Here is a 144,179-nt window from a genome sequence, read left to right as displayed (position 1 = left end):
GCGTGGCGACCCCTCTATGCCATGACCAGTCTGTGAAATGGACACACAATTCTTGCCTTTGACCTTGGGTCATAGATTTGACTTGGCTAGAGTTTTCTCTGAAATTCGGCTACTTCCCTAGATGCTTCATTAGTCTCTGGAAGTATCTGTCTTATGAGTTCATGCTACTGTTGGCATTGGACATGGCCAATGTATGCCTCTGGGGACTGTTGACATTGGACATGGCCAATGCATGCCTCTGGGGACTGTTGACATTGGACATGGCCAATGCATGCCTCTGGGGACTGTTGACATTGGACATGGCCAATGCATGCCTCTGGGGACTGTTGACATTGGACATGGCCAATGCATGCCTCTGGGGACTGTTGGCATTGGACATGGCCAATGCATGCCTCTGGGGACTGTTGACATTGGACATGGCCAATGTATGCCTCTGGGGACTGTTGACATTGGACATGGCCAATGCATGCCTCTGGGGACTGTTGACATTGGACATGGCCAATGCATGCCTCTGGGGACTGTTGACATTGGACATGGCCAATGCATGCCTCTGGGGACTGTTGGCATTGGACATGGCCAATGCATGCCTCTGGGGACTGTTGGCATTGGACATGGCCAATGCATGCCTCTGGGGACTGTTGGCATTGGACATGGCCAATGCATGCCTCTGGGGAAGGAACACAGAACTGACCTGTGGGCACAGGAGTAGCTTGTTGTAGAAAAAACCGCTCCTCTGATAGCTTTGGTGTTGTGGGGAGACTAGGAAAAGCATCTAAGGAAGTGCTGACTTTCTTGTGGTCTTTAGGGAACAACAGGATGTTTCCACAGGGTACCCACAGAGCAGAAGTTAGACAAAACAGATGGTAGGACCGCAGACCTGGTTAGTTAGTCTGCATCCTATCTAAGGGCAGGACAGGGGCGGCGTGGGGTGGGGTGGTGGAGCTCTCCCTGGTTCCCTCCAGTTGAGCCTGGGCTTAGTGTTGTCAGACCTGAGTTTTCAAGAAAAACATTCCCCCACCCCTGGATTTTCTTGTGAAAACTTATTTTAAAATATCGACAGTTGTTTCAAGCGTGTCAAGAACTGTGTGAATCAAATGAGACAGTGGGCTGCAGTGAGGCTCAAGGGGCCAAGCTTCGGCCTCTAGGGGATGGGTACCACAAGGACTCGGTGAAGTGTTTGGGAGATAGCAGGGCAATCCTATAAGATATCCCTTTGTCCCCTTCACCAGATTGGCCTGCCTACTGCTCCAGGCCTAGCAGTTGACTTGATTGTGAAGTCCCAATTTGTCTACGCACTTTTGTAATTGTGCTAGGGCACCACAGACTAGTGGGCAAGCTTCCCTGGTCTCACGATCATTGTTTAAATCAACCCTCATGCCTGATCACAAATGAGGAACCTGCATTTTGTTTGGGCTGTTGGATGGCCAGCCAGTTTGCATCTGTGTCTTCAATACAGCTCACTTTGCTCCTTGGTCCTAGCACTGGGGACCTATCAGCTTAGAGAGCCATTCTGGAGGGGCAGAGAGCCGCCCCACCCAAAGTTCAGGGTATGGAACATGGCTTGGATCTTGCTCGCTCTGGGGAAGCTAGATTTCCCAGGTGTATGTGAGTAAGACCCATTGAGCAGCCCGACGGTGTGCAGAGCATGTCTTCTGGAATCTTCTCTGAAGCTGTGGTCCAGAGGGGCTGATATTCAAGGGCAGATGGGAATGGGAATTTCACTGGCAGAGACATTGGCAGTGACACAGCCAGGGGATGTTTGCTTCCCTTTTGCTCACGTGACAGGGCAGGGCAGACACCGGAGATGTAGACCCTGGGTGAGGGGTAAGTGGGCTTGGAAAGGTGTGGTAGCAGCCCTGGAGACAGGTCTCTGAGTTCTTGCTGGTGCCTGGCAGGTGCACTGATTTTCTGGTGTGACTGAATCACTCCTGAGGACACAGTTCCCAACTCAGTCCCTTGGACAACCCAGCCACCAGAACCCAGCAGAAGCTAGACAGTAAATGCTTTGTCTGGAAAGAGTGAGGACATCAGGTCAGTTTTGTCTGAACATCTCTGCTTAGGAGACACTAAAGCCTTGACTTTTGGGTCTAGAATAGAAGATGAATCAGCCTGACCATGAGTTTTGGGAAAAATAAAAACCAAGCAAACACAAAGAGCAGAACCTCACCTCCTCTCCTATTCCTGTTCCAAGTGCATTCTGGGATCACGAAGACACTCGTCAAGCATTCTATGGGGTCTGGTCTCTTTTATGAGGGTCTTGTATAGTACAGGCTGGCCTTGAACTTAGAATCATCCTGTCCCAGTCTATTGAATGCTGGGATTACAAGGCTGTACCATTACCTCAAAGGCTCTGGATGCAGGGGTAGAGGATTCATGTATATGGTCTTGCATAGGGAGCTGTTTTGGGTCACATCTCTTCTGGTCATCTTTTGATTCTTCCTTGAGTAGTGTTTCACAAGGACACCCTGAATGCAGCTGTCACATGAAATACTAGGTGGCTCCTTAAATGTGAATTTCAGGTAATGAATAGAATTTTTAGTCTAAGTGTCTCAAATGTGCAAGGGGCACACTAATGCTAAAACATTCTTAGTATATTATCTTGTTGCTTCATATAGCAAATTACCTTTTTAGTATCAATATGTCCAATGCACATTTGTGACATTTTTATACTAAGAGCTATTCGTGGTTGCATTAGCTACTTTTCTTGTCACAGTCCCCAAACACCTGATGAAAGCAGCTTAGGGGAGAAGTATATTTTGGCAAACTGCTTTAGGGATAAAGTTCTTCATGGGAGAAGGCAGGCTGTTGAAGTGGGTTAGTGCACAGTGGTAGGAGCTTGGCGTATGACTTCTCACCTCTTGATGGACCAGGAGACAGAGAGCTGAGACCAGGAGCGGAGACAGGTATTTCCTTTAAGGCTTGTCCCCGGTGGCTCACTTCTGCTGACTGAGCCCCAGGCTCAGAGTTCATAACTTCCAAACAGTCCCATCAGGAAGGGGCCTGTTAAGTCCATGAGGGACATGTCATATGTAAAGCATAACACGTGTCTATCTGATATTTGGATTTAATGAGCATCCTGGACTTCTAGTGGCGAAATCTTATGACCTGTGATCATCACCCCAAGACTTTTGGGAACATTATAAGGCTCCGTGAGCGAGAGACATGTCTTTACATGCTCTGCGGCTGGCAGTTTAGCATCAAGATGGAAGTCAGGCTGACGTTTAACTGAACCTCCCCCAAACACTTACTGTACTGGTCTATGCGAAGAATCTGATTTTTATGAGCTGTACCCTATGGATATATGGATTGCTACTTCATAATCCTTACTATTTAAAAATATTTTTATTTTTGTTTATGTGTCTGTGTATGTTTGTGTGTGATTCTCCAGATGTGAATGCAGGGTGGCGTCAGATAAGCTCGGAGCTGGAATAGTTAGTGCCTGAGAGCTACGTTGTGATGCACAGGCAGTGGGCAGAAAGACTGGGCCTGGCTTGGGCTTTTGAAACCTCAGAGCCCACCCCAGTGGTACACTTTGTAACCATTCTTGAGTGGGGCCACACTCTGACTACTGCTGCCTATTGTATTTTTCTGCCCACACTGTGTTTGTTGTGACTGTGCATTCTTCTTAGTTATTCATTTTTTTAAAAAAAAACTTTGTTACATTTTGATTTGTTTTGAGTGCGTGCGTGCAGGTGTGCGTGTATATGTGCATGTGTGTGTGTGCGTGTGTGTGTGTGTGTGTGTGTGTGGAGGTAGGAGGACAACATGCAGGAGGCTGTCCTTTCCTTCTACCATAGCTTCTGGGGCTCGAACTCGGTTAGTCAGAGTTCCTGCTCATCCATTTTGCCTCCCACCCCTGTTTTATTGTTGGAGGATTAACCATAGGATAAAGTGATTAAAAAAAAATGGACTGAGATTTAGAAACATACGTTTAATAAAGACACCAAAAGGCAGGGTTTTTTTTCTTTTTACTTATTTTTCCACCTTTCACCTCCTCCCTTGCTTCCTTTCTTTCTTCCTTCCTTCTTTCCTCCCCTCCTTCTGACAGGCTGTCACTGTATAGTGCAGGTTAGCCTGGAACCCCCATCCTCTTGCCTCCCCGTCCTGGATGTTCGGATTACACGTGGACCATCACACCCACCTCTGGGAATGTAGTCTTTTCTTTCCCTTCAGAATTAGCCCACAAGGGGAGAGACTGTCTTATGGAATTTTCGTACATATTTTCCCCTATCCCTTCCTGTCTATCTCTCTGCCCCCTTTCCTATTGAACATCACTGCCCCAGTGTTTCCCTTCCTTTTTAATATCTACTGTTCTACTGTCTTCCGTACCCGCTTTTTCTAAAGTCTCTTTTAAGGACTATATTCTCGTGTGTGTGTGTGTGTGTGTGTGTGTGTGTGTGTGTGTGTTGGACAAAGCTAATGCCTAGTGTCTTCCTTGATGGCTTTCTACTTTATTTATTGAGGGTCTCTCAGCACACCCAAAGTCTGCCAGTTCCAGCTGGTTCAGCTAGCTCAGCCCACTGACCCTGTCTTTGCTTTCCCAGTAGGGACTACAAGCAGTTAGCATGCCTTCCAGACTTCTGTGTGGGTTCTGGGGTTTCAGCTCCAGTTCTTACGCTTGCAAGGCAAGAGCTTTCTCCACTGAGTGGTCTGCACAGCCTCAGGAGGGCGCTGTACTAGTCTAGGGGGCATCTCCACTGTTTCACTCCTTCCTGTTTGGGCATCACACCTAACACAAGGTGCAGACTTGATGACCTAGATTCATGTCCACTTTGGATACATTTTCTTTTCATGAGGATTTGAACTCAGTCCAGGTTCAAGCTCACAGCTGTTTACCCATCCCTGCCGCGCGACATCTGGAGTGGGTTAGGGGCCTCTACCACATCCTTGCAGTGCGTTTTCCTTCTGCTTCTCTTTTGAGTGGGTGACTGATCACCACCTAGGGCCGGTACCACTGAGAAGTCTGGCCTGGAGTGAGGCAGATGACCCCTTTCCCGTGGCGTTGATGTTGAAAATATCCTATGCCCAGTCTAGACAACAAACCAGAACTCAGTGGAATCTGAGATTCGAAGCTTACCGCCCCTTCCATGTCCCTTTGACTACTCTGGTTTCCTCCCAGGCCAGGAGGCAGAAGACACATCATAGTTTTGACATAAGGCTCCAATCACAAGCAGGCAGCAATGGCTACTGCAAATGTATCGATTTGTTTTTTTCTCCATAGACCAGCTTGCTGTTTGTAGGTAGAGGGGGAGAAAGCCTGGGAAGGGCGGAATCTACTTCCTAGAAGCCTGGGTTATCAAACTCATTAATCTACATGTCAAGGGGCTAGGAATGAATAATTGTGTGTAGAATTTATCTGCCAACATGATAGCTACTTTTCAGCTTTCTCTTCAGAGCTCCTTCATTGCGCATCCCTTATTATATGCTCTGTCTTCCCCACATGAGCCTGCCAGGGTGCAGAGGAATCTGCACCTCAGTCCCTCAGAGGACACTTGCTTTGAAACATGACACTCTGAAATCTGGCAGCCCCAGGCCCACTCTGAGAGGCTGGCGGCCTTATTAGTGCCCAGTACCTTGGCTAGTGTATCAAAGCCACAGCTAATTAGAAGTACACGGAGAGCCTCCTGCTCCATCACTCAGGATACAAGGTCACCCTTCTCTGATTTCCTGGAAAGATATTTTCTGTGTACTTGGATGCAGCTGAATGGTGGGATGCTGTTAAGAACGGGTTCTCCCAACTCCTTTATATCGCTGGGAATGAAACTCAGGATCCTGCATAAGCTAGGCAGGGGCTCTGCCACTGAGCCACACTCCCAGCCTCTCATTGGGGGATTCTAGGCAGGGGCTCTACCACTGAGCCACATTTCCAGCCCCTCACTGGGTGATTCTAGGCAGGGGCTCTACCTTTGAGCCACACCCTAGCCTCACTGGGGGATTCTAGGCAAGTGCCTTACTACTGAACTACATCTCAGACCTTAGCCATTTTTCCTTATTTTCCTTTCCTCTTTCTTTTCTTTTTGCATGTTTGAGACAGGTATTGCCATGCAACCCAGGCTAGTCTCTAACATGTGATGCAATCAGGCTGCTCCTGAACTCAAAATCCTCCTGCCTCTGCTTCCTGGATGCTGTGATCATAAGTGTGTACCACTGTGCTTGATCCTGGCTGTCCTCTTATCCCACTACAACTCAGGAATTTGGGCCAGGTGGGGAGGGTGCTGGGCTTCCTGGAGCTTGGGGTGGAAGCTCCTTCCCTTCGTTTGCATAAGAGTAGAACTCACAGGTGGGACTCTCCCAAGTGTGGTGCAGGGAAGGTACTCTGATCTGTATGGGCTGGAACACAGCCATATTTGAGAGTGGGGGTGGGGTGGGGAGGCATGTCTCAGCATCTGAGGAGTGCAGAGAAGGCCTCAGGACGGATCCTCCAATCACGACGGCTACCAGTGGTAGCAGGGAGTTGCAGAGGGAAAACTGGAGAAGTGGTCTTTCCTGTCCCCTTTGGGGAGGGGGTACATCAACTGAGTACTCTTGACGGCGACCCCCTTGCCAGGCGCATCTCCCCCACAGCCTCTGCCCTGTCAGCTACATTTATGATGCGCTCGTAATTAAATGTCCGCGAAGCTCGCGGCATGCTGACCACAGAGGGGCTATAAGCAGTAAGATAAATGAGACCGGGAGATGTGATATTGCTTCACTTGTGGGCTTCAGCTGATGTTAAAGATTGTCAGTGATAATTATTAATATGTGACCTGGCTGAGTCTTTATGTGAACAATCACAATTTTAATAAGTGGTAAGCTCCATGGCCGCTGTGTTTGCACATCCTGTACTTGACACACCCAGTTTGCACCTCCGACTCACGGAAGCCCTCCTCACTTCTCTCTGTTTTGCTAGTATTGTAACGACCCACGACCGGAAACCGTGGCAGAAACACAACCGCTGTCAAACTAGAGGGAACAGAAAGACCTTGCGCACGGTGTCCTCATGAATGCGTTCCTGGCGGTAGCTGACCACTGGGAGATGTTGGGCCGCGTCTCCAGCCTGATGTTTGCACACGAGGGCTTGCCCTGCTGTCCTGGTTAGTTTTCTCTCCACTTGACACACGTTAGAGCAGTGGTTCTCAACCTTCCCAACTGTGTTCCTTGTGTTGTGGTGACCCCCAGTCATAACATTATGTTCACTGCTACTTCATAACTATAATTTTGCTTCTAGTATGAATCATAATGTAAGGATCTGTGTTTTCTGATGGTCTTGGGTGACCCGATAGGAAAATCTGTGTTTATTTGGAAAGTGTCTGAGGACTAGCTGGGGGAAGAAGCGTAGCATGGACTTAGCAGGAAGAGAAAAAAAATGTAGCTACAGGAAAATAATTAGTTGCCTCGTGTCCTAAAAATCTTAAGTTTAGAGATAGGGATTGAAAAGTAAATTGGACACACTTAGAATCTTGTACTATTTTAATTATCGACAGGATCTCTGTGTGTTGAAGAGAGTCCCTCTGAGAATCAGGTGAGGGTGGAAAGGAAACCCAGCACAACAAAGCACGATGTAAGCCCCAGGGAATCTGATGCCACCTTCTGGCCTCCACAGACACTGCATGCATGTGGTACACATATGCACAAAAGAAAAAGGTCAGTAAATTTTAAGGGGGGAAAGGTGTTAAAATAGATAATTTCAGAAGAAATCCATGGAAATCTTTAAGGAGCAGAAAATTATTCTGGGCTTGGTGGTGCTGGTTCGTCATTCCAGCTTGAGAGACTGAAGCAGGGCAATTGTAAGTTTGAGGTCAGCCTGGGTTACAGAGTACATTGAAGGCCAGCCTGGAGTACTTAGTGAGACTCTGTCTCAAAACAAATAGACAGACAGATAGACAGACAAGAAATAGAAAGAGAACTGGGACATAGTCCACTGGTGGACTATATAATTAGCACTTCCGAGGCTCTCTGCCTTCATTCCTCAGTGCTGAGAGAAAGACAAATCTAACTCGAGATAGATAATAACCAAAGTCTCTTGTGTTGAGAGATTCGTCAGGAGATGAAAATAAGAAGAGTGTGTTGTGCATCCATATTCAGGTTGCACAGCTGGTCAAAGCTATTCTCAGAATAAATCACAGACCGGTAAATATCAGTATTATTGAATGTTGAATTAGAAACACACAAATTAAACTTTTAATTCACAAGAAATGAGAAATATGGTGTCTTAGGCTTTTATTGTGTGAAGAGACACCGTGACCACAGCAACTCTTACAAAGGAAAACATTTAATTGGGGTCTGGCTTATAGTTCAGAGGTTTAGTTCATTGTCATCAGGGTGGGAAACATACAGGCAGACATGGTGCTGGAGAAGTAGCTGAGAATTCTGTATCCAGATCTGAAGACAGCAGGAAGAGAGAACAACATTGGGTTTGATCATCTGAAACCTCAAAGCCCACCCTCAGTGACAGACTTCATCCAACAAGGCCACACCTACTCCAACAAGGCCATACTTCCTAGCAGGGCCACACCCTATGGACCTATGGAGGCTATTTTCTTTCAAACCACCACATATGGCAACTAAACAAACCCTGGGTGGTACTGATGAGGAGGAGACATAATTTAGAAGCAGATAGTATACTACTAAAATAAAGAATTAAAAGTCACTAAAGACATCTGACCTATGATGGAAATATATGTAACAATACTATAAATGAAAAGGAGGATTAGCCATAAATTTTGAAAAGTTAATGGAGACAGACACAGGTACACATTAGCATAGGAAGTGCTATTGAAATGAATGATCTAGGAAAGTTTAAATTGTTGGCAGAAAATGTTTGTTCATTTCCCGGCCATGCAGACTGGAAATAATCACACAGAAACTGTATTATTACACCACTACTGCTTGGCCTATTAGCTCATGCTTCTTACTGGCTAGCTCTTATATCTTAACCCATTTCTATTAATCTGTGTATTGCCATGCGGTTGTGGCCTACTAGTAAGGTTCCGTCTGGTGTCAGTGTCTGTCTCCTGTGGCAGCTACATGGCTTCTTTCTGAATCCCCTACTCTCTCCTCCTCTATCTGTTTGGAATTCTCACCTTGCCCTATTCTGCACTACAATAGGACCAAAGCAGCTTGTTTATTAACCAATAGTATTCACAGCCTACAGAGGGAAACCCCACATCATTAAATGATTAACTTTAAGTGTGCAATAGCGAAAGGTAAAAGAAAGGAAGGAAAGAACACAGGGCTGGAGAGATGGCTCAGTGGTTAAGAGTACTTACTGGGTGCTCTTCCAGAAGACCTGGGATTGATTTCCAGCACCCACCTTGTAACACATGTCTGTCTACCTGTAACTCCAGTTTCAGGGGATATAGTGCCCTCTGTTGGTTTCCATAAGCACCTCATGCACATGATACACATGCACACATGCAGGAAACACTCATATACATAAAATAAAATAAATCTAAAGAAAAAAACATGTTTAAAAAAGAATTTTGCAGAAGCAATTCATGTAAATCCTTTAAGGAACAGAAATTATCCTGATAGCAATGTAGATGACAACAGTACTATATTGGTTACTTTTCTTATTGTCGCAATACAATATCAGACAAAAACAACTTAAGAAAGGAAAGATTTATCTTGGTTCCCTGTTCAAGGCTATAGTCCATTGTGGTTGGGGAGCCATGGAGGCAGGGACTGGAGGCACCGGTTATATGGCCTCTACAGTCAGAAAGCAGAGAGAGGTGAAAATTGGTATTCAGATAATTCCTCCATTTTATTTGCAATTATGGTGGGTGTTCCCATCTCATTTAATATAATCTAGAAAGTCTCTCATAGACAATACCAGGGATTTCTCTCTTCACTATATCATGTGAAGTTAGTGATATCAACAGTTAGGCTTAGCAATCGAGGACAATCTTTACATCACAAGCTAGCAAAAAGTAAGGAAAACTACTGGCCAACTTTTCATTTCAATGTAAATATGAATATAATTTAGAAAAGCATCACTGTGTATTAAATATGTGTACCATGGGCAATAAACTTTATTCCACTATGGCAAGGAAGGTACTAGATTAGGAGACTGAAACTGTATCATATCAGGAGGTCACTGGAGAAAAATCTGAAATTATATAGTTATTTGTTTTATTTCTCTTGCTTTGTTAAAATGCTCCAGCAGAAGAAAGTTGTTGTTGTTGTTGTGTGTTTATCTTAGCTCATGGTTTCATAGGGAGAGTCCATCATGGCAGGGAAAGCTTGGCATGGCATGGCCTGAAGATAGGAACAGGAAGCTGGCTGGTGACATTTTCATCCACATTTGAGGGGTGCTAGGTGCAAGAAGTAGAGCAAAGCTATAAACCTTCAAAGCCTGCTCCAGTGACATACTTCCTCTAGTAAGGCTCTACCCCCTAAAGTTTCTATAACCTTTTCAAACAGTGCTACCCATTGGGGATCAAATGTTCAAACACATGAGTCTATGGGGGACATTCCTCAATCAAATCACAATATATGCCAAAGGGCATTGGATGAAACCCACCATCCTGTCCTTCCAAAAGCTACAGTGAAAATTGGAAGGGAAAGGTAATTTGGACATCAATGACTCTTGGCCAGGGACATTAGCCTCTGTAGAGACATTTAACCATGGGCAGAAGCATTCTGATGACCATCGCTTAATGGGTGAAGCTACTTGTACTTACTGGTATCTGCTGGATGAAGGTCAAGGATGCTGTTGGTTAGATATCCTATAATATATGCCCAGGGGAAGAATTCTTCCCCTTGTAGTCCAGTTTATATGATATTCTATTGCAAAATGTGCCATCATCTTTAAACCTGGAAACCTGGAGGAATTCTTTATAGTGATAGAGCTATAGAAGAGAATTATAGAACAAACAAAAGTGGGAAGAGGTGAGGGGTAAATATTTGGATGGTCGGTCAAAATGATCACAATAGCAATGTGAAGAGAATCCAAGGATTTGTAGGAAGCTCTCATTTGACTCATCCTAGTCATGATTGCTGTGAAGAGACACCATGACCAAGGCAGCCCTCATAAAAGAAAATACTTAGTTTGGGACTTGTTTACAGTTTCAGAGGATGAGTCCATGACCATCATGGTGGGAACTGGGCAGACATCATGCTGGAGCAGTTGCTAAGAGTTTTATACCCTGATCTGCAGACAGCAGACTAAGAGGGTGAGACTGGGAGTGGCATGTCCACTCCTGATGCCTTGGTCTACCAACAAGGTCACACCTCCTCCAGCATCCTTCCCAAACAGTTCCACTAACTGGCACCTAAGAATTCAAACATATGAGTCTCTGGGAGCTATCTTAGTTAGCGTTTCTATTGTCTTGATGAAACACCATGACCAAAAACCAAGTTGGGGAAGAAAGGGTTTATTTGGCTTACACTTCCACATCATAGTCCATCATCAAAGGAAGTCAAGACAGGAAGTCTGGCAGGGCCGGAACCCGGAGGCAGGAGCTGATGCAAATACAACGGAGGAGTGTTGCTTACTAGGTTGCTCCCATGGCTTGCTCAGTTTGCTTTTTTTTTTTTATAGCACCCAGAAAGAACCACCATCCCAGGGATGGCACTACCCATAATGGGCTGAGCCTAGTTCTATTAAATTACCAATTAAGAAAATGTCTTACAGGCCTGCCTACAGCCTGATCTTATGGAGGAATTTTCTTAATTGAGGCTCCATCCTCTCAGATGACTCTAGCTGGTACTATGTTGACATCCACCACAGTGGCCATTCTGGTTCAAGCCACCACATGTCCCATCAAGAGCTTAGTAGCATCAACTCTAAAGTTAAGGCAGAAGAATGGATATTATATAGAGGTAAATAATTTATAGTAAAACCTGTTTACAAAGCAACAATGAACGGATGTGCGGAAGGAAACAGGCTTGAGAAATAAGTGTAACTGTATTAAAGTGTGTAATATAGCTTAGACACCATCTCAAGCAGAAGGGGGTCACGTTGTAATGAGTGCATAAAAGAATAGTTTATATTGTTTGAAAGAACAATCATCAGGGAAGATGCCGTAATTGTATTCCTTCATGCCCTTAATAACGGAGAATATAAAATAAAACTACTAGATGTTATTATGGTTGGTTTTAATGTCAACTTGCTATACAAATTAGGATCACCTGATTAGGGAGCCTCGACTGGAGAATTGTCCTGATTGCTGAGCTGATGTGGGAAGACTCAGAGCAGTGTGAGCGGCACCTTCTGGTAGCCATCCAGATTTAAAAGGACAGGAGGATGATTACTGTCATTTGCTGGCTTGTCTTTCCCTCTTGTCTCAGAGTTCATTGGCTCAACTGCCTGCTGATTTCTTCACTGATATCAGAACAGCATTTCTCAAACCCCGGCTAAGGACCAGTGGCTCTCCAGGAACCTTCCAGGTTTTTGGTGCCGGGTTGGGACTGTTGAAGCACCCAGTCCTGTAGACTGAGCAATTACTGGATCCTCAGCCTCTCCAGAGAGACCTAGCTACAAGGGGACTCCATATAGTCTCAGGAACCAAGCAACTGGCAGGTTCTCAGTCTCTCCCGGTGTGAATTCAGTTGTTATTACTATTTCAAAGTAGCTGACTTAATAAATTCTTAGTGTATTTAGTACATATTAATTTATATATATACAATTAAATATGGGATATATATATATATGTATGTATATCAGAGCCAATGGGATACCCAGAGAACTCTAATACATATGTACAAAGATAAAAATAGCAGGTCAAATTTCATACTTCTTTAGAAAGTATATTAAGCAAAAATAATAGCAAATGAAATTCAAATTGTTACTTATTTTTATTTTACATATGTGGTTTTTTTTTTGTTTGCGTGTGCGTCCATGCACCACGTGTGTGCCTTGTGTCCATGGAAGCAAAAAGAGGGTGTCAGATTCCCTGGAACTGGAGATATAGGTGATTGGGAGCCATCATGTGGGTGCTGGGAACCAAGCTCAGATGTAGTGGTTTTTTTTTCTATTGCTATGGTAAAACACTGTGACATAGACAGTGCATAGAACGAAGGATTAATTTGGGGCTCAGGGTTCTGTGGGGTCAGAGTCCATTATGGTGTACTGGAATTTTCAGGCACCAGGTTGCCTGAGCAGCAAGTGAGAACGCGTGTCTGAACGGCGACCAGGAATCTAAGAAAGGTCACTGGAAATGGCAAAAGACTTTCGAAACCTCTGAGCCTGACTCGCCTAGTGATATTCTTCCTCCAGCAAGGCCACATTTGCTAATCCTCCCCAAAGAGCCACCAGTTAGGGACCAGGTGTTCAAATGTCAGAGACCTATCGGGGACATCTCATTCAGAACAGCATAGAAGGTCCTCTGGAAGAGCAACCAGCGCCCTTCACCACTGCGTCATCTCTCCAGCATGGCACTTAGAATTTCAGGGACACGATAAACAACTTGGTATAACAAAGTTATAATACATATTCATCTCAAGTGTGCAAGTCACTCCTGGAAACTCGTAATGTACCAGACAGCAAAGGAACCTCAACAACAACAAAAAAATAGAATCATATAAGTTTCATCCCCTGAACAAATGAGAAAATAAGTAAAAGAGAGATTAAATCAATATCTACAATCACAAATACAGAAACACTTATAAAAGGTCTTGTGCTAATAAGGAAATAAAAATGAAAATTATACACTATTTAGAAATAAGCAATAGAGCATTAAATATTAAAACCTGTGAGATGTGGCCAAAGCAGTTATCAGAGGAAAATTTATGGACTTAGATGCATTCATTAGAAAATGAGGGAAATTGAAACCAAATGGACCAAACATAATACTCAAGATACTTGAAAGAACCAAAAATCAAACCTATAGAAAGTTGGAGGAAAGCTTTTATCAAGATTAAAAGCTGATGTTAACAGGGCAAGCAAGGTCAACATAGCCAGTGAATTGATCAATAAAACCTTAATCTGACCAGGGAACAGGAGAGGGTATAGGCAAGCAGCATCAGGTGAGAGAGGACATACTTACACACACAGAAGAATTAAGTTTCATAAGATAGCAGCTTCATATTAATTAAAAAACAGATGAAATACAAGCTTTCATTAAGCACATAAATTAATAAAATTAGCCTTAGAAGTAGTAGCAAGCTGAAATGCGCTGTTTTTATCGACAAAGCTGAAAAGCTATTCAGGGACACACTTTTATGGAAAAATTGTAAAACTCAGATGGTTTCACTGCACATGCAAAAGACAGACAATTCATGGGCTGGCAAGACGGCTCAGGGGTTGAAAGGTGCTTGCTGCTCAAGCTTGAAGACCCGAGTTTGATCCCCAGAGCGGATATAAAGGTGGAAAGAGAAAACTCACTCCACAAAACTGTCCTCTGACCTCTACATGCCTTCTGTGTAATGAACACACACACACACACACACACACACACACACACACACACACACACTTTCTCCCCCCCCCATAATGTGTTGTCAACTGGGAAGCAATTGTGAGAATTGCCTAAATCTTACAATTTTGATGTTAGAATCAAATTGACAGTCAAAGCATCTTTTGCTTGGAGTTATTCCTTTATGATAAGCAGATGATTTCCCCTCAAGTATTCTTGCACAAGAGTAATAGAAAAAAAATCATACTAAGCGAAAGATTAAGCTAGAGCCCCATAAAGCACCATGCTGGGTGGCATTATGTCAGCTTGACACCAGTGAGAGTCATTGTGGAAGAGGGAACCTCAGTTGGGTCAAATGTCCACAGCAGGTTGGCCTGTGGGTAAGCCTGTGGTTCATTTTCTTGACTGATGATTGATGGGGGAGGGCCCAGCTCCCTGTAGGTGATGCCAGCCCAGGGCTGATGGTTCTGGGTTGTATAAGGAAGTGGCTGAGCAGCCATGGGGAGCAAGCTGGTAAGTCGCACCCCTCCATGGCCTCTCGCCTCCGGTTCCTATCCTGACTTTCCTCAGGTGTAAGGAAAGCCTTTTCCTTCCCAAGATTATGTTTTGTCATAGTGTTTTATCACTGCAATAGAAACCTGAACTAAGGCTAGTACTAAAACCGTGAGAAATATTTCCCTTCAAAGCAAGACCAACTGGGACTGGAGAGATTACTCAGTGGTGAAGAGTACGTTCTGGACTTGCAGAGAACTTGAGCTTGGTTCTCAGACTCTACAAACCCCTGGAACGCTGGCTCCAGCGAATCTGATGCCCTCTTCTGGCTTCACATGCACACGCATGCACAAAGACACACACATTCATATATACTTACATAACTAAAATAAAATAAAATCTTAAAAACAAGCCTGGCCAAAGTTTACCCTCGCTGCCTCATCTGGTAGTCTATTGGAGGTACTAGCCTACACAACAAAAAACATTAAAAAGTCATTTCAGTAATTGAAAGGAAGAGATGAAAGGGCCATTTTGATTTTTTTTTTTTTGGAAACTCTATCTCCAGAGATTGTGGAAGATCCTCAGCTGGCACAACACTGAAGTTAGCAAGACAATTCTATAAAATGGCCCTAGAGAAAAGAAGCATTCCGCCTCTTGTAGGAATGCACATCCATAGGGCATGTCACAGAGCCGGAGGTAGGAGGGTCATGAATTCAAGACCAGGGTGAGTGTCAAAATAAGCATATAAAAATGGATAGCTCTGGAGACATCTCATTAGGAAAAAAGCCAAATTCACAATAGCACAATTATACCTGGAGAAAAGTCATCTTAATAGCCCATCTTAGAAGCCCAGAAGATGTAACCCATATGAAGGGTATGAGACTTATTTTTGGACAGTAGTGCTTTATATCACAGAGGTGCCACATTTCTAGAACATTCTGCAGTTATTCTCAAGAACAGATAAGGACCGGGTTTAGTCCAGCCTTCTGCTGAGAAGAGTTGTCTCATGTAGTCCTGCTGGTGGAGGCTTCTTAAGTGGTTGCTTGTTCTTGGCTGTGTTATTTTCTTCATAATTGAAATTCTTGTTTAATTGTTTATATAGTTATCCTCCTGGATATTGGAAGTAGACAAAATTGCCAGGCAAACTTGGGTGCACGGGGGATAGGGGGGTGGAAGTAAGGGAAGAGGGTTAGAGAGAAGGGAGAGGGGGAGGATTGGGGATGGCTTGGGGGAATGGGATGAGGGGAGGGAGGAAGGATGGATATGGGAACAGGGAGGTATATATCTCAACTAAGGGAGCCATTTTAGGGTTTGCAAGAGACTTGATTCTAGAGGGATTCCCAGGCCCAAGGAGAGGTCCCCAGATGTTCCCTGGGCAGCAGAGGAGAGGGTGACTGAACTGGCCTTGGCCCATAACCATACTGATGAATATCTTGCATATCACCATAGAACCTTCATCTGGCGATGGATGGAGATAGAGACGGAGACCCACATTGGAGCACTGGACTGAGCCCCCAAGGTCCAAATGAGGAGCAGAAGGAGGGAGAACATGAAAAAGGAAGTCAGGACCGCGAGGGGTGCATTCACCCACTGATACAAGGGGATTGATCTAATGAGAGCTCACCAAGGCCAGCTGGACTGGGACTGAACGAGCATGTGATCAAACCAGATTCTTTGAATGTGGCTGACATGGGGGCTGACTGAAAAGCCATTGACAATGGCACTGGGTCTTGTTTCGTCTGCATGTACTGGCTTTTTGGGATCTTGGTCTGTTTGGATGCTCAGTTTCCTAGTCCTGGGGGGGGGGGACCTTGAACCTCCCACAGGGCAGGAAACCCTGACTGCTCTTAGGACTGGAGAGGGAGGAAGAGAGGGAGTGGGGGGAATGGGAGGGTATTGGGAGGAGAGGAGGAAGGAAAAATTTTTATAAATAAATAAATAAGTAAATAAAAAAATACAAAGATCTTTAAAGACAGGGCTACACAGAATTATCCCGTGAGGCTTTAATGCAGGTTGCTACTCTAGCTCTCAGCTGATGGACACCTAGGTTTTTCACAGCAGAGATTGTTGTTAGATTGGACCACAACTGTTCTCTTGGCAAACACTCTGGGGACAGAATTTATAGCTAGGTCATATGGCAAGAATATGTTTAAATTTATAGGGGATTAAAAATGTTTTACACTTGGCTCTGCCTCTAAAAGACTTCTGGTGTGGCAAGTATACACACACAGTTGTAAGAAATAACAGAGGGAGTTTCCCGAGCCCTTTCCCCATTTGTCAGAACTGGACCATCTTGTAAGACTGTAATGTAACGAGCAACAGACTGACGTTCAACTAGACATGAAATTTTCCCATTAGAATTTTCTAGGTTGTTGTCTCCATCCCTGTGGTCCTAGCTTCCACAGTCTCTGACCTATACACCAGTTCTATGCTAAAGATGTTACAAAAGAAGGCCACACAGGGAATCATACATACCTTGCTATGTGCATGGAATAGCCCTTGGAATATACCTTCTCACGTGGCCCAGTTGCAGGGATATTGGCCACGGCTGTTGCATGTAATCCACAGCTTACTCCTTTTTATTGCTGAGTAGTATTCCGTGGTACGCATGCGCACTGATTGCTCCACCCAGTCTCTTTCTGACATTGGGCTGTTCCCTATTTTTATCACAAATTAAGCCATTATAAACACCTGTGTCAGGTTTTATGGGAACAGAAGTTTTCTTTCTCTGGGATAAACACTTAAGGATGCCTTTGTTGGCTCCTGTGGGAGTTGGTGTAATTTTTTTTTTTTTTTTTTTTAAGAAAACTGCCAGGCTGTTTTTTAGAGTGGCTTACTGATCTGAATTCTCAGGAGCGATGCCTGAGTGGAGCTGCCCTCTGAGGCTTCCCAGCATGGATGCTTTCTCTCTCTCCGGTGTGGGCATCCTCATCATGGCGTGGAGAGTTTCATTATGTGCCGGGGTCCTAATTTACATCTCCCTCTGGCAACGGATGCCGGCTGTATTGACATTTGTACGTTCTCTGCGGTGAAGTAAATACCTCTGCCTTTTTTACCCATTTTCCAATTTGATCATTTATATTTTGCTGATGTGTTTTGAGAGCTCTCTCTTTGTGCTGGATATTAGCCCTTTGCTGGATGTGTGCGGTTTTGTTTTCTTTTGAGATAAGGTCTTATTATGTGGCTCAGTCTGGCCTCAGACTCTGAACTCATAATCCTCTTACCTCAGTCTCCTTGGTGCTGTGTTACAGGTGTGTACCATGACCCCTGACCATGAACGTGGGACCTGACAACATTCCAACATCTTACCAGCCACACACACATTTTTTTTTGAGGAGTAATATTAAAATTTCGGATGTAGTATGTTTTATCCATTTCCCTTTGTGTGATCTTGTCACGGGTGTCAGATTACAGAATATCTTGTCTAGCCCCAGGTCTTAAAGATTTTCTTTCTAAGAAATATATAGTTTTACCTTTTCCACTGAAGTCTCAGATTGAGGTTTATTTTGAGGAGTGTGTGTGTGTGTGTGTGTGTGTGTGTGTGTGTGTGTGCGCGTGCTTGAGCACCGAGGCCAGAGTCTGTCCATCACGTATCCTCCTCTATCACTCCTGACATGACATTATTTTTAAACTTTTTTTTTTTGAGACAGGGTGTTACTGTAGCCATGGCTGGGGAATCTCTCTGTAGACTAGACTGGCCTTGAACTCACAGAGATCCTCCTGCCTCAGCCTCTGAGTTCAGGGATTAGAGGTGTTGGCCATATGCTCCACCTCCACCATTTTCTTTTGAGTCAGGGTCTCTCACTCAACTTTGAGCTCACAGAATGATCAACAAGATCCAGGACTCTGCCTACCTCCACACTGCAGGGCTGGAGTTCCAGACATGTGCCACTGTGCATGGATCTTTTTTATTTTTTAATTTTTAGTGCTTGGATTTTTTTATGCAGATGCTAAGATCTGAATTAAAATCCTCAGGTTTGCACAGCAAACCACTGAGCCATTTCCCCAGATCTTATTCTTCTTCTTATTTTTAAAGCATGAGGGCTAGTCTGGGCTCATTTTTCCCCTTTGGACTTCTGCTTGTCCCCACACAGACGAATTGTTTCTACACTGGGGGTATGCACAGTGTTTTTGCATGGGAGTCTTGGGCCTAGTTCCTGCCTCAGCTTTTAGTGTTTTCCTGCAACTTGCTGCCATGTACTGAAGAAGGTGGGGATAAAAATCTTGTTGCATGGGTCTATCTTGTCTCTCCGGGGTGGTCCTCGTCAGAATTTCCTCTCCAGAAGGCCAATACCTATCCACACTGTCGCTTGACACCCTGGCCGTGGGAAGTAGACCAGTAAAGGCATGCACCGGCTTCTCCAATCCTAGCTCTTCCGCCTGCAGTCCCCAGCTGCCCCTCCAAGCTTGGCACGCCGTGGGTGCCCTTGGGGTCATCTCCTGTGGTTCTTTCCCGAGTGTCTGTTTTCTTCTTTTGCACCTATTAATTAATTATTGTGCAGACATGTGGAGGTCAGAGGACGACGTGCAGGAAGCAATTTCAACCTGTAGGCTTTGGAGACTGAACTCAGGCCACTAGGCTTGGCAGCAGCACTTTTCCCTGCCCAACTGGCACACTGTCCCTCTTCTTCATCGATGGCATTTCCTCTGCCTTTTGTCGTCCAGGGAGAGCTCTTCTTGTATGCCAGTGCAATTGAGAGGGATGAGCAGAGATAGTTACGTGTTGTTTAGTGGTGGCGATGCATCCTGAACTATGTGTCCTTACATGGTTTTTTCACAGGACTGACCAGTCCTGCCTGGGTATCCACTGCTGCCACCTAGGCCCCTGTAGTCTGGACTATGTCACATCTGTCCTCTATCTTGGACCCTGAGATCCTTATGTCTTGGGTTTTGAAAGAAGTCAAATTTACCATCTTAACTTTCTTTCTGTAGTATTTGTTCTCTTAAATGTTTTAAAAAATGAACAGTGCATTACTTTTAACACCAATGATGTTCATGATGACACTCTTGGTTTTCATGGCTGTGTGTGGAGCACTCTGTCCCGGGCCTCCTCTTGTGTAGAACACCTTTAAAAAAAGGAAAGTGTGATTCTGAGAGAAAGTCTCTGAGGTAGTGGCTGTGACACTCACCCTGCAGGTCATGAACTGCCTCCCCCCAAGTTGTAGAGCTGGGTCCATCTTCTGAGAGGGTGCAGTGTTCTTCCAAGGTCTCTGCGGAGGGGTGAATCCTCCCCTTCTTCAAATTGCCAGTGTGTGCAAAATGCTAACGCTACACATTTAAGTGACGTATAGATCAGAACAGAATCCTAGCTTGATGACATAAATTAAAGTAATTATATTCATTAGCATGATAAAAAATATGCAAACAAATGTTTATTAAATGCAACCATATATCAACTCCAAAGGCTTTGGCGTTGTTTATGTCTTTGCTGCTCCGGCATTTCGTCAAAGGTGGCCTGTCAGGCTCAACCTAATTGACACTAATAGCTGTAGCGGGAGGAGGAGCCAGCCCAGAATATCACTTGGCTGTGTAAGATGTGAGGGCTATAGAGTTGCCACCAAGCCCCATTGAGTCTTTCGGAAGCTGATCCTCCTAAAAACGTAGAGAAGGAAGTCCAGGCCCTCTGATGTTTAATGGAGGCAGAGCTGCCCATCTCCCCGGAATGTTTGAGAATGCTTGAAGAAGGTTCCAGAACTAGCGATTCCTATCAGTGCTTGGTCCAAATTTTGCCTGCAAAATGGAGTTCTTTTCTGTAAGGTTAGACTTGTCTTTCCAGCAGTTGGTGCCTCTGTTAGGTGGGAGAAGCAGCTTCTGAAGATGGGTTGATCTAGAGGGAAGTGGATGGTTACTCTTTTGTGTTGAACTCTTGTTAGGGAACCTAGCAGGCTTCTCTGATGGGACATGTCATTTCTCTGAAGCGTGTGATTCTCCCCTTTAAACACAGCCACAGGGAAGGCTAGCCTTGTTCTTCAAGTATTTTGAGACTGGGGCTCTTACCCCAGGGCTCATGTGCCACAAGTACTGACAAGCCACGCCCCTGTCCTCTGAGCACACATGGCGGCTCATGTCCAAAGTGACCATCTAGAAGAAGAAGGATGGAAGCAACCGAATGGTCGCCGTCCAGCTCTCCTGCATGTTGGGTATAATGCAAGGTGGAAACAGAGGACTTGTAGACCTTGGCGGGAAAGGGATGTGGGAGGTGGCTGGACGATCAGGGCTGAGATCAAAGCTGGCCATTCCTCTACAGTATATTACCAGTTCTGTGGAAAACATGGCCTTAGGTGGGAGGACTTGGCTTTAGTTGTTGATAGCTTGGACCACCAGGCATTATGGTGTGTGTGTGTGTGTGTGTGTGTGTGTGTGTGTGTGTGTGTGTGTACACGTGTGAGATTCTCGTTTTCGTCTTGCAATTGTTAATGTCTAGTGTCAGTTTGATTGGATTTAGAAATACTTAGAAGATGGAGACACACTTGTGGCAGTGTCTGTGGGGGAGTTTCCCAGAGGGGATTACCTGGGGGTAGGAGTGGCTTAGGGGAAAGCCAAGCCCTGAGTATACTCAGCAAAGGCAAAGAGGAAAGGCAGCCTTTCCTTCTGGTTTTCGATCCCTGTGATCGGAGCCTCTCAGCCCCAGCCTCCCACCATGACTGACAGAACCCTGTGAAACTGTGAGTCAAAGTAAGTCCCTCATCCCTCAGGTTGGCTCTGTCAGATCTATAGTCACAGCAAAGATAAAAATGGCTGATACACACCCTGATGAAAGGGGCAGCTGACATAATTCCTATCTTGGTCCTGCCATCCTTGGTTCACGTCCCTGGTGCCACCAGGCTTCAGTGACCAGGGTTCTGTGTCTAGGTTCGCTTTGTGGGTTATCACCCATGCTTTTTCTGTCTGATTTTCCTAGGAGAACAAGATGCTGCATGATCAAGACTCCCATCACCAGCCACACCCTTCCTCCCATCTGCAGGCAGAAGGTTGAGGTGCTAGGATTTGGCAAGGAGGAATCTCTGGCTGCCACACAGGGTCAGGAACAGATAGCTCTGAGAGTTTGGCTGGACAGTCCAGGGCACTGTGGGGCTAACCTCTATAAACCTTCCTTCCTCCCCTAACAAAGAGAACCTGGGCCATTTATTTCTGTCGGATGATTTCTGGGAGGAGGAAGAGGACAGATGTCATGGAACAAAGGAAGCCAGGCCATTCTTGTGTCTGCACCAGTGGCGATCAGTTCTGCATACTTTACTGCCTCACCCATGTTTGGGGGGATGGATATTTTAGGCCATTTCAATCAAAGGTGGTGCCACTCTAGGTTCCAAACAAAGGCCTAGATTTATTTTTTTCCTGGCAGCACAATCCTTAAAGATTACAGCTGCTGCAACATTTTTAGCCACGTCAACATTCCTTAGGAAATACAAATATGGGCATTATTTCATGGAGATGGCACCGGGTAATATAATAAAATGGATTTATTTCATCTTAATTTATTTAAAATGTGCATAGACAGAACTGGGATAAAATCCATGAGATGAAATATCTCGTTTGCATGAATATATTGAAAAATCCTGCCACCTCCGAAGCCCCCCAAAAGAGGCACCTTTTTTTTTCCACCCTCAGAATAAGAAGAAGAATAGGTGCTCTTTTTAAAACAAGGAAATATAACCTTGACGGAGAGAAATGATTCATGCCCCATGGCTCCCATGGAGGTGTGAGGGATGAGTGTAGACGCACACACGAGTGTGCTGGGCGGAGGGATGGGCCGGGAGAGGAAAGACTCGTGTTGCACAGGATGCTGGACTGGACTGTAGGAGAGAAAGGCAGTGTGGGAATATCTTTCTTGAGGAGCTAGTCAGGTGAGTTGCATCCCAGATACCCCCACTTCTGGTGTCTGCCGGGTCTCAGAAGCACCCAGCTACAGGGCATCAGTGGTTCCCACAGGCTTATGTGTGTGCATTTGGCCCCTGATGGTTGTGCTATTTTGGAAGGTAGGGACTAGCTGTAGAATGTGGGATGCTGAAGGGTGGATCTTGGTGCTTGTATCCTCAACCTGTATCTGGCCTAAGCTCTCTGCTTCCTAGTCCACCGAGACATGCTCTCAATGCTGTGAGCTCTACTGCACCCTTGGTACTATTATGGTCTGTACAGCCTGAAAGTGAACCCTGAGAAACCCTTCCTTGTTTATGTTGCTTCCTGTAAGGCATTTGGTCTCAGTGGTGAGGACATTATTACACGGGGATTGTGCTCCACAGGTATATGTCTCCTTTCAGATAGCTGGTCAGTCCATCAGAGTCTCACCAGGCAACACCTGCCAGGGACTTTGTTAAACTCTAAATATGAAAATATTTCTTGGAAGCCCATGTGCTGGTCTTTGTGGTCAGTCAATGAGGCTTTTGAAACGTGATTTTCAAATTTTTCTTTGAAATGTGTGATTACATCCACAAGGTGCTCTGGTCCCATCTAAGGCTGGGCACCCTGATGAATTAAGATCTGAGGGCACTAGGAAGAGGTGGGGCTTGGTTGGAAATGGGTCACTGGGGCAGTGTATGTGTGTGTGTGTGTGTGTGTGTGTGTGTGTGTGTGTGTGTAGATGGTGAAGCCAGAGGTGAAAGTAGGGACCTTCCTCAAATACTTTTAATTATGTGTATATGTGTACCTGGGTGAGTATGTACATAGAAGCGAAGGTGCCCATGGGAGCTGGAAGAAGGCATTGACCCTGGAGCTGCAGTTATAGGTGATTGTGAGCTGCCTTATGTGGGTGCTGGGAACTGAACTTGGGTCCTCTGGAAGGGGACTATGAATTCTTAACTGCTAGACCATCTCGTCAGCACTCTTTACCCTTTAAAGACAAGGTCTCTCACTAAATGTGGAGCTCACTGATTTGCCTAGAGCATCTGCACATTGAGATCGGAGTGCTTTTCTTTCTGCAGACCCAATGCCGGAATTATAGGCATGAGTCACTGGGCCTGGACTTTTCTTTATGGATGCTTGGGAGAGAACTCAGATCCTCATCTGTGCGTGGGAAGTATTTCATTGACTGAGATACATCCCCAAGCAAAGGGCATATTCTATCCTCAGATCCTTCCTCACAATCATTTGGGCTCCTCTCCACCATGAGGTGAGCCTCTCTACCATCCCTCATCCTCCTCAGTGCGATGCTCTCTCTGGGCATCCAAGAGCCCGTAAGGTACGGAGCCAGGTGGCCATGCATGGAAACCTCTGGCTGTGAGCCAAGATAATCAGTCCTTCCCCTTTTCAGTTATTTCTCAAGTATTTTGACACACGCTGACAAGTGACCATTACAGAGATGTGCTCATCCACGAGACAGAAGACCCTAGGGTCCGACATTCCATCCTGACCTGTGTGCCTGGGACACCACTGTTATTTTCTGGCGGTTATGGAGGCAGAGGTGGAATCTGGTGGGTGGGATTCATGTCTGCCTTATCCCACGCAGTGTGATCCCAAGGGGCCCTTCTGGCCTCTCTGCCCATGGGCAGAGTGAAATGGATGGCGAATCCCACTTCCTCCCGTGCTCAGGGTCAGTGCTGTCGTCTGAAAGTCCCCATTCATGCGGGCTGCTGGAGTGCTGGGGTACAGATGCACCCTCACAAAGGGCCGTCTGTAGACAATGGGCCTGTCAGACTTCTGCTGTCTTTCTCCTAGCCTGGCCTGCCCATGCTCTTCAGTACCATCTTGAGTCTGATCCGCCCTCCTCCAACTGCCTTGGCTACCCTGGGCCGCAGAAGCAGCTCGCCTTCTGCCTGTGACCTAGGAGAGAACCCACAGGTCACCAGCACCCCCATCTTTCTCCCTCCCATCTCCCCTCCCTCGCTGGTTTCCCTGCCCAACCCCTCTAAGCTTTTTAAGACTGTCCAGCCTTCCTCTCTAGGTGTCTCTTAGCCCCTGGCCTTTCCCACTTCTCCTTGACTGCATGCTTCAGAGTTCCAAGTGACCTCCGCAAAGGCCCATCTTTAGAAGCATCATCTCTGACCTCCTTTAAAACTTTCCTTATTCTTTATCCTTGCTGAAGACTTGCCTGCATGTGCCCTGTACATCCTTGTTCCTGCCCAACTCCAGCTCCCAGACTCGGCTTCTGCTCCTGTCTCTGGAAATTCCTCAGCCCTCTCAACGCTGCAGCTCCTTTCATTTCCTTCCTCCTTCCCCCTTCTTTCCTCTACTTCCCCTTTCTCCGGACTCCATTTCTTTAATATTCTTCTCTTTCTCCCTCTCTTTCTTTGTGTTCACACAACCAATTTCTCTTGTCTCCCCTCTGCTATCACACTCCCACTTCTTCTCCCTCTGATTTTCCTTTCTCCATCTACTATTTCCAGCCTCGTTGGCGCCCTGCTTCTGTTCAGTCTCCAGATATTGGCCTTTCTCTGGGTCTTCCTGTTGGGTCTTTTCCTGCATCATTGTCCTGTAGGTTCACATCCCTAACCTTGATTTTAAAATGTTCTTATACATACATCCTTGTAAATCCTTTATTTTCAGGTAGGACCTCCTACCTGAGCTCTGGATACCTAGATGTAGCCTCCCTTCTGGAACCTTCTTTAGACTTAAGGGCATCCCCACTACAGCACAGCCAAAACTTAAATTACTCCTCTTCCCTTCAAACTTAGTTCCCCTGATGCCCCTGACCCCCAGAAAGGAACACCCACATATAGAACTCTACTACTCAATTCCCAAACTTGTTCAGGATTCTTTTTAAAGAGTAGATTTATGGGGCTGGAGAGATGACTGAGTGGTTAAGAGCACTGACTACTCTCCTGGAGGACTTGGGTTTGATTTCTAGCACTCATGTAGTGGCACAGAATAATCTGTAACCCCAGGGGACCTGATGCTCTCTTCCAGCCTCTGCGGGCACTAGGCACACACATGGTGTCACAGACATACATGTAGGCAAAAACACCCATATGCATAAACTAAAAAGGGAGATTTATAATATAAAATTATTGTTTTTTGTTGTTGTTGTGGGCGGTGGTTTTTCGAGACAGGGTTTCTCTGAGTAGCCTTGGCTGTCCTGGAACTAGTTCTGTAGACCAGGCCTGCCTCAAGCTCATAGAGCCCCTGGTCCTACTTCCTGAGTCTTGGGATTAAAGGTGTGCACCACCACCTGGTGATTTAAAACCTTGCACAACTACCTTCTCTAACTATCTTCAAGATACTTCTGTATTCCAAAACAAAAGCCCCAAGTCGATGAAGCAGCCACCCTCCTCCCCATTTCCCTTCCTCTACTCCTGGACACTGCCTACCTAGCCTCTGTCTCTTTAGATATTTTTAAGTCTGTCTTGATGGTCACATGGTTGAGACCAGGAGTCAACTCTTTAGGTCATGTTTTCTTGTGAGAGCTGCTATCTGAGGAGACAGTGGATTCTCACCTGCCAGACCCAGCTTCCATCTCTTCTTTAGCCAGTAGGCTAAATATACAAGGAGGGGAAACAGAGGCAGCACCTCAGGTCAGGCGGTCAGTCTTGTCTCTGGGACTTCTGGAGCTGGTGCTTTTCTCCTTACGATCCCTCCTCTGGAGCAGCGGGAGGCTCCCTCCTCTGGAGCAGCTGGAGGCTTCCCACACACCACGGCTGGAGAGTCTTGCATCTGTCCTGAGCCAGTCATTTGGATGATCCCTAGACTGAAGGTTAATGCAGAGCAGACAGCTATCATGTGTGGGTGAGTGTGTATCTCTCTGTCTGTCTGTCTGTGAGTGTGTGAGCGTGAGTGTGTTCCTGTGTGTCTATATGATTGTGTGAGCATGAGTGTGCGAGTGTATATTAATGTGTTTATGTATTTGTGAGTGTGTGAGTGTGTATATATGTGTGTGTGAATGTGTATGAGTGTGTATGTATGTACATGAAAGTGTGTATATATGTGTGAGTGTGTATGTGTAGCTTCCTTCCTACACAGTATGTTTAGTTGAGGTTTCTATTGTGATTAAACATCATGAGCAAAAGTAAATTGAGGAGGAAGGGGTTTGTTTCAGCTTACACTTTGTAGTTCATCATCCAGGAACTCAAGGCAGGAACTGGAGGCAGGAACTGGAGGCAGGAACTGGAGGCAGGAGCTGATGCAGAGGCCATGAGTGGTGCTGCTTACTGGCTTGCTGCTTATGGGTTGCTCAGCCTGCTTTCTTATAGAACGCAAGATAATGCCTCTATAATTAGACAGATGTGTGTACGGTTCTGGATACGTGTATTCACTTATTTCAGATGTATACCCAGAGGTGAAATTGCTGGGCCACAAGTAGTTTTATATTCAACTCTTTGTGGTGTCAGAGCCCGATCTCACTTTCCCAGTGGTAACGTCCCCGACGTCCATCTTGTCCACACCTTCACCAGTGCTCATTGTTTATGAGGATGCTTCAAATCACGGCCACCCCAGCAGGTGTGAAGTGATGCTCTTTGTCCGTCTCTGATGACCAGTGCCTACATTCATCTGCAGGTGCCATTGGTCTTTTTAGGAGGGACACCTATTGAAAATCCTTTGTTAGTTTAAAATCCTGTTCTTTGTGTTTGCCGAGTTGCGAGAGTTCTTTATGTATCCTGGCTATCAGAACTTTATCAGTTATGTAACTTGTAAACCTCCTGATGTGGGTGCCGGAACTTGGATCCTCTGCAAGAGTAGTGTGTGCTCTCTGCAGAACTGGCTTTCTAGCCCCAAGTAATATATCTTATAATCAAGTCACTAAAATAACCCCAAGCTGCTACATGGATCAACTTCACAGGACTGTGACAAAATATCCAAGGTGATTAACTCATTAAAAGAAAGATTTATTTGGTGATGGCTTCAGAGGTTCAAGGTTAAGACTGAGTGGCTCTATTGTCTAGGCTTACAAATGCTGATGCTAAAGAGCTCGCCAGAGCAAAGGACTTTCTTCCAGAGCCAAGAGGCACACAGACACAGAGCCTGGGGTCCGCAGACCCTTTAAGGGTGTGCCCTTAGTCACCTAAACACTTCTGATAAGTCCCACCTCTTGAAGGTCCCCAAACCCTTCCAAATTCTTACCCTGGGTACAAAGCCTTCCCCACGTGGTTTTCCAAGGGACACATTTAAACCATGGCACAATTGTCAATCTGAATTTTGCTCTCACAGCCGTCAGGAGCTGCCTCAGGATGTACCCGGCTCCGGTCACCTTCAGCCTCACCCTTACCACTCTGTCCCCAAACCCTGTGGTCTCCAATCCGAAAAATACTTTGTTCCTAAGTTGTCTCTCGGCTACTACTCTGTCCTGTTACGATCTGTTCTCGCTCCAATAACCAGAGCAACCTCTAGAAACATGCTTCAGAATTTGTCTTTTATCTGCGTTATTCTTTTCAGAGCCCTTAATGTCACATTGAGGCTCACGCTAAAACCCAGCAGCACAGCCAGGCTTCCTCTCCTGCTGCATTATTTAGTCTACCCCTCACCTCCGCTACAGTTCAAAACCTCTCAAAGGCTCCTGGGTTAAAGGCGGAGTCCTTAGCATGGCTCTGGAAATTGTGGGACCATTAAGAGATGGAGTGTACTGGGAGCTTGTTAGGCCAGTAGAAGAGGATAGTGGAACCCAGGTCCTTTCTTCTTCTCCTCTTTGGCTTTTTGGCCATGAGGTGAATAGTTTTGCTGTATGCCGTACTCCATTTGTTATGCCTTGCATTGGGGACTCTATACTGTGGATCCCCAAACAACACTTGATGGTTTAGTGTATGCATATGTGTATGCATGTTCCCATGGGTGTGGGGACACATATACCTGTGTGTGTGTGTGTGTGTGTGTGTGTGCGCGCACGCGCGCATGCGTGCATGCGTGTGTGCATGTGGAGGCCCATAGGAATCTGGCATCAGGTGTCTTCCTCAGGTGAACCTGAACCTCAGCTGGTCTCGTTCCCTGGGTCCTCTGTCCTTGGTTCCCACACAGCATAGCTTTCTATGTGCATTCTGGGGATTTGAACTCCAGCCCTCACTCTTGCGTCACGGGTACTTTATTTGTTGAGGCATCTTCTGGTCTGACCTTTTCTCTTTGTAAGTTGGTCATCTTGGTTATTTGTTGTAGAAAACTGACTCATACCAGCTCTGACCCTGCCCTTTAGTTCCTCCTGCAGTACAAGATGCCCCTGCCTGGGAGTCTTGGGCAGTGCTTGCTCCCCTGTCTGGTGAGCCCCTCCCCTCACCCCGCCTTATCCTCCTGAGTGGTGCTGTCTCTGAGAGAGGCTCCTTAAGATGCCAGATGTTCACAGAGAGGTGAAACAAGGGGAAGGGGACACTCCCTCCTGCATGGGGAACTCAGGAAGAAAACAAAGGCTTCAGGAAGTCCCTAAAACTGGCCACATTCTCCAAGCCCCTCCCTGCCAGAGCATATATAAGTAGTAAAGATTTCCAGGAGATGGTCTCAGACCAACCAAATAAGCCTCTTTATTTTGTATGTTTTCTGGACTTGGGCATTTTATTGCAGCCATGCAGAAAGTGTCAGACAATGACCTTGATATGGCATGTGAAGAAAATGCACTGGGTGAATAGTGTGAGCTCCTGGGAGGGGAAAGGGGGTTTGCAGGGGTGTTTGGGGTGGCCCGATGAGGAAGACCTGAGAAGAAAAACTGGAGCAAGATCTTTGGGGTGAAAGAAGGAAAAATGGAGGGAAGAAGGGAACAGGAAGTAGAAAGATCCCAGGTTGAATTCCAAAGGCAGATGAACTCCCAAGTTCTGTTGCCTCTGAAGAGAGTATGGTTGAGGGTGGAGAGGTGGGCAGGGTGGCGTGTGTCCTTGCATGCCATGTCCGGCTTCTGCTAGAGAACACTAGCTCCTATGAGCAATGCTCAGAATGGTTGTTGAATAAATACTCACATGCTGGGTGACTCCTGCTGCTGTTAATGAGATCAACTAGACCTCTGTCTCCTTTCCTGACTTCCAGACTGGCCCTGAGCCTTGCTTCCGGGCCATGCGAAGAGAGCTCCAGGCTCAACACTGACTGAAGGACCACTGATTTTGATGTAGGCCTGTGTTTCATCTGCGACTTGTTGGTGTATCTCCCCATCTCTCAGGGGATTACTGACTCCATAACAAAACCGCCCCTCCCCTTTAGTTTTCACTAGCAGCCCTCAGAATCTTCTAGAAGCTCACTAGTAATTCCTACAAAATGCCTGAAAGCTTTTCCCTGTGTTTGCCCTCCCTCCCCACCTCTGCCAGCTGCCCGCAGCCTGGTGGGGAGCCCTGTGCAGGCCCTACTTCTCAGGACTGACAAGAAGGGTGTGTGGGTTTTTTTTTTTAATTTTATTTTTTATACGCAATAAGATGTCTAGACAAGTCCATCTTTTCTGCATTTGACGTGGAATCTTTGTTAGACACAGGGGACTCTGGAGAAGCTAGAATCTAAAACAGCTTCAGCGGATGAGACCCCACCAGAGAGGTCTGTGTCACAGTGAGATCTTTATTCTGACGGGATCTTTAATAACCCTGGGCCAATCCAAGCTTTTTTTTCCTTCCCACATGAAATTAATTTATTGGCTGTATGGTTCAGACGTCATTTGGCTCCCACTTCGGCTTGTACACCCTAGCCTCTTTTGGAAAAGACATATTATTCTTAAGAATGAATGTCTTGTAATTCTTTTGTGTCGTCTGACTCTGTGGTTCCATCAGCTTCCTTGAGGGCTGAGCAACTACCTCTGAGTCTTGTAGCCTTGTTATGTGCATGCATGCCTGCTCAACAGAGCTGGGGGAACTGTGAAATGGAGCTTGAGGAAGGCTGGAAAGTTGGTGTGTGTGTGTGTGTGTTGATGTGTATGCATGTGTGTATGTGTGTGTTTGTGTATGTATGTGTGTATTTATGTGTATGTGTGTGCATGTATATTTCTATGTTTATGTGTATGTGCATGTGTGTATATGTGTGTCTATGTATGTATGTGTTTATGTGTGGGTGTTTATGTGTATGTATGTGTGTATGTGTATATTCATGTATGTTTGTATGCATGTATGTGTGTGTTTGTGTGTATGGCATGTGTGTTTGTACATGTATGTGTATATTTATGTGTATGTGTGTGCATGTATATTTCTATGTCTATGTGTATGTGCATGTGTGTATATATGTGTGTGCATGTATGTATGTGTTTATGTATATGTGTGTTTATGTGTATGTGCACATGTGTTTGTGTGTATGTGTGCATGCATGAGCATGTGTTAACACAGTCCCACAAATACATAAAAAGATGGCTGAGAAAATAACCCTAACGCTCTCTCCATGGTTGTGATTGCCCAGATTGAACATCATCTCAGCATTCAGCCAAGAAGAGTGCCCAGAGACAGGTGGCCAGATTTGAACCCTGGTTCTTCCCTGTACTGATGTGACTTTGAATGTGTCAGTTTGTCACCCTATGGCCTTGATTTTCTTACTTGCAAATGGGACTCATAAAAATGCCATGGGCAGATGAAATAGGTCCATCTGTACGTGGCCCTGGCAACAGCGCCTGGCGAGTGGCAGACACTCCATAAATGTCAGCTGATGGGGTCATGGTGACCTCCTTCGGCTGCTTTCCTTGTGATGGGCTAATTGCCTTGTTTGGGGAGGAGGCCTTCCCCACGCCCTGTTCCATTTGATTTAAGGGAAGCTACACGTTGATATTTATTTATGTCCCATCTGGCTCCCATACAAGTCCCCACAGGAGCCGTAGGACTGTGCCAACCAGACCCTCAGTGAGTTTCCCACCGTCCTGTGTGGTCTGCCCTCCTTGCACATGCCCACCATCCTGCTCTGGAGTCAGCCCTGTCTGTGTGTACGCACGTACTCTTGCCCTCCTGACTCTTGCCTACCCACAGGGTATGCTTGTTGAATCTACACTCCCCCAAGCCCACCTTAAACCAGGCCTGTTTCGTGAGAGGCCCAGACTCTAATTGGAGCTGGTTTGTTCTGGAGCCATCCCTGGAAGACAGAAGTGGTAGGCTATTGTTTTCTAGAACCTTCTGGATCAGGAGGACCAGGCAGGGGCTTCTCTACATCTGTTAAATGAAATAGATAAGATCTCCTTGTGTAGTGGTTTGAATCAGAAATTAGGGCTTCGGGTCTTTGCTAGATGACTGGGCCATGAGGACTCTGCCCTCATTGGTGGATTAATCCATGGTGAATTCATGGCCTATTTTTTGTTTAGTTTTGTTTTGTTTTGAGATAGGGTTTCTCTGTATGGCCTTGACTGTCCTGGAATTAGCTCTGTAGACCAGGCTGGCCTCAAACTCACAGAGATTCATCTGCCTCTGCCTCCTGAGTGCTGGAATAAAATTTAACTATGCATGCATATGTTAAAATTATTTCTTACTTCAAGATAGAAGATTTTCATCCTTTGAGGATGTCAACCATGCAGACAGTATATTTGAGATCCACTTCTACGTCTCCCCAACTCCTCCAAAATTCACTCCATCCCTTCCCCTTCCAACTTAGTATTTTCTTTTAAAACTTTTATTTTCTTATTTTTATAATCCACAGAGTTCAATTCGTGCTGACTAAATACTCAGGGTCTTGGGGCCACCCACTGGAGCATGGTCAGCCAACAAGGGGCGTATCCTTAAAGAAAACTAAACTCTCCCTTCCTCGGAAGCCATCAACTGTTAAGTTACCTGTGGCAACTCCCGAGACCCTCTCCTCCCTACGGTAGGAAGTGAACCTGTTTGACACTGTGCATGCAACCACAGCTGCTGTGTGTGCGGTGGTCTTGTCATGTGTGTGTGTGCTGTGGTCTTGTCATGTGTGTGTGCTGTGTTCTTGTCATGTGTGTGTGCTGTGTTCTTGTCATGTGTGTATGCTGTGGTCTTGTCATGTGTGTATGCTGTGGTCTTGTCATGTGTGTGCTGTGGTCTTGTCATATGTGTGTGCTGCAGTCTTGTCACATCCCTGGTCCCTGTTTTACTCAGGTCCTTCCCAACCTCTGATTTGTACATTTCTGTCCCCTCTTTCATGTCAGTCCCCAAGTCTTTGGGAAGGACTGATGTTCTCTCCACTTTGATCAGATATGCCTCTGAAGGAAATTTTAGACCCTGTCCATGATTCTGGTTCTGTCTGCCAATAAGTGGGGGACAGCTCTGTTCTATCCTCTGCACAGTGATGTTTAGCCTCACGACAAGATCCATAAAGAACTGGGCTGAGTGAGCATGGTTTGAAACCTCGGAAACCGTGAGCCAAAACAAGCCTGCCTTCTTAGTGATGATCTTATCAGGCACTTCTTCACACCGTTAGAGAACAAACTGACATATTTTATCATGTTGAATTGAGTGTAACTCATTTTGAGACAGTTGTTTAAAATGCCTGTTGGTTTGGGATTAGCCTGGGATGCATAGCAAGACCTTCTTGACTCCCCAATCTCCACTCCAACGATTAAGACCAGACAGCCAATCAATAAGAAACCTCTTCAAACCAATTAAGTTTTGAATTCAGATGTGTTAAAAAGTCTCTCATTTCAGTATACTGTCCTACATATTTAGACAAACATGGCCCCTTGACTCATTACCATCATCATTAAGGCACTGTATGGCTCCACCAACCTCAAAGGCTCTTAAAGTCCTTTGCCATTGAGCTCTTCCCACACCCTTTCCTCTTGGTAACTGCTGTGCTTTCTGGCTGGTTTTGCCAGCCTGTGTTTAGCGTTTGGTTTAGCATCCGATGGTTCTCATTCAGCAGAACACATTTCAAATTCATCCACATGGTGTCTACCATTACTTTGTTCGTTTTCGTTGCTGGGTAGTATTCCCCGATGCGGATGCTTTACAGTTTGTTTGCATGTTAGGGTAGTTATGCATAAATTTATTGTAAAATATCTGGACCTAATTTCCATTTTCTAGCAATGCAGGGATCCGACAGAAAGATACTTCAGGGGTCCGTGGACGGCAGCACCACCCAGCCATTGCAGTAAGTTTCCCCAAACAGCTTTCCTATCTTGAAGCGGCAATGTATGCAAAGTCCAGCTGTCCTTCACCCCCACTAGCATTTGGGGCTCTGCGTTTTATTTTTGTACTTTAGCTAATGCACCAGGGACACAGTGGCATCTCATTGTGACTTTAATTTGCTTTAATGTCTAACAATATTACACACCCCTTATATATGTTTATTTGATATTTGTGCATGCTGGCTAAGTATCTGTTAAAAGTTTTGTTGACTTTTTATTAGGTTGTTTATTTTCTCATTGCTGGGTTTTGAGAATTCTTTATAACAATCTGGATTCAAGTCCTTCCTCAAATATGTGACTTGCAAATATTTCCTTACAAGCTGTGGCTTGTCTTTTAATTTGCTGAACGTTGTCCCTTGTAGAGCAGACGTTTTTAATTCCGATGGAGTCCAAGCCTTCATTCTTTAGTGGATTGTTCTGGTGGTACCGTTCCAGCAGTTTTTAATTTCATTTTAATTTTCCTCAGACTGAGGACAGTGTTAGGGTGTGGCGTTCAGGCAGTGACTTTGTGGGGAGCTGGCTTCTGCTCCACAGCCCTCCGTTGGTACAACCCTCCCACACTCTGTGCCTTCCTGTCTGTACGGTCACTTCCTTATGGAGTCTTCTTATTCTGGGAGCCTCACTGCCTTTTATGACCCCCAAGCATGGCTCTGTGCTAGTCCCTTCTTCACTGCTATTAAAAAACACCCGGCAGACATGACTTAAGGGACACTTACTTGTTACTCTTGGTTCATGGAAATTGCAGTCCAATCTGTCATGGTGGAGCGAGCACAGCCAATCAGTGTCATCCACATGACTGTCGCCAGTGGGGGCTGAGCATCAAAACGGAAACCTCGGGGGACGTTTTGTATTGAAACCAGCACGTGTTGGGACTGCTGCCTTCCATCCCATGGGCTTCTCTAAGTTCGAGTATCATAAAACAAAGCAGAAATTATCTCTGTGTCATAAAGAAGGGTTTGCGTCTGCTCTAACATCTGGATAGTGGTAGATTCAACAGACCTGTGAAGTATCTTTCTCTTTGATCTCTGAATTCTGTCTGCTCAGCCCTCCTTGTATCACTTGGGTGGAAGAGTGGGCTCCATATGCCTCGTGGTGCAGCCTCTGCAAGGTCCAGGTCAGGACTCTGGCTGCCGAAAGATACAAGGCTCTGGGGGTAGAGCTGGAATCTTCTACCCTCCCCACAAGAGATCTGAAAGTCAAATCCAAAGTCCTGACCTGGCATCCTTGCATGGGAGCATGGAAGTTGAAGTTGATGTTAACCCCCAAGGGCTAGGGCTTGGAGGCCAGGCTGCAGGAGGGGTGTCTCCACCACCCAGATGAACTGGCTATTGCTTGATACCAACCCATCCCCGCTGTGACAGCAACGTTAAAAGCATCAGCTGGCTCCTCTGACCCTGACCATGTCTCATGTCTTTGTGGCTAAAGCGGATGCCTTGCTCGGTACTAGGAGGCAGAATCTGCACTTCCGCCATGACTGGGAAGCACAAAGAAGCTCTTCCTATGTATAGCCCTGCTCACACACTAGATACTTGCTTTATTGTGGCTCTGCTCGCACCCACACACCTACACATCAGTGTGGCCATACTCACCCCTCCCACACCTACATATTAGTGTGACCTGCTTGCCCCCCCACACCTGCACACTAATATGTCCCTGCTTGCACCGCACACACCTACACACTCGTGTGGCCGTACTCACACCCTAGACACCTACACATTAGTGTGGCTCTCCTCACACCCCACACTCACACATGTTAATGTGGGTCTCCTCACACACCTACACAGCAGTGCAGCCCTGCTTGCACCCCACACACCTACACACTAGTCTCGGAGAGAGAGGTTTGCTGCAGGCTTCAGAGCGCGCTTACTTCACTGGGAGCCATCCTCCTCCCTCCACCCCCATCCTAGTCTCCGTACACGACAAGTAGTGACTGCTGACCTTCCGCTGTAGTCATCCCCTCCCCTGGGCCCTGGAATCGATTTTCTTCCTTGTGGCATATAAAGATTCAAAGTTTGCCCCTTGCTCCCTATCCCGAGAGACCGCCTACATTAGCAGCTTTGTTGGGGACAGGGTGACAAGCGCTGGCCACCCCTGTGGGGAGGGGTAAGAGGGGGGCCCCTGGAGCATCTCTCAGTTTCCGAGTGGTGTCTGTGTCCCAGGGTAGCTGTTAGGTTCTCGGGGCTCAGTGGGGGCTGGCCTCGCTTTCGGTAGCTCCTTCGCCAACCTTCTTTTAAATCAAGAATCAGCGGCTCTTCTCGCTCAGCATCTGAGTTAGTCCTCAGTGATCTCTTGTGGCCTTCCCTACTGTGAAGGCAGAGAGGCACAGATGTGAGCTGAGCTAACTTCTGTGTGTCTCTGGCAGGGCCCCTGTCAACTTAACATCTTGGGTTGGAGCCTCCTGACCCTAGGCCACCAGGGTCCTTCCTGCTACCTCCTGCTCACAGTCTTTTAGGCCTGGCTCTGCTGATTGCCACTGTTAAGGAGGCCTAGGTGTCTTGTCCCTACCCTGCATCCCCCTCCCTATTCTCCCCTTCCCTGTTCCCCCCTTCCCCGCTTGCCCTGCTGGTCCTAGCTCTTCCCTGTCTTAAAGGAACAGTGGCAATTCTAGTTGTCGGGGTTTTTAGCTGGTTGCGGGGTAAAGGGGGCAGTGGGGGGGGGTGTTGTGGGAGAAGGGGCTTCGTTTTGTCTCTGCCTTGGTGCTTTCCTGAACGTCAAAGACACAGCCCATCCCAACTGAGACGTGTCTCTCTGTGGCAGCCATGGTGACGTTTCCAGAGAATACATCAAGTCCCATGTCACTGCCTGACCACCTCAAACAAACTCAAATGGTTTAAAATTCCTTAACCATCTATCTGCCTGGGGCTTGGTTGACAGCCTCAGAATCTCTGCTGCTTTTTTTTTATTTTTATGTCACAACAATGTTCCCTAGACCCTATCCCCTTGAAATTCCCTGAATGCCCCTGCCCCGCCCTTCCTGCTGACTTTAGTGCTCTTGTTCATCCTTCAAGTTTCAGTCTTAGGACCCAGCATGTGTTATTGGACCAGCCCCCCTCTCTTGCCTGTAATGACAGGAGCTTCTGAATTCATAGCTCGGGCACCTCATGCATGTGTTTGCCAGGTGCTGGGCCCAAGGAGAGCAGGAAAGTCAGGAGATACTTTCCTTCTTCCTAGGGCCTCCATGCCGGTACCAAGACACGAACAATAAGCAAGGAAGCCAAGCAATAGGATAGGGCGTGACTGCAAGACCTCCATGGAGAAGCAGGCACACCAAAGATATGGCCGTCTGAGAATAATGGATGGACTAGAAAGAGTCCAGCCCCTCAGAGATGGGAAAGAAGGGTGCTCCTGGTGTGAGCAATTGATTTTCAGGGTCAGGCCAAAGCTGATGGGTTTCAAGATCTTCAGGTCTTCTGGTGGGTGATGCTGTGGGAGTTCCTTCAGCTCCTTCAACCAATAGCCTTTAAGATACCAGTCTACTTGGGCATGGTCTCTTATACTATAAATGCATCTGTAAAGCGTGTGCTCGCTCTGCCCTCTTGCTTCGGGTCCTCAAGTCCAGCTGCTGGACTCTGTTCCTATTCCGTGTTCGTGCAGAGGACTGTGATCTAGGACAGTGATCTGTGAGTCTCCCCTAAATAAATAACCCTTTCTTATATGTACTTCTGAGCTAGTGTGGGATTATTTTGTATCTTCCACCATGAAGGTGAGACCACACATTGCTTATGCAGGGGGGATTGTCCTCCATGTTCTCCTTGCTCCATACACTTGCATTACTTTCAGTTACAATCCAGAAATATAATAGATGAGACTGTGGAGACCCTGGGCAGTAAAGGTCTTGCCATACAAGCCTGGGGTCCTGAGTTTGAGCTCCTGAGCTGGGGATGGTGGCATTCGCTTGTAATCCCAGCACAGATGAAGGGTAGATGGGCAGAATCCGTAATTCCCAGGTCAATGAAGAGCCTATGCCTCAAAAAACAAACAAATCCAAAAGACAAAGTAGATGGCACCTGAGCAACGAGTGTCATTCCAAGTTGACCCCTTGGCCTCCATATATGCATGCACACATAACTAATCAGGACAGTACTAAGAAACTAAACACAATGTTTCCTTTGCTGACTTTTATGTATGTAATCATGTTAGGAGGGAAGAAATGACTATACTGAAAATGCCCGATATAATGAGTGATAGCATGAACGTCATTCATGCAGACAAGCTCACTCCCACGTACTGGGGAAGATGTTATGAGTTGCAGCTGCCTATCATGAGCCCTGGCCCGGGAAGATCTGCTAGGCTTTGCCGCTCGTCACACCCAGGTGTGTCAAGCTGCTTTCACCCAGAGCTGATTGAAGGATGCTTCTAGATTGTTCTTAATTCCCAAGTGATTCATTCACGCTAAACCACAGGTAAATAAATAGTTATGAAAAGCTTTCAGTGTGAGAACCATTTTGGCATACACATTTTAGGATCCCATTTAAAGGATTCCCTTAGTTGAAACATCGCTAAAATATCAAATTATCATAAATCAAGATAATTCAGCAAAAACTTTAATTTCTTTTCATCTTTTAAAATAAACCTATCAGGATGTGGTGATGCACACCTGTTATCCTGGAACTCAGGAGGCAGGGTCAGGAATAGCAGGAGTTGAGTGAATACCAGCCAGCCTGGGCTCCACAGTGAAACCTTGTCGCAAGCAAGCAAGCAAGCAAGCAAGCAAGCAAGCAAGCAAGCAAGCAAGCACACTTCCTAAGTGTTGTTGTGTGTGTTACAGCTCAGGGTAGGATAACTGCCTAGAATCCCCCAGTGAGGGGCTAGGGGTGTGGATCAGTGGTAGAGCCCCTGCCTAGAATCCCCCAGTGAGGGGCTGGGGGTGTGGATCAGTGGTAGAGTCCTTGAGGCATACCTCCAGCTCAAAGAGCAATGTCAAATCTTGCCGTGTCAGTATGATTTGTTTGAGACAGAATGTAGTTTTTGCAAATCTATTTGTGGTTGTCTAACCTTATCTGGGTAGAAGTAGAAAAGGGTGCTAGCGCTGTACGAGTCTCTCTATTCTTTCCTAGTTTGTGAATGATTAGCAATTGAAAATAATGAATTTCAATCTTAAAGACACTATTAAAATTCCATAAATCATGTATGAACTGAAATTCATACCAATCAAACAAAAAGGTAACACCACAGAGTTTGCTCTGTTTTAAATTTTAAACACAAATGAACTTTCAAGTGCCTACTTCAGGTGGCGGAGTCGAAGTGACAGAAGTTCAGGTAATTTGTCTTGGCTGTCACCGGGCCTTCCTTGTTTGCTCTAGATCTACTGTTTAAATGAAGAGCTGAGCCGCTCCGAGCACTTGGAGACAGTGACTGTGCCTGTGTCGATACTGAGCAACTTCAAATTTCCCCAAACTCGCCGTTAAAACACGCGGATGCCCTTAAGTCTGTGTCTGAAGAACCCATCTCTCCTTTTCAGCAGTTTCCATGTAGGAATCATTGTGTATTAAAATGTAAGGGAAGAAGTACTAGTCAAGACTCTAAGTAGTGGTGGCAAATGGGTTCAGATCTAGACCAATAGAAAATGCTCAGATTTCAGGAAGGACTAGATATCATCATTATTTTTATAGGTGTGAATATTTTCCTGCATTTATGTTGCTGTACCACGTGTGTGCGGTGCCTGTGGAGGCCAAAAGTGGGTGATGGATCCCCTGGAACTAGAGTGAGAGGTGCTCATGAATCACCATGTGGGAATCGAACCCTGGTCCTCTTCAAAGGCACCCAACACTCTTTCCTCACTGCTGAGCCATCTCTCCAGCCCCAGAGAGAAGTATTGTATAATTGCTGACATAATTTGGAGTGGCAGACACATGGAAATATAAACCCGCTCTAGGCACTGTGGGTCTACTGTCTGCAGCTGGGGGGGGTTGTTTCCTTCCCCTCGCTGAATGGCCATTGCCGTCTACACTGTGATGGATCATAGTGGGAAGGAGTTGACACAGAACCACAAAGGGGTCCTGTAGATCATGATAACTGGGTGTGAGTTTGGCCTAAGCTCAACGCACTCTTGTGCAGCAGGAAGAGAGGCCTTCCTACCATGGAACATTGCTAAGGATCCACAAAATTCCAAAATATAGGGGTGTTCTTCCCACCACAGCATGATCTACTAGGGTAGGCAGGCAATGGGTTTCATGCGCCTTTGCTGTTATGGTTTGGTTTGTGAAGTGTCCTGCCAAACGCACTGAAGGCTTAGTCTCCAGCCATTGGAACTAGTGAGAACCAGTTTGATCCTGAGGACTCTGAACTGACCATAGCTTGCCTCTATTTAGAGGTGGTGGGATGTGGGAAGCTGGGCCTCACTGACAGTGTTGATGATGGGGTGTGTCCTTGCAGAGTTCACCTTGTGTCTAGTTCCTCCTTGTCTTTCTTGCTTGCTGTGAGCTGAACAGTTCAGAACTACCACACTCACTCCCTCCACCAGTATGCTCCAAGTCACTACGGGTCCGTGGGAATGGAGCCGGCTCAACCGTGTATCCATGTATTCATGCTGTAAAACAGTGAGCAAAGCCAAATCTTCCTTTTCTAAGCTGCCTCCCTCAGGTATTTTTCACAATAACTCACATTTTTTAAACCCAATGCTTTAGTTTCTTTTACTGTTATTAATGAAACACTCTGGCAAAAGCAACTTGCGGGAGGAAGCATTGACTTTGGCTTCCGATCTGGACCCTACAGTCCACCATGGCAGGGAAGGCACCACAGCAGGTGACCGATGGCCGGCTGCTGACAGCGCATCCACACTCAGGAAGCAGAGGGCAGAGAGCAATGAATGCTGATGTTTGGTTTTCTTCCTCCATTTTCTACAATCCAATCCATGATCCCATGCCCAGGGACTGGTAGTACCCACAATTAAGATGGGCTTTCCCACATTAATTGACCTAATCCACATCATCTGCTATAAGCATATCCCAAGGCTCATCTCCCAGGTGAGTCTAGATTCTGTCAGATTGACAAGTAGCACTAACCATTGTCTCCAGCATGTTCCCCTGTGCTTATGGGAGACTGACTATATGAGTAGATGACACGCATACCATACGAATGCACAAAGATTAACCTATAACCCACAATTAGCAGGGACTGGCCCGGGAAGTGAACCGGTTGTCTCCAGGCATGAGTACAAGTTCAGGGACCAGGCTAGAAAACCATAGCTGAGTAACAGTGGACTGGGCTTAATTAATAACTGGAAGTATCCATAATTATGCTTGTAACTTAGGCCCTTTGGAGGATGCCAATGCCCACTTTTAAGCAACCGCACAGGGCACCTAATGCGGGTGAGCAAGCCCACAGCCTCCCCGCACCAACAGGGCACACTTGAGGCTTTTGCGGCTTTTTCATCCTCAAAAGCTTCCCATCCCTTTGTTTCCCTTTGAGTGGCTGCCAAACAGGAGGTAGAGACTGACTCCCTTAACACGACCCAGCTGGTTCTGGGTGAAGAGCTGCTGCCTGTGTTCTGGCTGGGGTGGGCTTCTTTTTATGACCACTATCGACTCGCATAACAAACGGGTGAATGAACAGATTACAACTTTGCCACTGGAAACTGTCTGGAGTCATGGAAGTGCTAAAACAGATGAGGGGGAAACCAACAGCAGCAGCGGCTGAGGCAGCAGCAACAGCAGCAGTAGCAACAGCAGTAGCGGTGGCGGTGGCGGCGGCGGCAGCAGCAGCAGCAGCAGCAGCAGCAGAGATGGACACGGAGACACTGCAGGTGCAGACCAGCAGGAGGGGTACATCCCTCCGAGTCTTTCTCTGTCTGCCAACCTCCGCATGTTCAGTTCCTCACAGACATGAGAGCCTGCTATACAAAGGTGTGTTCGGGGTACATGTTTGAGTGATAGCATAGACTTTAAAAATGCAACTTTATTTAAAAATTAATCTTACGTGTGTGTTTGTGCATGTGAGCACAGAGCCTGAAGAGAACTGACATTCCAGGGAACCAGAGCCGAGTCAGGTGTAAGTCGCCTGGTGTGGGAGCTGGGAACTGAACTCCGGTCCTCCGAAAAAACAAGGAGCCATCTCAGCTGAGCCATCTCTCCAGGCGCCAGTAAAGCCTCTGAAGTTGCCCTTTGAAGTGTTTCTCTAGCTTTCCAGAAGGGCCATCGAAATTTGCTGGGGTATTTGAAATGGGGAGCACCACCCAGCTCCCCCTCTTCACAGACTGCTTCATTCCAGCCCCTTCTGCTCCTTGAGTTACACTTCTCTGGCATCTAATGGTGCACAGACTTGTGGTATGCTCATTGGGTTTTTGAATTCTTCTTACAAACATTGCATATTTTTACGTTTATATCTCTATTCCCGCCCCTCACCCCGTGCCACTTCCACAGCCTTAATGCTATGATTCTGTAATATGCTTTAATAGATGGTATGCTATGTCTTGCTTCTAGTTCTCATTTTTCAGAACTTTTTGTGTACTTTCCTCTAAAGGGGTTTTGACAGAACTCAAGTCCTAAAATAGCTGACAAGTACAGTATTACCAGACAATAACACACCTCCCATAAGTCTGTCTTCTTTAACTAATTAATTTTCTTAATTTATAAATTTTAAATTAATTGTTTTTGATGCTGGGGATCTAATCAAGGATATGTCATAAAAGTGCTCTACCACTGAGCCACCCCCCAGCCCCTCACTAGGGGATTCTAGGCAGGGGCTCTACCACTGAGCCACACCCCAGCCCCTCACTAGGGGATTCTAGGTGTCTTAGTTATTTTTCTCTTGCTGTGATACGACACCATGACCAAGAAGACTTAGAGAAGAGTTTATGTGGGGCACAGTTTTAGAGGGTGAGAGTTCATGACACTCACAGTGGGGAGCATGACAGCAGACGGGCAGGCATGTTACTGGTGCAGTAACTGAGAATTCACACATTGAGAAACAACTACTGTGTACCCCTGCCTGACCCAGAAGTCACTTGTAGACCAGACTGGTCCCTAACTCACGGATCCTCCGGCCTCTGCATCTCTACCAGTGGGATTAAAGGAGTGTACCACCATAGCCAGATCTTTCTATTCTTCTCCTTTTTCTTTTTTACCTTGATAGGATTTGAGAGCTTTAATTTTTTTTTATTTGAAAAACTCATTCTTAAATTTACTTAGAAATTCAACATTTTTTCCCAGTGACCTCTCAACTTTTATTGGTCCCTTAGTCCCCAGGGGTAGCCTCCTTCTCAGCCTCGGTGCCTCAAAACTCTGGTGTCATTGGTCTCGTACACCACTTTGCCATCCACGACCTTGTGGTGGTTGTCCTCTGGGCAGTTTACATGGAGTTATTGGAGTCTGGGGCATCGCTGAGACTGAAGTCTTCCCCATCTTCCAGCAAGCGGTGGTAGGTGACAATCTCAGACTCAAGCTTGACCTTGATGTTCAGCAGGACTTCATATTCCTGGGTCTGGTGCTGCCCCTCTGCCCAGGCTTGTGCCAGCTCTGACCCCAGGTGCAGAAGGACCCCATTGAGCTGCTCCATCTGCGTGTCATGTTAGGCCTCCACACCCCTAAGGCTGTGCTCCAAGCTGATGTTCTGACTTTTCATGGCTTCTAGGTCAATCTCCAAGGCCTGGAGGGTGCGCCTCAGGTCCACGAATGTGGCCTCAGCATCTCTGACTTCCGCAGACTGGGTAGTGACTACCGTGGTGCTCTCCTCAATCTGCCGGGATTAGTACTTGTTTAGTTCCTCACGGTTCTTCTGAGCCAGCTCCTCATACTGGGCCCGGATATCAGCCACGATCTTACTGAGGTCTTGAGATTTGGGGATATCCACTTCCACGGTCAATCCAGAACTGGCAATCTGGGCTTCCAGTCCTTTGACTTCCTACTCATGGTTCTTCTTCATGAACATCAGTTCCTCCTCGAGGGCTTCCATTTCTGTCTCCAGTTGCAGCCTTGTGATGTTGGTGTCATCCACTACCATTCCGAGTCCATGGATGTTGTTCTCCACAGACTGGCGCATATCCAGTTCCGTCTCATACTTGACTCTGAAGTCATCATCAGCAAGATGAGCATTGTTGATCTGCAGGATAATGAGGTCATTGTCCACAGAATTCACAAAGGTCTGAGTCGTCAGGTCCTCAATGGTCTTGAGATAGCAGCCCCAGTCTCTGATGCCCTGGGACCCCCTTTTCTCCACATGTTCCTGGATTTTGCTCTCCACTCTCCTGTTCTCAGTCTCTTCACCCTGTCCAGGTAGCTGGCCAGCTGATCATCCAGTTCTTGCACGGTCTTCTTTTTGGTCTGAATGCCACCCATTCCAACCAGGCCTGCAGACCCCACGGAGTCACCCCAGAAGCTTGGGGAGCGGGACATGGAGATCCGGGAATCAGAGCCCCCCAGCACCTGCATAGACACTGACTGCGCTGCTGGCAGGCCGGACCCACTGGCTGGGTGTCCATATAGAGCTCAGGGACCGGAAGTTGGTAGAAAACGTGGTGGAGTAGGTAGTGAAGCTTGTGTTGTCTGGAGAGGAGAGTGAAGCGAGAGACCAGGACAGGAGTTCGGACGGCTGTCAGAAATTTAACTTTTTAAAACGTTTATCCAGACAAGGTCATGCTATGCTCAGTCTGGCTTCAACCTGAGATCCCTTGAGCACTGGGAATATGGGAGTGTGCCACCACAGGCACTAATAATTGAATTTAAAAAGCTTCAACTGTTAATTATTTTCAAGTTTTTTTTATTATGTTATTTCTAATTTTGATTAGTCACAAGAATAGTCTGAGGAATTCTCACTATTCTTTACCAATTATTTAAACTTATTTCATTTATTTTCTACCTGTATATAGCCATGATTGGTGTGTGTGTGTATGTATATATATATATACCAATATGCATATGTTTATATACATGCATTCATATACATACCAATTATACCAATATTTATAATTACTATACATATGCTAATATCTGGTAAATATTAATTTGCACACTAATATTTTTTAATCATTTGTGAATAAACAGGAATGATTCCCCTTCTAGAACACAATTCATATTTCATTTCTGTGCTTATTCAAATATTACACATTAATGGTTGTCTCTTTTTCTCCTGCAGGGTATGACCCAGGTTCAGGTACTGTGCTGAGTTACCTGGTCTTTGCAGCCTTTTCAGCCTTTCTTGACCTTCAGTCTTGAGCAACATAAGCTACTTAGTTATCTTTCATTTGGGGTCCTGTCTTGATGCCTGTGTCTAGATCTGGTTTCTGTTTTGTCAGGAATGACTAGTAAACAAGACTGTGCTCCTCTCGCTGTGTGCAGTTAGGTAGCACTTGGGTTGGTTTGTTCCAACATTGGTTTTCTTTTATTTGATTATTTGGTCAACTTATTTCTTTCCTCGCCTTTGTAATCAATAGCTAATTTGTGCGGAGATAGTTTTATGCTTTATAAATTCTTTATGCTTCATCAATATTCACTCATTAGTTTTTTATATGCTGATGATTTTCTGACTCTATCCTTCATTCTATATTAATTATTATTATACTTACCATTTTTCTTGTTATCCCTTTAGTTAACAATAGTGTATTAATTTATAGCCCTATGACATCATAGGCTTTAGTCTGTTACAGTCATCACATAAAAATATTTTGACATTTAAATTGGTTAGAATTTGACAATGTAGATCTTTTCAATCTAGTTTTTGTCTCCTTTGACATGTCTTCATGAATCTTTTCGTGTTCTCTTGTTTTCTGGCACAGAAAGATATTTCTTTCAGGTTCATTTAATACTTTTCCTGCCCCAGCTTAGAAATATTGTAAATAGACAAACAACTAACCAATAAGTCAAACAACAAAGCACTAACCAATGAGCCAAACAACAAAGCACTAACCAACCAATCAACTAACCAGTCAAACAACTAACCAATGAGCCAACCAATCAACCAACAAACCAAACAAACAATCAAACAATTAATCAATGAGTCCACTAATCAAATAAGCAAGCAAGGAAGCAAGCAACCAATAAGCCTATGAACCAACCAATAAATCAGTCAATAAAGAATCCAACCAACCAACCAACTAACCAATCAACCAAACCATCAAACAACCAATGAGTCAAGAAATCAAGCAAGGAGGGAAGCAAGCAACTAACAAATGAACTAACTAACCAACCAAAAACTTAACTAGTCAACCAACCAGCCAACTAACCAACCAACCAACCAACCAACCAACCAACCAACCAACCAACCACCAACCAACTTGCCCATCATCCAGACTACTTACTAGCTATCCAACCAGGCATAAACAAATTCTGACCCTTAGTTGATCTTATTTTCAGCAGATTTCCTTTTTATAATTGGGAATGTGTTAGAATTGTGAACCCATTTTCTCTAAGTTTTATGACTGATCAAATATATCCAAATAGTGATGACAATGAGACTTAGCTTCAAATTGTTGTGGAAAAGAAGCAAGTAAAAATTTATCCTGTTGCATTGGAGTGGAGTCCAAGGGAGCAGTTTAAATCATGGTTTTTAATGTCTACATCTGTGGATCTATCTACCAGTCCACCCAATCCATCTATCCATTTACCCACCAACCTATCCATCCATCCATCCATCCATCCATTTTTCTATCCACCTTTGTCCCATCTCTAGATATGGAAATATTATTGAAATGAATATGCTGTACGGTGTGAATACACACCCCATATTTCTCAGCAGTGCCTACTGAGAAGACCTAGAAGCAATGACAAACCAGCGGCAATGAACACATCTTGTGCTAAGATTGTGATTTTTAATTATTCATCACAATTAAATTTTTAAAAAGTTGAGTCTTCTATTGTGCATAGGAAAATTCTCCAAGTGCTATATAGAGTTTACAGCTGCATTTTGTATGTCTCATTGTCCAACAGAACTTTCTCATGACAGGAATCTTTTGTATCTATCCTGGCTAGAATGGCATTGACTAGATGCACAATGATAACCAATGAGACTAAAAACCTGATTCTCTAGTTTAACTATAATCAGTTATATTAGCTACTTGTTATTAGTGGCTACCCTATCCAACTTTGGGTAAAGTTTTGAGATGTTTGTTTGTGTGTAAGTATGAGAGTGTTTGAGTCTTTTAATGATATTGCCAGATGTCCAGTATGAATATTAAATGCGTTATCTCACACGTTTTATATTGTACTATGAACGAATATTCAAGGTTACTAACACTATTGGTCCGATTCATTTTGTTCAAATGTGATATTGGACCCTTGAGTAGAACATGTTTTGTATATTTACATGTATATAATATATACATATATATCATCAAATTTCTCAATAATGTTGGATAGGTCCTTTAAATTTTTCTCTCTGTACCTGGCAAAGCTTGGGAGGGAAAAGATTCACATTGACCACTGTCTACCTTGTTAAATATTCATTTTATCATCTCAGATTTATTTTTGTTTGTGTTTGTCTGGCAAGTGTGTGCTCATCACTTTTCCTGGCACAGAGGAAGACCTTAATATTTATTTGCTGTATGAATAAATGTATGAATGCATTTTCTCAACTTTTCAGAGCATTTTGTTGTAGGTGTGCCCCTTTCCAAGATCAAAAATCTGCACTTTGTGTTTGACCCACACCAAATCACTCCATTCAGCTCACTTCCATGTCATGCTCAGCTGTTTAAAAGGCCTTGGCCCATAACCATACTGATGAATATTTTGCTTATCACCATAGATCCTTCATCTGGAGATGGATGACGATACAGACGGAGACCCACATTGGAGCACCGGACTGAGCTCCCCAAGGTCCAAATGAGGAGCAGAAGGACGAAGAAAATGAAAGAAGAAAATGAAAAAAGAAATAAGGACTGCGAGGGATGTTATCACCCACTGATACAAGGGGACGGATCTAATGAGAGCTTACCAACGCCAGTTGGACTGGGACTGAATGAGCACGTGATCCAACCAGATTCTCTGAATGTGGCCGGATTCTCTGAATGTGGCTAGCCCGGAGTCTTTCTGAAAAGCCATTGACAATGACACTGGGACTTGTTTCCTCTGCATATACTGGATTTTGGGGATCCAGTCTGTTTGGATTCTCACCTTCCTGGACCTGGAGGGAGGGGGAGGAGCTTGAACTTCCCACAGGGCAGGAAACCCTGTCTGCCCTTAGGGACAAAGAGGGAGGAGGAGAGGGAGTGGGGGGAGTGGGAGGGTGTTGGGAGGTGAGGCGGAAATGGAAACTTTTATAATTTAATAAAATTACTTTAAAAAAAAATAAAAGTCCACAAAATAAAAAAAAGGCTTTGTTCTCTTTATAAGAAAGTAAAGTTTATCCTGTCTTACTGCCTTCTAGGTAAGAATTTTGTCTCAAGGAATCTTTTCTACCATAAAGACTTCTACCCTCATGTTACTCTAAGAAAGATTTAATTTTCATTTTTTCTTTGATGATGCTGTGGATTAAACCTGGGGCCGCCTGCATGCTGGCTAGCGTTCTAGTGAACCACATCCCTAGCCCCATTTCTTTTTTTATTGCTTCTCCCCTACTCTTTTTTTTTTTTTAAAAAAAAACAATATTTTTATTAACTCTTTGGGAATGTCATACAGTGCATTTTGATCATAGACACTCCCTTCTCAATTCCTCCCAGGTCCATCCCACCTCTCTACCCACCCAACTTCATGTTCTCCTTTTCTTTTGAGCCAATTTATGCAACCAAATACTCTTAGGGGTGGGACCTGCCTGGAATATGGTCCACCTACCCAATGTTACATCTTTAAAGAAAATGGATTCTCCCTCTTCCAGAAGCTATCAAATGTCCATAGCTCTTCATCTAGGGGTGGGACTTCCTGCCTGTTGTCTGCACTGCATGCTGGGATTTTGTCTGACTTGAGCTTATGAAGAGCATGTGGATGATGTCATAATTGTTGTGTATCCACATGTGTAACTGTCCTGCTGTGTCCAGGAGACAGTGTTTTCTGTAGTCACCCACCACCTCTAGCTTTCTATTCATTTTTTAAAAATATTTTATTAGCTCTATACTTTAATTGTAAACAGTTAATTGTACAGTGTGATAAACACACACATGCACACACACACATTTATGTATAGTGTAATGACTTAATCAGGGTATGAATTTCACATCTTTAAGCATTAAATTTTTAGTAATGTGTAATAATTGTATATATTAATGTGATCCATACAGAGAAGAGCTTGAAGATGCCAAACCCAGACACATGCTAAGGAGATGGAAATATCATTCATCTTGATCTCATTGGTATGTGTGGTGCACCTGCACCGAAATAGCCATCCTGGTTAATGCAGACTCAGACCTGGTCAAAGTACCAAAGAGTAAGCGACTGAAGAGTGCTCAGCCTTAAATGTGCATCTTGTCACCTCCTTCCCACAAGGTCCAGGGAACATCCCAGAAGATGGGGCAGAAGGAGCTTAAGAACAGGAGGAAGGTGGAGACCTGTCATGGACCGTTGTCATCCGGCTATGACATTGCTGTTGCAGTCATGAACACACAGCTGCTATAGACACCTGCAGAATCATGAGCCCTCCAACCATGCACCATGGATAGAGGAGGTGCCGTGAGTACTTGTCCCTCAGTATGATCAGGGGATTGGTTCGAAGACCGGGTGCATATACAATCTACAGATGCTTGATTCCTATTATGGAGTGACACTGTAGTGGCAAGTAGCTCTCATTCCCTCCTTACATTTTTCTATTCCTTTGTGTAGACTCAGCACAGCATCCATGTGCTGCTTCCTTTGTGTAGACTCAGCACAGCACCCACGTGCTGCTTCTTTTGTGTAGACTCAGGCACAGCAAATTCCAATGTTGCTCTCTGGAACTTTCTGGATTTGTTTTTTTCCACGAATATTTTCAGAAGGCTGTAGGTTGAATACATCAGTGTGGAACCCACAGATATAGAATGCAGCTGTTTACAGATGTACATTTCCCAGCACAGGGTAAACTTGAATTCTGAAGTTACTTGGGCAGTTTTGAGGGCTATAGCCTACCTTAACTTCTAGTGGGCAGGATTCACTGCTTGGGAAATGTCAAAGGCGAAGGTGGGTCTCCCTTCTGTTCTCTGCAGCTGAGGGCTGCCCCGAATCAGGGCATATTGCTGTGGGAAGATAAAGATGTGCCACTGGATATGTGGAACAGTGACTAAGTATGTGATAAAGATGAAGGACAACAGGCAGCCTGGGCTGGGAAGGATGCTCCTGGGCTCATGCTTCTGCCCTGATATCTCACCAGCTACAGGGAAGGATGCTCTTGGGCTCCTGCTTCTGCCCTGACTTCTGACCAGCTACATCTGCTTGCAGAGTTCACCGTTGCCTGCACATACTTACCTTCAGGGGAACAAAGGAATCCTGGGAGCCACCCTGGCACGGATGTTCATTAGGAGTGGGATCTGGTCAAATCCTAAGCTTCAGGCTCCTCTCTCTCGATGGGATACACAGTTCAACTTCAATGCATTGCTGGAACAATGTAAAGAAGTAACACAGTCTGTGTCTGACCACACACTAAAGGATACACCCTTGGGCTGGGAAATGGCAGATATAACTATATTTCACTGTATACACATGTAAATTTCTCAAGAACAAAGACAAATTAAAAAAGATAAAATACATAATAAACATAGATTTACCTTAAGATAAAATAAGTTGATAAGTGATAAAACATTTTTAAAAATTAAAATTAAACCCATAAATGCTTTAATCTACATGCTGTGCCTAGGCTTGGTCTGCCAAGATCTTCTTTGGTCATTTGGGAAATCCTTGATAATTTCATCTTTGAACTTCCATATTGTGTGGAGTCTGAAGGAACCATGGCATTTATGTGTGACTGGGGCATATGCTATGGTAGCAGTGAGCTCAGGTTGTCCATGGTAACAGATTAACAGAAAAGCGTCAAGGGGTACCAGCAGCAGTCAAAATCCAGGGAACAGCATGGACCTGAGGTACTGGCAGTTTATCTTTGGGTCCTTGGATCTTGCCCCCTGTGATGGTTTGAATGATCAATGTCCCCCAGAGTTTTGAGCATTTGAATGCTTATGCCCAGTTGCTTCTGCTGTTTGGGAAGGATTAGAAGGTGTGGCCTTGTTGGAGGAAGTGTGTCCCTGGGGTTGTGCTTTGAGAGTTTAAAGCCTGGCCCTATTCTGAACTCATTCTCTCAACTTCCAGTTGCAGCCGCCAACCTCTGCCCTTCTGGTGTAGGAGGTCCTTCTGTCTATGTGTGACTTTTATTGGTTAATGAATAAAGAACCAGCTTGGCCTATAGCATGGGAGGAGGAAGGCAGAGTCAGAGAGAAGCCATGGAGCTACTGGAGATAGAAGCTGTGAACTTTACCTGGTAAGCCACAACCACATGGCAATATACAAATTAATAGAAATGGGTTAAATTAATATAAGAGTTATCCAATAAGAAGTTAGAGCTAATGGGCCAAACAGTGATTTAATTAATACAGTTTCTGTGTGATTATTTTGGGTCTAAGCTAGCCAGGTGGCCAGGAACCAACCAGTGATCTCCTCCAACACTCTGCCATCACAGACTCTACTCTTCTGGAATCGTAGGCCCAAATAAATCCTATCTTCTGGAAGTTGTCTTGGCCATAGAGTTTTATCACAACAGGAAAGTAGGCGATCTATTCCTTTTTGTGGGTACAAATATTAAAGCTTTGGCCTGAACATCTGGATATGACTGGTGGAACCTTAAACAACATGTTCTGCAAGTCAATTATTTGCAAAATAAAATTGCAAGAATACCAATCACAATAAAGCACACTGATGACTCATCAGAAGCTATATTTAGAATTTCTGGTTCTAAAATCACTTATCCACAGGCTTTGACATAAACATCATCACATTTGGTGCAGGAGGATGCTGTGTTCAAATGACACTTCAGATAGCCCTCTTAATATTGAAGGAGTACCTTTTGTTTATTTATTTATTTACTTTAGAGAATTCCATATATGAGTACAATATTTATGTCATCCCCCTTTTTCCTCTTCTCTATCCAATTCCTCCTGTCTCCCCCTGCTCCCTCTCAAATCCATGGCCTCTTTTTCTTGAATCATTATTGTTACATATATATGTATATATAATAAAACACATTTAGTGTTCCTCACATGCATGTGATTTCAGGGCCACTCATTCTGCATTGGATAACCAATTAGGGAGTGATGCTTGTTCTGTGGTCAAGAAAACTTTTGCAGTAGATGGAGACCATTACAGAAATCCCAAGCTGGCCGAAGTGCAGAGAACAACGGTGTTGGGGTGCCCAGCCCCAATAGATACATCTATCAGCACATTCCCTACAGCTGAGGTGCAGGGGACATTGAGGAAGAGAGGGAGGAAAGGCTGTAAGAGTCAGAGAACAGGACATCTGCTGTGAGACAGTGTCCTCGATCTGAGACAGGGAAACTGCCCCCATGATATCTCAACAATATGGCTGCCTACACAAGACGGGTTAAGTATTAATGTGGAGGAGGAAACCTCATAGTGCCTCACCACAGGCAATTAATGACGGCCGAGAGACGACGTCATTATAAAAATTATTTTTCCCTTGTAATTGAATACACACAGAGGAAAAAAATTGAGCAGGCAGTTTGAATTATGTTCAAAACCCTGAAACCACTTTCAGTTCCCTGTGTGACCTCCACAAGTTACAGGAAATGTCAGCGGAAGCATTAAAGTGCCATTATGTAAATTTACGTGGAAAATAAAACCCAGACTCACACAAAACTGGTTCCAAAGAAGAGTTAAAGCTTTTTGGAAAAAACGACTCCTTGAGAATCAACAGCTTTGGGCGTGCTCAAATGTGCATTGTCTGTGAATCGGAGACTTGTCCCTTTGTGACCACAGATTATGAAATCCAGACCATGTTGGGCACAGTTGCACCTATGGAAAATCAACCCCAAATGAACATCAATCAAATATTATTGAAAATGGGCCCTTGCCAAGATTGACAGGCTTACTTTCCATGGAACAATTGGGAGGTGAATTTACTGGAAACAGAAATCTTAGTGATCCAATAAAAGAATTTACAAAAATTTTATGGTTGAAGTATATCATTAATAAAGTATTCTCAGAGTCATTGAATTTCCCTGATGGCTAAGGATGTTGAACAATTCTTTCAGTGTTTCTCAGCCATTTGAGAGTCTTCTGTTGAGAATTCTTTTAGATCAGCATTCCATTTTTAGATTGGATTATTTGATATTTTAATGTCTAGTTTCTTGAGCTCTTTTTATATTTTGGAGATCAGCCTTCTGTCAAATGTGGGATTGGTGAAGATCTTTTCCCATTCTGAAGGTTGCTCTTTTGTCTCATTGACTACGTCCTTTGCCTTATGGAAGCTTTTCAGCTTTATGGGTCCCATTTATTAATTGTCATTCTCAATATCTGTGCTACTGGTTTTCTATTCAGGAAGTTGTCTCCTGTGCCAATGGGTTCAAGGCTATTTCCCACTTTCTCTTCTATTAGGTTCAGTATAACTGGATTTTTGTTGAAGTCTTTGAACCAATTGGACTTGAGTTTTGTGCATGGCAATAGATATAGATCTATTTGCATTCTTCTACATGCCAACATCCAGTTAGATCAGCACTAGTTGTTGAAGATACTTTCTTTTTCCGTTGTATAATTTTGGCTTTTTATTTTGTTTATAGGTGTGTGGATTTATGTCAGGGTATTCAATTTGATTCCATTGGTCCACCTGTCTGTTTTTATGCCAATACCAAGCTGTTTTTATTACTATTGCTCTACAGTAGAGCTTGAAATCAGGGACGGTGATACCTCCAGCAGTCTTTTATTATACAGGATTGTTTTAGCTATCTTGGTTTTTTTTTCATTGTTTTCCATATGAAGTTGAGTATTGTTCTTTCGAGGTCTGTAAAGAATTGTGTTGAAATTTTCATGGGCATTGCATTGAATCTGTAGATTACTTTTGGTAAGTCTGCCATTTTTACTATCTTAATCCTATTGATCCATAAGCATGGGAGATTGTTTTATTTCCTGATATCCTCTCCAGTTTCTTTCTTCAAAGACTTAAAGTCCTTGTCATACAGGTCTTTCATTTGTTTGTTTAGAGTCACCCCAAGATATTTTATGTTGCTTGTGGCTATTGTGAAGGGTGATGTTTCTCTGATTTCTTTCTTAGCCTATTTATCATTTGTATATAAAAGGGCTACTGTTTTTAAGTTAATTTTGTATTCAGTCATGTCACTGAAGGTGTTTATCAGTTGTAGGAGTTCCCTGGCAGAATTTTCGGGGCCACTTATGCATACTATTATATCATCTTCAAATAGTGAAAGTTTGACTTCTTCCTTTGCAATTTGTATCCACTTTCTCTTTCTTTTGTTGTCTTGTCACTGTAGCTAGAACCTCAAGCACTATATTGAATAGATATGGAGAGAGTGGACAGCCTTTTCTTGTTCCTGATTTTAGTGGAATCGCTTTGATTTTCTATTTAATTTGATATTGGCCATTGACTTGCTGTATATTGCTTTTATTATGTTTAAGTATGTTCCTTATATCTCTCCAAGACCTTTATCATGAAGGGTGCTGGTTTTGTTGAATGCCTTTTCAGCATCCAATGAGATGATTGTGTGGTTTTTTCTTTGCTTGTTTATATGGTGGATTACATTCATAGATTTTCCTATGTTGAACCATCTCTGTATCTCTGAAATGAAACCTACTTGATCATGATGGATAATCTTTTTGATGTGTTCTTGGATTCTGTTTGCCAGCATTTTTTGGGGGGTTATTTTTTCATCAATGTTCATAAGGGAAATTGATCTCTAATTTTCTTTCTTTTTTTGTTGTTGAATCTTTGTGTGGTTTGGGTATCAGGGTAACTGTAACCTCATAAAGAGAATTTGGCAATGTCCCTTCTGTTTCTAGTGTGTGAAAAAATTTAAGGAGTAATGCTATTAGCTCTTCTTCGAAATTCTGGTAGAATTCAGTGCTGAAATTTTATACCTGTCAGAATGGCTAAGATTAAAAACACTAATGATAGCTTATGTTCGAGAGAATGTGGAGTAAGGGGACTACTCCTCCACAGCTGGTTGGAGTGCAAACTTGGAATGCCCCATAGGAAATCAATATGGCAGTTTCTCAGAAAATTGAGAATCAGTCTATCTCAAGACCTAGGGATACCAATCTTGGGGATATACCCAATAATACCACAAGGATCTTTGCTCAATTATGTTAATAGCAGTGTTATTCATAATAGCTAGAATCTGGAAATAAGCCTAGATGTTCCTCAACGGAAGAATGGACAAAAAAACTGTGGTACGTTTATACAATGGAGTATTACTCAGCTGTAAAAATAATGACATCATGAACTTTGCAGGCAAATGGATGAACCTAGAAAACAATCATCCAGACCCAGACCCAGAGATATAAAATATAAATAAACAAAAAAATATATAAGATAACCTGGACTCAGAAACAGAAACATGCTATGTACTTACTCATAAACGGATATTAGATGTAAAAGAAAGGATTCCAGGCTATAACGCATAGCCCTTGAGAGGCTAGGTAGCATGGAGGGCCCAAAGAGGGACTCATGGATTTCCATGTAAGGGGAAACAGAAGAGATCTCCTGGGTAAACTGGAGGTGGGAAGTAAGGATGGGAACATTTGGGATCTAATTGGGTGGGTTGGGAGTGGGTTGGAGAGGAAAATAATATAAGAGATGTCTGGATGGGGATCATTTTGGGATCAGGGTGAAACCTGGTGCCAGAGAAACATCCAAGGATGCCCCCAGCTAAGACTCCTAGCAACAGTGGAAAGGGTATCTAAACTGGACATCCCCTGTAATCAGATTGGTCACTACCCATCAGAAACTGATGGAAACAGATGCAGAGATCCACTACCACACACTAGCTCAACTCCAGGAGTCTTGTTGAGAGGGAGGAAGGATTGTACAAGCAGGGGAGTGGGGTGGAGGATTCAAAGTCACCAAAGGAAACACTCAGAAACAAGTAATCTGAGCTCATAGGAGCTCACAGTCTCTGGAGCAACAGCTAGGGAGCCTGTATGGGACTGACCTAGGCCCTCTACATATGTGTGACAGTTTTGTGGCTTGGTTTATTTGTGAGACTCACAGCAGTGGGATCAGGCCTGTCCCTAACACTTGGGTTGGCTTTTGGAAACCTATTCCTTGTACTGGGTGGGCTGCCTTGCCCAGCCTTAATGCAAAGGAAGGAACTTAGTCCTACTTTAACTTGGTATGTCATGCTTTGTTAACACCCATGGAAGGCCTGCCCATTTCTGAGCAGAAACACAGGAGGAGTGGATATGGGGGGGGGCAGAAGGGAGGTGTGAGGAGGGAATGGGAGGGGAGAAGGGAGGGGGAACTGCAGTATGGATGCAAAATAAATGAAAAAATTAATTAATAAAAGAAAAATAAAGTATTATTTACTTTACAATGTAGGTATGACACAAAATATTTTATGTTCATTTTTGCCCATGTAATTTCAATATAAAAAACAGAACTTAAATTTTCGATGTATTTATTTAGTGTGTGTGTGTCATTGTGTGCTTATAGACAACACGTGAGCGTCTGTTCTCTCCTTCCACTGTGTTGGTTCCAACCCAGGTTGCCAGGCTCAGCAGAAAGTGTATTTCACAACTGAGCCATCTTGCCAGCCCAGTAACAGAGTTTTTTTTAATGGAAAAGATATTATACTATCTTGTATCAGTTTTAAAACTCACGTTAGTCTGTGTGTCACACAAGTGATGCTCTTTGGCCACTTAAGGACCCTCCTCCAGGATCCATCTGTCTGTCCTCTGTAAAGTTACTGCTCTGTAGAGAGATGCTTCTGAGACCACTAGACAGCATTTCTTACTATGCATTTGCCCGCTAATCTCAGTACTACTATGGCTGCCCGCCTCAGGTCTTGTCATGCTGTCTGCTTAGTGCTGATGTTCTGTGTCAGTCATTCCCCGTTCTTCATCCTCTCTCTCCATACTTAGCTTTTCTTTCTTCCTTCTCCCTCTTCCTCCCCTCTTCTTTATCCTCTTCTTCTATCCCCCCTTTTCTTTTTCCTCCTCTCTCTCTTCCTCCTCTCTTCTTCCTCCTCTCCTTCCCCTGCCCTCTCTTCTTTCTCCCCCTCTTTCTCTCCTTCCTCTTCCTCCATCTTTTCATTCTTCTCTCTTATTCCTCTTCTTTTCCCTCCTTTTCTTCTCCTTTCTCTTCCCTCTCTTCATCCTTCTTTCTTCTTCCTCTCCCTCTTCTTTCTCCTTCTCTTCCTCCTCTCTTTCCTCCTCTTTTCTCTTCACCCTTCTCTCTTCTTCCTCCCTCTTCTTCCTCCCTCTTTCTCTTCCTTCCTCTCTTCTTTCTGTTTCCTCTTCTCCTTCCTTTTCCTCTCTCTTCATCTTTCTCTCTTTCTTCTTCCTCCCCTCTCCTTCCTTCTCCTCTCCATCTTCATCCTTCTCTTTCTTCCTCTCTCCCTTTATCCTTCTCTCTTTCTTCTTCTTCCTCATGTTTCTGCCACTGATATTTTCTCTCCCCTTCTTCTTACTCACTTGCAGTGCTAGGAAGGGAATCATAGTCTCCTTCTGGGAGCATTGTGCACAGCCTTTCCCCTTGTTTATTCATTCAAGTATCCTTGAATATCAATGGACTTAGAACCATATTTTTCATTCTTAGGGTTGAAATTCATTGTTGTTGTATTACTTACTTTTGCCATTACAGTTATAAAATAGCCGACTGAAAAAGTGACACCAAGAAGGAAGGATTTGTTGGTCTGAGGGTACAGTGCATCATGGTGGAGAAAGCATGGGTCAACTAATTGTTTGCTTTCCCTCTTTTTATTCAGACTAAGTCTGCAGCCCATGGGATTGCACCACGTACATGCAGGGCAGATCCCCCTCACTAGTTCAATCCTGGAAACAACTTCAAGGACATACTCACAGGCATGTCTTCTAGGTGATTCCAAATCTATTCAAATTGACAATGACCATTAACCCCCGTTGATGTCATTTTCTGGCCCTTATTGCCCTTGGTTTAGTTAAGTTTAGCTTATTTCCAGGGTCTTTCAACGTGAAACCCCCATTACTCAACTCTTCAGGAATTTTCTGGCAAGCACCTATTTATCCCCCTTCCCTCTGATCCATCCATAAAAATTTCTCTCTTATGTGCAACTTTCCTGGAATCTCTAAAATCCTGGATCCAGGAGATAAATCAGGCACTGTGTCTTGACTAGGTCACATGAAGGTGTTCTTTGAGTAGCTCTGATGACCAAAAGGCAAAGTTCATAGCTTATCAGCAGGAGTCTCCCCCACACAATGTCACATTGGTTTTCTCTTTCTTGACACTGTGCTGATGGTTGCCTTTTGGACCCAGCATTCTCTTCATCCTGATTGGGAAGGAGGCACCCCAAGGGACTTGCTTAAGGTTGAGAGTCCTGGCTAAGAACAAGGGTTGGGCACCATTTCTCTGTTTTACTGACTCTACCAGGCCGCTCTGGCTCTTGATCTAATCTTTGCCACATTGTAAGGAGAGCTCTCACGGCAAATTAGGATTGTGTTGCCCAGAAATGAAACTGTCTTATTAGGGGCCATGTTTACTTCTTTGTACAGGGAGGGACCTCAGCTGAAGGTCAAACAGAAATATTCCAACAGTATAGGAATTACCTGCAGCCTGTTTTAGTTAGTTTTCTCATTGCTATGACCAAACGCCTGAGAAGTCAGTCCTGAAAATACATATACAGATGACTTTATATGGACACAACCCCTTATATTTAGGAATATGTATGTATATACAAGTATATGCATGCAATAAGAATTAATGGAAAAAGAGGTTGTGAATTTGAAGGTGAACAGGGTGGGATATGTGGGAGGGTTTGGAGGGAGGAGAGGGAAGGGAGAAATGTCTTAAATTATATTATCAAAAATAACTAAAGAAGCAACTTAAAGGAAAAAGCAACTTTAAGGAAGAAGCGGTCATTTGTCTCAAGGTTTGGGGGTGGCGTTCATAGTGGAGAGGTCATCATGGCAGTGCTTGCATGGAGGCAACATCTCAGTGGACCAGAAATATGAATGCTAGTGCCTAGCTGGCTCTCACTTTTAACCCTTTCTGATTTAGCCTGGGACTGCAGCCCACAGGACAGTGACCCCAAGAAACACTCTCACATCCAGATGTGTGCCTTGGTAATACCCCAGATGTTGCATCATCATTGTCGTCGTCATCATCATCATCACTATTATCATTTGAGAATTTCATATGTGCATAAATTTTGTTTAAATCAAACCCACCCCACCCCTCCCCTCTAACTCCTCCTCCAATTCCCATGAATGCTTCCCTTCCCCGACTTCAGGTGCTGCTTTGTTGTTTTAACTGACTGAACATTAGTGCTGCCTGTGTGTGCATGCGTGCACGGTCATCCACTGGAGCGTGGGCAGCTCCTCAGGGGTCACATCTCTGAAGAAAATCGACTCCCTCTCCTCCAGGAGCCAACAATAGCCCAGAGCTCCTCGGACACAGGTGGGACTTGGTGCGTCCTTCCTTGTTCCATGCTGGGCTGTTCTGATTCTGCGCAGGCCCTGCACGTGTGATCGCAGCCTCCGTGAGTTCACGTGGGCAAAGACACTGTCCTGTCTGATAAATTCTGTCTCACCACAGGTATGTGCTACCTCTGTCCCAGGTACGTCTTAATCTAATCACACTGATGATCAAAACGACCCAGCACAAAGTCTTGTATTTTCTCGCCAGGCATTTCAGAGGATGGCATTTTAAGACTGAACTGTGAGCAGTATTTTTAAAAAGATTGGCTACAAATTTAAAGTCATGCTGTTTCGTGTAGGAAATACAACATTCCTGCTGCCTCGACACGTTATGGTGTGTTATAACTTTAGTTATAAAGGCGGTGTCGGCTCGTTACAAAACCCACATTAATATAAGGGCCGAGTTTGTTCACACAAAACTCAAACGCTTACCAGGGATATGTTCACAATGTTATCCTTTGTTATTGAGGAGACAAGGACTTAGACTTCTGCTTCTAAAATCTAGGCAGTGAAGTAGAGGCTTTGGCAGTCCCGGATCTCTGTGGAAGGAACAGAGGGGAAGAGGGGATTTCTCAGTGCTTCTGATCTGCAGAGACTGGATATATGTTTGATGAGCAGAAATTGCTGTTTTCTTCCTCCCTTCTTTTTGGTGCATGTCGTTGTCACTAAATCTGGATAAGGTCTTGCCTCTCTCTTTGGGTCCCCAGCTGCTCTTGTACCTTGTGTGCCAGCCTGGACTTGAGCTCAAGTCAATCCTTCTGCCTCAGCCTCCTGAGTACTGAGATGACAGGCTGTGTAACCCTACACCACCTATAGAGAAAGGGTTAGAAGGCTAGTCTCTGGGTTCCCAGTGGCAGATGTTTGTTTCCTGTGATATTTAATTGCCTTTATTTTCTTATGACAGAATTTTTAGATTCTTCTTAAATGTTGGATGCTTTTATTCATTCATTCAGTAAAAATGTATCGTGGCCAGAGAGCTGGCTTCAGTGTTTCAGAGTGCTTGCCGATCTTCCAGAGAACCTACGTTCGGTTCCCGGTACCCATGTCAGGATGCTCACGACTGCCTGTAACTCCAGTTGAGGAGCCTCTGACACCTTCTTTTTCCAGTCTCCATGGGCATCCACACACTTGCATGCCTACACTCACACAGAAACAAATAATAAAACAATCTTTAAAAAAGCATTTACTAGTTCCCTACATATGACATGAATAGTTAGTGTCATTGAGGGCGGATGTGGAGGGGTTGTGTCTAGTTGTTCAACATCACAGGCTGGCTTTGGGGGCTTGAACTCCAGGGTTCTGCTACCATGGATCCTTAGGAGGGTGACTGTGCTGGTGTTTTGTCAACTTGATACATAGTAGACAGTGTGATGAGGAACCTTCTGCTGAAGAATGGCCTCCATCAGCTTGACCTGTGGGAACGTCTGTAAGTCTGTGGGGGAACTTCCTGATAGATGATTGGCATGGGAAGAGCCCACTGTGGGCAGCGCCACCCCTAGGCGGGTGGTCCTGGGCTATATAAGAAGCAGGTTGAGCAAGCCAGGGGGAGCAAGGCAGGAAGCAGCACCCCTCCGTGACCTCTGCTCCCATGAGTTCCTGCCTTGTGCTCCTGCCCCGACTTCCCTTCATGATGAGCTGTAAGTTCTAAGATATTTAATAAATACTTTCCTTTTTGAGTTGCTTTCGGTCATGGAATTTTTCACAGCAATAGAAAGCCACCTGGCTTCCCCCCTCTATGGACCATGAGCTGGAATTCAGAGAAGCCTTTTCCCCACCCAAGTTTGACTCACCACAGCAGTAGCAAAGCAAAGTAGGGCAGGCCGTGGGGCAATATAAGGGGAGGGTTTTCCAGAAGTGAACTGCCTGGAATATGTAAAGGCTACTGGTAAGACAAATAAAAAAAAATCATTAATGACTTCGGGGTATAATTTTGGGAGATGAAAACAGGGTGAAATGTTGTCTTAAACTAGAATTTTAAGCTTCTCATTAGTTCGGTAGTCTATAAAATCTTCAGCAGGATGTTGGTTTGGATGGGAAGTGTTTCCCAAAGGCCGTGTGCAATTAACACGTTGTGTAACCACTCTAGAACTCGCAAGGCCTTCCAGTGTCAGAGTTTCAGGTCTTCCTGGCTTTGCATGAACGTCACGCTGTTACGCACGCAGGCTCCACCCCAGGGCAGCTGTCCACAGCTGCAAGCAGGGTCCCAGGCGGGTGATCTGAGAATCAAGATCTGCATAGCTCCTTTGGGGCTGCACTTGTCTCCCCCATTTCCTTCACTTAAGATGGGAGACTGGCTGGATCGCAAGCTTTCTTTCCCTTTGCTTTCACCCCACTTTAGGATGTAAACGCACCTCACGGCCTCTCCGAATCCAAAGGATTCTTTGGAATACTGATTAGTAGGAAAAATTTTGTTTCAAGGCATGAGCCTTTTTTTTTTTTTTAAACGGGGGGCATTTGTCAGTGAGTATCATCTGCCATCTTGGATTATTTTCTCATTTGCCTCTGGACTCAGGATTTAAGTCCTTAAGCTGACACAAGCCTTCAGGCTCACTGTTATGCTGGGGGTAGGGGGCGCTAGCCCAATCTCTCTTCTTTCTCACCTCCTCACAACCACCACTTTGGTTTAGCTGTTGTACTCTGGATGTAGGGTGACCAGACCTCCCCCAGTATATGCTCCCACCACGCTGCCCTGCCCTGCCACAGGGCCAGAGTGACTAAGACCCTGGACTGACACCTCAGCATCCAAGAGAGATCACCCTTGAACTCAGAGCCTATCATGGTCCAAGCTTTGCTTGTTTTGCTTTCTTCCTCGGTGACATTGTTTTACAGGAGAGGCAGGTGCAAGCGTGATAGCACAGGTGATGGTCCATGGGGTTCAGGTGGGAAGAGAAGCATTGAAGGAAAGGTAAAGGCATGCTGTGCACTGGAGGCAGAGCCTGCTGGCTGGAGAAGGTGGCAGGGAGAAGCCAAACGCCTAATGTGGTGGGCGGGGTGGGGGGGGGAAGGAGCAAAGAAGCCATGGAAAGCAAAGAAAACGACACTGGGCATCCATCGCTGTAAGTACATTCCTTGCTAATCAATCAGTTTTTACTGTGACGCCTCCAGCTCAGCTCATAAGGCCGGAAAGCAGCTTCGGCAGCGGTTTAAGATGTTTCCAGTTTAATAATCCCCGCTAATTGAAAGTAGCTCAGAAACGGGGGGGAGGAGAGGTGGAGAGCTGGGGGTGCAGAGCAGTTTATGGTAGTGGAGATGCCCCTATGGGGAATGAAATAACCTTTGATGCTGGAGGGGAAACCCACTTTCTGGGTCCCCAAATAACTAATTTCTACAACTGTCTGCTTTGCCACCGAGCCCTCCTCTTCTTCTGTTTTAATTGTGGAACGAAACAGCAGCAGGATTGCTGAGAAACCTGTTTTTAATCTACGGAAAATTAGCTACCCCCTACTGCAAAAGCTGGATTTTCCCCCCCTTCGACGGAGAATTACATTCATTTTTATAATTGTTCTTTCCTTTTATATCACCTGATATGACAAATGCAAGGCTACGTTACAGCTCATCTGCTCAACACTGTCCTTAGGAATCCGAGACATCCGTGCTTTAATGGAGAAATTGCCCGACTGGAGTTAATCTTGTCACCTTCGCCCCGGCGATCGTATTGGTTGCAGACATCTGCTGACCTAACCTGCAGAGCTTAAAACAAAAACACATTTACATGTGCGGGCTGAGATATTTGGTTCAAACGATGTCTAAATAGGTCATAATGAAAAGTAATTTTTAGCCCGAGACAAAGCTACCATTTAACCAGACTTTTGACAGCTTTTAAACATACATAATTATTTGGCATTGTAATTTAAACAGGTAAAAGACAGATTTTTTTTTAAGCACAAAGGACTTAGCCCTGGTTTCTGTAGCTTCCTAGCAGAATTAAGGACAGAGGATATAGATATAGGAAAAAGGGGCGGGGCGTGAATCTGCCATGCCAGGGGTCAGTTAGGCTGGCCTTTCCCCTCTGCATTCACACACACCCACCCCGGAAGGTGGATCTAGACACATGTACCTTCTTCTCATAGATTTTTAATTATATTTGGCCTCTCCAGATCTTAATTAGTTTTTGAGAGAGTGTCATATGTAGTTCCGGCTGGGTCCTCCTGCCATCTCCTCTTACCTGCCTGGGTCCATGTCCTTTTCCTGTCGTGAGTCTCACTTCTCCAACTAAACTGATTTAATAAAGATGGTTATCCCTATGCTAAGTTTAAAAGTACCTTTGGGTGTATCTATCTATCTATCCATCTTTTCATCATCTTTCTTTATGTCTTTCCATCCATCCATTCACCCATGCATCCATCCATTCACCCATCCATCCATCCATCCATCCATCCATGTTGTTTAGTTTTATTGTCACCTTGACACGACCCAAAATCACGCAGTAAGATGGAGTCTCAGTTGAGGGATTGCCCAGATCATAATGACCTGTGGCCATGTCTGTGGACATTGTCTTGATTGGTAATTGATGCAGGATATTAGCCCGCTGTGGGTGACACCACTCCTGTGCAGAAGGTCCTGGTTTGTATAAGAAAGCTGTCTGAGCACAGGCGAGAGGGGGCAAGTGAGTCAGTCAACAGTGTTCCTTCCTGGCTTCTGCTTCAGTTCCTGCCTTGAGTTCCATCTGTGATAGCCTGTGACCTGGCAGAGCTGAAAGAAGCTCCCTCCTCCCTAGGCTGCTTTTGGTCAGAATGTTTTATCACCCAAAACAAAGCAAACTACAACTATGTTATTATGTTATTATCTATCTCAATGTTCATCCATCCATCATTATCTATACATTTACCTATTTCCTGTGTATCTATCCATCTATTATTTATATATCCATCCATTTGTTACCATCCATCCATTATCCACCTATCCATCCATCCATCATCTATTCATCTATCTACAAATCATTTTACCTGTGTATGTATACACACATGTATGCACTATCATCTGTTTATCTATGTACCATTTCTATATCTGTTTGTATATATCTTTGCATCTCTCCACTTACTCATGTATCTATGTGTCTACATGTTCTGTGTCAATGAGTTCAACCAGTCCATGGATTGAAAATACTTAAAAACTCAATCTATATGGAACATGCATATACCTTATTTCTTTGTCATTTCCCCTAAACAATACAACAACTATATATTATTTAAGTATTATTCATAAAAAAGACCCTACAGCTGATTTCACAGGAGGCTTGCACAGGTTATGTGCAAACACCATGCCATTTTCCACAAAGAACCTGCGCATCTGAGAATTTTGGTATCATAACATCTTAGGACCAATCTCCCATGGCTATTGAGGGACAATTTATTTAATTCTAATGACAGAACTGTGAGCTAGCTGTAGTGAATACTCCCATTTGGCAGATAATAAGTTGAGGTTTATCAGTGGTGGCAGCTAGCTTCAAAACGGGATAGAGTGTTCAGCTTTTTTTTTTTTTTTGACTAAATGTGCCTCTACTCTGACCCCGAGATTCTTCATCTATCGGAAGACACATTTGGAACCAACTCTTCCTATTCCTTTTCTCCTTGTTAGCTTTTGAAAAATCCAGTGACTCATTCATTCAGCTCTCACGTGTGTGCTTGTTTGGGCCTCAGCTTACAGGCTCTGGGGATGGATGGTGGCTCCTTTGACCAACCGCCTCCCCTGTGTCTGACCAGGCTGCCAGGTAAGGCAAACCCTCCTCTGAGGCTTCTCCATCAAATTTGCTGGCTTTCTTCAGCCATCAGTTGGGCTGCTGTGCAGGCACTGTGAGTAGAGCATCCTCCTTCCCACAACCCTGAGCTCTTGTCTTGTTTGAATCTGGACAATTAAAGAAACGTGCTACTGTATTGGGGCTTGGCCACCCTACCACACCGGCCTGCGTGCTGGGGCCGGGCCACCCTACCACACTACGGCACTGGAAATAAGCACCCGATTGAAGTCTGACTTCTCAGCTTAAGGTTCAGAGAACCAGTCACCGTCTACATGGGGTAGACAGGAAGGAAGACTGGTTTATCTCCTTGGCTGCAGAAGGGCTCCTATCGGCCCCTCTCCAGCCAGAGGGCTGGAGTTAAGGCCTGGGTAGGAAGAAAGCTGTTCCCTTCAAAACCAGATCTGAGGTGGGGCCACATAGCCTTCCCTGGGCTATGACTCAAAGCCTACAAACAAGAAGTGTTTATTACCTCCAAAGTAGCGTGGGTCGTGTAGGGCTGAATGGAGAGGTGAGGTATTGCCTCTGTTATCTTTTGAACTAACTGCTATTGCGTGTCCCATGACCAGCGGTGGCAGGGTTTTTGTTCCCATGAATGAATGGGCCATAAATCTGCTGGGGTTGACGCTAGTAGCTGCACTAGAGGGGGAGAAGCAGAACTGTGCCTGGGATCGCGTGGTCGCTGCCTGCCTGCGAAATGAATTCAATAAAATGGAGGTGATCTGCGCTTATTTATAGGGCAAATGGATACATCCAGTCCGGGCCATCAGGACCTAACTTAGCACTTCCTCACTTCTACCCCGTGCAGCCCTTTGCTGTACCCAGGGTGGTTCTGGGCACTGGGAGCAACCGCGGTGGTGACAGAGCCAGCGCGATGCTGCCGACAGAGCAGTGTTCCTCTCTCTTCATCGGAGGTTCTGGAATCTTCCAGACTAATTTCTGTAAGGGTTTTGTTCTTTTGCGCTGCAAAACCCGCAGTTGTGAACACTTCTTTATTTACACCTCACTTTTGAGGCTGAATGACAGGAAATGGCATAAAATTAATTGCTATTTCTCAGACCTCTGAAACAATAAATTTCAGCCATCATAAATTTGGAGGTGAGTTAAGTACTGAAAACAATTTATTGCTAATTTTTCCCTTAATTGCATTCCCGAGAAGGAGGTTTTGTGCTTCCTGGCGGAATTATTACATCAAAATGATGCGTTAGAAAGCACAGTGAGTAGTAAATCAGAAGCTCACCTGAAAGAGGTCAAAGGTCTCTCACAATTCACTCTCCTGTCTGCAAGGCAGGTCCTCAGTGCATAAAAGGATCGGGCACGATGCACCTGCTGTCCCCTCTCAGCTCCTCACGGCACTGCGCAGAGACACGGAAATCTGATTCGATAAGATGTCTCACCTCCTGGAAGTGACAGCCCACACCCCTCAGGGAAACAGAGTAGAGGGGACCTGATGAGCTGATCACCTGTGCAGCCTCCCCGACTCTGTTCATTTGTTTCTCGGCTCCGCGTCCCGTCAGGCTAACTGCAGTTGAAGCCAGATGACAGGCTGACCCTGCTGGGACAGGAGAAGTTGAAAGACGGTGACGGCACAGCCGGAAGTGTTGGGGTGAAGGAAGACCTGTTCCCGTCTCACTGTGGGTGCTGAGAGACATGGGTGGATGCCCCGGCTACTTTCTTACTGCTGTGATGAAACGCTATGACCAAGACAACTTACAAAAGAAATCATTTAACTTGACTTCTGGTTTCAAGGGTTAGTTTTGTCTTAGTTTGTGTTTCTATCGCCGTGAAGAGACACCATGATCATAGTAATTCTTGTAAAGGAAACAGTGAATTGGGGTTGGCTGACGGTTCAGAGGTTTAGCCCCATGGTTATCATGGTGGGAAGCATGGTGGCACACAGACAGGCCTGGTGCTGGGAGTGGTAGCCGAGTCTTCCATCTGGATCCACAGGCAGCAGGAAGGGACAGTGACACACTGGCCAGGCTTGAGTTTCTGAGGCTTCAAAGCCCACCCCCTAGTGACACACTTCCTCAAACAAAGCCACACCTCCTAACAGTGTCACTCTCTAGGGGCCTAAGAGGGACACTTTCATCCAAACCACCACAGAGTTCTTGATGGCAGAGCAAGGCCATGGTGGCAGCAACAGCTGAGTGCTCACATCTTGAGCTACAACCACAAGGCAGAGAGAAAGATCTCTGGGAGTCCCAAGAGTCTTTCGAAACCTCGAACTCTGTCCCCAAATGACACACCTCTTCCAATAAGGCCACACTTCCTGATCCTTCCCATATAGTTCCGTCACCTGAGGACCAAGTATTCAAACACGTGAGCCAATGGGGGCCATCCTCATTCAAACCACCACAGCTGAGAAGGGCAGCTTTCCCTAGCAGAGGATTTGCTGGCAGTGAAACTCTGGCAGATAAAAAGTGGAGGATTGGCAGGTGCCATCAGTGAGTGGGGGTGTCTTGTTACCTCCTAGCCCAGTGGCAGAAATGCTTGGTGATGATGGAGAAAGTCTGCGGCTACCTGCTTGCCTCCATGACTTCTGTGTTGCGGTGACCAGATGCCTCACAGAAAGGTCCATTCTGGCTTCAGTTTCAGAAGGTTTCAGTCCTGCACAGTGGGGGATGCAGGGCAAAGCATCTCTGAAGGGGCTAGCTAGCAGGCTGTGGAGCTGAGACAGATAGGCCAGGAAGCAGAGAGCCTTGCTGTAGCCAGGGGACAGTCTCTCCTTCACAGGCCTAATGCCGCTAGCTAGCTGACATCTCCTAAAAGCTCCACAGACTCTTAAAACGTCACCACCATCCGGAAGACAAGTGTGACATGGATCTCACCGTGTATTCTTGACTGGCCTAGAACTCTCTCTGCAAATCAGGTTGGCCTCGAACTCAGAGATATTCCTGCCTTTGCCTCAAAAGTGCTGAGAGGAAAGCCTGTGGCAACTGCTCAACCCTTAAATGGTTAATTTACTAGCCATTTGCAGATAAGCCAATGGACACTGAGAGTGTTTATGAGTATCAAAAATGCATCTGGTTTTACACCCAGGGTGGAGGTCAGTGGGGGGAAGGTGTGAGGACGGTCAGAAGAAGACTTTCTCTCCCCTCCATAATGGCACTTCCTATCCCGGGCCAACGCTGCCTATTGTTCGTGCAGAGTTATGCTGCCGTCCAGGACACCTGGTCTTCCAGATCTGCCCAGGGGAGGCAGAAGGAATAGCATGGCATCTGAGACTCTGTGAACTTGGTGGAATGGTGAAGTATGCAGCTCAGGTCAAAGCCATATGGCATCTTCCACAGAACTCGGGCAGCATGCAAAGTGCAATTAAATAAATACCCACAAGTCCCCTGTAAAGCAGATGAGAAGGCACCTAGCCCCTCACTGGGGGATTCTAGGCAGGGGCTCTACCACTGAGTCAAGCCCCTAGCCCCCCTTCCATATTTTATTTTGAGACAAAATCTCACTAGTTTGCCTAGGCTGGCCTTGAACTTAAGATCCCGACTCAGCTTTCCAAGACGCTGGAATGAGAGACTTGCACCACGGTGCCAGGCTGCCCATCTGCTTTTTGTCCCTTGCTACTTCATTCTGCTGCCTCTTCTGTCTGTAAATGCTACCCTGGATTGCAGAGCAGAGTCCCATGATCCTCTCTGCAATCACATTTAGTTTTGGTAATGTGTTCAGGTCACCAGGACCTCCAAGAGGCTGTACCAGTCAACTTCCACCACTATAACGGATATCAGAGCTAATAAACTGATCAGTGCTAATAAAAGAGAAATGGTTATTTAATTGTCGCTCTTGACTTCCAAGATCTCAGCCAAGGAGTTGGTGCTATTTGCTATTGGCTGGATGGTAAAACATGGCAGACTGCCTAGTGGACAAAACCCACTCAGCTCATGGCCAGGGAGCAAAAGGGAGGCTGGGGAGGTTGAGTTCCATGATGTCTGAGCAAGTCCCAGCCCTTAGAGACTCTACCCTTTCTTCAGAGAACCACTCCAAGGGTTAAGATTGTAAAAAACACATATGAACTTTCAGGGACCATTTATGTTCCAAACTATGGCAGAATCTGGATGAGAGACCAGCAAGATGAGGACATCACTTTCTGGGCCACTAAGGCAGATTCTGGTCGGAGGTGAGGTACCAGGCAACAGCAGCACCCCATGGTTCTCTTAGCAAGTGAGTCCATCCATCAAGAGATCTTTGTACATTAAACACACATATGATGGAGCCCCCTTTGGCCCACCTTGCCACAGGACTTGGGGAATTTCTCCATGACTTTCCTCCTTTCCTTGTTTCCCCTTTCCTGCCTCTGCCACGCAGTTCTCCAGCGGAAACATGGGGCCTGTCTTGGGATTCATTGACACAAGAGAGAAATGGCCAGATGAGAGCAACTGAGAGAAAGCAATAAAAATACAGACCAGGACCCTGAGGCCTCCGGTGAAGAGCTGGGGAAGCCCAGGCCGGTGGAGGAGCCCACATGAGTTTACTCTGAGGTGGGGGAGCATGGTGTGCGTGTGCTAAGTCACTCCGACATCCAGCGCTGTGGGGGTTCAGCATGTGCGAAGAACAAAGGCAGGGCATTGCTTCTGGAGTACAGGAGTAATACGAATTTATCTGTGAACATTCAAGAATACAGGGAATTTTCTAGAAGAAGATAAAAGCTGCCTGTAATCCGACCAACCTGAGATAAACATTGCTAAATTTTTTATGCATTTCTTTACAGGCCCATGGGCATTTAGATGTATTATTATTTTTGTTGTTGTTCAGACTTGGGATCCTACTACATATAGTTTTTATATTCTGTTTTCTCTCTGTTCTTATTCTTAATATATTGCAAGCATGGCCCTTGTCCTTGATGGTTTTCTCCAAATTTTTTTTTGTAATTTTAAGAATTTGCAGAATTGCCGTTTATGAATAAGCCATATGGTTTAACCACTTCCTTTTGGTAAATATCGAGTTGTCCCTAATTTTTGACAATTTCAGTGGGATTGGGACAAACCTTTCACAGTGGGGACTCGGGTGCCTCTCCGGTCATTTCCATGAGGCAGAATCCCAGGACCGGACGTTCTGTATAGCTTGTAAAGATTTATCCTCCAGTGGGTCAGACTTCCCTGCTGCTGTGACAGCGTACTTGAGAGAACAGTTTATACGAAAGACATGTTTATTCTGACTCAAGGTTCCATAGGCTTCAGCAATGGTCCTTTGGCTCTGCTGATTCTTGGCCTGTGTGAGTAACATGGTAGAAAGGGCCTGGGCACAAAGTCACTCCCTTCAAGGCAGTTGGAAAGGAGAGGAGGGAGAAGCAGAGAGAGAAAGAGTAGCTTCACCCCCTGGCGCTCTCCCTTCACCTCTGGTGTTCCTCCTGGACCCCCAGCTTCTCTTAGTAGGCCTTCCTTCCTCAGTTGCTCTCCAACAGGGCAACAGTTTCTAGAGCCCCCCACCGTGCCCCCAACAAGCTGCTGGGTGTGCAGCAGGTCTCCAGGTGTCTCCCCACCCAACCAATATGACAGCTGAGATTTTCACACCCAGGAAATCTTGGCCCGTGGGACACTTAGGCTTCAGTTCTCACTCGAGGGATGGCCTCTACAAATTTACCTCTTTCACAGATATACACATTTAAAGTTGACTTGTCTTATATGGAGCCCAGTATGTTTTCATAATTCCAGACATGTCTATTTCTTCTCCCAAGAAGAGTTCAGTTCCAACTCCTCACTCTTTCTGTGAGGATCAAGTCCTTGAAGGAGTTTGAGCTAGCGACTGCCCATGATTAGTTCTCCCTTTTCTAATGGGACTGAGGAAAAAAATGCCATAAAGGGTTGAAGTTGAAGCCAGGCCTTGGTGAGTGGGGGTGGGGCGGAGAGGCTTTGATAGCTGAGTCTTATTTTAGTTCAAAATGTAGCCACTTGAGTGAGCCATGGAAGAATATTCGCCTCAGGAAGACCACAGTATCACTTTACACAGTTCCAAAAAAGAAGTTGGGTGACCAAGGGCAAATTATATTTGGTTTTTGTTTTTGCAGAAAATGATGCTCAAGTAACCACAAATACTTACCTACTGAAGGAGTCATACCGACAGCCTTCCAAGATCAGGTCCTCTGATCTTAAGACAAGGTCTGACTCTGTAGCTGTCTGCCCTTGAGCTCATGGTAATTCTCCCGCCCCAGCCTCCTAAGTGCTAGCACTACCACTATAATGGTACAGTGTCCCCCTCTACCCCCAAGTTTTGATTCTTCATTAGGTAAAATAACACAACCCAAATTTGGCTTCCTTTTGCTTTTTAGATACAATGTTGAAATGATCAGCTTGGTCAGGGAGGCAAAGAGGTTGGGTAAAGTCACAAGGCTTAGCTTTCGGGGCAACATGCAGCTTATCACTGCCTTGAGGTGTGTGTGGGGTGCGGTGTGGTGTGGTGTGTGCGTGCGCGTGTGCGTGCGTGTGGTGTAGGGTGTGGTGTGGCGTGTGCACATGTGTGGAGGGGTAGTGTGTGTGTGTGATAGCTTAGATTCCAGAGCCCAAGGAACCTGAAGCTTCATGAAGCTCCAAAAGACAATTCTGGTCTTCAGCATCCCCACACACCCTCTTCTATGGTGCTTTAGGTGTTCACGCACACGGGTGTTCACGCACACATGGGACTCAGAAGCACACCGCGGGCTGGCTGAGTTTGGGTCTGCCGTGATTGGCTCCGTGGTATCCATTAATGCTCGCTGGCATCCTTTCAGAGGGTGTTGGCAGGGTGATAACGCAATTAGCATCTCCTCTTTGACAGAGGATGGGGTGCAGACAAGCTGACTTTGGGAAACTGATGATCACTGGTAATTAGGAGAAGCCCTCGAGGGGAAGACAGGGTTATTTTCACCGTGTACCCGAATGAATGTGTAGCTAACAACTCCTTGGAAACAATTCAGGGTCAAGGCAGATCAGTGCCCCCCCCCCCCGAACCTCTACCCCGTCTCAATCTTTTCTGGGTGGGTGGGTATGGCCATTCTGCACTTACATTTTAGCCAATCTATACAGCCAATACAGCTAGGACCACTGGTGATGTTTCAGGAAACTTATTTAAAATTCAATTTGCACATTGCGACTTTAAGCACTGCTTTTGGGGAAGTGTGTTCCGTGTGACGCAGTATCAGGTCGGGATTATGGACTCTGAGGGAATATGTATAATTTTTATGCACTGTGTTTATTGGCACATTGTGTTAATAGCCAATAAGATGATATTGCCATCTTAATACCGTGTGAATCTCCGTGACTCCGTGGCTAATGAGTGGGACCTCTGAGTGCCTGACTTGAGGGGGAGAAGAAGTGAGAGGGGCTCAGGGGTGTGGGGAAGGCTGTTGGAAATCCAAACGTTGGCTTGGCAGCTGGTGTCCGTGTGGTGCAGAAGAGGGAACCCACAACACAGATGGGGAATCTGGATCTGCTCAGGAACAGAGCCACCCAGGAGGTGCTGACATGCTTGCACAGCAAAATGACCTTCCTTGGGAGAGAGAAAACAATTGCGGGGATATTTAGTTCTCAATTAAATAAAGCCGTGCCCTCTTGATTTGTTTCTAGTGACCCTTCCGCTCCCAGGAACCAGGGAGCTTGCCTTTTGCAGTGCATTTACAGTGGCTTCTAGACACATAACAATGCTGGATGGCTGAGTCTCCAGCTCCGATCCAGTTCCTGGCCGTGGAATGCAGTTCATTGCTTTCAAAGCCTTCAGCTCATATTAAATTATTCATGGGAATTTGATAGGAAACAATCATGTATTTTATACATACATACTGCACGTACTATATAAGTGTGTGTGTGTGTGTGTGTGTGTGTGTGTGTGTGTGTAAACTCCACTCTTAATAAAGGTTTGAATTTTTTAAAAAAAGATTTATTTAGGTATACATGTGTACCTGCCTATCTGATTGTATAACATGTACATGCAGGGCCAACAGAGGTCAGAAGGGGGTGTTAGGTCCTCCAGAGCTGGAGTTACAGGCCGTTGGGAACTGTCTGAAGGGTGGGTGCCGTGAATTAAATCCAGGTCCTCTGCAAGCACAGCAAATGCTCTAAAGCACCCAGCCATCTCTCCAACCCCAAATACATCTTAATAAAGAAGCCCTGAAAACGGAGCTATCTTCAGTTTGAGTGAAGGGCATATGATGGCGACAGTTTGGGTAGCAGATGTAGCTCTGGAATAATATTTTTGTAAATCCAGCCACATCCCCAAATTACAAAACATTTTCACCTAATCACTTGAGGTTTAATTAATTACTTAATTTTTATATTTTGCCATATTTTCATCTTGAATTTGCCTGAGAGTTTTCTTTCTTCTTCTTTTTTTTTTTGTAGGGGTGATATTCAAGTGTGGGCAAAGGAAGTGTGCCAGTGATCCCCAAATGGCTGATGAGGGTGGCGTTGCCATTGGCTCCACTACCCTTTGATGTCCTGGCGACCACATTTTCCTTGTTGACGGAGAAACTGAGATTTGATAAACGAATTTTAGAAGAGGCCATCACTTTGGGATGAGCTTGGGGTACAACAGACTAAACCAAAATAGGGTCACTTTTGCTAAAAGTCTATGCTGCTAAAACTGAAAGTGAGGAAATTAAATGCTAATAGCCCAGGCATGAATGGGCAATTGTAGCTATCAGGACAGGGAAATTCATCTGTTTCAGCTCCTCTAAGGCAAGTGACTCTGTTCAGAAAAGCCCAATATGTTTCTGTGCCGAAGATTAACTTAGAACCTCCAGTGTGGACAAGCATTGTATCCGGAGCCGCAACCCCTGTGCCTCACTGGGGGATTCTAGGCAGGGGCTCTACCACTGAGCCATGTTCCCAACCCTTCACTGGGGCATTCTAGGCAGGGACTCTACCACTGAATCAAGTCCCCAGCCCCCTTCCATATTTTTATTGAGACAAAAGCACACTAGTTTGCCCAGGCTGGCCTTGAACTTGAGATCCCGACTCAGCTTTCCAAGACGCTGGAGTGAGAGACTTGCACCACTGTGCCAGGCTGCCCATCTGCGCTTTGTCCCTTGCTTCTTCATTCTGCTGCCTCTTCTGTCTGTAAGTGCTACCATGGATTGCAGAGCAGAGTGCCCTGATCTTCTGGACCAGACTGCTACACGATTGGGAGTCGGTGTTTGCTAACAGAGTAAAAACTATTCAGTTTAACTCCAAGTTTTTCTTTCTTTGCAGTCACACGGGACAATCTCGAAGAGCATGCGCCGTGGAGCCTGGAGGCCTAAGATTGAGTCTCTCCTGTGCTAGCAGCCAGCTGTGCTGTGAGAATACTGACCTTTCCCTTGGCCTTCGCAGAAAAGTATAGAGTCTTGTCTCCCGGGGCTGGCATTCAGCCAACGCAATGGGCGCGGAGTGGGCAGTCACAGCTGCCCAGTCTTAAGCTTTGCTCAAGATCTGGTGCATTTTTGCTCATTCACCCCAGAGGCCACGTGCCCTGCAGGATCCCACTGCTGTGTGCAAACTGGCCCCCCTTAGCCACACTGACACCTCTCCCGCGCTCTTTCCTTCTCATCGTACGTACTGTGTTTCCTGGGTGCAGAGCTGTAGGCTCTCCTCTGCCCAACCTCTTTCCTTCAGCTTTAGGCCTTTTTTTTTTTTTTTCCTTTCTCCATGCTCCCAAGGGCTTCGGCTGCCCCAGGCAATCCCAAGTGCATCCCGCTCTGCCCTTCTCATTTTATTCTACCGAGCTTGGGATGGGACTGAAGTCCTCATTTGTGCCAAGCAACTGCTTTGCTTCCAATTCACATTCCTGATTCCCACCTGCTCACTCTGGCACCATGCCTCTGTTAAATCCTAGGATTTCAATGCTTCCTTCAAGAAGCCTGCCTTGTTTGCTTCCCAGGTATCCCCGCTCTTGCTTTTTTCTTTCCACTGTACACTTTCAGACCGAAGTCCTATGAGGTCTTCCAGAGTGAGGCTAGGTCCTCCTTTGGGCACCTAACTTTACACCTGGAATTGGATAACCAATATGGCTATACGCAAGATGATAAAAACAACTGCCCGTTTTGAGAGCCTCAGAATATCCCAGTATTGCAGGATCAGGTGTCTATACCAGAGCCTTGCATGATAGCGTATGCTTATCATTCCAGTATTTAGAGGTAAAGACAAAAGGATCAGGAGTTCACATCCATCCTCATCTACATTGAGAACTGAAGGCCAGCTTGTGCTACATGAGACTCCATCTCAAATAAACTACAAAAAGAAAAAAATAGATATTGCCATCCAGGAGTGGGGGTTTGGCTATCGTCTGATGACTGAACGGAAGGAGGTAGATAAGAAAGATGTGACTTACAGCCACCCTTTGACTACCAGGCACTGAGAGAGACACTGCCCAGATGATCAGTTCTGTCTCCTTTGTAGAGACTGGACAGGCAGGGGCTGGCACAAAGTGACAGTGAAGGAGAGGAGAGGGGAGGCTGCCATAGAGAAAATGAAAGTAGATTCCGCTGAGCCTGCCCCACCCCCTTCAAGTCTCAGTTTTCACTGGGTAATTGGACGCCAATACCATAGTCACCTGCTTGTTTCTCCAGCTTCCTTCCCAGGCCCATCTGGCAGTGATTAGCCATCCTGTCCCCACGTGCACCCTCCCATTTGTAGAGTCTCCAAATTTCTTCCTTTAAAAAAAAAATCTGCAATTTAATAACTGTTCTTAGGTGGTTTTCTTTTAAAGAGCCCATGGTGTTTGTAACAACTGCTATGACTCCATTATAATGCAAGAAGGTTTCATTATGAAGGGAGCGCATTTTAAGTCCCCCTACTCCCAGCAGCATAATGTAAGGCTCATTCTGCATGTGGGTGCGAAAGAATCCAGAACAGTTTAGGGAGCGGATGGGAACACTGTTTCTTGTCACAGACCTAATGGAGCTACTGTGGTATTTGTGTTTCTTCCAGGCCCGCCGCTGAACACCAATGAAATATTATGTTTTTTCCCTCAACGCACCTACACCAGTCATCTTTACAGTCAATGAATTCCCCTTCCAGCCCTGCCATTGGAAGTGCTTGCCGTTTCTCGGCCCCTTTCCCTCCCAGTCATTTACCTGGTTCTTGGCAATCGAGGGTCAGCGCCGTGTCTCACTAATGTTCTGTGTAATAGAAACGAGCGTACCCATGTTACTCGCGTGGAAGCCCAGCGAACAGTGGCTGCTGACGTGCAAAGGGCAGATTGAAAGCCTGGCTTTATTTTTTTTTTTTTAATCCTCTTTGTTTACTGGATCTCTACGCTCTAGCATAATCTCTCTTTGTGTTTAAAACCTGCCAGTCTGGTCTGCCAGAGTCCATCAGAGAATGTACTTAGGATAAGGCTGGGAGGGGAAGGTGGGTGCCAGGTTCACTTCTAAGGGGGACCTGGAGGTCCTTGCTTGCCTCTCTGATAATTTTATTCTTCAAGTGAACCAGATTCAGCTGGTTTCAGGGTGCCTTGACGATGTGCAAGAGAATACCCTCACAGGAAGAGGGATTACCCAAACTTCCTTGGAGGTGGGGCTTGCTGAATGTTTAACCCCAGTGGCCCTTTAACACTCTCTTCATTATGCTTCAGTTTGAATTTATGACCTGTCCTAGCATCGCAAGGCTGACACCTAGGTACCAGTCAGGAAGAGGCTGACCTCTGTGAACTGTTTCTGAGCAGGTCACTGCGGCCCTGGGCCTATTTTTCCAGGTAGAACCATCCAGTCTTATTCCTTCCTGTATTGTTTAGATGTGGTCTTGCAAACTTCAAAAGAAAGAGTGAAGCAGCCGGATGCTGTGGGTGGTGGCACACATCTGTAATTCAGCATTTAGGAGGCTGAGGCAGGAGGACTGCAAGTTTGAGGTTAGCCTGGGCTACAGAAATCTTGAAATCTTGCTGCCCTCCCCTCCAAAAAAATCTGCGCCATCTTGGAGACAGCCTTGTGTCAAAGGCCATGGGTTCCGTTGCAGCTTCTTTGTGAGCTTTCTTGTGGCTGATCTGGATGATCTAGACAAGATGACCTGTTCACAGCCGGCCTGAGGTTGAGAGTACCTGGGTGCAGGACTCTGAGGGACGGTGGTGGCTGGGGAGGTGTGTGTGGAGGTTGGCATGGCAGAGCAGGCCTGAGGAGTGTGAGCAAATCGTCACGTGACGCTGAGCTCGGAGTCAGCTCTGTCCCAAGCTGCTTATGTTCCAGCAGAGTCCCCCTGGTGTCAGAGCCTGGAGGTCTGCCCCATTTCCATGGCTCCTGTTTCCAAAGGTGACGTCAGCAGCTGCGGAGTGGGCTGTGCTGATTGACTTCCCAGGATTCTGTGCGGTGTCAACCTTCAGGGGCTGATGGCTGAGTAGGGACTGCGCTTAATGGCTTTGTCCTGAACATTGAGCAGCGCCACTGTGGCTCATCTTTACATTCTAAGCTCCCAGTGCAATCAGGGCTGGCCTTGCCAACTAGGTCTTCCTGCGGAGAGCCCGTGCTCCGAGCACGAACTAGGACTCCAAGAGACCCTGGTGCAGAGCCCGCTACTCGGCTCTCAGTCCATTTCCTGGAACCCAGTGGGAGGTTCTTTTAAAATGGCCCTCGCCTTTGTCTGCTCAGCAGTTGCCTCCTGTCCATGGTGTCCTCTGCTTCCTGTTCACGGCGTCCTCTGTTGGAGGTCCCTCTACGCCACCCAAGATCCCCCTTTTCCAGTACACTCTTAGAACTTTGTGGATTCGGCTTAATGAGACCAGGTGTGACTCCCATTTGCATCTTCTCAGAGTCCCGGCAGAGCCTGGCTTCCTCTCAGGGCTTTATTTCTACATGAAAAGTAGTTGTGGACAGCAGGGGAGGGACACTTCTCCCAGAAGTCCTCCCTGTGGTAAGTAGACACCTCCCTTTGTCATGGCAAAGTTTGCCAGCATGAACTCAAGAGGACAATGTTCTCTGTCCCCAACCTCTGCCCTATCCACGGGTAAGAATCAAGCAAAAATTATCTGGGAATTCAAAGTGTGTGTGTGTGTGTGTGTGTGTGTGTGTGTGTGTGTGATAGTCTGTTTTCCATAGCTGTAACAAAAGACATAAGGCTCGTACTTTGTAGTTTGTGTATCTACCTTACAGGTTTAGAAGTCAAACATCCAAGGTCAGACCTTCTCGTTGCCGTGGCTTCTGGTGAGGGCCTCCTTGGCTGTATCACGTGGTGGTGACAGGAGCATGTTTGAGAGTAGCCGTGAGGTGACAGGAAAGCCAGGGCGCCCAGTAGAGTCCGTTTCTGCTGCTCTGTTCTGGGAGAGAACTCAGTTTTCTTAACGACTGCCTTCACCCACTCAAAGGCAGCTCCCTAGTGATTTAACCAACTCTCACTGGGCTCTGCCCTCTTCCTATCAGCACCCTGGAGGCCAAGCTGCCTGCACTTGAACTGTGGGGAGTGCACTAAAATCCTACATAGACCTAGCATGGTAGCTTGAGGGATAAATGTCTCTCACAGACACATGTGTTTAAATACTTGGTCCCCAGATGGTGGCACGGATGGTGGAACCTTTAGGAGGTGGAGCCTTGCTGGAGGAATTACATCACTGGTGAGGGCTTCGAAGGTGTCAATTTTTTTTTTTTTTTGCTTCCTTTGTGCAGTTGAAAACATGACCAGTCAGTTTCCTGGTCCTGCTGCTTGCTGCCATGCCCTCCCCACCATCAATGGACCCCATCTCCCTGGAAATATCAGCCAAAATAAACTCCTGTTTTTAGATTTTGGCTTCTGGCTGTGGCATTTCATCACAGCAGCACAGAGGTGTTGGGTGCAGGAATCTCACGCTGCATCTCTGTTCTTTTTGCACTCACTCTCACCATCCGTACTTGTTATCTGCCATGGAAGCGGAGGTCTTCGTGGCTCTCACCTCCCGGACCATGCAGGTCTGTGCTCTGGTCCTCGATGAGGACTAGCGTGCAGGTGACGACGGAAGGAGTGGGGCAGAAGTGGAGGGGAATGGCTCTCAGGCTCAGGTTGACATCTGAGAAAGCTGCACAGGCAAGTCACCATCTGTCCTTGGAGAATGGCCTGTCGCATGCCTGGCTGGCCTGGCCTGACCCCTTGTTCTGTGCTTGCCGACTGGAAATGTTCCCTTGAGGCTCTGGAGGTCCTAGTCAGCTGAGCGAGGCCATGCCGGTAGCCCTTTGTGTCTCTGCTCCTCACAGAGGGAAGTGGATTAGTTGCCTTTCATGCCCAACTCAAGCTGAACAGAACACGCCAGTGCTGGCCCATCCTCTACTGAAACTTCTTCCAGGCTAAGGTGGAGGCTACCAAATAGAAAGACTGCATTGTCCCCGCATGAGAGGACATGCTGGCTGCTGTTATTCCTCACAGACAACCCAGGAAGCTTTTCAGGGGCTCTTCTGAGGAGAACGGGGTTTTGTGCCAGTCAGTCTCAGCTTCAGTCAGTGGCTTAGCTGACATAAGCCTGTGGTTTGGTACCACTGTGGTCTTAAGACTTTTAGCAAACTGGGTTAGGATGTGTGCTTTGGGGATTCAGGAGACTGGATCCTCGTCTGTTCCAGCCAGTGAGTATGCTTCCTTCCCTCTGTGAGATCTGTTGTTTGAGACTGGCTTTGTGGGATGCACGATGAATCCTCATCCATTGCACCTCACCACCTCCTGTTGTTCCAGCATGGTGAGAAAACTCCTGGCCACCACGATTAGAGAATGAGATGCTGCTCTTGTGCTTTGAGAAGGACAGGGCTGTCCACCATCAGGATGCATCATTGTAGGTTCATAGCCCTGAGACTAGTGTACACATGAGTTATTGTCACTCTTGGTTCAGAACCATCTACCCATTATCCACCCGTCATCCATCCATCCATCTATCCATCCATCCATCCATCCACCCATTCATCCATCATCCACTCTTCAATCCATTTATCCTTGTATCCGCCTGTGTATGCATGTATCCATCCATATGTTCACTTACCCATTCATCATCCAAACAGACATATGCATCCACCCTCTACTTCATGCACATATGCATTTATCTCTCCCTCTATCTTCATCCATGTATGCACCCATTTACTCAGACTCCCTTCTGTCTATCTATCTATCTATCTATCTATCTATCTATCTATCTATCTATCTATTCATGCACATATCCATGCATCCATCCATCATGTATGTATCTACTCGTCTGTCTCTTCATCCATCAATCCATGTACTCATACATCCTTCCTTCCATGCATACATTCATCTACCGCCCACTCATCCAAGACAATAGCAGCTTAACCGCAACTGCAGAGGGACTATTAGCGGGAAGTTTATTTCCACCCAGTTTCTGGAAGAGAGTGGATGGGTTCTTATATGCCACGAGCATGCTACTTCAATGGCCTTTGAAGGACTATGAAACATCACTAAGACAAGCCCAGCTCCAGGAAGTCAGCAGCTGGACCATGGAAGGAAAAGGAAAAGCTCTCCAAAGAGAGCTTCTGAGTTCACTGGAGGAAACTTTGGCCAACTTAATGAGAACAGCAAACAAAGTTGTGGGGCTGAGTGACTGCTCTGCATTGTTTAGTCTCTTTCATTAATTCCTGCTGCCATTCGGGATACGGGGATGAACAATAGCAGAGGCCTGTACAGATCAATACCAGATTGCTGATACTGCCTATCTGTTCTTGGAACAGATTAGTTGATAAATGGCATGGGCCATATGTTTTGACAGGTGTGTGCCGTACTGCCTGGACCAGGCTGGTTTTGTGGAGCTCCATCCCAGGAAACCAAGAAAGCAGATAGAGTATTTCCTTTCAGTCCAGACACATAGAGAAATGTTTGATTTTTAAGCTATAGGCAATAGATTTCTAGCAAGAGATACAGCTATGAAGAGGGAGAAGGGATGGACTGGGTCCTATGGGTTGCGTTTCATATGGATCTGGTTGCCCTATGGATCTGGGCTTTGTCTGGGTAGAGCAGGAAGAGGTTGATTTTGAAAGCAGAAAACTGGGTGACTGATTTACAGGAGGCAAAACTGCTGGATCCCTGATTGCTGGAGCCACAGAGGGAATCTGGGGACACCGGTCAGCAGAGGATAGGGACAGCATAGATGGGGCTTTGTGCAAGCATTAAGAGACATCCAGGGTGGACGTACAAGACTGGTGTTCCCAGGGCCTCTCTGATTCCCAAATATGTTTAGAGTGATAGATATTTGTGATTCTACATCAAGCCATCTTTCTTTTTATTGTTTTGGTACCTACCTCTCTGAGAGGCCCTGCAAAGTGGGCACACACATAGCCCAGGACCATCAGACACTATGTCCTAGATTGTTTATCTATCTAGCTCTATCTATCTATCTATCTATCTATCTATCTATCTATCTATCTATCTATCTATCTATCTATCTATTTTTATTTTTCAAGACACAGTTTCTATATATAGCTATGGCTGTCCTGGAACTTGCTCTGTGGACCAGGCTGGCCTCAAACTCACAGAGAGCCACCTGCCTCTGTCTCCCAGGTGCTGGATTAAAGGCATGTGCCACCACCACCTGGTGATCCACCTGGTGATGTCCTATTGGGTTTAGCTTTGAGTTTAGTGTTGGCTAAATTTAAGCTGATGTACTTCCCTCCCTTCTCATCCTTTGTGGACTCTGGCAGCTAGCATAGGGTTAGACACCCATGTGATGGTGCGTGAAAAGTGAAGGCATCCAAGGGGCTTCTGGGATCAACAACTCGGGCAGGGTAGGAAACGGGTAAGCAGTGACAACCAGAAGGTTAGATCTGCTCCTGGTCCCCATGACCGTGTCCCGTGGAAGCAGTGAGTGCTCAGAGCGCCCCCAGGAATACAATATCCTGTGTATTTGGGGACATTACAGAGAACAAAGCCTTTAAAGAAGTGACAAAAAATCAAACTTTCCAGCTTCCTTGTGAAGGACGCTGAGACTTCTCCTTAACCTACTTCGCAGAGTGTAAACCGAGGCTTCAGAAGAGATGTGGCTCTCATGCAGCCACCTAAGATAACTCTAGGTAAGCATGTTGTGGCTCACCTCACATGTGGCTAGATCGGTTCTGGGACCATCAGCCATGTGCAACTTTCTTCCCTGCTCTCAAGTCTGGGCCCCTTTCTGCAGCCAAAGAAGGGGCTCTGCATGCTCCTGCAACGGCCCAGACTCCCATGTGGAGCCTTCCCCGAAGAGCTCCTTGCTGGGTGAGAGGCAATTACAAGGGGAATGGTGACCCTGGACTAAGTGCTGGGGCTGTGATGTATGGAATGTCAGCCCTTATAGTTAGACTTGGCTTTTAAAAAATCTCTAACGCCCTCCTAAGAAATGATTTGACATCTTTAAGCTCAACACCGGGCACAAATAAAGCTTATGGCAAAATTAACATAAATCATTAGCATTAATCATGCAGGGTTATTGATAACCCTCTTCATGCATGTATCACAATCCGGGCCAGAGATCCGGCTGGGTGATATTTCTTCCAGCTGTCCTGGCCAACTCCAGCACACACGGCGGCTGAGTGCCTTTCCTTTCCAATTTTCCTCCTTAGCTTGACCTGTCAGAGAGGCCCTCGAGTCCGTCCCTGTCTGCTAACTTCACTCTCTCTCCCTCCTTTGTGTCTCTTGTCTCAAGAAGTCAGATTTCTGGTCGGTGTCAGAATCCATCAACGTCTGTGCCTGTCACCTCCGGTGTGACTCCTGAAAGCAAAATCGTGGGGTGACAATTAGTGATGGGTGGGCTATATTGATCAACCCCAATATGGTAGGCTTCATTTTTACTTACACCACCCCTCTCTGAAGCCGCAAACTGTCCCCTGATCTACATGCCCTGGCATGCTCCTAAGTTACTAGGAGCTGAAGGGCTTCTTCACTCGTCCAGGGTGCTGGGGTGGCGCAGAGCCACTGTGAAAGGAGACTAAGGCAAAGGGCCAAGCTTTAGAATGGCCCATGGCATCTCAAAGTAGATTTCTTTATCCCCTTACTTTTTAATTTTAAAATCTCTTTAAAAGATTTACTCATATGCACTTTATGCATATGAGTGTTTTGTCTGCACATGTTTGTTTACCACATTCATGAAGTTCTAGAGGCTAGAAGAGGGTGCTGGATCCCCGGGAACTGGAGTTGCGTCATGTGAGGGCTGGGGGCTGAGTGGGGTCCTCTGGAAGACCATTAAGTGCTTTTAACTCCTGAGCTGTCTCTCTAGCCTCCTTATTTTCTTTTTGAAGCAAGGTCTTCCTATACAGCCCAGGCTGACCTTGAACTCATAATCCTTCTTGTTTAGCCTTTGGAGTATCTGGACTTTAAATAAGTATCCACACTCCCAGCCCTTAGAGCAGAAGTTCTCAACTTGGGGGTCCAGCGACCCTTTCATAGGGATCAACTAAAGCCATTGGAAAACAAAGATATTTACATTACAGTTTATAACAGTAGCAAAATTAGCAGCTATGAAGTAACAGTGAAAATAATTTTATGGTTGGGGGTCACCACAGCATAAGAAATTGTATTAAAGGGTCACAGTGTTGAGAAGGCTGAGAACCACTGCCTTAGAGGTAGAATTTTTACCAGCAGAACATGCCCTTCCTTTGTTGCAAAGTAAGATGTCAGATTTGATGTTGCATATCTGCCATCCCAGCACCTGGGAAGTGAAAATCGGAGGTTATTCTCAGCTACACAGAACCCTCAAAGCCAACCTGGACTACAACACACACACAGACACCACACACACACACACACACACACACACACACAGAGACACACACATCATCACACCATCACACCATGAGGGAGGAAGGGAGAGAGAGAGACAGAGATAGAGAGAGATTCCATTAATTTGAATCTCTATAGGTCTCCCTAACTACAATGTACCAGTGGTTACATTAATTGAGCTAAAGATGCATAGGCCAGAAGCTACCTGAGGGAAGATCAAGGAAGATTCCTCATAGACGTCAGAACGCACAGGATGTCTTGGTCAAGGTTACTATTGCTATGATGAAACATTGTGACTGAAAGCAACTTGGGGAGGAAAGGGTTTGTTTGGGTCACACATCCTGAATCGCAGTCCAATGAGGAAGCCAAGGCAGAGCTCAAACTGGGCAGGAACCTGGAGGCAGGAGCTGATGCAGAGGCCATGGAGGGGTGCTGCTCACTGACTTGTTCCTCATAGCTCCTCAAGATCAACTTTTAGAGACAGCTGGGAGCACACACATTTGGCAAGACGGTCTGGTCAGAGAGCTCCAGCGATGCTCCTGTGCCCAGCTCACCAGTTCTGGGATTATAGATGTGTGCCACCATGCCAGGTTTTTATATGGGTGTTGGGGATCGGAACTCAGGTCCACACCCTTGTGCAGCAGGCACTTGACCTATGGAGCCATCTTCCCAGCCCTGGATTTCTGTTTCTTTTGCTGTTGTCATCCCATGGATGGCAGAGTTCAGACCCCGAGGCCTCTTAATGCTCAGGTGTAAAGGGAACGTCAACACAGCTGAGAAGAAACATTCCCTGGCGCATGTGCAATGTGGAAGTCGACAATGAACTTCCGTTGTGGAAGTTCGGGACCTATAGGCACATGGTCTTCCATTAGCCACAGACCCATCCATAGTCAGGCAGACTCTCTCTATCACCCAGGTGGGTCCCAAATGCATGGTCCTCCTGCCTCAGCCTCCCATGTGCTAGGATCACAGGTAGACACCACCACTCTTTCTAAGGTTCTCTCTTGCAGCAGAACTTGCCTGATGGTAGATGGCAAAGCCTCCACCCTTTTCTCTCTCTCTCCCTCCTCCCCCTCCCTCCTCGCCTCTCTCTCTTCCTTTGTGATTATTCTCTCCTGGCAGCTTTTGCAGGAATCTTGCTCATTAGCTGTCTCCCCACCCCCACTGCGCAGGGACAGTCTCTGCAAGTGGTACCATCTGCAGTTACGGATAGGTCCCTTAATTTTATGGTTTAAAACACATTTGTTGACCCCTGGATAATTCCCATATCTCAGTCACTTTCGTGTCATGACTCAGGACTCATTCATTAAGCTCAATGCTTCTCAGAGGAAGGGAGGAGGTGGAAATCCCTCTTAAAGATGACAAGCGACATTGTTTAGTTTTATTTCTGTCGTATCCTGGTGCCCGAGTGCCTGCCAGTGACTAAGGGTCTCTCTGGCTAAGGGTGGCTCTTCTTCATGAAGAGTATCATTAAATATGTCATTCTGGACAAATCTGGTCCAATATATCTGAGCTGTCCCCACGCTGACCCTGGTTCTGCTTTGTCAATGGATGTCTCAGTGAAGACACACCTGTTTTGAGGTAGGAGGTGATGGGGGCAGGGTGAGGGCAAGATGAAGCTCAGATTCTTGGTTCGGACTTGTTGGCTGGTTGGTGTGGGACTCCTCCCGTGGTAGCTTCTGTTCTGGGCTTGCTTGCTGTCTCAGATGTGCTCATCACAGATCCACCTTAATGCCTTTTACCAGCAAATTATGTTTTAGAAATGATGATTTGTACTGTATACCCAGACTAAGCTTTTTAAACAGTCTTGAAAGTCTTCTCCCTCCCCGCAGTATCCCAGAAATGATGTTTGCATTTGGAAAATTGAAAACATGCCTTCCCCCCATCCCACCGTAAATCACCCCAACAACTCTTTCAAAGTCTGAGATTTGGGAATGACCTACAGAGAGCAATGTTCTGTCTTGACTATCAGTATGGAGGCGGTAGTGGTGGTGGTGGGGTGGGGGCTCATGAGCCCTCACCCCCAACTGAGGAGTTATTGGCAATTTATGGCTTCTAGGGAAGGGAGATTCCATTTTAAGTGTGTGTGGCCCCTGGTAGATCAGCCTTGTTCCAATGGACAAGCATCCCTGGCTGTATGTACAGTACAAACTGGAGCAGGTGTTTATAATTATAAATATATTATATTTATAATATAATAAAATATTATATTTTATTAATATAAAATAAAAATAATATATTTTTATTAAAAAACTAAAAAGAGGGGAAAAAAGAGGCGAGGGGAAGAAGGTGAGCATGGGTGTGGAGGAGTTAAAGATGAATATAATAAAGATACATTGTTGTGTGATATTTTGATTGTGTTCTGACAAATAAAGCTTGCTTGGAGTCAGAGGGTGGAGCCAGTCACTACCTTAATGGTGTGGAGGTCTGTAGAAGGAGAGGAGATAGGAAGAAGTAAGGCGGGACAGAGAGAGGATCTCTGCCCTTTTGGACGGAGGAAAGGTGGAGCTCCGAAGCGACTGGAGGCTGCTTCCTCTTCTCATCTTCCAGGTTTTTATCCTAATATTTGACTCCCAATTTTTACTGTTAAACATTAATTAGATTAATGCTTCAATAAAATTTCAATTTTATGAAATTCTCAAAGAATTTCTAAAAATACTAAAAGCAACACAGCTTTGATGGCTTCATGTGGTTAGATATTACAGTTGCATCTTAAAGGCAGCCACCAAATTCACCACCTCACCAAGAAAGTCAAGTTGCACTCAGTTCCAGCCTTGAAGAATGTAATAAAAGCCCCCAGGGCTGGGCGTGATGGGACTCAAAGCAATTCCAGCCCTTCAGAGGCTGAGGCAGGAGGATTGCAATTTTGGGGCTAACCTGAGCTGTAGAGCGAGTTCCAGGATGGTGCATTCCATAGTGAGACCTTGTTCTGGAAGGGAGGGGAAAGCATTCCAGGGTCACATCCATTTAAGAGCAGCAATGATTTATACACAATAAATCATGAAGATACATACACACACAGAGACACACAGAGACACACACCTCTACTTCCCTGAACTGGCTCAACACACAAGAGTCCCCAACTACATGAACGAGATTTTCCTTTAAGGGAGCCACACCTCCCAACAAACAGTGATGAACTTAAGTAAGTGCTTTGACAATCCACCTGCTGTCTTTAGATCAGGGTCCTAGGACAGCATGGCTTCAATAGCGTTGGGATTTCAGGGTCCGTGTTATTCTGCTGCAATAAACTCATGTGTTCCATTAACTCGGGCTGCAGTGGTCTGCCCATATCACCATCCTGGAAACGGGTCACTCTTCTGAACTGGGAGTCTTCCCATCCCTGCCTGGCTGCTCAGCCTCAGCCCCAGGCCTTGAGAGAACCAGGATGTCACTGCCTTGGGAGGTTGAGCATCCCTTAACTGGGTGTGTACATGTCTGCCTTGGAGCCTGGGGAGCTGAGGTCCCCAAAGCAGTGTGAAAGGAGCTACTGGGGATGTTTGGGAAACAAGTCGGACCCTTTATTTATGCTTCTTTGAAAACAGTCGATGTGTTTTGATGATTTCTGAAGAGTTTAAAAACAATATTCTTAATTGCTATGAGTAATTTCAGAGCTCATTAATGTAATAAATCTCTAGAGGGAAATATTCTTAGTTAACGATCAGCATAAAATCGGAGAGCCTGGAAGAGCAAGTAGGGACTCCAGATTGTCCTAAGAAGGAAGGAGAAAGGAGAGGGAACAGGAGAGGGCCTGTTTGTCTATGGTGCATACCAGCAACTGAGAGCTGATTGGTGGCCCCTTGAAACTGGGCGGGGACTTCCCTCTGACATCAGTGTTACTTAGACTCAAGATCACTAGCATCATCACCCAGGAGATTTTGTGGTTTGGGGGACCTCGGATTCCAGCTTGGTGGATTTTGTTTACCATTAGAAAAAGAATTCCCTGTGAGTCACAGGGAAGCTCCTACAAGCTGGTATTGAAACCCAAACTTATCCCTAAGCCAGAATAATGTCCTAAATCTTGAAGTCCCTGAGGCATCCCTCCCTTGATCAGCCTCATGTCAATCAAAGGCATCTCTACCCGGTTCTTAGTTTTCTGCTGTGGTGAGATAGCTGTCATAACAACGTGAGGGAGGGAGGGCTTATGTGGCCTCCTGTTTTCAGAGTTTGGTGTCTAGTCATGTGACTCCGTGAGTGAGTGTGTTCAGAGAGAGCATCAAGGCAGAGAGCACATAGCTAAGCCAAACCAGCTCATTTTCTAGTGTACAGGAAGCAGAGAGGGGCCTGGGGACAGGTCACCCCCTCCTAGGGCACATCGTCAGGTAACCGACTTCCTTCAACGAAGCCTTCATCCTGTGCCTTCCACCACTTCGCAATAATGAGGCTTATTTCAGCTGAGAGTTCATCATCTCAGAGAAGTTCAGGCTGCAGGAAGGTGAGGCAGCCGCTCAAATCACATCCACAGCCAAGAGCAGAGAGCAATGGATTCACACGTGCATGCTAGATCTCAGCTTGCTTTCTCACTCCTGCGGCTCTGGTCCTGCCAACAATGAAGATGGGTTTTCCCACCTCTGTTCCCTAACATACTCAGGGTAATTCCTCGCAGGCCTGTCCGAAGGGCAATCTATTCTGGACAATCTCCCACTGAGATCGCCTTCCAGGTGATCGCAGATTGGATCATGTTGACAATGAAGACCAAAGATCACAAGAAATTATACAGCAGCTCCCCTTTCACCTTGTGGCCACCCAGGTCTCCCTGCTCAGCAGGGCGTCTTTAGGTCCCAGTTTGGAGGAGTGACCCGTTTCCAGGATGGTGATCTAGGCAGACCACTGTAGCCCGAGTTAATGGAACACATGAGTTTATTGCAGAAGAATAACACGGACCCTGAAATCCCAACGCTATTGAAGCCATGTTGTCCTAGGACCCTGATCTGAAGACAGCAGGTGGATTGTCAAAGCACTTACTTAAGTTCATCACTGTTTGTTGCGAGATGTGGCTCCCTTAAAGGAAAATCTCGTTCATGTGGTTGGGGACTCTTGTGTGTTGAGCCAGTTCAGGGAAGTAGAGGTGTGTGTCTCTGTGTGTATTGTGTATATATGTGTCTCTCTGTGTATGTGTCTTCATGATTGTATGTGTGTATATGTTTGTGCTGTGTTGTGTGGTCTGTGTGTGTCTGTGTGTGTACGTGTGTCTCTCTGTGTGTTTCTGTGTGTGTGCCTTTCTGTGTTTGTATCTCTGTGTGTGTATGTGTATTCTGTGTTGTGTGTGTCTGTGTATCTCTGTGTGTGCATGTGTGTCTTTGTGTGTGTATGTCTGTGTGCATGTGTACATGTGTTTCTGTGTGTGTATGTGTGTGTATACATGTGCTTTTAGTTTAGCAATGGCTTCTCAAGGTACAGGCAAGAAGGGGAGGATTGGTTTAGGTGAATTCCAGAAGCTCAGTGTTCTGTGACATTAATCACAGTAGACTTTGGTGAGAAAGGTCAGCTTCATCTAAGGGTGGCCTGGCTCAAAAATTTCACCTTCTAAGTTGAACATGGGATAGCTGTGAGGAGGCAGGGGGAGAAATTATGAGTTTGGTGCCAATGTTGGCTGTATAATATAATGAGTTTGAGGCTAGCCTCGACTACACAGAGATACTCTGTCTTAAAAAATTAATAAATGTAATGCGGTAGCAGCAGTGTGGCCGGCAGAAGTGCATATCCATAGGCCCCTCTGTCCGCATCATGCCCTTCATGTTCTCCTGGTCTCAGAGTCACAGAGAACCTGGTGACTTCACTTCTATCTTTATAATAAAAGATTTTATTTTTATTTTATGCTTATGAGTGTCTGCCTACATGTATGTCTGTGTACTATGTGTGTGCCTGATATCCGAAGTCAGCAGAAGAGGGAATTGGACCCCCTAGAACTGGAGTTACAGACAGTTATGAACTGCCATGTGGGTGCCTGGAACTGCTCTTGGGCTCACAAGAGCAGCAAGTACTCTTAACTGCTGAACCATCTCTCCAGCCTGAACCTCCTTCTTCTTGTCTCTTTTTGGTGACCTCCGGGTTCCGTGGCAGAAGTCTGACAGTGGGCAGGGTACTTCCACTTCATGAGCCAGGTAACAACTGTCCCAGGAAGCTGAGGGGCAAGATAACTGGGGTGGAGACTCCACAATGGGGACCCTTCTAGGTGGTTTTCATCTGCTCTGGTCCTAAAGTAGGAGACTCCCCATGGGATCCAAGAAGCAGGGTCACCACAGGACACCTCCAGCAGCTGCAAAAGAGTATTGAAAACCCCACCCCCACCACAGGGAAATGATGAAGCCAGGGAGCAGGCACGACCTCAGTAAGTAGGGTATCTTGGCTGTCTGCCCTTTCGTTGCCCCGTCAGTATTGCCTGGGACCCAAAGGAAAATAAAGAGGAGGGGTAATGGTTCTCCTCTTTAAATAAAGTCTAGAATAAACTTCCAGCTCTAGGCTAGCTAAAGCTTGTTGCCCAGGTTTGCTCCAGACCATGCTCTAGGCTGGGTTTTTGAACCAGGATATAGCAGTCATGTTGATGTGGCTGGAACAACGGAAGTGGGGGAGAGTCAGAATGAAGGGTACGTTTGTGCTTCATTCTGCTTCTGCTAGCAGCCAGCACACAGCCTCTGATAGCGCCGTTTAGTTGTGTTGAAGTCTTCTTGCAGGGAGATATGTCACTGTAGTATATGAATTATCCATGCGACTGGGAAGCATGTTTCTTAACTTTCTCTATTCGAAGCAAACTTATGTGTTTTTTCCCCTCTTGTAAGCCTAGGGAAAAAAATCCTAACCTCTCAGACAGTGACATTACTGTCACCTGCTTAAAATAGTATGACGTTCTTCAAGTCTGAGAATACTCTCTAGGGCTCTCTGTTTTCTGTGAAAGCATTTATTTCAGTCAAAATACTTCATGTTTTTCTCCATCCCGACATTTCACCAAAAAGGAGCGGCAAGACGATATAGCAACTTTAAACTACCATGCCAGAGCTAACAGAATGCGCTCCTCGCTCCACGGAGAAGCCCTGTCTCCTTGGGTCATGTCAGAAGCCTTGAGGGGAAGAATTGGCTTCTCAGCAGCCCTGGGGGCTACTCATGTCTGGAGGATCTGGTCTTGTCTGGGGATGGGGCTCCAGGAGATGGGAGGGTACCATCAGGGAGATGGATGAGGGCTATAAGGAGCTAGATGGAGCCCCAGGAAGCTAGGCAGAGCTCCAAGAAGCTGTGTGGCTCTCTAGGAGACGGGAGGATACTGTCAGGAAGCTGGGTGGGGCTCCAAGGAGGGGACTCTAAGGGTTTGCTCTGAGGTCTCCAAGGAGCTGGATGGAGGCCCAAGGAGGAAGGAGAGCCTCCAAGGAATGTGAGGCTCAGAGGAGCTGAGGAAGGCGCCTAGGAGCAGGGGGTCTTAAGGTATATGGTGGGGAGCAGAGACTGAAAGGGACTTCAGGAAGCAGGGTGGGGCTCAAGGAGCAGGGAAGAATTTCTTAAGGCTGAAAAGTTTACCAAAGATCTGGGAGGGGTCCACAGTCACCGGTGGGCTCCAGGTGCCAGGAGGGGGCAGCACTCCTTTCTGCCTATTGCCCTTGAGTTGCCCTCCCTGCCCAGTGACATGTGAGCTCCTTTTCTCCCCTGATTGAGGACAGAGTCGGGTGGGTTCCCCTTCCCAGCCACCCCCCCCCCTTCCCGACCTCCTGCCTTCCTCATGCACTGCCGGGGCCCTCATCAGCCGCATGATGAACCTTTGAATATTCGGACGTGGGCTCCCGGGCTGCAGATGTCATGTCTTTCCGTCTGTTGTTCGTTGGGAGACAACACGGACTCCCCTGGTTTACCTGTGTAGTCCCAGCGCGTCTCAGGTGCCGTGAGCGCCGTGTCTCCTGTCAGATGTGGTTGGCGAGAGACGAGGACAGCATGACCACTGGGCCCCCACACGCGAGGCGCAGGTCGGCTCCGCGAGGACAGCAGCGCGGAGGTGATGTGGCCATGACTACTTGTCAAGAGGGTGGAAGGAAAGTTGGAAGGGGGGGGATAGGAAGTGGCAAGAGGGGGTGAGGAAGGGGGGCTGTAAGAGAAAGGTCCTGTCATCCCTGGATGACATTCTCACCGTTGCCCAGCATGTTCCCTGAGCTGTGTCCACCGCCCCCTCACTCTGCCCACGGGGAGGGGTGGATTTGGAGACCTTGCTTCAGGCCCCTCACAGGTGCCTGGAGCAATTTGTTTGATTGGCAGTGCCCATCAGACATCTGCAATGCGTATCCCCGGCTTAATCAGGGGCATTGGCAAGTCTGGGCTGGCTCCCCTGTGTCTTCACTGCTCACAAGCATCACGTCTGCACCTGGGGCGGGTGTCATCCCGACGGGAAATAACTTTGGGCTGGAGCGAGGCACCTTTTGGAGCCTATAGGCCCGGGAGACTGCTGTGTCGTAACAAGTTGGTGAGATTTTGGAAGGGAAACCACAGTAATGGTGCCAGTTCTTAGGATCATAAATAATCATAATGAACAGGACTGCTGTATATTTATGTTGGTTTGTTTTCAGACACTTTTCATTTTATTTTGAATTTTTTCATATTGTGTTGACTTGAAACACTTCTGTCTATAGCGTGGCGTGCTCTGCAGAACACTGGAGAGCAGTGCCTTTCTGTATTTGTCCTCCGAAACACACCACGCCTGGGTGCGGGCAACTTCTAACTGCCTGCGGGGTCCCGGGGTGGCCATGTTAGTCTCCTGGAAACCGCTAGCTAGCCACCGGGGACGGATTCAGTAGTGGAGGCTGTGAGTTCGTTCTTGGACCGGGAATACCTTCCTGACTCTGTGTGTCTAGAACACGGTTCCCAGGAAGGGCACACATGCTGCTAACCAGCTTCCATCACGGATCGGCTTGGATGGGATAAGTTTATCGTGAGTCATGGCTGTGTCTGCAAATGTACGTGCGAATGTACAATGAGTCACCATGTTTTAAGGGGCAGGCTGGAGAACAATGGTTCTCATGCTGACACTGACCAAGACGCTCTAGCCTAGGCCCTGGGTACTCAATAAGCGATAACCCACACCCTGATCCTGGTAGAGGTGGTGGGGCTTTGGTGAAACACTTGGAAAGTATAAGGCTATCCTACAAAAATGCCAAGGTTAGACCTCATCTACAGGTATCTCCGGAAAAGAACTATTTTTGAAAGTTCATTGGGACGGGTGAGCTGGTTCCTTCCAGAAAGCGCTTGCCAAGCAAGCATGAGGACCTGAGTCTCATCTCCACTAAACTAAAGAAGCCTGAGGAACAACACCTAAGATTCTCTGGCACCAACACACACACACACACACACACACACACACACACACACACTTTATGTATTTGTTTTATATAAAGTTGGGCATCCAGCCCAAGGCCTTGCTCATGCTAGGCAAGCTCTCCGCCACTGAGCAGCACTGCCCTGCCAGGGAGGAGCCATCTGACGGCTTTTCTAGAAGACAGTCATCAACCACAACACAAATTACCTGTTGTGGATCTCCTGTGGTCTCCCTGTGAACTCATGACAGTCTCTCTCTGTCTAAATTCCCCCCTCCGCTTCTCCCAGGAGGGTGGTCCTTCTTGATGGTCCGCCGTGGCTGATGCCTTCCCTCATTCCTTCCCTCAGAGGTGCAGAGAGGGCTCTTTCCCAAGGCACTGTGGGCAGCTTTGGTACAGAGCAAATCAAAGAAAGCAAAAGTTGGTTTTTTTTCCTTCTGTCTCTTCCTGGATTTCCCTGGGTTGTGATTTTTTAAAAAAATCTTTAACACGTGCCTACTGGTGAAGCATTGTCCCCACTTAAATTATTTGTCTCCCTGTGTAGCAGTTTGGCTGGGAAATGAACTGTTCATGAGGCTTTTGGAGTCGCAGGGGTTTAGATCAGAGCCCTAGGCCAGCTCTGACAGAGCAAAGTCCAAGATGGTGATTAGGGGCTCCCTTCCTGTGATTATGGGGTATTTCACCCAGAAGCAGTTTTGGTTTGTTTTTCTTTAATCACTCTTTTTCAGTCTGTGTCCCTTGGCCAGTGGAGGCCCCTAAGCCATGGACTTGGTGGATAATAAGGTGCCTAACTTCGTGATGACCCATCACCTCTAGGCAGCTGAGCTTGGGTGTGAAGTTCTGCTCTGGTGCTGCGTAGGGTACCACCCTCAGTTTCCATAGAAACTCCTAGTCCAGGGGAGAGGAGGGAAACAATATGATGGCTGCATGTGGCATCCCTGGTGGGCCCATGTATTTAAGAAGCTCCAGTGGAGGGTAGCTTTGATGAGCTCCCAAACCAACACGATGGGGCTAGGTACTCAGGGCCTAGGCTGTAGCCTCTCGGTCAATGTAGCTGATACTCAATGCAGCTGGTACTCAAAAGAATTGTGACCCCACTTTAGCTTCCAGGATGCCAGCACTCTGTGGGTGTGCTAGTTTCCTCGTCTTGCCCAAGTTCAGGCTAGGAGCCCATTCGTGCTCCTCTGTGGGTACATGTCCCTTCATCTTTGGGGGCACCAAACACACCCTCCTTTTCTGTGGAAGGATGGCGGTTCTCCTTGGTAGGCTCCAGGCTGACTCAGTAAGTCCTCCCACTTGGTTGGATTCCGTGTCCTGACAAAAGACTGAAGATGGTCCATCTTGTGGAGAAAATGGATCATTCCTGGTGGAACTGGCAAAAAAAAAATAAAAAATAAAATAAAATAATTAAGAACTTTTGTGTGGCTTTGTCTATATCAGTTACTTCCTATATCTTTCTCAATCTTTCAATGGTTCTCTGAGACAGGTAAAGTTTGAGGGATCCATTTAAAGATGAGGAAATGGAAATGGAGACTGAAAAACATGAAATAGCTTTCCCAAACTCACACAGCCAGGGAGCAGGGACTGAACTCACTGAACTCAGGCTGCTTGCTAGCTAGCTCTCTATTGCTGGACAGAACACTGACCAAAGCAACCAGTGGAGGAAAGGGTTTATTTCGCTTCCGGTTCCAGGTCACAATCTTGAGAGATCAAGACAGGAACAAAGGCAAGGACCTGAGGGCTGCCTGCTTGCTAGTCCACATTGCATGCTTCTGACCAAGGGACTCACATCATAGCCAAAGACACACACCAGGAACCGTGGAGGATGCTGCTTGTGAGCTGACTTCCAGGCCAACTTATACTGGGCTACTTTTCTTATATAGTTGAGGACCACTTAGGGGTGGTGCCACCCACCAGTGGGCTGGGTCCTCTTATACCACTTAACAGTGAAAACATCAGACATGCCCACAGGTCAATCATCTGTTCTAGGCAGCTCCTTAATTGAGGCTCTCCTTTCAGATGACTTTAGGCTGAGGTAATCAGGATGAAGTGGCATGCTAAGGCCTGTGCCTTTAGCCGATATATATATATATATATCACAATAAGGACTTCATCCCTATGGGTTCTCACATGCACCTTGCTGATGTGTGGCTTGGAACACTGCCCAAAGTCTGGTCTTGAGTGAGACACACTCCTCCTTAGGTCTTGATTGGTTTCCGTATCTGTCAAACAGAGGCTTGGACTGAGTGACCCTTCAAGATCTTCTCAGGTCAAGGATGTGCTCCTAAAATAAGACCCAGAACCTGTGGTGGTTTGAATAAGAATAGCCCTCATAGGCTCATATATTTGAATGCTTGGTCACCAGGAAGTGGAACTTTTTTGAAGAGTTTAGAAGGATTAGGAGGTATGGCCTTTTTGGAGGAAGTGTGTCCTGGGCTTTGAGGTTTTAACAGTCCAAGGCAGGCCCAGACTCTCTCTGTTTGCCTGTGGATCAGGATGGAGCTCTCAACTACCTCACCAGAACCATGCCAGCCATGCCTGCCACAATGCTCCCTGCATGGTGATAATGGACTAGGCTTCTAAAACTATAACCGAGCTCCCAATTAAATGTTTTCCTTTATAAGAGTCTCTATGGTCGTGGTGTCTCTTCACAGTGATAGAACGGTGCCTAAGACAGGACCCCAGGGAACCTTTGCCAAGGCCTTCCGAGGCTAGTCTACACTGAGCTATGCTCTGGTGGTGGCTTATGCTGTTGCAGATGGCCTAAGATATCATATTTTTTTCTTTGACATTGAATTGTTAAGAAAGCAAACAATCAAACCCATGCTGTGGGTGCTGGGGGTCATGTGGCTTGCTGTAGGTAATGACTAATCTTGACTTCCTGTGGCCTTTCTCTCCCCAGCCCATGCCCACCCTGATCTCAGGGTGCCTGAGGTGAGGCAGGTCTATCCATGAGATCTTACATGATGCCCGCCCTGGGAGATCACTGAGGAACAGATGACTTCACTCATCTGGTGTAGAGTTTTGCTTCCTGGACGTGGAACATTCAAGGCTGGGCTTGTGGGTGAGAGGTCACCCATTGTCTTAGTTACTGTTCTAGTGGTGAAAATAGACACCATGACCAAGGCAACTAATAAAGGAAGATATTTAATTTGGGGTTCGTCTTATAGTTTCATTATCATCATGATATGGTGGGGACTATGGTGGCAGGCAGGCATGGCAGTGAAGCAGCAGATGAGAGATCACATCTGATCCGCAAGTTGCAGTCAGAGAGGGCTTGAGATTGGGCCTGGTTTGGGCTTTTGAAACCTCAAAGCCTGCCCCCAGTGACATACCTCTTCCGATAAGGCCACACCTCCTCCAACAAAGCCACACCTCTTCCGACAAGGCCATACCTCCTATATTTGTCAGGCTTCTCTAGAAGAACAGAATTTACAGGATGAAGCTTCTCTATATTTGGAAAGGGGCTTGTTAGAATGACTTACAGGCTGTGGTCCAGCTAATACTATAGTGACTGACTGGGAGCAGAAAGCCCATGAACCCAGTAGTTGCTCAGTCCATGAGGCTGGATGTTTCCACTGGTTTTCTGTAGAAGCTGGACTCCTGAAAAGTTAGGCTCTAAGCCAGTGAAGGAATGGCAATGCTAACAAGGTGAGGAAAAGCAGGTGAAGAGCAAAAGCTTCCTTCTTCCAACAGAGGGCATGGCATGGCCCAGATTAGGTCTGGACTAAAGATCTGGATTACAAACATGTCATTTTCCAGCTCAAAAGCTCTGTGATAAAGGCATGTCTTCCTATCTCAAAGATCTGCATTAGAAGTGGCTCTTCCTACTTCAAATTAAGCAACGAACGAAAGAAAAAATCCCTCACAGGTGTGCCCTCCATTTTGGGGTTTTAGTTCCAGATGTAGTCAGGTTGACAACCAAGAATAGCCATCACACTTATTAATCCTTCCCAAGCAGTTCCATTAACTGGGACCAAACATACAAACACGATCCCATAGCAGTTTATCTTAGTATATTTTTTTTATTATTATAGCTGTGAGAAGACAACATGAACATGACAACTCTTAATAAAGAAAACATTTAATTGAAGGGACTTGCTTACAGTTCAGAGGACCACTCAATTATCATCAAGGGAGCATGGCGACATGCAGGCAGAGGTGGTGCTGGAGCTGAGAGTGCTACGTTTTGTAGGTGACAGGAAGTCAATCGACACACTGTACCATATCCTCAGTATAGGAAACCTTAAGGCCCGTCCCTACAGTGACACACTTCCTCCAACAAAGCCGTACCTCCTATTGCTGCCACTCCTTATGAGATTATGGGATTATGGGTGGGGGAAATTATATTCAGACTACCACAGTGCCATTCTCAGTCCAGCAGCTACAATTAGCCTTCTCAAAGCTGAACTTCCCACTTCCCTTGGTATTTGGGGCTTCACTTGCTCATGAGGGCACTGGAAAATCCAGGCAGCGAAGGGGCATGCTCTTCATCCCTGCTGCTGAGTGATTTTCACTTTGCAGAGGCCCTTGGGTGGCTCCTACCCCCACCCTGTTCATTCCCCAGCTTTCTCTGTTCTTCCTGGTGTCCCAGGAGGCTGACATAGTGGTCCATCCCGCATGAATGACCTTGATTGGTTTGACCACTGGGAAAGCCCCAAAGGACCTCAGAGAAAACAGCTGGCATTATGTCCCCAGCTGACATACTGCTTTGGGGTCTTGTATCTGACAGAATTTGTACCCACAGTGTGTCTACCCCTACCCAGCTGTGGCATTTATCAAGGGGGCCTCTCTTTGCTTTTCCTTTCTTCCTCCTCTTTCTTCTAATCCCCCCTTCCCCCCTTCCTGATTTTCTTCTTCCTCTTGTCTTCTGGCACAGGTGTAAACATGAACACTTTCCTCAGGCCCACTTTTCTCCTGGCTCAGCCTTTGTGTTGTGTGTTGGGATTGCAGGTGTGCACTACCATGCCTGCCTTGGCGGGGGGTTGTCGTTCTTTGGGGGCTCTTAGAATCACTAGTGTTTCTTCTCCCTTCAGCAGGTTCACACTCACTCATGCAACGCCTTCCAAATACCTTTTCTTTCTTGCCCTCCCTGCCTCACATAGCCACTCCCCCAAGTAGGATGACTGCTACCGTCCTTGAGGGAGGAGAGGGGAAGGTAGGGAGCTCCCAGTTCACAGAGGAAACTTGATGGAATAATAAACCCCTCAGACCCACGGCAGTTTGGAGAGGAAAGGGGCTGTTTGCCTTACAGGTTTATCATGGAGGGAACTCAGTGTGGGAATGGAAGCAGAGATTGAAGAAGAGCGCAGCTCTTCTATGGCTCACTCACCCTGTTCTCTTCGACTACCCAGCACCACCTGCCTAGGGATGCCACTGCCCACAGTGGACTGTGGGCCGACCCCTCCCACATCAAACAATAACCAAGAAAACGCCCCGCAGATCTGCCCACGGGCCAGTGTTGCAGAAGGTTACTTGTCGGACAGAGGAGAATCCCACATCAGGACAGTCTGACAGAGGTAGTTTTTTGGTTGAAGCTCTCTTTCTCCAGGTGACTCTAGTTTGTGTCAAGTTGACAGACTCAGGCTGTGCAGTGGACAAACCACAGACTCCGACCCAAGTCTTCAAATTTCCGATTGACTGTTAAATCCACAGCTGTCTCACTGAAGGGTTCAACTCACCAAAGCGTATTGACTGTTGGTGACTGGAAGGATTCCTCAAATAGGCCGGCAGATAGAATCTTGACAGGCATGCGAGTTGCAGGCTCTCCTGTTGTTTCCACTGCCATGGGCAGGCAGCAGACTAGTTCTTTGGGCCCTCGACAGGAGCCTATCAACGTTAAGAGAGACTATTAATGACACTGAGATGCATGGGAAGATGGCTGTGTGTCCTCTTGACCACCCTGAGACTATAATGTAAATAATTAGCAAACAGAACCTGATCTATGTGCGGGTAAATGCATGGGACACATGCATTTTTAGTTTGAGTGTATTTATTACCTGTGAAAGTGAATACTGATCATGTTGGATCCTGGCACTGGAGAGGTCCATGAACACGCTAACCCACACCCATCCTGGCCTGCTCTTGTGGGACGCAGGAAACTCACAGGGTGGGGGGGGAGGGTATGGGATGCTGTCCTGGAAGGACACTTGAACGACAAATGGGGTCGGCTTTATCCTTCTCTCTCCTTCTTACCTCAAATTACCCGTCCAGACCGTGCTTAATTGGGACATTCTCCGGCAGCTTTTCTCTCTTATGTCTGTGGCAGCGCTTCATAGCCTCCTCATTGGCTATCAGAGGGGACATCCCACCCTGAGACAGGAACCAGGGGTGGTGACTCTGGACTCACACTGAGGTCACAGGAGGCCTGGGCTGTGGACAGGCTGTGTGTTCTTGAAGTTGCAGTGAATTCTAATTACCGGCTCTACCTGACTGTCAAAGCACTTAGGAACCTCAGCAAGGGCCAGCGGCTATCCTTGGCAGCTGACACAGGGTACCTGACCTATGGAGGTGTCATCCTGGGAGGACTCAGGGAGTGATTGGTGGCAGTGGGGACGAATCATTCTCTGGTCTCCTGACTGCTGCTCCCTGCTCAAACCTTTCCTCCTTGGAATCTTCAGCATCACTGCCCTAGGCTGGGTAGAGGGACGCCTACATCTGACCCATCCTCTCATGGTTGGATCTTCCCAGGCACTGTTAGTATAGAAGGACACCTGCCTGCGGCTATCTTTGCAAGGTGGCATTTGTTAGAAGCAACCTGATACGAACTCACGTTCATCGGCTATGAGACTGATGTATAAACCCAGAACCCCAGTGTCTTATTTAATGGTGAGGGGGGAGGTAGGAGAGCTAAGCGTCCTACCCTGGCATGAAATGGTCTCTCTAGCTACTCCATGTCTTTGTAATGCCCCATGTTCTTGCAGTGTGGTTGAAATGGACAAGCCCATCTTTCCAAAATGACAGTTTCCTCCAGGCAGGGCTAAGGTAGACTGGAGATTCATTTATTTGCACCCCTGACTTTGTGCAAGTCTGATAAACTGAAAGCTGGGCAAACTGACCCTGCTTGTTTCCTCTGCCATCCCGGACCTTGGGAGACGTCATAACTCATGTGCAAGAAGAAAGAAAAAAAGCAAGATGAGGAGGTGGCTTGAACTTGAGAAGGTTCTCAGTAGAGACAGGGAGAGACTGAACATTTTTCCTTGGTAGGCTTTTCATCAGGGCTGATAGGAGGTGTGGTTCTGCCAGGTGGTGCGAACAGTTAAAGCAGGAAGCACAGGTATGGCCCTACTCATGCTGATCTGCAGAACCGACTTGGGTAGTAGTGGCAAAACTGCTAGACACAAGAGGAAAGGGGCCTTTTCGAGCTGGACCGCCGTTCACAGGAACGGGAGTGGGTAGCGCTGGGATGGGGGTCACCACTCATGTGACTCAGATCTGGAAACAAGAGGCTAGGAGTGGGAGTGTATGCCTGAAATCCTACCACTCAGGAGGCAGAGGCAGGAGGATTGCTGTGACTTGCAGGCCAGCCTGGGATGCTGTGTGAGATCCTGTCTCAAACAACAACAACAATGACAACAAAACCCTAAACCCAAACCAAAAGGAAGTATAACAAAAGGAGAGAGGAAGAAGGGAAGTAAACGGGCAGTTTCATTATTTCTGTATTTTCCCTGGCATTGCTTTTCTCTCCATAAGAGAACCCTAAACCGCACTTCATTGCTGAAAACATCAAAGACGCTGCAGGGGTCCATATCTGGGAACCCAGAGTGAGACAAGCCACAAGAAGCTGGACAGCGCAGCAGTCAGCAGGCAGGGACCCCTAGAAGACACTCTAGGGGCGTGGAAGACAGATGAGGTCTCTGAGGTTGAGGGCTGTGCACAGGCTGGACTCCTGGGTGACCCCACTTCTCCGCAGTCTTCCTGCAGTGGCCCTACATCATTGTCATTTGCACCATTCTGAGGAGTACAGTCAATGATAATTATGTCAGAGTCTCATACAACATGGGTCTCAGGGACAAGAGGAAGGCTTCTGGGGCTCCATTCAGGACCTCCCTCAGGAGACAGGGAACTCTTCCTGTGAATCTTTATTTGGTTCTTAGGGGTTTTGGGCAGACTGCAAAGCTCTTCCTTCCAGGTATGGCCTTCGTGAGATGCCCATACACAGCTGTCTGCTGGCTGGTTAGTGCTAGCTCTCTCCAGGGGGCAGGGACCCCAGGCTGATTCGCAATGCCTGCCTCTAAGCTTTTTCAATGGGAAGCACCATTCAGCTTCTGGGAGCCCTGGGTTATGTTATCTGATGGGCAGCTGCCAATCCTATGAATGGACTGGCCCCAGACTCTCCAGGGGATGCCCATGGGGCCCTCCATACTGAGGTGTGTATTTTAGAGAAAAATCAAACAATAAATGAAGAACTGAAGGAGACTGGCCTGCCTGTCTCTAGGACGCAGAAAAGGTATTCTGCCACAAGAGAGGGCTGAGGACTGCATATCCCTGTTCCCAGGATAAAGGTTCAAGTTTGGTTTTCCATGTGTTGACTAATTTTAATTATCTGTGAAATGGGCTAATGGTAGAACCTATACCTAACAATTGTTACAAAATTTGAGTGAAGTTTCGTATTTTCAAATCCATTAAGAAGCGGTTGAAATATCAATCTTGCTACAAGAAGAGTTGGCTGCCAACTCACCTGTTCTCTGGAAACTTACCCCAAATCTATCATGTGCCAGGCAAACTTCTTAGTGCTCAGCGTATGGGCAAGACAAACTTCTTGCCTAGAGGAAGGTTCTGTTTTATGTGGAACTGTACGTGTGCGCGTGCACACACACACACACACACACACACACATGAGGTGACTTCCAGTGTGACCAACACCGTGGAGAAGCTGCTGGGTTAAAGTCGACAAAACCCTCTTTCCCAGAGGATAGGAGAAACCTGAGGGATTTAAAAAAATGAGCCCTTTAGGTGCCGTAGCCGGACCCAGAAGGTCATCAGCAGTTCCCTGTGGTGTCTGGGAGGGCAGTGTGAGGACAGCCTGCTGAACCCTTTCTTCCTTTGTCATTTTGAAGAAGAAATGGGCCAAGCTAGAAAGGTGCTTTGGAGGGCTAGTGCGGGGCCAGGATGCATCCTCAGATGGCCTTCCTGAGTGCCCCCTCCTCTTGAGACTGGAGGTTGGCGCAGAGTCTCTGAGTGCGCTCAGGAGGTGACATCCTGTTCCTACACTGGCAGCTGGTGCTGGGTCCTTTTCCTAGTGAAGGACACGTGGTCTCCCCTGCCATGATCTCCTAAGGGACTTTCAGTGGGTATTCTGCCCCCAACCTGACTCCCTGTCACATGGTACCTTGCACACCTCACTTCTTTCGCAGGTAAGACAATGAATGCTCAGCCAGGCAACACTGGTCCCATCCACTGAGCTGCCTCCAGCACACTCCTGAGAGGGTCTGGGCCAAGCCTGGCCAGAGCTGTCTTTTACTGTGGTAGGCTTCTCCTGTTTGAGGGCATCCCCGTCCGCACCTCCAGTCACGAGGGTCATCATCGGAGTCAAGGTTGAGAGACAGGACTGCGGCCAGTCGGCTGGGTGCAGGTGTGGTTCTGGCCCAGTTTCATCTTATAAGATATTTGGAGTCATTTCAGCACCCCGTGTGAGTTCGTCTTCCGAGTCCACCCCTTACAGCGGTACACATGGGCTGCATCCGGGTCACTCTATGCTCCTAGCGTTTCTTCCCAGAACAGCAAAGTCAGCCGCAACGGGTCCTGGAGCCCACCTCTGCCTCTGAGGAGGGGAGCTGGGGAGCATACGAATCTGAGTGTCTGCAGACAGGGCCATCAGCCCTCATTTGCACTGCATCAAATTTGCGGGTTGCAAGATGGAATTTGCAATTGCTTTTCGGCAATGTTCAAATTAGCACTTCTTAGCATATTAATGAACTATGTTTTTTTTCATTATGTGACCAATTTTAATGTAAATAGCAGTCTCCACACAAAGATTAGGTCAGTGTTATAAGGGAGGAAAGCTTCCAAACTTCCCATGGAGGCTGGAATTCTGGTCTTCGAATGGGCAGGTTTTAGCTCAGGGCCACTGTCTACCATGAGAGGCGAACTTGGGACTGCTTGGTTTGGCAGATGCTCAGCCTGGGATTAGGTCTGAGACTTCTTGTCTCAGGGATCTGGATACCTGGAAGGGAGGTTCCCTGCCGTGTGCCTGATCTAAAGGGCTCAGCCTCTGAGGCAGGAGAATGAGGATGGTACCCAGTGCATTCACCACTGTATCAGTTTTGTGTCAGTGTGACCTGAATACGTGGCAGGGACAGCTTTAAAGGAGGAGACATTTAGTTTGACGCACAGATTTGGAGGGTCATCCTATAGTCACGTGACCTCCCGTCTCTGGGTGCGCATGACCAGGGAACTACTTCTCTTCTTGGTCGTCAGGAAATAGAGAGATGGAAAACCAGAAAGAGCTGGGAATAATATATCCCTAAAGACTTAACCTTGGTGACTTCTTCCAGCTGGGTCCCGTTCTCCTAAAGTTAGCAGAACATCCCACTCTAGAGTCTCCAGTGCACAAACCATCACAGCATCCATATCTAGAAAGAGCTAAATGCGAGGACCACACGTGGTAAACCCCTTTCACATCCCAAAGGGAGTAGCTGCCTTCACCCCAGGTCAGCACCGGCTGTAAAGGGGTTCTGAGGCATTTCTTGTAGGCTGCCCTACCAGTGCAAGCCTCTGTTTTAGCAGCAAGCCACGAGTCCTGCACCTGTGTGTGAATGTGTGGGAGTGTGTGTGGGGGTACATGTGTGAAGTCATACACATGTGTGTAAATATGTGTATGCATGCAGCTAAAAGTGTGAAGTCCTGAACCCGTGTGTGAATATGCATACGTGTGCAGGTACGAATTGTGACAGGGGTGACATTAACAAAACACCACGTGTTTTGAGGAAGAGTTTCTCCCTGAACCTAGGGCTCACTGATTAGGTTAAGCCGGCTGGCCAGTGGTCCTCAGGGGTCCCCCGTCTCCAGTCTCCATCTTCCCAGCACTGAGATTAGAGGCACACAGGACCACACCTGGTTTTTTTATGTAGGCATTGGGGGATCTAAACTCAGGTTCTCACACTTGGGCAGCAAACGCTTTAGCAATGGAAGCCATCTCCCAAGTCCCTTGAATCACAATGGAGTTGACCAAAGACTCTTTGGGCCCACCCCAGGAGAGATGGGAAGTGATTTTCTTCCAGGCATCTTCTGGCGGTGAGCAGTCCAGTCACGAGACCTAACGTGATGCTAAAGCCAGGACAGATAGTGCAGGCACAGCTGCACACTGTCTCCCCTCTGCAGAGAAATGCAGGTCTCAAGGTCATGGCCTGATGAGCCGCTGGAGCCAGGGAAGTTGGCCTGGGCAGTCTCCAACTGCCTGCACCTGGCTGACTGGAGACAGTGGCCTGGGCTCTCTGTAAGAGGTGGTGACCTTGTGCATTTGAGAACACGCCCACACACTCCCCCCCACACACCAGGCTTTCAAAGACAAGAACAGACTCTAAGTTTCCTAAATGCTTTTACTTTCTTGGTTCATTATTCAAAATAAGGTGATTATTCACCAACCCCTGCCCCCTTCCCCCCGCTTGAATGACCAACTAAATAGTGTTTTCCTGCAATGGTGTGCATCTGTGAGGCTCTCCACCTCCACCTGCATGACAGTCATACACTCCCGGGGCTTCAGCTCACTGTTCTTTACTATCTACAGATGGCTACGAGGGTGTCCTGATTACATTTTAAAAAATGAGTTTGTGTATCTGGAAATAATCAGTAACTAAGGTAGCAGAGGAAGAAGAAAAAAAACCCACAAAAAAACCATCCCAAGCTCCTGATGAGCAAGCTGTAAGCTGTGCAGACTTCACAGTCTGCCGTCTTCCCAGGAGGAAAACCTCTCCATCGTGGCATCCCAAAATGCAACCAAGAAAGCAGACATGTTTACTTGGGAACGCAAGGAATCTGCTAGGCACCTGGGAGACCTTATCAGTCCTGGGATGTCACAGGTCCCACTGGCTTGAGTGGGCCCCTTCTCAAATTCAGGTGTTAAAACGTGATAGCCAATGAGATGATCGTGAGACCTCTAATGGGGTGATTAAGCCATGAGCACCCCCTTTATAAACGGTCTAAGGCTTTTACGACAAACACTTCATGATAATTGGTTCGGCTGTTCTTCTGCCTTCCACCATGTGGAGATGCTGGCCTTTTGTCCCAGAAAACACAGCAACCAGGGGGCCTTTCGGAAGCAGAGAGCAAGCGGCTCTTACCATTCAGACCTCCTGATGCTTTAATCTTGACTTTCCCAGGCCCCAGAACTGTGAGGGGGGAAAAAATCTGTGTTTTATTGCACTAGCGCAAATGGACCCATCTTGTCTGTGCCAGTCCATCAGTGTGCAAGAATAGTCAAGGAATATACATAGAAGACCAAGTCAGATGGGCTTGTCCAACCAGGTTATATAAGTATTTGAAACTGAAAAGCTTGGTGGGTAGAGCTTCAGGAAGAGCTAGATCTAGGAGTCAGGATGTGTCCTCTGCCTGGGTTCCTTTTTCCCCGCTGCATGGTTACCTTTATTGTGCTGGCAAGATGGCTGCCTGCAGCTCTGAGATTTCTCTCAAGAACCCGGGGTGGGGGAGGGGGATTTCTCTTTTTATTCAAAGACCTGTGATTGAGTGAGTCCGTTCTTGATTTAGGTCCTATCCCCACCCCCTGAGCCAGCATGTGGGATGTGATGTCCTCCTTGTTGTCCTGGACCGGGTCACTTGCCTATCCTTGGAGCTGGGGGTGGGTTCAGCTCCTCCTAGAGACCAAATGGATGCGTATGGGGGAGGGGCGACTCTTCAAGGAAAATCAGGATGCTATTTCCAGCGCAAGGAGGAAAGCGGCTGGGCAGGCAAAAACAACAGATGTCCACTCTGACAGCTTTTCAGCTAACTATTCACGGGAGTCCAGGAGCAAACTCCATCCAGAGAGCAGAGACTGAGGCGGAATCTAGGAGTTTAGCTGTTTCTATCTTTGTGAGATTGGTCCCAGGTCTCGGCAGTGCCCTTTACCAAGAGCCTGGGTATGTTTCACATGCCATTGGCCAGACCAAGGCATCTCCTGTGTTCACCTGGAAGAAGCTCTGTGTTCCCCTGACAGAGGAGACCCTTGCTCTTGGCACTGCCTGGGGACTCCATAGCTCTCCAGTGTCAAATAGCTGGGCATGGAGTCTGACTCGGGTTCTCTGAAACCATGCCCACTGATGGTTACCATTTTTCATTTTTTCCTGAGATATGCCTGTGTCTCCTTGTCCTCACAACCCGGGTGTTGGCTCTGGGGATGTTTCTTGAACACACCCAGTCTATCTTTTCTCTCCCAATTCTTGCAAATACAACCAACTGGGCCCAAGAAGTGCTGGAGAAAGAACTATGTTTCATCTCTCCATTCAAGGACTCTGGTGGCTCCAGCCAGGACTTTGCTTGCGTCTCTTCTCTTCTCCTTACTTCCTTCTTCTCTCCTTAAAGTCCTTCCTCTAAGGGGCCCTGAAAGGAGTGACCAGAGCCCCCTAGTCCCTCTATTGGTACTGTTTGTTCCATTCCCCCGCCCCCTGGGCAAGGACAAAGTCTAAGGAGGTAGGGAGGTGAGAGTTGGGAGACCCAGGTAAGAGGCTGCTCTCTGATCTTCGGATCCCACATTCACCCCCAATTCCCCCGGGAAAACTTGGAAGATGCAGAGGACAGAGGCCTTGGCTGCCCCAGGAAGGACACCTTAGCTAGCTTAAGCCTGGTGATGACCTACATAGCCAGCCCTTCCCTGCAGGTGTTCAGTCTCTCACCCCAGCCGCCAGGCTTCTCTCTCCTCTTGAGTTCGCCTTGCCTCCCCTTGGAGGCTGAGCCCAGTCCCATGAGGACCATTCCTGGGCAGGGAGCCATGGATACCTCCTTCCTACTTATTAGGGCAGCCATCGCTCTGATGGAGCTGCAACAGCCCAAGCCAGAGTCTTCACAGAAATGGGCTTCATTGAAATGCACAGCAGAGCCGTCCTGGATTCTTTATGTACTAAACTTAACTGCGGTAATCTATTCAGATCGCTCTGAATTTATCTAGCTAGAGTGTCCCCCACCCCCCGATTCCTCCTCCACATATATATGTTTTAAATACAGACAATGCATATTTTGAAACAATAGCTTAGGTCCCCTTATTCTGCTGAGCGGGAGTGGGGGGAGGGCTGGCAGGTAACCCCTTTCTGCCCATCACCTTCCACCTTCTCACCTTTCCTAGGGAATCACCCAGTGCTTTGGGATCTTGGTTGTCCCCAACCTCCCTCTGGTCTCCACCTCCTTCATTCCTTTGCAATCGCTGGGACGTGACCTTGAGAGAAGCAGAACCCGTGGGGCCTCCCCAGGGGAAAAAACTGGGGAACTGTTTATTATAATGGAATGGAATCAGAGGATAATAGGGTATGGAATGAGAATCTTGCTGGGATGTGGAGCAATGTGGGCACTGACCTGGGAACCTCAGCAGTGCTGTCTTCTTCTCAGAAACTCTCAGCTTGGGGGAAGAGTATGCACACTGGCTTTGAGGTGGTCCACAGTTGCCTTAAAGTGGCAAGCAGCAGGGAGTTTATCCCCACCTCAGAGGAGGAAACTCACAGCCGCTATATTTAAAGGGTGCTCAGAGCTAGGATGGGGTATTTTGTGGAAGCCAGGGTGCCTCACACTGTCAGGTGTAACTCCAGTAGCCACAGACGGGGACACTGGAGCTCAGAGAAGGCAGCGGCAGGTGGCCATTGTGACTTGGATGAAGACCACTGAAGACTGGTCCATGCAGGAACTCAAGCGCAAGGAGGTTGGGAGGACCAGCTAAGTCCCGTTCACTCTTGGAAGCTTCCCTATCAGAGGGGAGCCAGGAAGACAGCAGAGACGTGAATCAGATCTAAGCCAAAACTTTTGGCTAACCAAGCACAGCTGTGTGATGTGACTGGCTGTGTGACACTGGCTGGAGACTGTTTTCTGACACGAGGCTTAGCCTACACTTCAGCTTCACAGTTGCCAACAGCTCTGGCTCACAGGGGACCAGAGGTGGGCCTGTGGTAGGATGTAGCTGAGGATGCCCTGCATCTCCTGGCCCAAACTCCCTCTGGCTGCAGGTGAGATTTCTCACTATACAGGAAGAAAATTTTTTATGTGGGACAGCAGGCATCTTGGCACACTCACTAACAGGTTCGCATCATTTCAGCATCCTAGCCCTTGGGACTGCAGTCACAAAGTCAACTCCTTTGCGTGGCTGGGGAGAGACTGCACCCTGCTCTTCCCATCCCAGAGTGACAGCCTCTACCTTCCAAGAACTGGCTCCTGTGGGAGTTGCCCCCTGTTCCTGATTTTGCTGGAGACAGACCCTTACTGAGCCACACTGTCTTGCCACCTGTGGCTTCCCTTGGTGCCAGACAGTTAGCCCCATCTATCTTGCCTGGATTCCTCCACACTGGCATTTGAACGTGGCCCTCCTAGAGATATCCCAGCTACCAGTTTGATTTGGTTCCTAACAAGGATTTCTAAACCTCAGATTATGAGTTCAGTATTCCCATACAGTCCAGAAAACATGCATCTCAACTCTATTGCTTCCTTCTTTCCTTCCTGTTATTTATCTATTCATACCAGATAGCCCTCCCGTGTAATCCAAGTTCCTTTCAAGTTCAGCATCCTGCTGCATCACCATCTCAATGCTAGGACCATAAGCTTGTGCCACCTCACCTGGCCTGGGAAGACGTTGCAAAGGCACCTTTGCTCACTGTCTATCTCCCATCTTCCAGCTAATTCTGAGTGGTAATTAAGCGGTCTCAGGACCATTCATACAACATTTATGATTCATATTTTCAGTCCCCCAAACAGAGTCCGACTCTGTTTTGAAAGTCAACGACAAAGCTGCCTTTTGGATTACGGAAAGTGTCCTCTTGAACCAACGAGGAAAGAGTTCTACATCCTCCCCATTACATAAAAATTTTATAATGAAAATTTTGTCTTGTGAAGGTGAAACTTTGAGGCCACATTATGGAATCCTCATTTTTCGATGCATAGCAATCAAATGACCTTCCCATACTGCCGCATGAAGTATAGATTTAAAGTTAAATGATCCAGCGAATCATTTAACATTTTCTTAAAGAGTAATTCCCTCTGTAACTGTGGGTGTTTACATACGGCTTTCTTTTTGGTATTTACATTTTAAGAATTGAAGAAAAACTGACACCCTTTTTGGGAACTGATTTTTTAATAGCCTTTGTTTATTTTTAATATGTGGCGTTCCAGGCCCCTGCTCTAATGATTTTTTTCACACTGCATTGATAATTAAATTCATTCATTTTCCCAGCTGCACAATTCCTTTAAATAAAAAGTTATGGGTAATAACACCTCTTATGCTCAGAGTACAGAGGAGAGAAGGGCATGTCGGAGCTGTCCTCTGAGGGGAATAGCACAGATTGTGCGGGTCACGGGTAAAGGCAAAATGCTGGGACTGGGTCCTCAGGTATTTGGGCCCTCTGAATTCACAGATTATAGCCTGTGAACTGCGACTTCATGAAGGTGGAAAAATACAGTTTTCTTTTTAAATTTTTTTTTTTTTTGAGAATTTCATATGTAAGTCCTGTATCTAGATCACTTCCTTCCATCCTTCTGTCCCCTGCCCACTCCTTCTCAAATTCATGGTCTCTGATTCATATATATATATATGTGTGTGTGTGTGTGTGTGTGTTTGTGTGTGTGTATGTGTGTGTGTGTTATATGTGTGTGTATAAAATATGTATATATATAATATATGTATATATAGTGTGTCTGTGTAACCTGCTGAGTTCATTTAGCTTTGCTTATCTATATATGTATTTAGAGCAGACTGCTTGGGGTGATCTATCGGGGGCTCTTCTCTGGAGAAGACTGATTTTCCCTCTCTCAGCAGTCATGAATTGCCTAGAATTCTTCATCCAGGGGTGGACTTTTTGAGCCCTCCCCATCCATGTTGGTCCATCAGTGGGTGCTACCATTATGCAGGCCTCATTTAGGCGGCCATATTGTTGAGATTTCATGGCCACAGCTTCCCTGTCCTATATAGAAGCCACTACCTCACAGCAGGATTTTTCCTTAGTGTGTGTATGTATGTGTGTATGCACGTATACATGTATGTATATCTCCTTCTATCCCTTTTAGATTTTTAGATCATAATTTGTAGTGGCCAGTGCTATCAAAAACCACCCAAACGTTGTTTCTCTCAATGACTGGAGACTGTTTGCATGCCGCTACCAGCAAACTTGTGTACAGGGAGGGCAGTGGAAGTGAGCTGAAATATTTAGTGACATAAAAGGGACCTCGCAGATTTGTGAAAATGGAAAACTGTGATCATGGAAGAGGTTCCTGAAGTAATGAGAGGAACGCCCGGTCCCTGGGCTGGTGATTCACTTGCAGTGTCTGTAATTTCATGGCTGCTATAAGGATTTGGTTTTTACACATTTTAATTTAGTCCAGAGATGTTCCTATTTTAATTATCCACACACAAGGGTACAGTATCTTTCTACGGTTATTGCTTATATGTTACACTTATATATAGCGATGACAACTGGAAAAAGAAAACCCCGACAAAACGCGTTCACCTAGATGACCAGAGGGGTCTACTCATTTGTTTTAATGACACGGGGTGGACCTCTGCATCGTTAAACAGGGCCTGCAGACGGGCGCTGCCGAGCCCTGGTGGATGTGCACGCAGAGGAAGACCGAGAAGAAAAGGAATTGGTGCTGTGTGGGTCCCTGCTTTTGTGAAGGCTTTCCGTGGAGGCCCCCGAGGGGGGATGTCTGCAGCCCCTGACTTCCCTTATTGAAACTAGAGGGCACTGAATGGGGGGCTCCAGGGCAAATCGATTCCCGCTGGGCCTCAGCGATCTCATTTCAATAGATGAAAGGCCATTTGGAGAAATGTGATATTTTAACTGTTGCATCAAGCTCAGCCTGCAGATGTTAGGAGGAAACAGAAAAGATCAAAAAATATATATACTACATGAAATATAAATACATGCATTCCAATCTACTTATACTTAGTTAATACTTCTGTACAAATGTAAACAAATATATAACATAAAACTAATGTATGTATGTAAATACACTTAATATGTATTTAACATATTTATTTGATATCTATCTATATAAAACATAAATACATAATAGACAAAACAATACATGTACCTAAATATATATTTACTTATGATATTTAATATCCATAAACAAATACGAATAAATAGAAAACATACAAAAAGGATAGCACCCATACTTAAATATATTTTTAACTATATAATATCTATAAACATGTGAATTTATAACATAAAAAGAACAATATACATACTTAAACATATCCAAACATATTTATATATCTTTAATATCTCTATATAACTATGACCATATAGTATATGAAAATGCACATACTTAAATGTATTTTTAAAATATAAACTTAATATTTTATCTATATTAAATATATACATTCAATTTTATATGTATGTGCATATAACATAAAAGAACAATAAGCATATTTAAATATGTTTATATCTATTTAATATCTCTATGTAAATATAAGTATATAATATGTAAAATGTACATGATAATTATAATACTTAAATATACCTATATTTTTATCTATTTAATGTCCAAATATAAATAAAAATAAATGCATACTATAGGAAAGACTCATATATACTTACACACATATATTTAAATATATTCATAATTATATCTATTTGATATATGGTATATTGTGCATATAAATAAGTACATATTAAGGACATTTGGACTTAGATATACTTTGATCTATTTGTAGTCATTACTATTATAATATATATATTATATTATCAAAGGATAGTGAATGTAATTATTCTGAATTTATATATGCATATAAGTTATATATGTATTTCTAGCAAGTCAATATCTACATATTAATACAACTATATTAAATATAAAAAGGATCATGTACACTGTAGTATAACTGTGTTTCTATGAATGGGTCTGAGGAAAGCAGATGGTGGCAGAGACCATGATAGCCCCACACTGCCCTTCAGGCTAACCTCCTTCCACATCAGCTGTGAGCAGAATTGCTCCATTTTGGTGAATCTCCCATAAGCCCTGTGGACAGTCAGATAGAGCAGGGTCAGTCCACCTTCCCTGCGGACTACACTGATACCTGGGGACTCGGCCTAGAAGCAAGGCCCCAACATTACCTGCTCTGTGGATCACGTCCGTGGGGAAAGCCACTGTGAGCTGGTCAAACCTGGACCTGCAGACATGCCCCTTGGCTCATGGAGAAGCCTCACACGCAAAGCCACCTAGGCACACCCTGCTTGGGATCCCACCGACCTTGTCTTTGTCTTGCTGAGTCTGTTCGTTTAGTAAGGTGGCGCCTATCATGAAATGAAGGAGAAAACCCAAATTGTTTTCTGTGGTGAAAGGCTTATGCGAGTACAAAGTGGATTTCTGAGGGGGACAATTTACCCACAGAAAATATATGTTAGCATAGGTATATACATGCATGAATGCATTTTATCTCTTCTTTTATCTGGGGATGGAACTCAGGGCCTTGTGTATTCTAGACTGGTGCTCTACCATAGAACTACACTTCTGGATCTATAGTATTCTTTTTACATATGAGATGTGACTTAACTCTTGGGTTACTTAAAAAACAGTGTGATGTTTCATGTTTGGAGTGTTCTTGTCGCTATCTGAATCTCTGGCTTGGACGACTACAAGTGTCAAGGATACTGGCTCCCCAGGACAGTTAGAAGAACCCTTTGTGGCTGCATGTCAGACTTGGTCTACCGGTCTGGCCCTGGCTGAGACCTGACTGCACCCCCCCGAGTTGTTGGTGTTGATGCAACACTGGTGTTGGCTCCCTGTCTCCTGGAGTGGTTTGGTACTGGCTTTGGACAGTCTGGACACCTATCATTGTGACAGGATCAGTAGTTAGTTACAAGTAACCACTGGGGTATGGGCTGTGAGCCGTGTGGCTTAGAGGTGGGAGAGTTTGTATTTCCCACAGGGCTTTGCTCTTTCATCTAGGAGGTCATTGGGCTCTTAAGAACACTTTTCTCAAAGCCATCTAGAGGGACCACCGAGCCCAGAATAGACTGACCTCAGAGGCTGACACATGAGGACTTTCTGGGTAATTCCTTCTCAGTCCATGGCACAAAGGGAACTGGCATGGAAAGTTAGAACCACACACCTGCTTCAGCTAGAAGCGTGTTCCTATGGCTAAGGATGGCCTTGAACTTCTGACCCTTCGGCCCCCACCTCTTGAGTATTGGGAGCACAGGTACAAGCCACTCATGCCACTGCACCTGATTTAAGCAGTAAGGATGGTTGAGTCTGTGGCCCTGTGCATGCTGGGTGAGCAGCCCATGGACTGCTCCCAGTCCATGGTTTATTTTCTCGTTGCTTTCTCTCTCAATAGCGGCGTCTGTGTGCATCTGTATTTGTGAGCATGTCTGTTATGTGCGTCTGCATTGTAACAGAAGATAGTGACCCAGAGCCCTAGGCTAAGAAAGGCTGGGCAGGAGTCTCTCCTAAAGAGTTCAGAAGTGTGGCTAGCTCTGTGCAAGGCTATCGCTAATGCTGGCATCTAGCTCGAGAGTCCTGTTTGCTGTTCCTCCCCTCGACGGGCCAGTATCACTTTCACCATTGTCGTCAGTCACTGTTGCTGTCTAAATGCTCTGATACATCCATGGCAAACTGGTTTGGTCTTTCTCACACATATGGGGTGGGAGGCTGTAAACACTATCGCTGTACAAATATATCTGTTGGGTAGCTTGGGAAGATGCGGAAGCTACAGGGGGAGATGTAACAGGCAAATTCAGGAAGCCCAGGGTCTAGCCTTGACCTTGCACCTCACGGCCATTTCTTCACCTGTGGCCAAGTCTTCTTTGTAAGGTCACTGTGCACGCTGAGCCTGAGATGGGACGTATACACCGGTCTCCCTCAGTCCCCCCCCCCCCAAGCAGTCTTACCTGAGCACAAGGCAGGTGTGCGTGAACTTGGGTTTTTAAGCAAGAGACTGAATGGCACAATGCCCTGGATTGGAAGCCCACAGCTGGCAGGCATTTGCTGGAATGTTCGTGACTTCAGAAAAGCATCCAACCCAAGCTGGCCTGGGTGTTCCTGGGAATCCCTATGACAGAGGTCCAGTATCTTTTCATTGTGTTCAAGGGGAAATAAATACTGAGCATTTGAGACCCTCGTGAGGACAAAAGTCTGTCTTAGAACAGAATCCACAAAAGCAACACCATTCGTACCACAGAAGGAGAGGGTTTGGGGGAGGTCAGCTTTGATGGCCCATGGGAGGTGGTGAACAGGACCAGGGAGTGACAGCATCCTCTGGATGAGGACGGACGTTTGACGTCTGAGGGAAGGAGCATAGGATTGTTAACGGTGTTCCTAGTGTAGAGCTGAGCACGTGGAACCGGAAATGACGAGTGTGCAGGAGGCGTGAAGGCGATTCTTGGCGCAGGGGGTGCCTTTTATTGTTAAGACTAAGGCTTCCTGTAAAAGCCTGAGAGATCTTCTGGAGGGGGTATCTCTGTTAAGGGTTGTGGCGTTAGGTGACTCCACAGGCCAGGCTGGGGATTCACATTGCAGGAGGTAGGGTACCTTTGGGCCACCCTCCCTGTGATTCCCTGAATCCCATCAGAGCAGCTAGAAGGTGGACCTAAAGCAGGGAGAGCCGGGCACATGACACACCAGGCACGCCATTGGAGGCTCACGTCTGTATGCGTCTCTGCTGGCTGTAACCTCTGCTTCTCTTCCATGCATTCATTTCCTAAATGTGCCCGGTTCCGGTCCCTAAGCCACTAATATTCTGCAGCCTGTGTCATTCAGGACACCTGGATTTTCTTGTCCCATATTAACAGAAATGTATTTGTGTTTTCATCTTCAGCTCCCCCACCCCCCAACTCGCTTGCACAGATACCCTGACAAAGTTATAACCTCTCTAAGGGAGAGGCTACTTGTCACTGTATGGGTGGTTATTTGACATCAGGGCTTTTACGAGCCATCTAAAACAAACCAGAAACTTGCTCTAGGGCTTCACACAAGCCCAGAGATAGAGTGCTTGCCCAGCACATGCGAGGCCCTGGGTCTCATGCTCAGCAGTATAATAAACAAACAAGAACACTGACCACCGTTCAAAGCAGGGTCTTGCTTCCAACACGTTGCCCCCGATTTCAAAGCAAACACTGCATTCTAAAAGGCTAGGGCTGGGTGGTGTTCGAGTTTTTCTCAGACATGCCACAGAGTTAGGTCATTGACAGAAATGCCAGAACGTTCTCTGACTGCTCTGAGCTCCAAACACTTAACTGGGTTTGCCTGTTTCCCTCACTAGAAAACAAAGCAGGACTCGAGAAGTGGGTCCAGTCGGTTCTGTACCTAAGCACTTCCGTGTATTCACGTGGTCATCTTCCCTCTATATGGCTGGCTATGGTATCCTTAAAGAGCCTGGCTTGGCTCTGTGTGGAGTGTGTTTTCCTGCCCCACACACCGAGAAAGCAGTAAGAGAAGGCTTGGCCAACACCAGGCTGGCTATCCTGTGCTCACACCTGCCGTTTCTCTCCATCCAGGTTTGGGGTGAATGCAAGCGCCTGAAGAATTGGCAGGATGGATTTAGGAATAAAGCGAGGGGGGAGCAATCCGAGATGCCTCATCAGAAATTACCTTACTGTAGAAAACCCAAATGCACGAGGATGTATAAAAATAGATTTCTTCTTAAATGCCAGGGAAGAGAGCTAGAAGCGTGTTGGCAGAGTGGGATCTGTGGACAGACCTGCGCCAGGTTCTTACGTTAATAAATATTCATTTTCTGCGTTTTTTTTTTTTTGGGGGGGGCGCAAGTTCTAGGCATCGAGCCCTTGTTGGAGAAGTAACATCTATTTGTACAGCATTTTTTTGGTTCTTAAGGACCAGGTTCTCTTTTTTAAAAAATCGTAACTCCTTCCTAACAATTCACACCTCCAGCAGGCTGCCTGCTTGGAAGATGAATTCAAACACAACCTCCTCCCAGGTGTAGCTAGCCAAGCCAGGTAAAACACCGCTTTCTCTCTCAGTCCCCGTCCCCTTTCTCCACCCCGCCCCTTCATTTCTGGACGTGCAGCAAAAGCTTCATTCAATATTGATTGCGCTTTGATACATTAAAATCAAGAGTGAATCAGGGCTCTTACACAAAAGCTGTATAGATAACATTCACACCGTTTTGACCAGAGCAGTCAATATTTTAAAGGGATTTCATTCCCTTTCAAAGCCTGCAGGCGGTCCAATTCTCAGAAAGGAAAGCAGGGCCAGTTGGTGCTGAAATGATTCCTCCCAAGATGTCTAAGACAAGGATGTTATTATTAGTTTTTTTTCCCTTTAAAAAAAAATCTGTTTTCCACTTGTATACAATTTAGCAAATTTGGGGCTTGGGGAAAAAAAGCACCTCAAATACTTTTCCTTTATTTGGTGGAGAGTAACACTTGGGATGACTAAAAAAAATAAAAGCGTTTCATAGCAAATGCTTCAAGACCAGCAGAGGTATTTCAAAGAAAATATTCCACTTCAATGTATTGAAAAGACAAAAAGGAGGAAAGGGAAAAGGGAGGAAGGGAGGGAAGAAGAGGGAGGGAGGGAGAGAGGAGGGAGGGAGGGAGGGAGGGAGAGAGAGAGAGAGAGAGAGAGAGAGAGAGAGAGAGAGAGAGAGAGAGAGAGAGAGAGAGAGAAGAGAGAGAGAGCGAGCGCCTGCCCAGTTGCAGCTGCTTTGACCGAGTTCGGGCACGAACGAGCTTTCACTCCTTTGCATGATTTCGATAAAATTAGGTCAAAGAAATGTTCATTTGAAAACAGTGCTTCGTCATATTATCCCCAACACATGTCTAGCAAATATATGAATCCGGCATTCATCTGCGCAAAGTTCCAAACGCTAATGAATGGTTTAGACAGCATTGTCATCAATTTTCCGCAGGTGCAGCTGGGGCAATCAGTCAATTCAATCAAAAGCCTCCGTCAAGTTGCGTGGCGCTGTCATTTTTTACATTCTGAAATTAGAGAGAGAGAGAGAGAGAGAGAGAGAGAGAGAGAGAGAGAGAGAGAGAGAGAGAGAGAGAGAGAGAGAGAGAGAGAGAGAAGAAAGAGAAAGAAAGCCAAGCCATCCCGTGGCTCTCAACTTGCATTTACCGTCTCCTGCCTTTGGGTGGCGCTTTTGAGCAATGCTTTGCCGCCAGCCCCGCTGCAGCCCCGACTTTTTCTTTCTCTTTCTTTTTCCTCCCCCCCCCAACTTTATACTAACATAATATTTCCTTCCCGATGTTATGGAGATAAAATCGCTCTGTGTGTTTTAACACACATTACAACAACCTCTGAACGCAAAAAGTGAATTGATGCAGATGAGTTACAGAAAGTTGAAAAGATGTGATGGGTGCCAGGGGTCCCCGGGGCAGAGAAACCCTTTTCATTGCTTTGGAGGTTGTCAGGCCTCGAACTTTCTCGGTTCTTCCTTTCCCTGTCAGCCTGTGCAGTCCAGATCAAATGGGGGCGGGCGGGGTGGGGGTGGGTGGCAGGGTGGTGGTGGAAGAGGCTCTCAATTTAGCAGCTGGTGCTTTCAAAACACAGGCTTCTGGTTCCGTTCGAGTCCCCTAGCTTTACTTTTCATTAGTTTCAAAACAGCCACCTCCTGGGGTGGGGCGAGGGGCTGTGCTGGTGTCAGGAGGGTCACGTATTTCTGCCTGTCTGTGAGATGGTGGCAGTTTGGTTTCTGTCATTAAAACTCAGTATTTAGAATGCTCGCAGGACTATATCCTGCCACTTTCCATAAAGAACTTCTTCTTCTTTTTTTTTTTTTTTGATCTCATTGAAAAATAACCTTGTTTCTCCAAACTGATTAATATAAAGATTCAACAACAGTAGCAGAAATAGGAGGAACCGAGATAGGCCTCGGCACGCACATCTCAGGCCCACGTTCCTGGTTTCCTTCGCCTAAGAGTGCTAACAGGTGCTTCTAAATCTTTAAAATATATGGACAGACAGCACTTAACAGCCGCTCCTTCAAGACGAATAGAGTTAACCTTTGTAGTCTGCCTAAAGTCGGCAAGTTTTCCTTTCCCATTTGTTTCAGTAGAGTAAGGACCAGATAAACCACGTCGTCTGGGTCTGTTTGCCTCCTCAGAGCATCCAGCAGAATGGATGAGCTAATATTAACTTATAGAAAAGACTGGGGCTACTTGCAGTGACGGATACACTCAGAATTATTAACCCGGCTAGGAAAATATTTAGGTGTGATTTCTTTGCAAATGTCAGAACTGCTCTGTTAGCCTAACAGTCCGTGGCCGCATTTAAAGAGAAAGAAAGGGAGAAAACATACAGCTGGCTTCTGGAAGAATGCAAATTCCAGGGGCTGTAATAAAAATGTACTTTCTAATAACTAGTTATGTCACTTTGCAAATAGCTTTGATGTAGCGCTCTTGCCTGCATAGAGTTGAAACTACATCTGTGTCATACCTGTGCGCATGGTGCTTTCCCTGAGAGAGCAATTAGGGGCTGCTCCAGCTAATAGTTGAGACTCCATGCGTGTCTGCCGAGAGAGGAGAGAAAGAGCCGTGATCGCCGGTGAGTGGAGGAAAGAAGCCACCAGCTCCCACCTTTTAGACACTTGATAAAAAAAAATGTAGCTGGGGGTGCCTGGAGGGTCCCAGGGGGGCGCGTTTCCACAGAGAAATAAAGACGGCCACACAGAAGCAGGTAGGAAGCCTCCAGTTTGGCTCTCCTCGGCAAAGTTTGAAGTTAAATGCTCCTGTCTGCTTCTTTTCTTGTTTGCGTCAGTTGTTAAAGATCCCTTGAAACGCACCATTACAATTTCCTTTACTTTATTGCAGCAGAACTAAGCCAGGTAGCTTGTATCTCAGCCGCCCCTAATTTCCTGCAAGGGCCTGTGAACCAGCTCTCTGCGTTTTCTTTTTTCATTAACCAAACACAAAGCCATCTGACTCGCTATCACTCTTAAGGTAACCGTAGGTCTTACAATAAAAGGTAGAGTGAAATCAAATGCCCATAAATCGAACAAATGGATGCACGCAAAAGAGCCAGTCACTTGCACAGCCCAACATACGTGTGGTCTTAAAGGAGAAGCGCATGATGTCTGTTTTAATACCGCGCTTTCTATTCAGTCGGTCTGCTTATGGTGAGAGCGAGGATTTCCACGCATGACTTTCCCCCTTTCTTTACCCAGTCGGAACCAGATTCTCTCTCTCTCTTTCTCTCTCTCTCTCTCTCTCTCTCTCTCTCTCTCTCTCTCTTTCCTATTTTGTTTGTCTAAAAGGGAAGAAATCAGCATTTTCTTTCCCATCCCATGATTGTATATATTGGAAATACTGCCGTATGTTTTTGACTAAGCATGCAAAATAAATGCCTTATCAATCAGAGCAACAACGTAGAAATGAAAAGGGTCTCCTCACCCAGGTACCCAGGGTGGCGTGGGAGCGGGGAATCTGTAAAACCACTGGCCAGGCACGATATCCACAAATGTCTTCTCCTGTGTGATGCCTACAGGCCGTGATGGATGGTCCCTCACCACAGAGCGTGGCCACGGAGACAAAATTAGTGTTGTTTTAATTACCAGTGTCTGTAATGTTATCTATCCATAACTGCCTGAAATAGACCGTCGCCGAGGGTCAGGGGCCACCTGAGCTGATGCTTTTATGCTTGGGTCTTATCAGTTCCCGGTCACAGCCACGTGCTGTAAAATAACAGAAAAGGACGGAAGAAAAAAGTTTAATGCTTAATGCTTTGCTTTCAACATTTACTTGTGTCAACACAGATGTATACATATATGCATATACACATTTGTGTGTGTATGTGTGTGTGTGTGTGTGTGTGCAGTTTGTTGTTCAAGGGGAAGTGACTGGTTCTTTTTCTCTGAGTGAAGAACCAAGCAGATTTTATTAAAAGGTATCGGGAGGTCAGAGGTGTGGGCAGAAAATGGGACTCACTTTGACAGTCTTCAGTGAAAGTTTACATTCTCGGAGCGGTGGTTTTTATCAGTCACAAAGAGCGTTTTGACACTAACAGGAAGGAAGATGCTTTACGTTCAAAACCTCCTTGAGCTGAGATGGGTTGGTATCCAGACATCCCTCAGAGAGACAGAGAGTGTATGTGTGTGCATGTGCGTGTGTGCGTGTGTGCGCGCAAGAGAGAGAGAGAAAGAGAGAGAGAGAGAAGACAGAGTAGACCTCAGTTTCTGAGCTTGCGGGAGATGAAAGATAGGCCAGCTTTTGAAAATGGCCTGCGTGGCACCTGCTATAAATGAGCAGGGAAAAGCAATCAAGCTAATAGATTACAGTAATTATCCAATCTTTGGCTAGTTTGTATTGGCAAACTATAAATACAGTACACATTAGAACAAGGTGCTTACAGAATATACATGAAAGGTCACGGCAATTTGCAAGTCGCTAGTCATTAGAATATGCTAAAAACCATCGCTTCAGGGCTCAGATTTTAATGATGAATACATTGATTATTAAGTAGCAGAGGAAAAATGTGCAAGGGCTGCTGTGGCCTAGTGATAGGTCGCCTTATTTTGGGAAGGAAATCAGCCCAGCTTTAGAGCTCTAGCACCGAGGCCCGTAATTGCAGTGAGGAAAATTCCTCCAAGGAGCTTGGTACATATTAAAAGTAAAAAGTTGAGACGTGTTTGTGATAAGATTAATAATAAATCTCTGGTAAGTCTTAGACTCCTGACAATAATACAGCGGCAGAACACTTCATCTTCGCTCAGCTTTAGAATTTAAGATCAGTCACAAACAATCTAAATTACGGCTGATACTAGGCAGATGTGGTACTGGACGGCACTGCTCGCCATAAATCTCCCATTCCTTATATGCAAATTAAACTCCATTTTCGCAGATAATTTTTCACACGGTGAGTGCCTTTATTTGTGAGATGCTGGTGATTTTTTAATAGAGAGAGGAAAAGCCTGTTCCAGATCTGTGGATGGTTTCGCACGCTTTGGGTGGGGCACCTCGGATCACTTTGGAGAGAAGTTGGGGAGCCCTGGGCTTAAATGTAGGGTTGCTCTGGGAGAAACTGCTCTGGCAACCGGCTGGGTTGTGTGTGTGTGTGTGTGTGTGTGTGTGTGTGTATTGTCTGTGCATCTCCGAGCTGACTGGAGTTCTCTCCATGCTTCAGGGCTCTCTGGCTTTCAGGACTGAGTGCCTCCTCTTGCTTATTCTGGACTGGAAGTGTTTTCTCTGCCAGCTACCCCATCCTTTTCACCTTTCCCCTCATCAGGGCCTCTTCTGGGCACCTTCATCTTCCAGCCCCAGTTCTGCTTGGCTGTGGTGCTGAGATCTGGAGCCATTCCTTGCACGACTTTCTTAGTATTATTTTCAAAAAAGGAGAAGTCAATGTGCAAATGGGCTTGTGGTCCCCAGCACCGTGACAGCGGCTCTTCCTCCCCTGCCCCTGCATTTTGGGGATAAAGCAGCTTACATCTGCATCCCGCTAGATTGAGGTGAAACGGCTTTTATTTTCCTCCCCCCCCCCCCACAGCCTGTTCTCATGAAATGTTTGCCTCTCAAGGACTGAATTTTTACAGCCGTGCTGTTTGGTGGGAAACTTGGAAGGAATAAAAGGAATTCACAAAGAGTGGGGAGTGCCTGCCTTTTCTGAAATCCATCATTCTGCTAGGTCACTCTGGAGCTTGAGGGTTACAGGAAATGCCTGCCAGGCCTCTCTGTGGAGGGAGGGGGCTGTGACACCCAGGTGGGCAAAAGGCCTTTACCTTCCCAGAGACGAGGATGCTGGTGGAAGGTGGCCTAGCAGGGACAGCTTCTCTCTTCATGGACCATAAAGGGGTATTAAGAGCAAGGAGTGGAAGGGGTCAGTGGGCTCCTTGACTGTGCTCAGTCTCTTGCTGCCAATCTGGGTCTAATCAAAGGCCAAGCAAGTTTGTGCTTTCCCTGGAGTCCCTGGAATGGGACTCTCTATTCTTTTCCATCGTTTTCTTGGAAATACATTGGGAGTCCCAGAAACGGGTGTGAACCCTGAGTTTCCGTTTCTCTTTGTCTCTCTGTTGTTTTATCCCTCATAAAACTGTGTGTACAAAGATACGTGGCCACTCTCTCCATCTCTCCCTGCACTCCATTAGCAGACTTAAACCAACAAAAACAAGCATGTTCAGATCAACGGACAAAATGCTTTCCAGAAGGAAGGGTCTAGGGTGACTCCTGGAGAGCCGATGCCCAGAGCAGCAGGGCGCATCCCTTCGCGCCCAGGGTTACTAGCCATTTCATTAGCCTTTGCACTGAGGGGCAATGCCAAGCAAGGGCGGGCATTTCACCACACTTTACGATGCCCAGCGCCTGCCGTCAGACCACTTCCTGAGTGGAAGTAAATTTACAACAGGTGCTCATCAGATATGAAAATGCTAGCACATGAGAAACAAACTTTCAGGCCACGCGTGGGTGCATTTCAGAGACTGCTTTTGCAAGGGCTGGGCTGGCTAGCTGCTGAGCAATCTCTTCCGCTCCTTCCTAGCTTCTCGAGTTATGCGTTTTGCTGTGGTTTCCACTGGGAGAAAGATGGTGGTTGAGCAAATGCAGATACATCAGATGAAGCCATATTTAGGGCTGGAGCACCAGTACAGCGAAGATAGTCTAAATTCATAGGCAGGATCCTTACTATACTAACTGACATGAATTATGTGTCTCTACCAAAAGGCAAGTGTACCTCTAGCCATCTTGGGAGAGACTCTGCACCTGGGAAGGAGATGGCTCTCAGTTTTCCTATTCTTGATAACTAAACTGTGTAAGGAGATTGTTTCTTCTCTGGGACCTGTGCAGTGGATTCTCCACTACCGTTGGACAATGTATGTTTTTTGTATGAGTTGCATGTTATTTTTTCCCCCTCACACCTTTAAAATCATCTTGCTCCTTCTGCCCCCTAAATCTTTAAGGCTTGCTTTTGAGATGTACTTGGGCTGTGAGTAATTAGCCTGTTACCAAGATATTAATTAACATGTTGGAAATGTTTTCTTTATTAATGAGAAATTCACACATTCTATTTAAATTAATTTGTATAGTTTAAAATTAATTTCTCGTGGCCTTTGATGACCTCCAGTCTACTAAGACAAAACCCGGAGTATTGTAGTAACTGTTAAACCATTCATTAAACATTTTATGCAAATTGTGTTTGTTTATAAACAAATTAACTGCAAGGATTTTCAAAACAGGTGCTGTGTCGTGAATGCGTACTAAATGATGTGGTACTGAAAGAATTAATTAGACCTTCAGATGTAATTAGTTGCAATAATTTGCGTGATTAGCGGCTTGGTTAAGAAGTAAGACACACACATTGTAATGCATGGGAGAGCCACCGCGGAAGCCTTTGTTTCTCATATGGCGAGGACGAGTCTTCCCGTGTTTAGCAAATTTTTCAAAAAATTGCTGACAAAGCTGGAGTTAATTGCCAAGTATCCGGCGTGGGGGGGGGGGTGATGTTGTTGTTGTTGTGTAGTTCTCTCTTTCCTGGCTTCTCCCTGGCACTGGCTGGAATGCTGTTTGTTTGTGTCTTATGAATTTTTTACAGAGAAAGTTGTTAACCCCAGATCTTTACATCCCCAGAGGAATCGGCACTACTTAACACTTTGAGGGGTAACAGACAGAACGTGATTATTATAAGCCAAATGAAACATGTTAGGCGTTTTGAGACAGGCAGTCAGTGCTTGGGCTCACCCCCCCCTTTTTTTTCTGCTGACAGCTTCTGTTCTTTCTAAAGACAGGGCTGTCACCATGAAGGCTTCAGTCTGACCAGCCCCGGAAACTGGTGACCATCATGATGATGGCTTGTTTACATGGTGCCGATGTTCCAGGGGCAAGGCCACTTAGATACTGGGGACTATCTTGCTATGAATTTCATCTTGGTGGTCACATTAACTGAGGTGTTTTTCCAAAGTCTTGGGGGTCCAGCACCCCCTGATCTCTGGGCTTGGGAGAGTGTGCTCTTGCTTGGGCAAATCCTGCTGATTAACAGACCAGAATTTTTCTCTCGTTTTTTCAGTCACTCAGAAGTATTCTTTGTACATTTTACTAGGCAGTCCCCCCCTCCTCGCCTTCAGTGTTGTGGGTCTGGGGATGTAGCAGGGGTCAGTAAGGATGGAATCTTTAGCTAGGAGGCAGACAGAGCAACAGACAGCAAGCTAGACGGAAACAGCAGAGACAACGGGAATTGGATGGCTCCTCTCATTCGAGCATGCATTGTCATTTTCTTAAACATTGGGTCTTTCTATGTAGCCAAGCCTGGCCTCAGCCTCCCTGTGCAGCTCAGACTGGCATTGACTTGGAACCCTCCTGCCTCAGTCTCTAGAGTGCTGGGATGAAAAGTGGGACAATTCAGTTTTAAAAATTAGTACGTAGCATTACATTGTAGGGAGAGAGTGAAGTCCTGAGTGAATGTGTTTTGTTTGACTCGGACACAGTCATGCCTAGGACCAATGTGTCAGCCCCAGCGTTGGCGAAGTCTTCCTGCGGTGAGGCTGTGAGGGACGGCAGCGGCTTCCGTGGGTCAGTGAGTAGCTGTTGATAGAGTGTCACCATAGCCGCCTCCTTCTGGATGTTTGTAGTCCCTATAGAGAGTATTCCCAACAGGATTAGCAAACCCTGCCTCCTTGATCAGCTGCATATAATAACCTTGCTCGCCTGCTTGTCTGCATGCAATAACCCCGCCTCCTTGTTCAGAAGTATGCAATAACCCTGCTGCTGCTCAACTCTCTATAATAAAGCTTAGGAGTTTGGGGGGAGGGGTGGGAGGGGTGCTGTGGCTTCTCTTTCAGAGACCCCAGACCGCCTGATCCCATCTTCTCAGTGTGTCTGTCCTTCCTTCATTCTCTCGCTGCTCCTAATCAGGCTCTCAGGACCCAAAGGCAGGCAAGGGTGCAGCATAGAATAATGGGTTTCATTAGGGCATTTTTCATGCTTATACGAAGTACCCCGGTCATCTTCACCTCCCCCTTACTCCCCCTACACAGACTTTCTCCTTTTCCCCAATGGTTCCACTTCTCCTTTAATGTGCCTTTTAACCTCTCCCCCTTTTTAAGATCTGGATTTCACAAGTGAGAAAAGTTGACAATACTCGTCTTTCTGAGTCTGATTTCGTTTGCTGGGCACGATAAGCCCATTCCTATAGGCTTTTGGCGAATGATATCATTTTGCTCTTCTTTGTGGCTCAATTGCTCTCCACTGGGCATGTGCACCTCACTTTCTTTATCCATTCGCGTGAATGGACCCCTTGGCAGATTCCATCACTGACTTACTGTTACTAGAAGTCGCTCTCCCGACCTGCTTTCCTCTTCTCCCTTGGGCAGGGATGTGACCCTCTACTGCAGGAGACAGTTGGAACTGTGGGTGATTGGTGGGAGGTGGCCTCTGAAGTTTCCTCCTTAGTAAAGTGTGTATTCTGCCATTTTTCTTTCTTTGGGTTGTTCGGGACAGGGTTTCTCTGGCTTTGGAGCCTGTCTTGGAACTAGCTCTTGTAGACCAGGTTGGCCTCGAACTCACAGAGATTTGCCTGTCTCTGCCTCCCAAGTGCTGGAATTAAAGGTGTGTGCCACCACCACCCGGCTATCCTGCCACTTTTGATAGCAATTAATGACAGACCGACTTGAGGGCAGGAACAGGGCTGGCCTGGGAGTGACCCGAGAACAGGACAAAGGCGGGCGACTATGACTCAATGGCTTAAAATTGCTTGTAGGATACATCAGCGTTTGGGTCCCCAGAACCCACTTAAAAGTTAGACATGGTAGTGCTTATAATCTCAGTGGCCGTGACAGGGGAATGGAAGTGGAGACAGGAGCCTCTGGAGGTTCATGGGCACGTTAGGGTGACTTACCCAGGGGCAGAGACCCCGCCTCAAACAAGGTGGAAAGAATTGACACCCCAAAGTTTTCTTCTGATCTCTACACGAGTGCCATGGCATACGTGTGACACAACACACAAACAAGCCCACACCTAAACTCACACATCACCCCTCATTGTTCCTCCGACCTCCTAGTCACCCCCTCCCGCCCCAAGACTGAAAATAAGCCATGCCTGGTGGCTCTTGCCTGTGATCCTTGTACTTGGAACCCTGAGGCAGAAGGATTATGAGTTCAGGGCTAGTCTGGGTCATATAATAAGACATGGAGAGAGGGCATTTATTAGTGGGTGGGGTTGGGTTGTTTTTCCCTATTATGTAGGCTCTGTTGCCAGGGGAGAGATGGGGTTACACTTACCTAGTGACCATGGGAGAACCAATCAAGCAGTCTTTCAGGTCTAGGGATCAACAATTCTACCTTTTACCTTGGAAAGAGGAAGGAAGGGCCTAGCAGGACATGAAAACTTGTGAGATTTTTTCCCCTCCCCTTAAACTCAAGGGCGCTTCATTCAATCCACCTTCATTCCCATTGTGTTTGCTAAGCGATCTTAGGAGTAGGCCTGTTTGGCTGATATGTGAATGAAATGAACATCTGCATGTCACCAGTAGCCAAGGCGCCTTGCTGTGGCCAGTGAAGGATGGCAGGGTGGCCTGTGGGTCGCTTGATGGAGGTGAACAATCAGGCCTGTTCTAAAGGACTTCAGCGGAGAGAGGTAGCTCGTTAATTTATGGGGCCTCGATTCCAATTGCGAAGGAACGTTTCTGCCCCCTCTCAAAAACTTTTAAGAAATTAGGTTTTAAAGCCGAACCCGTGTACCACTCAACTTAAAATAGAAGGGAATTTGATTTTATGCGGTGCCTTTCACATCCCGGCACTTTGTAATATTGCAAATCTAGATGGAGCTGAGCGCCTGACTGCAGGGCAGCTGGAAGCCGGTTGGGTTGGGATGACTTCCGGGAGAGGGGCTATACCGCCAGCCCCTTGGCGGAACTGTGGTGGATTGTGAAGCCTCTGTCTTCCAGTACTTTGTGCTTTGTGTCCTCTCCTTGGACTGGGATCGTGGGGGAGGGGGAGAGGATCATCAGATATTTATTGGGGTCCTATATTAGCTGTGCCCATACATTAATCTCCCCATGCAAATACCACCTCATCTTGCCGAATTCAACTTGGAAAGTCAGCTCAGGTTTCTCTAGGGATGAGTTAGTAGTTACTTCCTTTAACATAATCACTATGGAGATTGCTCCTTCTTGGATGCGTTCTTAGGAAGATACTCTACTTTTTACTGAGCCTCATCGGGGCAATGGGGCCATCTGCAAGATCGTCTGTGGGTAAAGAGGTAAAGTTTCTTTTATGTCTGGTCTGGAGGCTGCCGAGCCAGCTCAGTGTGCCCCTCTTTGTTCCTTCCATCCCTGCACATCAAGGGATGGTCAACGCCAGCCTGCTCCCTGCACGTTTACTTTCCTGTCTTCCTCTCTCAGGCTAGCAGACACCAGGAACCTGGGCACAGCTGGCTCTTTATGTTCTTGGAGCCCCAGTGGGTGGCAATTGCTATTGTCTTTGAGGGGAACACAGCCATTGTTTACATGTTACCTGTAGAGACCCAGAGGAGGATCTGTTTGTTCTGTTGATGTGTAATTTCGTTCTTCTGAACCTCAGTTTCTATAGTTGCAAAATGAATGTTTCTTGTCCATGAGGGTTTCCCACTCTGACTGTTAATGAACACACACACACACACACACACACACACACACACACACACGTTTTTGCTGTTTTTGGGAGTGAACCTTGGGTCTTCCCAATGCTAGGGAAGCACTCTAAGGTGAAGTTATACCCACAGTTCTCCTTTCACTTTTTATTATTGTTATTATTGATTGTTAGTGTTATGTATGCGAGAGAGAAACGTTTGTGTTAATTCGGTCGCATGCATGCCCCTTGTACTCGTGAAGCGAACGGAGGGCAAGCTAGCTGAGTCTCGAGTGTACTCATTGGATTGTCTGAAGGATTGTCTTTGAGTAAAGAGAGTGAGTGCTCCCCCAGTGCCTAGTGTGGAGGCTCCTGAGGCAACTTACACTGGCTCTGTCCCTCCATCCTGAGATCCAGGGACCAGTCTCACATTCCATTCCCAGCTTTGCATGGCAAATGCTTGTGTCTGCTGAGCTGTCTCACCAATGCTTGACTTTTTATTTGGAAATGGGGTCTTTGTAAATTCACCCTGGCCTCGAAATCACTCTGTAGCTTAGACAGTTCTTGAACTTGTGGTCTTCCTGCCTCGGCCTCCTGAGTAGCTGGCATGATGTGCCTAGACAAGACCTATATATTTCTTCTGCCATTCCCTTCCTGATTTTTGGGCACATTGATTTTGGGTCATAATTCATCCTCATGCCCCCTCCCCACTTTTCCTTCCCTCCCTCCATTCCTCCTGAACAGTGCATAATAGAAGCAATGTTTAAAACAGACCTTGCTGAATAATATTTGGATTTCAACAGAATTCTGCTCGAATATACGTTCTCTCAAGTGTTTTTGGCTTCAGCGTGTTTGGGTAGAAGGATCTGAAGTGGGGATGCTCCCTTAGACGGAAGAGTCTTGAAAAAGAAGAGCAAATATTGGCAGAAAGCTAGTATGCTGACTGAGAGCCTGGTTGCCTACCTCCTCACAGAAATGGTGCCTCCTGGGTGGGAGGACCTGGATGCTGAGGAAATAATCTGAGCACCCGCCATGATTGATACTAACGCCCGTCTTCAAAAAGCCATGAGATCTTTAGTATCCACAAAATATATGGGGCTCCTGTTGAAGTTTTTATCGTAGAGATGTATCTGAGGTGGTATTTCATCTTCACTCAGCTGAAGGCAACCTTGAGGGCTGGATGGAAGGGGGCTGGGGTGGGCGGGCAGAGGGCTGAAGATGGAGAAGCAGAAGTGATACTCCTGGGCAGGTGCCTCGAGAAACTTGGTTCTGCCTGGGCTGGTGGCAGAGGACGGCAGGGAGGCTGCTGGTTTGAAGAATCCTGGGCCTGTGTATGTAAGTTTTACCTCATCCTGTTACTCCACCGGGTGACCTCTTTGGGTCTGTTTCTTTTGAATTATGTCTCATGTCAAAGAGATGAGCTGGCCCCTGAAAGGTGTCTAGGGGGAGCAGAGGGGCTGTTTGTGCAGTGTTAGATGGGAAGACTTCCCACAAGCACTTGGGAACTGGCCACAAGTCATCTCTTCCAGTTTTCAAGTACCCTTTTGATTCTGGGGCTCTTTTCCTACAGTCAGATCCTCTGTTCAGTGGTTTGGTGGAGAGAGTGTTGTCCATGGGCTCAGATATTTGAATGCGTGGTCCCCAGTTGGTGGCACTGTTAGGAGAGGTTATGGGGAGGTGCAGCCTTTTTTAAAGAAGTGCCTCCTAGGAGGCCGGCTTTGAGTGTTTACAGCCTCACATTGCTGCCTGTTCTCTCCGTGCTTCCTACTTGCCCTTAAGAAAGAGAACTCTCAACTTTCTGCCCCTGCGGCCATGTCCTCTACTTGCTGCTATGCTTCCCCACCATAATGTTTTTTTTTTCTTCTGGAACCTTAAAATAAAGTCAATGTTTTCTTCTATAAGTTGTTTTGATCATGGTGTTTTATCATAGACACAGAAATGTAACTGATTCACTCTCTTTTATTTGGAAAACTTCTATTCATTTATTAATAGACATGAAGAAGCAAAATGCTTTAATGTCTTCCAGCAAAAGAGCACACAGCCCGATGGAAGCTCTGTTTGTGGTCAATGTGCTCCAGGAGACCAGGGAACAGCACTCTGGGGAAGTCCCAATCTTATATGCTCATGAAAGGTGGAAGAGATGGAGATTCTGATGAAGGGTCTCCACCACTGTCACACACTCACCGATTATCCTTGACAAATTAAAATGCCTCTACTACATCATTTTTGATAGAGAACAAAAATTTTGAGCCAGATAGATTTTTTGGGGGGGAGAGTGTATGTATGGTGTGTGTACTTGTCAATGTGTGTGCATATTTGTGTGTGGGTATGTGTGGATGTGTTTAGACATGTTGAGGCTAGAGTCAAAGTTGTATGTCTTCGTTGATTTCCCACTGTATTACTATTATTATTATTCATAGGGTTACAAAATGTGTAACCTTTGCCCTTTTTATATCGGGTGCTGAGGATCTGAACTCTGTTCCTCACACTTGTACAGAGGTACTCTATCCGCTGAACCATCTCTCTAGCCTCATGGTTGCTTTTTAAAGGAGCTGTTGATGGACAGAGCCTCACAACACCACAGGTGTCTCCATGGGACATTAAACACAAAGAGAAGTTGGGGGCATGGGAAGAATAGTGAGGGGAGGGACACTGAGTAAAGGAGCCATGGCAGCTGATTAAAGGAAGCATTCTCTGGCTTTGACTTAAAGATGTGACTGTGGCCAATATTCCTTGATTTTGTCTGCCTCCTTGGTATTCTTCTTCAGCAGGGGAGAACTGGTCCATGGCTATCACCCTCACTACCATGTTGGTTTCTATGCAGAAGTTTCTTCGCATGAGTGGGCACGGAGCTGACTGAGGAGAACTGGTCCACGGCTATCATACTTACTACCATCTTTGTTTCTATGCAGAAGTTTCTTGGCACGACTGGGCACTGAGATAACTTACCCGGACATTGCCTTCCGTCTGATTTTTTTTGGGCATCTCGTCTGGAGATGTTGCCTTCTGGTGGCAAGATGGAAGAGATGCCGGAAGAAAAGTTTCTTTGGTTTTTAAGCATCAGCAAATTCCAGTATGTGTCCGAAGGTAATTGTATTAGGCCACATGCTAGTCCCACACTAATAGTCTTACGAGCTCCCATGATAAAGCGTGTATGTTGCAATGATTATAGAAATTTTATTTTCATCTGGTTTTTATATTGCTATAAATATTTTGCATTTACCAAATAAAGTGGTTGCTATGTAGAGATCATAACTTCTGGGACCTAAATTTGCTTCAGACGATAGGCAAATTATAGACTACAATATGTGATCAAACAGCAGCATGGAGAACTTAAATGGAGTGAGCCCTGAGGACAGAGGCGGCTTGAAACTGTGGGGGATGGAATAAATGGGAGTCTTAGCAAAGCTATCGCTGGTTCTAGCAGATAAATTATGCTCTGCCTTTTTGTATCTCTTTGGGACTGTACTACATAAATTATGACCAAATATAATTTAGGCTATCAGCCTATATTTCTGAACATCCATCTTGTACATTTTAAGTACAAAATTACCATTTTGCAGAAGTATAAAATTGAGACAAATTTTTTTCCATCTGTGCATTTAACTTCTGCATACTTTATTGCAGCTAAAGGGTTCTAGAGGACCTCATTACCATCCGGGGGGACGTTAGCCCCACGACTATATAACTGTATTAAGATCTACATAAACGGGAATAAAGTTCGAGGGACAGTGGGATATGGAATTATGTATTCTTTCTTAAATGGAGATGTAACTTTTATCGAAAAGCTCTCGTCGCTGCCTTTCTGGAGAAGATCACTGTTTGTAAATTCAGACTTGCTGATGAAGGAGTCTGTGTTTATGAAAACTCCATCCAAACAAGCAGAAATGGGAAGGCTCCCCGTGCCACAGGGACAGGCAGGGGGACCCTCCAGCCACCTGTGATTTTTGGAGCCAAGTCTTGAACACTGATGTGGTCCAGAGATGGGAATGGACTCTTGTAGCCTCGTAGCTGTCGCTCTGCCCTTAGATTTCTGAGTGGTGCGACGCGGGTAGATTAGTGAGCTCTATGTCCTCCACCAGGCATGAGCTGTGAAGGGTCATCCTCTGACTTCTTAGGGGATAATCACGGTCTGCCGCAGAGAACAAGGAAGCTTCTTAAGTCCATGGAAAAGGCTCACCAAACCGGTCCGCAACCAGAGCAGTTCAAGTCTCTCTCAGGCAGACCTGAGTTTCTTCAACCTCTGGGTGGCCTTTCTTCCTTTACGTTGCTCAGCTGCGTGTTTTGTCCAAACAGAATAAAAGTAACTAGCAAGGAGCTTCTCCTCTCTCTCTGTCTCCTTGTTTTCCTCTACCCCGGGTGACTTCTCTCTACTGTGCTAGCTGCTTCTCAACTCTCCATCAGTCTCCCTCCAGATGGGCGGCCTTACGTCGGCAGGACTCAGTCTCCTAAGGACACCGCAGCACAGAGGGAGAGACACGGTGAGCAGGTACCCAAAGACTGGCTTGTCAAGGGCTGTGTCCAGCTAGCTAGAGGCTTGACTGTGGCTGCAACACAGCCTTCAGAGATGGGAGAGCTAACCTTAGACATTAATAGGGTTTGCTGTGTGTCATAGACCATGCCGGCCCCACCTCCACGCCCTGTCTTCAGCAGCAAAGGGAGAATCAGATATGTTGAAAAGGGAATAAGGGAGGGGCAACCATCTGTCTGTGATCTTTAGAAGTGGTAACATGTCGAAGGTCTTAACTTGATTGGTAGTAGGCACATTACTACAAGAAGGTACCAGTACAAGCTTTTTAAGCTTTTTGAAGTGGTGAGGTCTGGTCAGGTCAACATGGGATATTTATTATTTTCTATAGGAAACAGGCACATCATAGTCTTTGGGACTGGTTTATCTGAAAGGGCTTGGAAGTCACCCACTGTAGGGGTGATGTCCATGGTTCTCTGAATTCAGTGGGACTATGTATTTCCAAGAGACTTTGGCTCTTTGTGTCATTGGCGAAGAGTCTTCAGAAGGATTGACACAAACTGGAACCAAGAAATGGGACTCAGGCTGTCTAAGGGCCTAACATTCCAGCTTTGGTAGAGGAGTCATCTCAATAATCACTTCTTTACATATTCCTGGGTTATCACCGAGGATCTAATAAGAGCCAGCCATTTTCATTTTTCCATAGCTAAGACACACTTCCGGTTCACTGTTTCACCAGATAGAAAAACAAGTACAAAACACAATTGTGATGGTTTGAATCTAAAATATTCTCTAGGAGATTATATACAGATGGGTTAGTTCACAGCCAATGGTGCTGTTTGGGAGATTCTCGAAACTTGGAGGGTTTGGCCCTAGCTGGAGGAAGTCAGTCACTGAAGACAAGCCACTAATGGTCACCTCCTGGTTTTCTGCCTTCTCTGCCACAAGTTTCAGCCACCATAACGTTCTCCCTGAGCACCTGGGGATAACGGATTATGTACTAACCCCTCATAAACTAAGCCCAAATAAATCTTTTCACAAATTTATTGTTCTCTCAGGTGTTTTGTACGTAGCTATACAAAACTGCTGCAATCATCAATACATTTTCCAATTGTAGTTGGTGTTTCCTTCAGAAAACACAATGGGGCAGTCGTTGAGAAAGTGACCCTTCAGTGGGTGACTGGGACATCTTCTCTAAGGAGGAGGCTCAAAGATGAAAACAATAAATAACGATAGCAGATTGGGTACCGGTGTAGAAGTCACACCAAGACAGTCAAGATAAGAGTTGCTAAGATGTCCCCTCCTATTGGCTGTATCCTTTGTCCCCTGTCTTACTCACTGCAGCTTTGAGGGATAACCTTCAATCAGCCTGCAGGGCATGGGGTGAGATTTTGGTGAAAGTTGTACAGACAGGGACTCTGAGATACTTTGTCACTTTGTGGGGGTGTCATCTGAGTTAGCCTTCTCACTCCCTCTGCGATTACAGTGTCAATGGAAATGCTGGCCGTCCACCCTCTCCACAGGACATGCATGCTGTAAACTTGGGAAGGCAATTCTGAGCGACATCAAAATTATTTAGAGAGATGGTCTTTCCCAGGGGCTGCCGAGCTTCACTCTTGCAGGCTGTGACGTCACACAACTGAAGGGTACCCCCATTCCAAATGGTCTGCATGCAAACAGCTCCTCAACAAAGATCAGACCATCCATGACTCATGGGTGCTCATGAGTAGACTGGAAAGACAGGGATCCAAGGAGCTCACATTCAGCCATATTTGACTCCTCCTTAAATCAAGGCTCAGGCTTAGTGAGGATGCCGGGAGAAATGAACTTACGCAACATAAGAGACCTTGGCAGAACCTGGATTATCAGAGCAGAGCTGGACTCCTATCACCCAGAGCTGTGGGGGGACGGGGGGAGAATTACCACTAATTTGCTACAAGAGACACAGTGATGTGCCCTGCAGCACCCATGGGGATTATAATCACATTTTACCCAGATCCAAACCCTGCCACTGAGGCCAGAGAGATGTCTCAGTGGATAAGAGTCGTATTGCTCTTTCAGAGGAACCAGGTTTAGTTTCCAGCACCTACATGGCAGATCACAGCCATATGCAACTCCAGTTCCAAGGGTCCAGCACCCTTTGCTGGACTCCACAGGCACTAGGTGCATAGGTGGTGCGTCTATGTACACGCAGGCAAAACACTCAGACACATAAAATAAAAATAGATAAATCCTCCCCATCAAGCTCCCGTGAAAAATCGCACATACCTGGCTGGGCTCACTGGGTGAAGTCCTTGCCATGCATTCAGTAGGACCAGAGCTTGATCCTCGTCTCCCATGTCAAAGCCCGGCATTGTGGCATGTGCCTATAACTCTGGAGCTGGGCAAAGAGAGGGTGGAGCTAAATGGATCCCCAGAACTTGCAAGGCAGGCAGCCTAGGAAAAGAGCAAGCTATAGAAGGATGAGAGACCCTGCCTCTAAAATGTGGGAACGTAGGATAGAAAGTGGTAGGGGGGGTACCTGGTCTGGTCTCCATACGGCATGCGTAGGCAAGTGCATACACATGTGGACACACGCGCACGCGCGCACACACACACACACACACACACACACACACACAAAAGTATCTTATCAGGATACCTTTGGCTGAAAGCAACTGGAGATGGCCAGCTGGTTTAGACCTCAGCCTGTACTCTGTGGGGAGAGTTTGGCTCCTTTTGGGGTGGGGGTGGCAGTTAAAATTGTGACGGGGGGAGGGAGAACATTTGAAGGGAAAGCAGGCGGGTTGCCACTGGGAGCCAGGAAACCTCCATTGTCAGAACACAGGTGGAAAATGAGGGCGAAGCAGACAGAGCTGAGATTAAGTGATCAAGAAGAAAGGATTCAAACAGGAGGCCGAAAAGGCAGGCCATGTCAAGAGGGCAGGAGTGGCCGTGGGTGATGAATGGGACAGAGATGTGGAGTCATGTGACTGGGGGGATCTGTGAAGTCTGGCTTCGTAAGAAGGTGCTGGGTGACTCAGGTGAGTGAGGTAGACTAGAGAGTCTGCTGTTGTTTAAGAAAGGGGCAGCTCTTGAGTCTTCCTGCAGGGGAATGCTCTGACTGAGTGTTTCCCACAGGCAAAGGGAAGTCTTTCTTGAGTAACCATGGATAGATGTCTGCTGAGATCAAGGCTGTTGAGGAACAAGTGGGAGCACCGGGGAGGAAAGTAGCTCTGTGCTCCAAGATGGAAGGTTCTATGGTAAAAGACACCCAGAGCAGGGTAGGTGGTAGGAAATGCTGTGGCGATTTTCTGAACCCTCCTCCAACAGCATCTGTTTGTTAATGGTCTTCTAGAGCAAGCATGGGGCTGGGGAGGAGCAAATGGGCGGTGCTGGGCCTGGCCTTGCTGTTCGGGTTTTCTGAGTCAGTGTCTGCGACAAACTTGATCTCGCCACTTGATAGAATGTGATGAATTATCTTTCCCAGTGGGACTGAGAACATCAGGAAACAAGCATGCCTTCTACCCAATGTTCCATTTGCATGGCTCGGGAAGTCCAGGGAACTGATCTCAGAGTCATTTGGGGTAAGCATAGTCTTTTCAGCTATTAGATCCCCCAACAATCCTCCCTCCATAACTAGTGCATGTATCCCTGCACCTATGAATCCCACCTTTATCCACAGGATGTGCGGTCTCAATTCTGGGACAGCTAGACAAGGAGCCGGGAAATGAAATGTAAGTTGAAAGTACACATTGCTTAGCTGGGTAAGGTGGAAGCAGGAAGATTTTGAGGTGGAGGCTTGCCTGGGTTAGACAGAGAGTTCAAGGCCAGCCAAGACTATATAGCAAAATATTTTTTTTTAAATAAAAGAAAGGGAAGAGGAAGGAAGGAGAGGAGGAAGAGGAAGAGGAAGGAAGAAAGAGCTAAACTCAAGCACCCAAGTGCTTCATCTGTTTTTGTACAGGCCCCACCTCTGCCCTGCACAAAGGTGCATTGTACACATCTGTAGCCAGGCACACATGGCGGCTGCATTCGGAGGCCAGACTCTTCGGGTGGAATGAGGACCAAGATGGGGACAAGAAGGCCCCACTGCTTTCTCTCGTCGCACCAAGCCTGCGTTGTGTTTCCCACCCCCTGTTTCGCCGCAGGAACAGGCTCCGTGGAGGAATGCAACTGCGCCCCTGTTCACCAGGCGTCCTGTTTGTTCCCAGCACAGAACAATGACCTCTTGTAAGGCAGTGCTTTCCAGCCTCACCGAGGGTTACTGAACAGCCCCGATTCCTCCCCTGATTATCTTGAAGCCTGTCAGGCTGTAGGCTCTCCCTCCCTTCTCTGCTCTTTCTTCCTAATAGACATGAAACAGTGCAGTCAATAATATTTTACTTGTCTTCCCACTGCGTGTCTCCTCTTCTGATCAGTTTAGGCGGGTTTGACTGCGGAAAGTCAGAAGGGAGGTTACGATCTGAAAAGTTCAGCCAAATGTTATCAGCCTCCGAGATGTTGCTAAGGGAAAGGCCCCCCAGCCCTTGGCGACCGGAGCCAATAATAGCTGCGATTCGCTGATAGTATCAACGCCTGTCAAAGATCCAGGCGTTTGCGGTTCGTCTGTAAACGCAAACACCTGTATCCAGTCAAGCTATGATGGTTATCGTCTTCTTCCCTGTCATGTCGATCGGTTCCTTGAAGGGGCTGCCAGGATGTGCTAAGCTGTGAGCTGATTTATAAAGTGAAGGGTCTCTCATAAACTTTGGCATGGACGAGGAAATTGACAAAAGCGTGCCTCTCCTTCAGGGGTGACGTGGCATTTTGACAACGGTGAAAGCCAGTTGTTTTTCTTTCTTTCTTTCTTTTAATTGTATTTTTGAACCCGTGGCACCTGAGGGACCAAATCATGGGAAATTGGTGGGGGGAGAAGGGGGCTTGGGCATGCTTTGAAGGCCTACCTTCACGGGCTCCCCACCCCCCCCAACCTCTAGGGAAGGACACTTGGTCCTTGTTTGAGATTGATGTGTGTGATGAATTAGATCAAAGAGACTAATAAATAGTGTCCGCAGAGCTTTTCAGAACATAGTATATACATAGCTGAGATCGTTTTGAGATTGAACAGGCAGAGCCCACACTGTTAAATAAACTTAGGCGCGAGGAGGCCGTTGGTGACTTACCCAGCCGCGGCGAGAAGGTGACACTGAGCAGGGGTTTCCTAGTGAAAGCCTCATAACCTCCATGTTTGGGTAGCTATCCATGGCTGCCTGGGTGGAAAGACAGGAAGGGAAGATAGAGTGCTCGTCGGTTCAATCTCGGCTCGTCTGCGAGGTTGCCTTCATGAGATAAGTAGTGACCAAGAGACTGCGTGCCTCTGTCCTAAAGGTCTACATGGACTCATGTTCAATGGGTTCCAGATTCTCAGCCCAAAAGCGGATAGTCAGACCACACAATTTGCTTGTCCTGTGACCACCTATATATAATCGTACATATGACACCATCTTGTCCGTTTTGAACATTATTCAATTTGAAGATGAACAGGGACAATATGAAAGCCCTGAGAAACTGGGTCTCCAGCAAACACTGAAGCTGAGGATAAATTCTCTGGAAGGGACTTCAGACAAGCTAGGCTCCGCTGTGAGCTTGAACCACACCGCTCTAGGGCTTCCATGAGCCCATGAGTCCATGGCAGAGCTGGCTGTTGTGGTGGCACTCACTTGGGATTTCCAGCACTGAGTAGGTTGAGTCAGAAGGATGGAGAGTTTCACGCTAGCCAGGGATGGGTCCTGAGCTCATCTTTCCAAACAAGATCAAATAAAATTAGGGAAATGCAGCACCAGGACTCTAGCTAGAGTGATGAGAGGAGATGGTGAAGCGGGTTATAATCAAAACTGACCCTGCAAAACAACACCAAAGTGCCTAGCCACAAGCCCGGTAGGTAGTATGTGCTCAGTGTTAGTCGCTTGTCTTCCTCATCGACCTGATTGTTATAGCGTCACACTGCTGCCCAACCCTACCAGATTTGAGAAGTCTGATTTAGACTAGAGATGAGTGTGGGAGAATTGTCTATATTCTGTCAATTATGTTTTAAAGAAACGCTGATTGGCCAGGCAGGAGGTGTAGGTGGGAAAACCAGACAGGAAGTGGAAATGATGCAAGGAGAGCAGGAGAATTCTGAGGAGAAGGTAGTTGATTCCTCCCACTCCTGCCCATGCCACCGAAGCAGCAGGATGTGAGCTGCCCCACTGAAAAAGGTACTGAGCCACATGGCTAAAATAGATCAGATAAATGGGTTAATCAAGATGTGAGAGTTAGCCAGTAAGAGACAAGACCTATGGGGGGCCGGGCAGGACAGAAAAACTCCCATCAAACAGGCTCGGCCTTCTCATGTTACAATGAGTTTTAAAAAATGCATTCAGCTACTATCACTTTAAAGCATACAAATTATAGTGATTTCACTAAGAATCTTCTAGCACAGTCCACATGTTTAATGCCCCAGTGGAAGACTACTATGTTGCCTCTGAAAGCCCGGGGTAGATGCATGACATCTGTGGAACCTGTGTACAAACTCTCATCAATTCAGAGTGTTCAAAAGATCTCAAGCCCAGTGGTCCTCAGAGCTCCTGAGCCTGGCAGAACTTCTTCAATTTGTTTTTGCATGCCTGCCCATAGTGTTTTAAGATATGATGGCCATATACTATGAATTGGTCCTATATTTTTATGGTGGGTTGAATGAGAAATGTCCCTCATAGGCTTATGCATTTGAATATTTGGTCTCCAGTTGGTGGCACTGTTTGGGGAGGTTATGGAAACTTTAGGAGGTGGAGCCTTGCTGGAGGAAGTATGCCACGGTGGGTGGGCTTTGAGGGTTTATAGCCTTGACCTACTTCCTGTGCTGTCTGTCTGTCTGTCTATCTATCTATCTATCTATCTATCTATCTATCTATCTATCTATCTATCTATCTATCTATCTATCTATCTCTGCTTGTGTGTAGGGATGCTTCCTGTTACTATAGCCATATCATGTTTCTTCCAGCATGAAGGGCTCTATCACTCCAAACTATAAACTAAAATAACCTCTTTCTTCCTTAAGTTGCTTTTGGAAATAGTATTGATTACAGCACCAGAAGAGTAATTAATACAATATTTTAACTAAATCCTTAAAGGATCACAGACTGGGGAGATTGCCCATGCACCGCCCTTGCAGAGGACACACGTTCTCAGCACCCAAGTCCGGCAATTCACAGGCACCTGGAACTCTAGCTCCAGGGAATTTGATCACACTCTCTCACACACAAACACATCTGCACTTAAACAAACAAAAAATTAAAAGGAACACACTGAGTTGGAGCTCTGGCAGCATATACCAGGGGCAGGGGGGGCAGGGTGGCGATGCTCTGACCAGGCAGCATTTCTCCTGAGGATGGGGCTAACTGATGAGAACAGCGTACAGTGCTGGATTGGGACTCTTGGCAATGTGCACAGAAGGGTCTACTCACTCTGCCCTCCCACTTTTTTTTTTTTTATCAACTCTCAAGTCGTCACCCCCTTCTGACCCGTGCAGTAGTTCCTGAGACCCGACCTTTTGCTCAGTATGAGGTGGGAGTTTTTCCCAACAGTGGTAGATAAGTGGTCTTGTTTCTGCTCAGACACCTAGCAGGACCTTTTCTTCACTGCCTGTGAACATGCACTGCAAAGTTGTCACCTGCATCTAACTCACTCGCTCCACCTACGGTCTAAATGGTCACTGGAGGGACATCTCTGAGCCATGGCTTGTTAGTGAAGGCTCATAATCCCAGATATGCTGGTGATGGAGGCTGGAGGATTTTGAGTTTAAGGGAAGCCTAGACTATAGAGGAGATTGTTGACTTTTGGCATGAGAAATTGCATGCCCTCAAAACACTCAAATCCTAGAAAAACCAAGGTGATGGGTGACCTGAGGCTATTGAGAATGGTGTGTTTCATTTTCATATTCTGAAAGGAAGTCAAAGAAAAAATTGGAGATCTGAAGAATGACCACATGTAAGAGTTTGGCAGACTCAGGCCTAACTGGGCATTTTTAGTAACCTCCTTAGCATATACTACTAACCCAATAGCAAGGAATATTCTGGGATGAATGAGGTTGAGATTTTATTCTGACTGTGAAATCATCAATAAGAGAATGTATATTCTGTCCCTACCCACCAACCTCTTACACGCACGCACACATACACACACACACACTGTGTATGTGTGTGTGTGTGTGTGTGTGTGTGTATGTGAGAGAGAGAGAGAGAGAGAGAGAGAGAGAACAAGAGAGAGAGAGAGAGAATATACTTTTCTTTCTAGAATCATTTCATTCTTTTAGATCAACATGATTTGAGAGGAAACACCCAGCACCCCAGGTTTTGTTGTTTGTGTTTTCAGTGGCTGACTTGCTCTACAAAGACATAAGTACTTGGTTTGAACATTAGGCCTTTAAGGTTCTCTTACGGTTTGAGTCTGAAATGTCCCCCTCTGGTGTATGTTTTGAACAGCCAATCTCTGGTTGGCCATGCTGTTTTGAAGGCTGCAGAGCCTTTAGAATCTGGGATATAGCTAGTGGAAGTAGGTCCCTAGGCCAGACCTCTGAAGGCCATACCCATCGCAGTTTCTCATCTACACTTACTTACAGCTTTCTGGTCTACCTTACTGTCAGGAGGCTCTGACACACTCTTCTGCCAGGCCTTCCCTGAGATGTTGGCCTGAAGTCAGTCTGAAAGTGTGGGCGAAGATGATTTTATTCTTTCTCTTGTTTCTGCCAGACATTTGTTCACAGTAAAACAAAAGTACCTGATACAGACAGGCTGTTTTAACCAAGAATGGTGACATCCAAAGAAAACTTGCCACATATGAATGGCAGGTCACCCCTACCCATTAGCAGGGGGCACTCCAGCCTTGGGTTAGCTAATTTAAGAAGAATAGTTCGGTTCACTACCAGACTCTTTTTTTACCACTTTTAACTAATAGGGTTTTCTAACGTGAACGTGTAGATATAAGTAAACAATCAATATGTATTCTGTTGTTGAAGAACTATTATTCTGATTATTTCTTTTTCTGGTTTTGGTTGAATCTCTTCGAGGGCAGTGGTTCTCGACCTTCCTGATGCTGCGACCCTTTAATACAGTTCCCCATGTTGTGCTGACTCCCAGCCATAAAATTATTTTCATTACTACTTTGTAACTGTAACTTTGCTACTGCTATGAATCGTTCTATAAATATCTGCTCTGTGACTCCTGAGCAAGGGTCATTTGACTCCCCCGAGGGTCGTGACCCATAGGTTGAGAACCAACCCTCTAAGTAGTCCGAACTCAGCCCATGAATGGTGTGCGAGGAGGTGAAGGGCCACACAGGAAGTGACTACCTTGAGTCCCTAGCCACAGCTGTTGCAGTTCCCAGCTCCAAGGCCCTCACCCCTCTAGCCACCCCACCCCCGACAACTTACTGTAGGTCAGCCTTTATATCATACTGCACCACACTGGTCACACATTCTGACCGTGAAACTCGGCTACTTTGGGGCTTGCTCCCATGGCTGAACAAAGCACTCGCCCCCATCTCCAGAGCTGGTCTCCTTATGCATTGACCTTTGAAGCCGTGTGCTCAGTAGTGTCTTCAGTTTTGCTTGGTTAAACATGGAAAAATGTTCCTCTAGATCGAAGCGGCTCCCCATTTATTTCAGAGCATCCTGTCGCTGACGTAGTGCTGCCTGGTTTATGGCCTCATTGCTCTGCCTTTGGAGTTGAGTAATGGCTGCTGGTGCTCCAGGCACCGCCTACGTAACCACAGGAAGGGGTAACATCCCGTGGGCCTCCCAGGCATCTGCTGGGAAATTGCTTCTTTGGTGCCAGACAAATGAATGTTTTGCATATTTCTCACCAAAAGAGAAGGCTTGTGAGGCGGAGGTTAACATAACAATCTTCTCTTATTGCAGTGATTTATGTGTGCATAACTTCAGCCGTGGAATGTCATCTCAGAGGTCTTTAATTGGCAGACTTTGGGGACCACAGAGGGAGATGACAGAGCGAGCTCTGAAGAAATAAAGAGTGTCGGCTGCCATTCCCAGTGCGGCCCCGTGGAGGAGGTCTAATAAATCTCCGTGTGTGTGTGGGGGGGGGGGGGGGCGGGGGTAGCAATCAACTTTTAAACTTTTTATTAACCTGATATCTGCTAATGAAACACAAAGAGGATCATCTTCAATCTCAAGTGATTCAGGTCTCATGACAGATCAAATCACTGCCTAAGGTTTTCAGGACAACGGAATTCAGATCTTCTGGCAATTTCTACATCAAAGACAACGATGCTGCAATTTGTAGTCTTTGTGATGCCAATGAGTCACCGGGTCCTGTCTTGCTACATGGAATATGATCATGTACTTTTAAGGTTGTCAAAAACGTATTTTCTGTTCATGATCCTCACCTCGGGCCTTGGATAAAGATGCCATTTCAGAATGGAATCACGGATGCTTTTGGCATCAGGATGGGATTTGGAGAAAAGTCTATCCATGCAGGGTGTGGCTGGCTTTAAGACAGGCAGAGGGTGCCAGAAGGAATGGAACAGGTACTTCTGTGGCAAGATGGTCCTCATATCCATGCCACTTTTAGGAAGGTTGCAGTCTTTCTAAAATCATAGCGGATGGCTTTACGAACATCTGTGTTAACACTACCTAAGCTGGCTGTTACAGGCTTTAAACTCCAGTGCCTGCACAGTACAGTGGATCCCAAACTGGGGGGATCTATTTTGGAGGCCATTGGGTTTTTGAGAAAAGACTGACAAATTGCATCTTTGCTTTGATTTTCCAAAATCACAGTGTCTTTAGATCAGGCCACCCCAGAAGTAGATCGTTAGTTACAAGGGCACAGTGGAAAGTTCTTTCTTGGAGTGATGGCACCTGGATTGGTACCAATTCTCAATAGCTCCCCAACTAGGAGTGGGGGCTTTTGAATCCCCCCCCCATGCTAGAATGTTGGCTGACTCGATCTTGCATGGGTCTTTTGTAGGCAATAATGTGTTCTGTGAGTTCAGGTGTGTGGCAGTCCTGTCATATGCAAAAGATACTGTTTTGCCCCATCTTCCCAGGCCTCAGGCTTTTGCAATCTTTCCACCTTCTTGTCCACAATAGTCTCTGAGTGCTCTGTCGCTCGCTCTCTGTCTGTCTGTCTCTCTCTCTCTCTCTCTCTCTCTCTCTCTCTCTCCCTCTTTGTTTCTTTCTTTCTTTCTTTCCTCCTTCCTCTCTCTCTCTCTCTCTCTCTCTCTCTCTCTCTCCCTCTTTGTTTCTTTCTTTCTTTCTTTCCTCCTTCCTCTCTCTCTCTCTCTCTCTCTCTCTCTCTCTCTCTCTCTCTCTCTGATATAGAGATCCCATTCGTGGCTGAACATTCCACAGACATGTATTGAGAGTATATTTTATATCGGTTCTATTTCACTGGAGAGCCGGGAGCCTGACTAATGCAGGCAGTTGTTAGGACCTGGTTTCATCTAGCCTGGGAAGAGAAGAGAATGGATATTTCTTTCTTGGGCAGCTGGGGACTCTGGGGGCAGGGTATCCCAGTGTGAAGCATTCCACCCAAGGAATGTATTGCTTTGGTACTTACCCACCAACTCGAACTCCCATCAGCTGCTGGTAGAAGACTGCTTCGGAATGTAAACTCCCTGGTGCGTACTCGCAGGGCAGCTCCTTTGCAATGGGCACTAGAATGTGAGCAAGAGAGGGAAACCGAGGCTCCAAGGCATGTTTTGAAGGATGCAGTTCGTTACTTGAGGTAGGTGCTCTCTTCCCCTTCATGAGAAAACTCTTGGTTTTCATTTCAATTTTGAAATGACTGAAACTAAGTCTTTCAGGCCGACTCTGTCTTCTAATCACATATTTCCTCTTTTAAGTGCTTTTTATTACATTGTGCAAAGTGATGAGTTTCATAACGCTATTTTATTCAAGTCTATCATGCTTTTTTTTTTTATAATACCTATTACCTTGTCTTCTCTTCCACCAGTCCCCTCCTCCTCACAAATAGCTGTCTGCTTTGGTGTAATGTAATATAGCACACACACTTGTGCATTCTCACACACAGCTAGACACACATAGATCCACATAGACACATGCAGATGCACAGATACACACTTATGAACAAACACACACAGTTACACAGAATACACACACACACACAGCATATACTCCACGTGTTATAAAAACATTCCACATTTGTGTGTCTGAGCTCATCTTAACTGGATCTCCAGTTCCATTCAAATGTTACAATTTTATTCTTCTTTGTGACTGAATAAAGTCTGCTGTGTTCCTATAGCTGTTTTCTTTATCTGTTTATCTGTCAGTAGGTGCCTATGCTGATTCT

At 46.2% G+C, this 144,179-nt stretch overlaps 1 pseudogene; it reads right to left on the bottom strand.

Moving 5' to 3' along the window:
• Positions 1-42,904: 42,904 nt before the first annotated feature.
• On the bottom strand, positions 42,905-102,296 carry LOC125409688 (keratin, type I cytoskeletal 18-like; annotated as a pseudogene).
• Positions 102,297-144,179: the final 41,883 nt, after the last annotated feature.

Source organism: Myodes glareolus, chromosome 1 (genome assembly GCF_982192425.1).
Source record: "Myodes glareolus chromosome 1, mMyoGla1.1, whole genome shotgun sequence".
Classification (NCBI taxonomy): Eukaryota; Metazoa; Chordata; class Mammalia; order Rodentia; family Cricetidae; genus Myodes; species Myodes glareolus.
The sequence above is the reverse complement of the archived record's forward strand: the minus strand, read 5'-3'. Positions and strand labels throughout refer to the sequence as shown.